This window comes from Falco punctatus, assembly GCF_963210335.1.
Source record: "Falco punctatus genome assembly, chromosome: 1".
NCBI lineage: Eukaryota > Metazoa > Chordata > Aves > Falconiformes > Falconidae > Falco > Falco punctatus.
The window spans coordinates 68522028-68666206 of NC_137580.1; the positions used below are offsets into that span (position 1 = coordinate 68522028).

Consider the following 144179-nt stretch of genomic DNA (forward strand, 5'->3'; position numbering starts at 1 on the left):
ATCATTTCTCTTCTGCTTCAATATAAAAACCTGTGTGTGGAGGAACTTTTTGTATAATCATAAAACAAATGCAAGGGGAATTTTTTCCCCCCAATTTGAGCATTACAAAGTCTGTAGTCTGCTCACAGTCATACCTGGAAGCAAAACTGAGATGTGTAGGAGACCAAGGAGGAGCAAAAATGAGGAGGGGTTAAATAAGACGGCAAATCCAATTTTAGGGTGCCCAGTATGGGCTCAGGTATGTAATTTGTAAGCATTATAAAGGCTCAGAATGATCCATAATAATTTTGCTAGTTGAAATGTGTTTGGAGAGGGTAACTTTGCCTTGGTGGGTTTCACTTCCTGGCAGAATAGGTGAGATCATGGAGATCACACGTTCGTTGGGCCTGTTAGTACTGACTCTCCGAGTCCTACTTGTGTGTTCAGAGAGAGAGGGGGAAAACTGCCCATGGCCCCATTTTGCTGTGGCATCCTGGGTGGCTAACAGAAGGCTCTCAAACACTCTTCTTCCAGCACACAGTAGCATTCAGGACTCTTTCTCAAAGCCGCATATAAAATCTCAATTTCTTTCTACAGCATAGGTAAACAGCTTACACAATGAGGAATGCTTCTGCGCTGTGGCTGATTTTACCTTCTTTGGCTGACTGTGAGGGTATCATCCTTAAGCACGTGTTTACTGTACCTTATTAAATCAGAGTCAAAGAAGGTGTTTTTCTAACTCACAGCAGAGGAAAGATATATATACCTAAAACTCCAGCTGGGGGATAATCTTGTTTGAAACCAATACAATCAACTCCTATCCTTAAAGTTATGCACAAGTTTAAGTGCCTCAAAGAACTGAAAACTTCCAATGTTTTCAAAACGTGTAGTTGGAACAGTTTTCAAATTGCTGGTGTTTAGTTTCTGTACTTAAAATTGGAACTGTTGTATTTTCATCATGACAGGAATGAACAAAAACCAGAAGTAAAGACTCCTCTGAAATGACTTCAGAAGTGATACGCAGAGCAGTGGGACTTGCCAAAGTTGTATTCTAACTCTATTTTTCTTGAGGGAACATGATTTTCACTGTTGATACTCAGAAAAATAAAACCAATCCTGTTTATAGATACCTAATTAGATTTTATTTTTCCCAAAACAATTCTTCTGGGAGGTCAGGGAGTGAGAGGGTTGTTAAGATGACTTCCTTCTATACAAGGTTCATAAACATAAGCAACAGGTGAAATTCCTGTGGTGTATAGGCCAGTATGTACCTACGCATTGTGTTAGCTTTAGGTAAACCCTGTTTTGGGGATATGAGGAATGGAAATGGCCTGAACATTTATGTGACTTTTCACATAAATGAAGCATGAACAAACAGATGAGCAAAGTAAGTGGAGAACATTAAACTTAATTAGAAATAGGTTTACCTATCACAAAACAGGTTTATATGGTTTTTGTCTAAGGGATGCGTAACTTCTTTTTTTTTTTAATTCTCTTTTGGCCACAAAGGACTACTTTTTTTTTTTTTTTTTTTTTTATCTGCTATGCAAGAATGAAGACCTTAGACTTCAGATGTTGCCTTCTTTATTTCATTAATGTTAATACAGGAAATAAAAAAAGATCACAAAAACACTATGTCTCATTATCAGGATGTTTCTTTTGATTCTGAACATGCCAGCAAAGAATGCTTGATCCAGCAACATCAAAAGATGAAGGCATTTGTGCTTAGTCGGTTTGCCTTAGATATTTTTTCTTCAAGACAGAAGGTTTAGCTTTTTTTCCTAAACTCCAGAGCATGAGACTGCAAGTGTACATCTCTTATTGCATCTGTATTTTATGGGAATATCTTACTTGGAGCACAACAGATGGACTCGTTTTAGCCAAGACTCAGAATCTTCAAATGTATAGTATTAATGTGTGGATACACAGGCCTATACTTTTATTGTTGAGAGGCAGAGGCTGTTGATTTTAGTGTCTCTATACTGAGGAAAAATAGCCAACAGCAGAAGGCTTGCAGCATTAATTTTTTATGTTTTTTTTTTCTTTCAGTAGCAAAAATCACTAAATAAGAAATAGTTGCTGTATCAATTGTTGACTATTTTTATATAGCTACTGTATTACAGTTTTTTTCCAACTGACCATACAAGTAATTTAAAATTGTTTTGGTGATCCTAGCTGTGCAGAAGTTGTCAAAAATTCCCTGCTGCATTTCAGCTAATGCAAGCTCCACTGCATTAAAACAGAAGAAAATATTATAACTAACACATTTTTAATTACAGCAATGCCTATGTTTTACTTCTGACCAGAAGCACATGTCTGTTTCAAGTTTTCAGAGAGCAGTCTTGATAGTACTGTAGATGAAATAGAGTAGGTTTTTGTGTGGATGACCCAACAGACCTGAGAAGTTCTGTTGTGCAGATTTTAATGGTGCTTGCAATTAATTTGTATATTAGAAATGAGCTGATACAGTTCAGTAGCTTTAACTGTCCATACTGTATTGAAAGATACACTGTGGGCTAAGTGTATGGTATATACACAGGCAGCAGAGTCTTACTGCTAAAATATGTATTTTATCGCACTGTAATAATATTGAAATAATCAGAATTTTTGTTTGCATGGCTTTGAGCCTTGATAAAGCTTAAAAGTCACCTGACAGGATTACTGTAGCTAACTTCAAGTCAGTGACAGCTAAATGGTATAGGGAGACACCTGAGAGCCAGTTAAATATGATGAAGTGTTGTTTTGCTTATTTTGCCAGTTTGGAGGGTATATATTTCACCTCTTGAAAGTTCTGCCGTAATATTCCACATCTGATGACAAATCCAAGGTGACAGTTGGAAGGCTCTTTCTATTGTTTCATGCTTTCCAGTATTCTTGGAGTGGATCAAGGTTGTAATGAATTCCAGAAAACCAAGAGAATTTCCATCATGCACAGTATCAAAATGTGGATCTGTACTCAACAAGAAACGCAATAATGGGATAGTCTGTGGGACTGGAGAGCATGGAGGGTTCATAATAGGATATGGACCCTCTTGTTCACCTTTTAAAATATGGACCAGGTGAGGAGCAGCTAGTAGATTTTCCTGTTAGTCAGCTCCGGGGTGGCCATTGTGAGAAGAGAGTTGCATGAAGCAAATACCCAGGCTGAGGGATGGAGGATCCAGCTGATCTCAGACACATGCCACGTGCTTTTCCAAAGGTGGACCAGGGGGTCACAGGTGGTTTTGTAGGAACTGATACTACTGTACTACACCCCTCTCTGCCAGAAATGGCTGTGTGAGGAAGCAGCTAACCTTTTTGTCTCTCATACAGCTTGGCAGGGCTGGTTCCAGGTGCAGACAAGGCAAGCAGAGGGATGACTTTCAGCAGCTCCAGTGGGTCTTATTTCCCTGCGCCATGCCCATGGAAACCCCGAGGGTGATGCCAGAGCGTGCAGGAGGCAGCTAGAAATAGGGGTACGGAGGGAGCAGCACTTCTTTGGTGCAGCAGTTGGGTGCAGCTTCTACCTCCCACCTCTCTGTGGAAGCAGGACCTGCCATCTCGGCTGTCCAAATGGTTTTTGTCCCAAATTCCCCCTTTGTCTCCACTGCCCCTCCCTTTTTTGCTTTTCTCATGAGTGTTTTCGGTACTGATCATTTGCTTTACCTCTAAGTAAATTCCGTTTCAAAATATCAGAATGAAATGCCTCTCAGGCTTTGAAATAATGTTTATCGTGTCTCGTGGTTGTTTAAGTTGCCTCCTGAGAAGAGAGTAGGCCGGAATTTTAATACAACAGTACTACAGATTAAAAGTAAAAATATTTATTAATTCAATTAATTTATAATGTTAAAAATTCAGGCCACCATTTTTACACATCAGGCATGTGTAAAAGTTTTCCCAGTTCTTTTCTGAAGTTGCTGAAGATTTGCACCTCAATACATGGTTTCTTATCCCTCAGGATGCACATTTGCAATCTTTCTGTTCAGGGAGAGACAAAAGGATGGTTTTCAGGCCATTTTTTCTTCCACTAATGAACATTATTTACAGAAACTGTGTGAATTATTCAAAGAAAAGTCTGAAATACTGATGTTTTAACATGTGCTGCAGTCTGAAAACTGAGGTAAATGAATCTATGCTGTGAATTTTGAAGCATGGGATTGACTCCTTGAGGACCAGGATAGACAAATGCTGCCAACTGTGTATCTCACTAGGGATGTGGGACCTGAAAACAACATGGTCTTGTTATCATGTACTGATGTGTTTTAATTATCAATACAACTTTTTTTAAGGGATTTTCCTACTTGGACTTAACTGTACTTTTCTGAAGCCAGTTCTGTTGCAGGGAGCTTGGGAACCCTCGCACAGTGTTGTCATGAGGACACCCTAAGATGAAAAACACCCAACATTTGAGTTTATTTTAGTGATTTTGGATTAGTCTGTGATTCTACATGAAATTGTATTAAGTTCACATGATTAGGTAGCTTGAACACAACTACAGAAGACCTGATATCATAGCATTTTGAATTTATCAGGGTTAAACTCTGAATTGAAACTTTCTGAAGGGGCTGAAGGAAGGTGCGGGGTTGTGTGTGGAGTAATAAAGTCACTTTGGCAAAGAAATGACCAGAGAAAATGTTTGCCTGAGTCTGTAGACCGTCTTGTACAGTTGTGATTGCTAAGCCTTCAACAGATCTCACCGTAAGTTTAAGATACAAATGGTTACCAATTCAATTTTTCTGTTTATACACTGAACTTTTTCTCCATCTTCCCCCCCCGCCCCCCCCCCCCCCCCCCCCCGAAATGTCTTGATAAGAAGTAGTAAATGCAAGTTGGGGTCACAAACATTATATTTTGGCAGGGAACACCAGAGTGAGAGCAAATTTGAAAGAAAGTGTTAAGCTTTAAAGGTCTGCAGTTTGACAGGCTGTTATCTTTTATGCTTCCAGCACAAATCTTTATGCTGACTTCTCATGTATCCTTCCATTCCCTGGGGGAACTGGGGTTCACTTGCCTGTTGCTGGACAAAAGACAAAGAAGATCTGTTCAACACATGTAGAACAGATGCTCAGGGGAGGAGGGGGGAATTTTCCAGCACAGTTACTGTAATATCCATTGCTGCTGTCTTGCTCCCCGTGTAAGTGCTGCTGGCCTCTGCAGAACTAGTCGTGGGGATTTTCCCATCTTGGAGATGGCCCACCCAGAAAGCTGCCCCTGCAGGCATTTGCATATCAAAAATACTGTTGTAGGGTGTCACCTGCTTCCTCACTGAGGGACCACTTTTTAAGAAAGAAGAATAAAACAGGCTGAATGTCTGGCTTCTCGGAGGCACAGCTTAGGGTATGCAAGAATATGAGGTCAGGAGAGAATACTTGCTACTTGTGGTCACTCATAGCAATGGGGATCAATAAGCAGGCATCCCTTTTTCATGCTCTGTGAGCAAGCTGTGGACAGCAGAAGGTGAGGAGTTATTAGGAGTCAGATACTCATCTGCGGCATGTATGTGTATAGTACAGTAGGTATATAATGTAGGCAGATGGAACTAAAAATATAGCTATATAAGAAATATAGTAACTTTTAGGGAAATACTTGATCCTGGAGTGTGGAAAGGCATTGTGATTGACGCTGAGAGAGAGGAAAAGTAATGGGTTTTATAATTTGCCTGGCAACTCTTGTGCAGATCTTCGAAGGAATTTATTGCCAGCGTGGTCAAACATAGGCTGAATTGCTGAAGATGCAAGGCATGGAGAAATTATCTGAGGCATAAAACATCAGCCAATTATGCTGCATTTTTATTCTGCTGTTTATGAGGCCACATGGGAGCACAAGAAAAAGTGGATGTTGAACAGAATTTGCCCTTCCTAATTAATGTGTGTAATGTTAGATTCCAGCCCAGCCTAGCTAAAGCAGCAAATACACACTCTGCTACAGATCACCAGAGGATCAAAAATGAAGTAAAAATGAAAATATAGTCTACTGCTATACATCACTGTTCCCCAGGCTCCGCAATTGCATCTGACCAATGGAACAAGCAATCACACTTAAAAAAAAGACGTACACCAGGCTGCTACAGAGTTGTAAGACTACTGAATGGCTTTATCGTAGTGCAATATGGCTTACTTAATGCTTGCATAAATCAAACTTTGGGACCCCCAATTAGAACTGGGATTTAGGGATTTGCAAAACACCTTTTCAGGTAGGACACATGTTTCAGGTAGAGAAATATTTGCAAAGTTCCCAGAGCAGAGAGGTGTTTCCCTGAACATAGAAAATAAAGCAGAAAAAAACCACAAACCATCCCAACCAAAAAAACCCAAAACATCTGGCCTTGACAGAAAACAGAAATGTTATTGTGACATGTAGCAACCTGGCAAAACTGAGGAGTGTGAAACCTTACCACCCAGCCTGGAAAATGGTCCAGGCTGCTTCTCATCTCTCTGAGGAAAAAGCTGTGCACAGCTGTATTTTTGTATGTGTACAAATATATACAATAGGTTAATGAGTCTATTTTGTTCTCAAGAAATGATGGAATGATCTGCTCAACAGCATGTTTTCGCTCCCCTAGATGATTTGGGTTCATGAATGTCCTGGGACAATTGAGGCATAGGCTAAGGTGGATGAAGCATTTCCTTGAGGTTATTAGTTGCAGCATATGATTTTGTTTAGGTATTTAGGACCGGGAGAAAAGCATTCAGAGTACTTTTCAGGTAAACAGTGTCTTCCTACATGGAGAATATCTCAGCCAGCTTGAAAGACTCGCTTGTTTCTCCCTCAGTAGTCCTGCCTTTTTACAGTAGTTTGCTATGCAATGTTGACTAAGGGGAATAAATGGCATGTGCTCAACAGTTATATTCATTTCTCTCTGAGATATCACAGAAGGCAATGTTGGATCCTTGCTCCTCTACCTCTGTTCTTATTTTCTACCTGGTTCTGTCTTGTTACAAGCAGAGTTATTATGGGAGGTGACGACTTCTGCAAAGTAGGTACAATCTGGCCATCTCTTTCCAGTAGGATGGAAGGGGTGTTTGCTGGGATATGCTTTGAGGTGCAATATCATCCACTTGTGTTGGATTAATTATTTCAGCTTCTTAATTGATGTACTGGAGCACCAAAGTGCTCTCAGTTCTGAATGAATATTGGGGTCAGAGGTGCAAACAGCAGGCTGGCAGTGCTGTCAGATCTCAAGTTAAAATTGTAGCTGTAGTATGCACAGTTTTGTACTTTTTGTGGAAATGATTTTAACACAACCTGTAACCAGTTAGGCTACAGCCATTTGTTTCATCAAAAACAGTGGAAAGTTTTCAAGAAATAGGTTGTATTCTGTTTGTTTGGTTTTTTTTTTTTTTTTTTTTTTTTTTTTTTGTTAAGATGAGGGCATTGAACGTGATACTGAATGGAACTTCAAAACATTTACTTTTTTCTTATGAAATGCTTTAAAACTGCTAGGCTCAGGACAGCTGAGTTGTAGTTTAAGATATTTTGATGAACCTCATAAATACGAACTTCCTTTACACTACTACAGTGGCCAAACAACAAACCAGAATCTTCTTTGAGTGCTAAATACCTTTAATGACCTTGATAATTTTCACTCACTTTCAGTGAAATTGTTTACCACCTTTATTACTGAACCTGCTAGTCATTAAATTAGGAGTTTTATGACCTTTCCTAAAAAGTTTACAAAAATGGGATTGTAAATGGAGCTGATAACAAGCAGAAAACCCCAACAACTCACACCAGGAAAAAAGCTGTAATGTAACGATCATCTCAAAATTTAGTAAAACAAAATGGTGGGAAACTCAAATTTTGTAGAACATAAAGGATCTTTATGGCATGGAAATGTGTACATGTCTGAGTTGGGGGCTTTCTGGAACATATTTTCATAAAATTAATAACATGGTCAAGTGGCTTTACTCTCATGTTTTCCTGAGGCGATTGCTATTTTATAGAGATTAGTCCACCAGACATCCCAGGTTTCTTATTATTCACACTTTACACTGTGGTTTAGACTAAACTACCCCTTGCCAGTTTTAGAAGACATTCTTTTTACTGTTTTGCTGCATCCTTATGTTATTACTCTATTAGATATCATGGTGAGTTTAATTTTTGAGAGCAATAACCTGCAAATACAGGGTTTTCTTTTTATTAGTCTGGCCTCCTGTTTAAGTGCATGTTCAGTTGCTGCTTTTTTTTTTTTTTTTATCACAGTAGAATTACAGTGCTTATCAGTTGTACAGTCTGCTTTCAAAATAAAAGTTACTTTAGATGCAGAACCTGCCTTTGAATCCTTGAACTGGCAAGTTATCGTGGTTTAACCCCAGCTGGCAACCAAGCACCACGTAGCCACTTGCTCACTCCCCTGCCCCAGAGAGGTAGAGAGGAGAATCAGAAAGGAATGTAAAACTCGAGGGCTGAGGTAAGAACAATTCAATAATTTAAACAGAATAAAAAGGTAAGAACAATGATAATAATAACAACAACAGTTGTAATGGAAAGGTGGGGAAAAGGATAAAATCCAAAGGAAGAGGGAGAGAGGAAAAAAAGTGATGCACAGTACAAGTGCTCACCACCTGCTGACCAATGCCCAGCCAGTCCCTGAGCAATGACACAACACCCCCCAACTAACCCTCCAAGTTTATATACCAAGTGTGACATCCCATGGTATGGAATACCCCTTTGGCTAGTTCAGGTCAGCTGTCCTGGCTGTGTCCCCTCCCAATTCCCTGTGCCCCTCCAGCCCTCTGGCTGGCAGGGCCTGAGAAACTGAACAGTCCTTGACTTAGTGTAAACATTACCCAGCAACAACTAAAAACATCAGTGGGTTATCAACATTGTTCTCACATCAGGGCCAAAACACAGCACTGTACCCCCAGCTACTAAGAAGAAAGTTAACTCCATCCCAGCCAAAACCAGGACACAAGCAAAGCACTTGCCCAGTTTTAATCACATCAGCTGAATTTCAGCCAAATCTTTCAGTGCTTAAAGTTCCTGTGTTTGAGCATCTTGGTTGTGATTCCGAGATCAACTTAATATGGTCCAGAAAGGCCTTGCATTTAAGTACCAGCTAGTTTTGGTTAGAAAGGATCATTTGGATCTTCTGTCACTTTAGCTGCCTTTCTGAGGGGATGATGTTCCTAGTTCGTATAACGCAGTGAAAATAGGCAGGTCACACAGCTGTGGTTCATATAAAGGATGCTGCATTGCCAATACTTTTACAGGATGTTTTTTGAACTTCTTGTTAGACTAAGCCTCTCTGCCTTTTCCTGTGCTCCTGTGGTTGGATATTAATATATATATATTAAAATTTAGGAATTACTTTAAAAGTTATTTTTGAGTGTGATGTGAATACATATTCCTTAGAGGAAACTTGGTATTCTCATGCCTTTGGTATTACTACTTTGTCTATCTTGCCTAAAAAAAGGGGAGAAGGAAGAAAGGTTCATTTGACCCTGAAATTCCAGATGCTTGAGATTAAAAGAAAGGACTGGGTTATCCCATAATCTATACTGGCACTATAGCTGCTAAGTAATTTAATGTGAATGCTGTGGAAATGATGATGTATGCCGTCAATTGCTGTGAACACAGCTGTGTTTCATCAATCTTTGTTTCCCGTAATGAGACAGAGAACTATCAATGACTTTTACATATTTGATGTCAGTATTTGGGTAAGTCTGAGGTTTAATTATTTTATGGAGTTTTGTTTCAGTCATTTTGGGTCTTTGTGTTTCTTATTGTTTTTATTCAGTAGCAAGTGAGGCGTCATTACTTTAATGGCTAACTAAGAGACTCAAATGAAAAAGTCTGCTTTGTTCATGGGAATGGAGATAGAAGACGACAATATCCCACTTTCAGACTGATTTTGCTGGTCTGTCATTCATCAGATGACAATTAAATCAGTTCCATTCCTGGCTGACAAGATATTCCAAGTCTGGGATGCTCAGCCATTGCATCCTTCTACACTAACATTTGCTTGGCTGTGGATTTCTACTTCTCTAATTTTTTTTCTCTCTCTGCTTCTTCTGTTTTCCTAAGGGATATTTATTTCCAACTCTTTATGCCTTCATACCATATTAAGTTAATTTCCAGTAATAACTCTCTTTTCCGTAATCAAAATTCTCCTAATCCTCACCTCAAGCTGTGGGGAGAAGTTCCCTTTAGCATTAGCTGATGGACAGGTAATAGTCCCAGTGGCAAGGGTGTCATGGTGCTGCAATAAATTGATGGAAAAATCCAAAATGATGTGGTTCTGGCATTGCTATATTGTGTTTTTCAAAGTCACAGAGCCAAATATGGGGTTTGATTTACTGTGATGACATGGAACAAAAGCCTTGATCCAAATTGTTGTAAGGCAGTGGATGGTAAACTACCCTGTTCCCATGTTACTGGTTTTGTGTAGGAGCTGCTGCCAGGTTGTAGTACAGATGCAATGTCTAGCAGAACTCCTGTTATCTAGATCAGGCAGTGATTTATCTTTGGTAGATGTTTTAAAGCATTTTTTTATATTTGTATATATCACCTTATTACAGACTAGCTCTATTTATATAAATCAACTTCTCATCCATAAGGAAATAAAACTATCATATACTTCTCCTAACACCTTTGCAATGTGTATCATGAATGTAACGTAATTTCAACTGAAGTCAAACATGGCCCTCCTGTGTTTTATTTATATCTAACTGAGGGCAAAGTATGTACGTATGTTCATATATGCTTCATCATATTTTGGCTTCATATTAGACTGCATAAGCAACATGAAATCTCCACAGGTAAGAGAAAAGGTGCAAACTGTGTGTATAAATTTGTTCTCAGTTTAATATTTAAGATCCCTATCTGAAGCTGTCTTTTCAGGGGAAAAAAATTTAATACTCAGGTAATATTTAGGCATATTTAAGATCAGTGCGGGCAGAAAAAAACCTCAGTTCTGCTATCTTGATGATAATTTGCAATACTGATTCTTCTGTTTACAGAAGAATGACAGTTTCTGCCTCTTTTTTTTGATCACTTATACCTTAATCTCCCTCCCTCTTTGTCCAGAAGTGCCTAGTTTTGTTTACTATGTAAGTGAAGAATGCTTTTCATTTTCATTCATTCTATTAGGCTGGATATTAGGCTGTAATATTTAGTATCCTGGTGCAAACCTAATGTACAGTACTGGTGGGATGATACAATGTGCACAAACATAATTTGGTTTTGAATCTCCTCATGAATTAACCTAAGTAAACATCATAATGTAGGTGACTCCACAAAGCACATCATAGTTGACAGTTGTCATGTTATAGCACGTTGATGGACTATATGAACTTAGAGGTGGATTTTTTAGTAATAGCATCACATTTTGTAGCATGAATTATAGGCTTGAAAAAAGACAAAAAGGCAATAAACATTACATTATTTGTTCTTGTATGTTTTTGGTTTAGTACCTTTTTTTTTTTTTTTTTTTTTTAAAGTATTGCTGGGCTTCAGTCCAAATACTAGGTATGATTTTACCAAGCTCTTTGTAAATATGTGCCTCAAAAATAATTTCTTCTGTTTGTCTTTTGCTGGAGCATAGATATAAGTCTCCCCAAGTAAGCCCAGAAAGAGACATAGAAATCTCTATAATATGCTAGGATTTGACTTGCAAGGAGAAGTGAGTTATTAAAAGAAATAGATGAAAAATGAAAGAAAACCTATGCCTTTAATGAACAGAATAAAGGAGAAAAGAGAACGTTGATTTAATCTATTTATTTGCTGTGAAGTAAAAGAACAGATGTTTTCTGTTAGGTCCCTGGATAAAATTCGGTAGGCGCCACTAATACTTAAGGACTGGTGACTTCTGATAAGATTGAAAATTGATGTCTCTTCTATTGTTACCAAATGGATATGGCAGGTTACGCTGCTGTAGGTGTCTCATTTCAGAGTACTTCAATATAGAAACAATATCTTATTTTGCTAGACTGAGACAAAACCAAGAAATGTTTTGCCAACAGATTTCAGATCCAAAGACATGTCAGCCATGAAGAGTTTAATGCTTATGGTAGGCAGTGGAACACACAAAGCTCCTTTGTTGTAGGTCTGCATCCCTTTGCATGCCTAGAAAAAGGATAGATTATCTTTATTTGCCTTATTTCTCTTTTTCGGTCATCTCTTTGAATGTCTAATTCAATAATTATCTACAGAAGTGTTTAGGGAGATGTGATAAAACTGTAGAGCTGTTGGAAGCAAGTCATTTTAACATTGGCCCAGTGTATCTGACCGCCTCTCCTTCGACAGATCCAAACATTAAACAGATCACATTTAATGGAAGTTCAAAGGCTTACCCAAAAGGTTCAGAAGGCTCTGTGATCCGGGGGGGGGGGGGGGGGGGGGGGGGGGAAGTTTCTTGTTTGCCTTCTTGGAAACCTCTCGAAGCAACATAATTCTGGAATTCAGATTGTCCCTTGGTGCTTTTTGAGAGGCCTGAGCAAAGTTTGCTGAGGTCAGGGTAGAGGGTCCCAGGTGTCTCATCAACTTTCAGGCAAGGAGAGCAGAAAATCCATGCAGAACACCAGTGAATTTAAATGAAGAACACAGGTTATCCGTATGTGTTATACATGCACACACATCCACATGCCTATATATATGTAAGGCAAAGAATCTGAAATCTTGCTTTGAATGTGAAACCCACCTCGGATAATGCACTACTAGGCAGAATCTTTCTACGAGCTGACTGGAGTCTTTTCTTCATGCTTCTCTTACAAGGAAGACTAGAAGGCCTTCCTTCTCAGCCTTCCTGAGATTTTGGATGTGGGACATCAATGTATTTAAATACATGCACCCACCCACCATACTGTCTTGCCTTCCTGCTGTTCCTGTACTTCCTGGAAGGTGCTATAAACTGCGTAGGGAAGTATTTAGCTTTGCAGTCACTTTTGTGTGCAGTAGCAGGTCATTTCATACAGTGTGCAGTGTCCTAAAAGAACAGATTATTCAGATTTTGGTACCATACGCAGAAAGTCACTGTGGCAACTATGGGACTCATCTGCAGGACCTGAGATCTAAAACACGGTACTTGGACTCCAGCCTGGGGCAGATTAGTTCCTACTTAGGGGTGAAACTTGTGGAGAATCCAGAAAATCTATAAATGCTCTAAGACTCTTAATGAGAGACTTATGTAACATAAAATGATTTTACTCTTTTAAAGACTTTGAGAAAGAGCATGGCATAGTTTTGATGTGATGTCTTAGGTAGTCAATATTGTTTATAAATCTTCCTTCTGTGATGCATTAGGTCAAAAATTATATTGACCTCCAGAACATTGCTTACTACTTAAAACGAGTCTCAGATATAACCCAGTTGACATATAATAGGCATTACAGAGTTGGAATGAAGTCAGATGAATGGAAATGTAATTTAACTTTCCAAGCTTCTTTTACTTTCAAAGTATTTTAAATGTTTGATTATAACAGATTCTGTAAAGAGTAGTTGATTCTCAGCTGTTAAGCAGATCCAAATCTCTAAAGAAGTTTTCCTGATGGGAAAGAAAAAATGTCAGGGAGAACTGGGCAACGTTCCCTATTCTTCTTGAGCATGCTGTAGGATTTTTAGCTGCTGTATGATCAAATTTACTTAGAGGAACATCTGTAACCTCCTATAGATTCTAATCACGGTCTTGTATCAGTATTACATGTAATCCCATCCTCAAATTTAAGCCATTCAGTTGTCCTGCTGAAGTCACTGAAATTAACAAATATAGAAGGAATTATTCACATGTTCAATTTGATACCAAGTATTCATAAATTTTTAAGGCCAAAAATTGCTAAAATCATCTAGTCAGGCTCTTTGCACAATTCAGGCTGTAGGTCATTAATCCACATTTTCTACAGTGTTTCAGGAGCTGTCTGGGACACAATATGTATTTTTGAAGAATATCCAATCTTGAATTAAAGGTTTCAAGTGACGGACAGTCAATGATAGCGGTGTATTGCCTGGTTGAATGGTTAACCTTCACTCAGAAAAAAATACACTTCTGATTTCTAACCTGGATTTTTACAGGTTCAGCCACTGGGTCTTGTGTTTTATTTGCTTGGTTTCAATAGCCTTTTTGAATCTCCTCCTTTTCTTCTCAGATAGGTATGCAAGGACAGCAGTCTACTCCTCCTTTTGAAGAAAGCAAACGAACTGAATTTCAGTGAGACCTTGAATCATTCTTGTACTTGTTTTGATAGCCCCTCTCAATTTTGTTATGCTTCAGATGTGTTTGCTCAGTCTTCTAAATTGGGAGCAACGTGCCTTGTCTGGAGAGACAACTTTCTGATGAGCAACAATTGCGTGATGCTCGGAAGCATGAGCAGCTTGGTTCAGATAGGGACATAAAACCCCGGACTCGTAAACAAGCCTCATTCCAAACTCCTTATGCGATCTCAAATATGCAGTATCCATCTAGAGTCTGCATGAGAAAAGCTCCCTGGTGTTGCAGCAGGGATGCAATGGAATGTACTCAAACCGACGATGGAATACATGGAGCTGACAATAGTTGCACACACAAACCCTTACTTCTTTTCAAGGAGAGTAGGCCTTACTGTGCAAGGTTTAAGTCCTGTTGATGTCCGTGTTCAATAAGCCTTTGAGGCCGCATAAAGTCTTGCGAGGCTGGGCCCTATGCTTACAAAAAATTGAACTAGAAACAGTTGTCTTAAGCGCTAGCTAGGAATTCACTGGAAAGGCACGTGCTGATTTGTGAGCACTTGTTTATAGCCTAAATCTGCGTCAACAGAATAGCTTTATACTGATGGTATGACGCCAGTCATATGACTGAGCATTGGTCTAAGACCAATCTAGGGCAAATTGCAGCACCCTCCAAATTCCAGCATCCAGTTTTCCACATGCAGAAGCCCTGCCCACCTGTCCTATCTTTAGAGCTTTTCCCCTGGAGTTCACGTCAACCATTCATACGAGGCGCGCACTAGAACCTGACTGAACTGGCTCGAGTTTCCTGCCAGGAATATAAATGTATTATCATGAGGGCCTTGCAAGGCTGTTGATATAGCTGATGGTCACAGTCAGAGGTTTGGTCATCTTCCCACTGGATATCAATTCACGCGGATGCTACTGTCTTTAAAGGGACAGCCGTGCCCGTGCCCCTGCCCCTTGCCGTGCCCGCGGGAAGGCAGGCTGCGGTTCTCCCGGCTGCCGCCAGGTGGCAGTGTTTACTGCACGCGATCCCAGCGCGCCCGGGCCAGCAGCACGGCAGCGAAACAGCCGGCCTCTCACAGCAGCTCCGTGCCCTTCAAAAGTGCGTTCCTCTGGTTTTGGGTGAGGATTCGGACCTACTGTGGTGATAGAGCTGAGATCTTCTGGTAATACACAGAATAAGAATCGCCTCCCTCTGATGTGTTAAAAGCAGGTAGCATCCCGCTGCCCTTCTGCGGAGTGGAAAAACTGGAGAGCTTGCACCCTTCTCAGATGATGTCCACGATAGCCACTGGTACCGCCGGGATCCTGGGGGCTTCCCCAGTGCAGGGAAAGATTTGGGGGGAGTGGGAGAAGTTGTCTGGCATGCTGATCTCTTGGCAGGCAGGCCAAAGTAAGATAACCCAGACCCAATGGGAGACATGCAAGAGCTGTAAGAGAGCTTTGTAGTCCTAGAAGTGCCAGAATTCAAACTAACCCACTGGCTTGTAGAACCAATTCCTATTTAAAGAACTAAAACCTAAAAACCCTAAAATAAAATTGCAGAATGGAGACGTTATTGACGAAATTAAGGGTCAGTTTCCCCATAAGGTAGAGGTGTTCACTGTGTTTGAGTGAAAAAAATTGCAAATTTGGTGTCCAAATAAGTACTTAGAGGAGGAAAAAAAGGTATAAATGTAGCAGATGTCAATTATCTTTAGACTGTGCACTTGAAAGGTGGTATGTTTTATCCATGAGGAGTGAATGTGTCTGGCTTTGCGTGGCTCTGGTCCCTCAAGCCAGTTTGGGAACACCTACATTGAATTTCAAGATATGATGTGGAGTGAGTGAACAGCTGAAGTTTGAACTTTCACATTTCCTTTATTTTATGGTTGAAAAACTATTTACACTGCACAAAAATCCATAGCATTGTTTCAACAAAATCTTTGCTCTAGGAATATTTTTACTAATAAAATATAATTTATGATGTCTTGTACTTCTGATCAAGGAAGAATATGCACCAGACCATAACCATGGAGGTGACTAACTTACTATTTGTTTTAGAAAAATACATGAATACTTGTCTTTCATTGTGATCTATCAAAAATCTATTTCTATTGAGAAGAAAGACCTTTCACATTGTAATTGCAGCAACCTGTGGGCATACATTTTTCTCAAAGGTTTTCATCCATCTTTTTAACCCATGAGCCATTCCTGTATTTTTTGGTAGGCATATTCCACGTGAAGTTAGATGCAAAATTGTACAGCTCCTTTGCATATGAACCTTGGACCTCTAAAATATTTAAAAAAAAAAAAAAAAGAAAAAAAAATCCAAAACACTGTCTTTTGGGTTCATACTGTTATGGGATATAATATAGATTAAAAAATCAGAATATAGTTGCATTGTTGTAGTACAAAACAGGCAAAGAAGGTATTTTCTTCTGCTTTGTTCTCCCTGAAGGCCAATAATACGAAATGTGCAAAGTCCCAGCTCAGGCTGGGTGCCTCTGCAACAAGTTACTCTTGTCAGCAGGGGAAAAAAAGAAAGCAAGAAGACATCTATGGTATAAAATATTCACAGAAAGCATGCAGGCTATGTGTAGAAGAGCTAATTTTATTGAATTCTTTTCTCATAAGTAATCTAGGGTGGTATAAAATGTTAAATGTTATTTCCTATTGTGATGCTTTGAAGTTGTTCATGTAGGAATGGTATAGGATGGGAATCACAGCTTTGAGCGGTAGCTGCGGCTGGGTGGGAGCATTATCACACAGGAATTTTACACAGGCAATCTCCTGATACTTCTCACCCTTCAGAAGAAACGTCCACAGGGCCAAGCTTAAAAAACAGTTCAAAATCGTAATTAATTGATTTATAGGTCTGGCTTAAGGGCATATTGAATTTGTCTTGCAGTCTTTTTCTGAAAGTAAAATAGGCTTAATTTCAAAACCCAAAGATACTTTCCAAATATTGTATCAAATCAATTGTAATTAACCATAAAATCTTATGCAGAGAACATCCTTAGATGTGCTTTCAATTTGATAATGTGAACGAGCACAACTTTTGGTTTAAGCTGCTTAATCCATTTAATGAAATACTATGAGCAAAAGGGAGAGCTGACTATTGTGATACATTTTTTGTCATTGATTGTGATGGGTTAAAATGGAATTGCTGGATGTTCCCGAGTATCACCCTCTCAGGAGCCATATATTTGCCCTCAGTCTTTGAGTTCTTAGTAAAGAAGATGACACATTCCTTTCTAACATGCACTTTAAATTAGTAGCAGCTCACACTTAGAAGAGGAATATTTGCAACTGAAATTTTTTGGTTTATTATTTCTTTTACTGATTTGTGAGGGCTTTGATTGAAGACTTCCATCTTTTGCTTTGTGCTTTAGCAATGGTAATTAACATTCCTGTGTGATTAATGCAGCAGTCAATCTGAAAGAGGATGGTGATTAGAATAATTAGATTAATGTCTTTTCACAGAGACCAGATAATTTGCAAGAAAAAGCACGATAAGAACAAGAATTAGAACCAATTTTCATCCCGATGGAAATTTCTAAAGGGTATCTTCTGCAGGTGGCCAGGCCATTGGGAAGGGGCTGTGCATGCAAGCGTGAAGGCAGATCCTAGGGTCAGTCCCTCTTGATGCATGTTGCTACTGACTGGCTTTGTCGTCCTCAGCAGGCACTACTGATCCAAGTTAGTGTTTTATGCTCTCCTGTTGCTACTGCACGGAGCTTTGAAGTATCACAACTTGAAATACCATGAAGCTTTTCTACGCCAGCCCAGATTACTTATGGGAAAAGGATCAAATAGAAAGCATATAGGTACTGCAGTTAGCAACACTGACATCATCACTGGTCCCCTTTCAATCCCTCTGTCAGCTTTGATTCTCCTACTTTGCTTTATTATTTGGAAATGGTATTAAATGCTGATGAAGCAGCATATATTTCAAGTCATGAAAGCCCAGTCAGTCGCTTTTAGGCAATCAAACCTTTCTTTGGGGTACCTGACATTAACTGCTCATGATATGGTGCCTGATCATGGCCTGGAACCTATTTCAATACTGCTACATTCCTGCTCTGAGAAGTTGGGTAAATTGCCATATCTTTTATTCCTCTCTCATAACTGGATCGTGAACTGGGTTTTTACAGCTGAAGGACACTGAACAGAACTACAATATTGGTGTGTTCTTCTTCAAAGTGAAGGGTGTCATGGCTTTAAGTTTCCAAATTTAAATCTCATTGAAGCTGAGAAATGAAAGGTTCAGTGATCTGGATACTCCTCCACATTCTCACCTGCACTTCATTCTTAACCGAAGCTGCATTTTTGTACATTAGGGGGATAGCTGATGATTGCAGCAAGTTAAGAAAAAACGTTACAGAAGGGAACAATTGTTCTTCGTGTCCCTTTATCCATAGTAAGGGTGCAGATGTCTGTTAGTGCAAATTGTTTGCTAAATCCATTTCCATTCACAGAATCTTGTAATAGGCTTAATGAGTAGCAACTCTGATAATATTTGCTGAAAACATTTATTACACTACCTCCCATACATGACTCTGCCTTCACTTGAAACCTATTTTGAGCTGGATAAGAATATTTTCTTAAGACCTGAGAAGAAATTTGATGAAAAAGCAACAGCATGAAACAGATTCTCTAGCCCTTTTGTAAAATTAGTGTCTAGTAGCAGACACCAAGTTATGAAATGATAGGGTTTTAAATTATGTCTTTGCATTATTGCTGCTGCTTTGTGTCTGATTTTCTGAACCAGCAGCACTATTTCTTGGAAATAAACAGTAGGGAAAATGGTTATTATGTTTCTTAAACCATACCACACCTGACTTGCTGATCTGTACGCAACACTGGAAGAATATAGGAGAATAAGTCCAGTCCAGGTACTTTCATATTATATCTTCTATTCAGTATAAGGCTCTAAGATATTGTTTAGCTTTTCCCTACTCACCTAGCCATGCTTTTGATTGGGAAGCACGGTCTCCTTTACGTCTATAAAACTGGCTTGGATCGGTAATTTCTTTAATGACTGTTACACTACCTCCCATGGCAGTCTCTTAGCAGAAAGCAAAAGAACTTCAGCAAAGATGCTATATAAACCCCCTTATTAAGAAATAAGACACTTTTATTCAGAAATATCTGTCCCAAGGGAGACTTTAATCAAGGCAACAAAAAGCATGGAGAGAAATTGGTTTTGGAAACTAAGTGCAAATTTTGTCTGCAACTAGTTTTGAATACTTTGGGAATACGTTGCCTCAGAAATCACCTCATTCCTTCAGTGGAGTGACCGTGTTTGTTACGTACGTCTGAAAAGACCAAAAGCCATTTTGGATGTGGAGCACAGGCGTGCAGAGATCATCACACCCGTCAGCACCAGGTTCTTGTTGTTTTATGTTACAGCTATGTAATGTTTAAATAAAAATAAATTAAGTGTTAAGCAGAAAGTCTTCCTGCCTTAGTACAAATAGCAACATACTCCTGGCATGACAATATAGCAGTTGTTTGCTCTGTGCTAGAGATGATCTCATAGCTGGTTTAATCAAAAAGGGACATACTCCGTTAGTAGGCCATAGCTATGGAAATTGAATCTTTTATCGTTTTGCCAAGAACTTCCTTTGTTGTCCTTTGGGTCACATTGCAAGGCTCATGCTGTTGTACGAGGATTTTCTGAGTGAGAAATCTGCAAAGTTTTGATTGTAGCGTCTCAGAAGGCTTTTCTCACGCAGGCTGGGATGCATTAAAGAAATGAGTGGACTGGTGTCATATACATGCCTACTCTCTCTGTTGGCTCTCTGCGCCTTTTTCCTCCTTTCCCCCTTATCTTCTTATCTACTCAAAATTCATTACGTGCAACAAGCAGCTGTGCCTTCATACAGTGTGTGTTGGAGCATATACTATAGTGTATTTTGATATAAGATATGTCTGGAGTACGTTTTGATAGATGACATATTGTCTTTATGTGGTTTGAGCACTATTACTTTCCTTTAAAGAGTTAAAAAGTGTTCAGTAATTTTTATTATTATTTTCTCAATATTGCAAAGCCACTGAGGAATCCACAAAGTCAAAAGCCTGCTTGTAAAGGTCTCTAGTTCCTTTACCCATGTGTTTGTAACTCAGAAATCCTGTGCGTTTTTAGAACAACTGCTGTTCATGAGCAGGATTTTCCAATCAATTATGAACAGAATGTTGAAACATGAAAGATACACTGTAATTGCATCAACTTTATTAATTCTTGTATTATTTTTTTTTATACTGCACTTTTCAAGTAGTTTTCTGTTTCTGTGTTTTCCAGGAAACAGACTACATTCTATGAAGAAAAGGCTGTTATTGCAGTCTAGAATAAACTTTTCTTAGATGAAAAGGGAAAGAAGCCTGAGGTGTCTGATGTGGGAACCTCTAATACTCTGTTACCTGGAAATATAAATGGAAAGTCAGTGTGATCCAGCAGTTACTACCAAAGAAACTAGAGAGACAGGAAAGAAAGAATCCCTCTGACCACTGCCAGATGCAGTCTTGGGACCTAACATGTATTGCAGGAATTAAAAACATCCACAGGTGTTGTAGAAAATCCCTTCATTTGAGTTCAGATCCTATTTGTATGGTGTTCAATAGCAAGACTCCAACAGATTTTGAAGGTGCCATATCGGAGCCTTATTTCATAGCCTGTGGGGGTGAATCCTCTTCCTTAAACCAGTTTTTATGCATATCTGGGTATGACCTCAAACCTTCCCACACGACTTTATGGAACAGCAAAATCTTGCACAAATGGCAATGTAAAGCAACACGCTGCAGTTTTATTTTGCTAGGATATGCAGTTCTGTTTGGTGTTAAAAGAGTCATACAACAAATCAGCAGATTTATGGCTTCACTGAAAACCGTGATGACATACCCTTGTACTGCATAGCTCTTGGTCCAACATCTGGGCCTGTGTCCAGTACTTGATAACCAAGTTATCTGCAAAATTATACAAACCTCATTTTGATTTAATGCAAGAAGACATTCTTCTGTCAATTAGTATAAGTTAAAGGTCCATAGGTGCCTGATCCAGCCAGACACTTAGGCGTGCTTATATCTCTGGGCGTGCAGCCTGGGCAAGCCCCTTGCTTGCAGTCCCACTGACATCCATAGGACTCAGCACTGGTGCATATCTCCAGAGCTTATTGGTGCTTTCAGAAGGTGTAAATCAAAAACAGACATTCAGACAAACCATGCTCAATTCCAGTTTCATGAGCCACACCTTATCTTTATCCCTTGTTAATAGGTTTCTTCCTAGGTATTGGCTGTATCTCCTGGTAGCAAAGGACCATATTTCACTTTGAGAGAGTTGGGACTATAACTGCATCTCTTGGCCATACTTTTTCCCCCGAATGCCACGCTAGGAATGTATTAATATCTCTTTGATAGGCCAGAGGAATGTGGAATGTGCATACTGACAGGGAGTTTAGAGCCTGGGGAGGGCAAGTGAGGAGAGAGGCTGGGCCGATGGAAATCCTCTTCCCCGCGGGAGGTAGGAGCGGTGGAAGTTGCTGTGCCATGCTTTCATACCGAGACTCTTCTCTGTTTTGCTGGTGGCATCCCTACATAATGTTATATCATCTGTTCCCAGCCCTTTGCCAACATCACCCTCTTTTGTGTGACCTTGGGGCAATCCTGGGTGAAATGTAACTGGAACTGGGTGATACGGTTTCCTCCTGAACTTGCAAGACACAAAACCAAGCTTAAAAACAAAGAAGCAAGAAAGAAAACACAGATATCTGTTTTATGCCCGTTTTCCTTATATAAATTTAGCTGTGATTTATACTTTCATGTTTGCGTTTCTCTAGTCCTGCTTGAAGAGCCATGGGTTGTTACACATTCTCACTGATTTAAAATGTGATGTATTTTTCTGACAATTCTTTTTAGGCTCCTTACACTGTGTGGTCTTACTGTGGGTGGACTCTTATCAGCTGTATGTTCCTTCATGTGCCTTCTATTTCTGCTAAATGAAACAAAGGTATATTGATACGTATCTTGTACTCTTTAGTCACAACCCCACGTGGCTGTTGGGTTTTTTTTAAACATGGATTATTTCTCAATGTTATCAGTATTGTTATGAAAAATAATTGCTGTCTTCGTTGTCCTTGTAGCTCTTTTCCACTTAGAGCATTTATTCAATTCCCTGGACAGTGTTACAATTCAAGCCATTATTAATACTGGAAACACCTAACTGAGGACAGGCTCCTTCAAAATGTCTGTATATATATACACATACGTATATATGTATTTCCAATTAGTGAGCCATTAATAAGAACTCCTTGAATATGGTGTTTCATCTAGTCTGTGTCTCCCTTGGTGGCTTATGAAAATGTCAAGGAAGACAGTACTAAAAGGCTTGCTCTGCTCACACTGTACATTTATTACATCTCTACTATTCACTAGGCATGTATCTTGTTACAGGAGAGCAGTTTGGTTTGATGTGACTTGTACTTATCTTTTTGTCTAATTTAATTTATTTCTGTAAAATACCAACATTTCCATTTAGTATCATTGCATCCCTCCTTTCTCCAGTTCATGTTAAGCCTTCTATTTCAAACTCTCAAAATTTAAAGCTATACATGTGATATTTGATCATGCTGGAGAGTATCCCTGTTATTTTTCAAATGTCTTTATCAGTAATAATCAGCAGTAACTCAAAGCCTGAAGTTCTTGCTAACATAGACAGAATCTTACTAGTGTTCTTGGGTATTTTGCCTTCAAAAATGATCAAGCAATAAATGTCAGGATTTCTATCTTTAGACAGTAGTTGAATGAGTACTGGGGCAGAGTACTATTTAGGTTGTCAACTCTAAGTTTCTCTCCCCGCCCAAGTCAGAGAACTGTTTGCAATTGCTGCTACATAAAGGGCTTGGCCAACTGTGGGATGCTGAACACTCAAAAATCCCATTAATTTGAGAGGGAATTGTCGCGCTCAGCCTTTCTCTGGACTAGGCTGTATATGTTTCTAGCTGGATTGCTCCAGAGACCTGGCAGAGTCTGGAGGGCATTTTCCTAGGCGGTTACACAACATTTTGCTCACAAATAAGCAGAATATTCCCAAAGAACTAAATGTTGTTGGTAAGATGACACACCCTCCCACCCACCCCCAAAGAATAATTTCTATTAAACCCTTTTTAATTTGTTATGGTATTATAGATCCTGAACAGTGCATATTCACAAAACAGTTGTGAAGCCACTGTCCTATCCCATTCGTCCCTCAGAGGGCTTTGATGCTCTTGGTCCTATTCCGTGGCTCACTAGTGTTATTCAAGTCATTATTTAGGCTTTGCAAAACCTGCCCTCAGGCTCTCAACTTCTTTGAACATGCCTCAGCTTTTCCAGCCTCCAAGTCCTTTCTTCATACTCTGTACCATGGAAGACTGTTGTGAAACACATTTTCTGCATTCTTGCCCCTTCAAGGGCTTCCATATTGAAATGTTCTCCAAACTGCTTTATTTGAGTGTAAAGCTCAAAAGTTCTGAAAACTCTTCGAGTGGAAACCCAAGTAGGACCTTAAAGGGGATCATCCTTTGCAGAGTTTTTGAAACAGCAGGTTTTGGGGGTGGTTTAGTCAAAAAGCAGGTTTTTCAGTTAAATGGCTGTTTTAAATAAAGTGGATAACTCTTGTGACATTTGCAATAATTCATTGAAAAATAGTATGTTTCTAGTGCCGTCTTATTTGGGGCTTTTAGACAAATACATGAAGATATTTTTCTGAACAACTGTCATTCAGCTTCTACATATTTGATCAGCCCTAGTATTGTTGTCTTGGCAAGAGTGAGAAAAGGAGAGAGGCATTTTAGAGAGGGAGGGAAAAATGAGTAGCTGAAACTATTTTTTTAGTGGAAAAGAAGGTGAGGCAATGGATGGTTAGAAGAAGAGTTGTTGAAATTGTCAAAACAATTTGACTTGTTTCAGCTACAGAAGGCTGAAAATTGAGGGAATCATCTTCAGCTGGAACAGTTGTTAAAAAGACTGGGGTTCAGAGTAATTGGAAGCAAGACTTGAGGACTACATTAGCTCTTCATTGGTGAAAATAAAGTACATTTAGTGTTTATCCTTAGTGTTTATTTTGTCCTCTGCATTTCCCTCCCTTCACACAACAAAATTAAATACAGTAGATGGAAGCAGAATTTACCTTAAAAATCTGATTTGATGGAAGGATCTTCTGACTGAAGAACGTTTAGGCTGTTGATCCCTTTCTCTGTACGTATTTAGTGGTACAGGATGCATAAGTATAAATGTTGGGCAGCTGGGAGCTGTTTGGGTTTGGAGAACTGGAAGCTCTTTGAAAACTGCAGAAGTAGATATGTTTCTGAAGTTTTATTTCATTGTTTGGCTTTCTGTCATCCAGAAGTGCAGTGTTTACTTAAATGTTATACAAGCTCAGTGTTGTAAATTAATAAGTACTGTTGTAAATTAGGAGTCTTGGCTTTAAGCTGTTGGACTAAATGTTATAATTGAAAACAGCTCTACAAATGTTCAGCTGTTGAGTCCTAACTTTATAGAAATACCTTGATTTCAGAATGTGACATTCCCAGGCAGTTCTAATTGTGTGTTAGGCTAAACTTGAGGTTTATATTTGAATTTTTGTGATCAAATGAAACCTGCCACATAAATCTGAGATATCCACACAATCCAGCAAAGTATGCCTTCCTTTTGGGGCATAGCTCCTGTGCAGCTGCTGTGTAAGATCTTGTTATTAAATGTGTGCACTGTCCCAAGAAACAGATTTTAATCTACATGGCATAATTAAGACTAGTTTTTCTTTCTGAAGGAAAATTTGTCACATTGACCTTTGAATTTCAGGTCACGTTTCTCTATCATGCCCCATGAAAACACAGTCACAGTAAAAGATGGAAGCTCAGAGCAAGAGAGAGGAAAATGTTGGGGGTAAGGTAGCTCTATGAGTGCCCTAAATGAGTTAAGTTCTCCCAAAGAAGTGTGATATGCAGTTGAGATGTGATGGAGTAGAAGGAACACGAACAAGTCAGTACACTAACACTGTTTCAAAGAGTACAGCTGCAGGCAGAATCAAATAGGTAAAAACTATAAATAAATAAATAAATAAACCCCAGGAAGATCTTAATAGGTAGGAAAGACATCAATGTGCACTCTTCATACAATGATCTCTGTTCTCACTTCCCTTTAAAAAAGGATGTATACATTTTATCCATAGCTGATGGAGGTATTTATTCGAGAGGACAGCAGAGCATGAACAATGGTAGTGGAAATGATTGAGCAGTAATAAGACAGACATTTACCATATGGGGTATGGAGATCCTTACAGTAGAGGAGGCTACATGTTTTCTGTGAAGAAAGGAGATTTCAAATAAGGGGTGTAAATCAGAGGTTGCTTTAGGTAATGTAGCCTTTGTGATGGTTTTCCATGCTGAACTCATCACCAAAGAAGCAGGAAAAAAACAAGTGAGTTAAAAAAGCAAACCCCCTCTCCTAAAAGGTCTCCGAGGTAGGCAGAAAGTGTTCATTGGTGGACCCTGCCAGAAAGAGAGAGCTCCTGTAGTCATCAGATTTGGTGAGGGATGGTAGTCAACAGTTAATAAGTTTTTAATTCATCACTTTAGTAAATGGAATTCAAATTTTGCCTTGTCAGTTCTCCAGTGTACAGCTGAGAGTAATACTCTCATCAGAGGCATTAAGTGTGAGGCATCACTTGATACCCAAGATGTTTCAAAAAGTAAACAAATGTGTTCCTTGTTTCTCTCCCCATTATGCTAGAGTGTTAGATTTTGAGGTTACTGAGTTTGGGAAGGGATGTTAGGAGGGGAACATGCCATGTGTTGCTTTGGTTAAAGAGAATGGCTCATGCATTTTACCTCCAATTCCTGAAGAGATGAGTTCCCACAGTTGCGTACATCCTGTAATAAGCTGGGGCTAAGCTCCAGGCAAAATTGCTGGTATTGCTAGTGTTGCAATTTCACAAATCATGAGACAAATATAATTCATTTTTGGGGTTTTATTCTGATATTTGAAATTACAGAGACAGTTGCTGTGCTGTTTTTCTGTTTGTACATTAAAAAACAACCAGTTTACACACATGCATGGTAGAACATGCAATGTGGTGTTACTTCTGGGTTTTTTCCTCCCTTGTAGGAAAGATGGTATGTTCCCCAGCTGGCTCCTGCTTTCCTCTCTACAGGAGCTCTCAGCTCCCATCCCTCCCATCCTATACCTTGGAGCAGGATGTGGCTGAGGCCAAAACCACCAAGGGTGATTTTGCAGCTTGGAATTTCCTCGTGGCTGTTGTGTCCATCTCCGAAGTATAGCAGGAAAAAAAGTGTTTGTCTCAGCAATTGCTTTTGTTAAGGGATGATTATAAATGGTGAACACTGCTGCTGTGGACTCAGCTTCATGACATTAAAATGATGCACCACAATTTGATTAATGAGCAACTGCTCACTTTGTTGGCTTATGCAGAGATTTTTTTGTGTCACATGTATCTTCAGGAGACGAAAACACTCTGTGTGAGCTGCCGTGCGCTATCCTTCAATTTTTCATGGCAAATAAAATGCTTGTTAAACCACAAGTACCTCTTACAATGAAGTTACATGTGGAGTTAAAGGGCAGTATTTACATGACTTCTTAATGTGAATGGATCTGTTGGTGGCTTTATTCCAACACCAAATAGTCAAGTGTTAGTCTTCACATAGAAACAGGCCTTTTTACATTAGATTGTAGAAGCTTCAGTGTTGAATTCTTGCAAGTAAGGAGGCAAACACATTTTAAAGAAGGTTAGAAGAAATCTGCACTTTTTTAAAGCCTCTGTTTAAGTAGGCTTCTTACTAAGAGAAATTATATAATTCTTGGCCTCATTAGAGGGAAGTCTAGTCAAGTAATTCTACTTTAGTAGCCAAGTTAAAAAAAAAAAAAAAAAAAAAAAAAGAAAAAATATTTTAATAATGCGATTACTGTTGGTGAAGTTGTTCCTACTACAGCAGGTTCCAGAATTGTTCATAATGCCAGCATGGCAAATGACAGCGCTCGGGTATGGTCAGTTCTGGTGCAAGTTTAATACACCTTAAGAAATGCATTTAAATATTTTTCCTGCCTCTATTTTTTTTTTTCTTTAATAGACCATTGGTCTGCATGTGCAGCTATGACTGGGATCTGATATAGCAAAGCAGGTGATAGGGTGTAATCAGAATTGCTAACAGGGTGAGGAACCATCACTGACCGTCACCTCTTCAAATTAGAGCTCTGATTTTTCATCTTTCAAGGTGTCTTTTTTCCTGAGCAATGCTAAACATCAGATCTTCACAGCAGTCCCAGCTCTGCTTTCAGTGATGCTCATGGGACTTGATTTATCAATAGGGAAACTAGTGTTAACCTTCCCTGCCCCATCCATGCCTTGTCCTGACTCCAGCAGTTTGTTCCAGTCCCATGCTGGCCCACAGTACTGCTGATGCTGCTGTCGTGTGGCATGGCAAATAAGACCATTGGCCAGCTCTGGGTTAAAATAACCTTTTTTTCTCTCATTTCTGTAAAATTATTTTCGTAAACACTTGTGCATGTTTAAGTTTGTGTAAGATTAATTTCTTCTGCTCGTTTCCTATGTGGCCCTATGGACAGCTGAACCAGCTCAGCCAAGAGGTGGCATGGGCAAGCGGGAGCAAGAGGCAAGAGTTGCCTGAGCTGGCCCCAGTGCTAGCAGATGAAAGGTTGGAACTGGAGCTTGGGTGTGTAGGTCTATAGCATGTTGGCTTTAGTGACAAACTAATTTCCTTGTCCCTGTTTTGTCCCACCAGCGTTCAGTGACTTTCCTATCTCATATGCAATCTGAGCTTATTTCCTAGTGTTAGTAATAACTTTGCTACTATGCTTGTGGACTTTAAAGTAGAGCATATAAAACATCTAAAATTGGTCTACGTTCTTATGGCTTTTTATATGTGAATTCCCTGTGTCTAGCATTGGAATTCAAGGGGGAAAATACTAGAGCTTCCTGGGTATTATGTATCTAACTGTCGTCTTTCCTGCTGTATTTATTTTACATATCAATGATTTTATGCAAGAAACTGGAAAACAAATGTATGCTTTGTCTGCACTAAGGAGAGGAGCAGGACGTACCTGAGCCATACATGAGAGCCTGGGGCACTGCAGGGGCTGACACACCGCACACTGCCCGGGGACATGTCTGCTCTCCCGCCTGCACCCCGTGCTCAGCTCATGCCGCAGGACTAAACGCTGACCGTATCCACTTCCACCCTTTGTCAGGCTTGCTTCATGGCTCAGAAGCAGCACGTGGAGGGTGGAGGAGCTTACATTTCTTCATGCTTGTATTAGCCATTGGCTCTGGATCAAGAAACATGTGAGCAACGTTTATTACATATGATCAACTGCAGACCTGTAGGGTCGTGCCACTTTCGCTAACATTTTTCCATTTAAACTCTTAATTCTCCCTCCTGTGACCTCAAAATGGTAATTTATCACAATTTTCTAGCCTTTGAACTTTTCTGATGTTTTAGACGGAGATCTGTGAATGTTCAGGGCCCAGATGATCTCAAGCCAGGGTGGCAGATCCTGGTTTCCCAGATTCTTGAATGTGAACTTTAGGGATGAGTCTTACAAAAGGGACCATTCAGTTCAGTGGAAGCCAGCTCTGTTTTCAGGGTCATGGGCTGGGGCCTGTGCCTGTACTGAGCTGTGTAGCAGGCGGAGGGGACACCCCCACCAAACGGGCCGGAGTGGGGGTGAGGGAGGCCTCTGCTCCCGCACACAGGATACCAATCCCACACTGGCCATTCTCTCTCCTGTGCTTATTTTATAATAACCTCAACCATATTATACCTGATGATTTGTTAAATATGCATTCAGATTTGAGTCCAAAGCTGAAACTGTGGCCAGGCTAAAGTCATTTGGAGTTTTGCCTTTGCCTTCAAAGGGCCACACTTTTTATCCGGGTCTACAATTGCACGAGTGATTTGAAGGAGCACTTTTCAGCTCCTCGGCAGAGACAGGTCTATTTGATGTACAGCTCTCTGCCACAGCAGCAGAATCTTTTCTCTAAGATGTTTCTGTGCTCCTCTCCCTTATTCCTTCTCCTGAAGTCATAAATCTCTGTTTAGGGCACCAAAACCCTTCTCCACAACAGCTGGTATTGATTTTAAAGATGCTCCAGGTAGAAAAAAAAGAAAAAGTCAGTGGAAGAAGTATAATTCCTGTTGGCAGGCATTTTCCACTAGATATTAAAAAAGAGAAATGGATCTTTTCTCTCTGTCATGCTCGCTTGTTAGAAGAAAAAGCATGCAAGAATTCTCACCCCCATCCCTCGAGCAGTGACCATCACTGCTCCATCCTGCAATGCAAAACCCTTCTGGGGGATGTAAGGGAGGTCAGAGGACTGAAGAAAAAGGTAGTGGGAGGGATGCTGGACTCCCCCAAGGAGAAATAGTGTAGATTCCTTTTAATGTAAATTTTAAAAGTCACTTACAGTAACTTTTAGAACAATGTGGTCCCCCTGCAATCTCTGTGACTGGTATACCTAACTGCAAATAGGCAGGATACTCAACAACTTTCCTTCTTCCTTCCTCCACTTCCAAATTGTTCTGGAGGCCCTGGCTGTTCTCTTAGCTCAAATAATGTTTGACAGTTCAGTAATAAGACAAAAGACAACCTTCTTTTTTTGTCTTTTTAAATCCAGATAATTTAATACAATAAGCAGAGACATCAAAGCAAAGAAACTATATACATTGTACAAAGCATTGTGAATCTGTTCTCTTTTCAGAATTTTGACATGTGCTATGTAGTGTGGTTAAAGCTATTAAGAAAATACAGACATCTTTCCATGCAGTCTTCTTGCTATTTAAAACAATCATGTGAAATCTGTTTTGATGCTGCACAGAGACACACAGAGCTTTATTTCTGCCTTTCAGTGGAGGTGGGTAGAATATGTTGGCCTTGTACTTCATTAGAGCAAGAGCATGGCAGTTAATTCTGAATGAGATTAGATTAGATTTATGACACAGTACAAGTTTTGTGTATGTAGACTGCTTTCTTGTTCCATCTTCAGAGCTCTGCTTAACTTCTTTTGAAGCACATTTGATTATCGTTTATTGCCTGGGGAGGGTGTTTTCAGAGGCTTTCCTGTCCTACACCATAAGGCTTACGTAGGACCGCTATTAGACCCAATATGGAGATGCACAGGATCTGCCCTTATGATCTCTCTTACCTACAGGGCAGCATATGACCCTGTGCCAACATTGTCTCTGATCAGCACAACACTTTCTGAAAGAGCTGATGGAGAGGACAAAGGCTCTAACATTGCTTTTAATTTTAGAAAATATCTTTTATGGACCGGGTGATGGTCCATAAGACTCCCAAACCCCTGTCTGCCTTCAAGCAGTTAAAATATACACAGACTTGAACACAGCAGGTAATGTAATTTAGTCATCTCAGGAGGAGAGGTTGAGCTGTAAGTTATGTTCTCTACTGGGGCTCCAAATATAACCTTAAGCCAGCTATGCTATTATTATTGCTCTCCTCCAACATGTTTATGTCAGAGCTATGAAAGACCTTCTTGAAGGCAGAGTGAGCTGCAGGAGTTCAGTAGCTTTGTAACCTACATGCACAATTCTTTAAGCTGGGGCATGGACAAACAAACAGAATGAGAAAATTGCCAAAATCATTCAGAGAAAGCTGGGTGGCTTGCTTTTTTTGAAAGTTGAGTTCAAGTTACTTTAGACCGCTATGATTATGCTTACTGGGCTCAGGGTATTTTGATAATTATCACCCCTAAAACTGTTTTACAACAGTGGGGAAGTGGTGCTAGCAAATTACTAAGCATTAAATTAATGAAAAGGGCGGGGATACAAGGTTTTAGATAGGGGAGAGATGAATGGTAGTTGCTGTGCTGTTTTATTTAGCAGTTTATAAATTGATTATTTTGCCATATTATATTACCTGTTTGCAGGTTTCGGTGATGTTATTGTCCCAAGTAAAGCCTTAAGAACATTGGAAGAACATTGTCACACAGAGTTAATAAGGAGACGCTGACAAATTCCAAAGCTCTTCTTCTTGCTTAAGTGAGAAGGTGAGACAGCAAGACTGATACTAAAAATAAATACGTATTTGTAAAAATGATGCGTGCATACACCAGGTCAAGGCACTTTTTGGCAAGATTTCCAAATGCACTGAGTTATCTTAGGATCCTGAACTTTCTAGTTTGGTAGAGATACCTGGTAGGTAGGGAAATTCAGCAGACTATTGTCAATACAGAAGAGTCTTCCTTCTCGAATCTAAATGCACTTTCCCCCTAACATGTTCTGATTTCTGCTTCTGGGTGGAAGTTTGGGAAATAAACATTTATCCATTATGAAGGCTTCTAATGTGAATAGTAAAACTTTGTGGGGTTTTTCCTTTGGCTATGACCCGTGATGGGCTACACAAAGAAAGGAGACCATATTTGGTAAGAATTGGACTTTGTTGCTAAGAAATACATTTTGTTCATATAAATAATGTATTTTATTGCTATAAAATATTGGTTAGAGAGCCAGGCTAGACGTTGGCTAAAGAGATAGGCATCCAACAACAACAAAACTGTGAAACAGACCAAGAGGATATAAGCAAAGGAATGGGGTTGTTTTCATCTTGAAACTTTAGATGGATTCCTGAGATTATTTAGTGCTTTTTTAGCCACTAAAGTTCCCACTGGGCTCTGATTTGTCTTGATCTGGTCCAGTCCAGACATTATGACTTGATCTTTTACATATTCTAAGATGTCACTTGTATTGCTAACCAGCCTCTTAATAGAGACAGCATAACTGCTGTCAGCCATTATTTCCCCTGGAATAACTACCTCACTGCATCCAGATAACCATGAAGATCATCGGTTGTTGCCCAACATGGAGAAGTTCCAACTACTACTCCAGTTGGGAAGACAAAGTTTTCAGACAGCAGTAGTAACTGCTACGTAAACTCCACCATAGAGGAGATAGGCTTACATTAAAAACATATTTATCATCTGCAGCTATTCCCTGTGGAAAGGGGATTTTGGGACTGATGCATCTCTTTAGGTAGACGAGCCCATAAAATCAGGCTAAAATATGTTTGAGCCACCAGCTAAGTGCACAGCTGAACCTAGCATAGCTGAAGAAAGACTTCATGGAAGTGTATGGGTCAAGAGTTAATAGCTGGGAAATATGCCAAAGTCTAACAATTGGAAAATACATTTGCTGTGCTGCTTTTTGGTATAAAGCTCGTAACATGTCAAAGTAGTGAGTGACAGTTACTTGTACTGCGTAAACTGGATACAACAGTTCCTCATCTGTCACAAAAAAAAAATCAATTAACATTTCAAAAGGCATTTTATACTTTTCAGATGAGACTGACATTCCAAACGTAATATTTAATCTGTATGTCAGCAGCTAATTTTCCTGATGTATTACGTCATTTTCTGAGCATATCTAGAGAAACAAGATTAATACTAAACTTCTATTTTTTTGTTGTTGCTTTCAGAATAATTATAGTGCAAATTTTATTAATTATGGAGAATGATAATCATTATCATAAAATAGGAATCACATGTTTCATGCATCTGTAATTCCTACGAAGTGAATAGGATGCTTCATTATTACCATTGGCAATAGCAGCAGCAATTCTTATTCTTTTCGTATGAATCAGGCTTTATTAGTATCAGGTCAAATATTATGTACTATGACAGAGTAAGACTCTCTAAGGATGTGGGTAATGATGCATTGCAGGGGCACGAATGAGCAAAAAGGAACTGTGGCAAGCTTTGGGTAATCCTGTGTTTCAGTCCAATCCTGTAAACTTTTAAGCACATGTTAAACTTTACTCATGTAAATGGTGAAGCTCTTGACTGAGGCCTGAATTATCTAGCTGGAAGGAGAGCATTGCTTTAAAGTGGGAGCTGCCAGCCTGTGGCATAGAAGGCACACGTGGCCTTTGAAAGATCTCGATGTATTTAACGAGAGCCCACTAAGAGGAAGGCTAAAGACCCACCAGCCGAGCATTAGCATGTTATAAACCTGCTGCAAGCACTGTTTCGCCAGCACTGGCAGGGCTCCATTTCCAAAAGGCTACTGCATAAAAGTGGATAGATGATGCAGTCCAGAAGGGTATGATACAGAAGATCCTTCCTGAGGGTCTCATGTTAAGAGATGCTCAGAGACATGCCTCAGTCTGCTTCGCTCTGTGATGTGTAGGTGGGGAGAGCTTATTTCGAAAACACAGAAAAGCACATCCAAGCTATAACAGCACTGTGTGTATTAGCGCAATTATTACAGCTCCTGAATCAGTAACGTCCTATCCATTTATTTCTTGGGTTAGGATTTTTTTTTTCCCCCAAGTGGTATAAAAATTCTGATGAAAAAGTTCTTGATGCACTGAGCCTTTGATACTTAGTTGGAGCAATGGGACTTCTGTAGTTCCAAAGTCTAGCTTTGCTTTAAATTTTGCTCGCTGGACTAAGTATTTGTGATCCCTAATTCAGGACGTTTAATTTCCTGCCCTCAAAACAGAGACTTGTGGAAAACTGCATGATTCTGAAGGCTTGCGCTCAAAGCGCGTTGAATACCTTTGGGAGAAAAATAGCACATGGCAGTGTAAAGAAGCATCTCATTTTAAAATGAGATGACAATTTAGCAAGGTGCAGCTGCTGTGTAGCTCACTAGAGGGCATGTGACCGTACTTTATACTCCCGAAGATACAGAAATTCTGAGTTAAGAGGGGTGGGGGGAAGAGAAAAAGGAATAAACCAGATATAGCTGCACTGCAAATAGAAAACGTTAGACTTGCAGCCCACTTATTTCAATTGCTCGTTCGAGTACGTTTTTTGGAAAGGAAGTTTAGATTAGCCTTGTAGTATACATACGGTGCCTTTTCTTTACTAGGGAACTGAGGCAGAGGTATGCTCTGCAATTTACTCTGAATTAATTTTATCCACTTCTTTGTTCTTACTATTTTTTCTTAATGTTTCTCTGGGGAAAAAAATGTAGATACCATACTGATCCCTTCTTATGGAAGCTGCCAGAATAAGCAACTCAGATATTCGCTATGAATATTTCGGAATATCTAGCATTTCTATTTGTAACCACTTAATCTTGTACACATGTTAAAGGAAATAAATTTTTTAAAACAATTATTTTAGATTTAAGTTTTCTGTAGGCAATAGAACCTAGAGGACCTGGTTATTTTTAATATATAAACTATGCCCCTACCTTGGAGCTTTAAAATATAGAGGCATTTGGGTCAGTTGTTTTCATCTGCTGTATAAACAGCCCTTAAATCTTCTGAATTTCCTAAGTATTTCCAGTTGCTTTCAATTCTGGGGTTAAAAAAAGGCATAATCCAAATAAGTCTAGCAAAACAGGTTTCCCCCTCATTTTTCTGTTCTGTCTTGTATTATGCCTGAGTGCAAAGCCATTTATGTCATCTACAACTGCAGCAACTTTGTATTTGCTGAAGGTGAGAGGACACACGTATAGTACTGATTGGTTAAGAATAGATGATACAGCAGAAAAGCATTGCTTTTGGGAGTCCTGGTCCAAATTCTGGACTTCACTTAGGTTTTGTTTGAGTTCAGACTCTTACTGGTACAGACAGAATTTCATTGAGCAGTAGCCTGTGTTTTTCCAAAGCATTGTTCTTCATCACCTAGGTCCAGAAACTACATCTGAAAGAGAGCAAACAAACAAAAAAGTCCAGCAATTCTCTTGGACTTGGCAGTGAAGAGCCCTGCAGAGGGACTCTGTAACTTCATCATTTGCTGAGGTGGTTTGTTGCATCCCCCATCCATCTCGAAAGAGGCAAGAGGCAAAACATTTGTGTGATCCATGAGTGGCCGCTGGAACCTGCCAGCTCCTCTCTGGCATGCAGTTCAGCTGAAACACATCTGCTAATTTTCCTCCCTGATCCATGTCACTGGTTGTGGCATTGCTCTTTCTCAGTTTTTCATTTGTGTGCTCCAGGTACCAGTGCCTAGTCAGCATCCAGCCCCACTTGAGTTTCCAAAGCTCTTCACTTTGCCTTCCACCCCTGACGTGGGGTGACATGTGTGCTCTTATTTTTCTGAGCTTGCTCCTCTGCTCAGCCACTGAATCACCCTGGATCTCCCTTCATACGGCCCACATGGCTTTTCTCTCCCTCACTGTTAGTGCTCCCTTTGTGAACTGATAACTGTATGTTTTATGGGGGAAAAAACACAGTGCATCTGTGCAGTGAATGTTAAAAACAGAGGGGAGATAAAAAGCTGCACTTTGGACATGTAATAACTAAAAATTAAATTAAGCTATCCTCCTTAATCATTCCTTGACGTTGTCTTTTGCAACAGTGCCTATAAAAAGCCTCTGAAAGATGATATGGTGGAGTCACAGAGGAGACTAGATAACACTATGTCTTTAATTATAGTGCAAAAAGATGTAAAACATTAAGTATATGAAAACTAAACATCAGTAGCTATACACTCCCCCATACCCTTCATATGTCATTTTAAACAGTCTCCTATTTGGGCCAGAACCTCTGGTGGCACCTGCACTGCAGGCTGCAGCCCGGTGTGCAGCAGGGGCTTTGGGACGGTGTGTCAGCCTGCCTGGTGCTGGTAGCAATGCTGGTGGGGCAGCTGTCAGCCCAGAGCAGACCACAAAACCACTTGAATAACCAGGCCGGTTAACCTGCTGTCTTCTGCAGCTAGCACCTGGCCAACTCGGTTAAAAACAGCTATTGTAGCTTGATACCACGCTACCCTGTGCTCGCCTAGTCACATCCACTGTCCAGGGAAGGGACGTGAGGCTGGCCGGTGCTGACAGGTGGCATAGCAACAGCAACGTTCGATAAAAACCTGCTCTGGGAAGTGGGGCCAGTTGTTGCAGAGGCGCTGTGAAGCTCATTTGACATGTAACAAAAGTCCTCGGGTATGCTCTCCGTCTCATCTGCATTTAAGATGGAAAACAGCTGGGGTTAAGCTGGCACACTTCAAAATTTTAAGTCAAATAGTGACATTAATGAGGGACTTATACAAATCATCCCCCTACATTACCTTACATTCTGACTCAGTAAACACTAAAAAATCTACTGTTCAGCCATAATTAGATTAAAAAAAAAAAGGGGGGGTGGGGGGGTGGGTGAGGAAAGCAGCAAGCTTTTTACTGAAGAAAACACTCAATGTATCAAACTGGCAAGAAAGTGGGTTGGGTTTTTTTCCCAATGTTGTTTCTCTTATTAAAGAAGAACCCCATTCTGCATCTGCCATGAAGATTTGGATGGTGGGTTGAGATCACACTGAAAGTCAGGGTGGCCTACATCAGAAAAGTTGCATTTCACAGAACATTTGCTATTGATATGTTGGGAAAGTGTCAGACTCGCGGGAGGACTGGAGAGTATTTGCATGATACATTAATAAGAAACAGTTTAGTATACTAGATTACTAAAGCATGGTTAATTTTGAAGCCAAAGCCCACACATTCTTAACTTTGTTTCCCAGCTAAGAGCCAGTATACTCATGTATTGTACAGGAACTGGAGCATTATTCTTTGAAAGCAAACCCAGTGTTTAGAAAATCCAAAATTGAGCTAACAGTGCAGCATATAGGCATCGCACAGGATGTTATTTTAAGCTGTAGTGCAGAAATGTCAGTACACTTGATATCTTTATTTGCAGCATGTGTATTTTGAGAAAGCAGGTTACATACTTCTTGCTTTACAGGTCCTGTGACACTGAGAGTTTCATTTGTCTTGGGAAGCTTGGCATCTGACAGACTGACAGAAGGTCTATTCAACAGTTCGGAGAGGTTTTAAGAGAGGCAGGGAGGTATGCTCCTCCAGTTTTGAGAGGGACCTGCTTTTTGAGACTCTTCTCCTCATCCCAGGATCACTTTGAAAAACAAGTTAATTTCTGAGCTTTGGAGTTTAACTGAACTTAACTCAGTTTAACTGAGTTTGCTGTACAATATCCCCAGCTACCACACTCGTCTTCTGGAAGCATTAACCGCCTTCCCCACCTTGAAAAGAACGATGGCCCTATAGGAATGTATGTTCTCTAGAGCTAATTTTAAACACAGTATCGAAAAAGTAGTCCTATTTCCTAAAATCATACGAAGAATTAGAACTAGAGTAGATTAAGTGTATTATTAGTTTAGTCAATGTAGTCAAAAAATAAAACAACTTCCAGGACAAAATCAGGTCTTGCAGCCATGCTGCTGCAGAATGAAAAAGCTATCAAATGCTGCCATAATTGGCTGGTAATCTGTAAATTCACTGGTTAGGAACTGAGCAGTCATTTTTATAATTTAAAGTCAGAGCGAGAGAGAGAGAGTGTGTGTGAGAGCTCCTCATTTTCTTGATTTTTTTTTTTTTTCAGGAGGGAATTTCTGTCTTTGATAATGAATGCATGGTAACAGGCAGTGCCTTTCACTGAAGCAGAAGAGCTCTGCCTCCCAGCCACTTTGGGCTGGGTATTTGCCTTGCGGTTAATTTCACTGTTGCTCCAGTGAGAAACTCTTGAGTTGTAGATGGTGTCCTCTGAAAAGCGTTCCAGATTCTTGCTCCTTCTTTTAGTTGCTTGGGGTTGGTTGTTTTTTTTTCTTTTCCATTCCTGTGATAGTAACCATCTGGATTGCTTTGATGGCTTGCTACTGACAATGTGGGTTGTATGTGGTAGCAAATAAACAGAATAGTCCCTTAGCCTTTAACAGGGTCACAAAGTAGTACCATGTGATTTGGGAGGGGGTTATTTCCACAAAGATACTCCTCACTCCTGCCCCAGTAATACTGAGTTGATGATGATCTGTAAACCAGTGGGGACAGAGATAACAAACAACATGTGTAGTTAGACAATACGTATGCTAAAAAAATTAAAACCCCAGATAATGTAACAGTAAACCCGTATTAATTTCCCTTTGATTACTTACAGAATCCCTGTGAAGAACCTTCTCTTACTCAGAGTTTTAAATGAAGTATTATGGTTTTATCACAATGGTATGTTTGTGATGCACAGAGACATGGATATAAAAGATTTTTTTCAGTAATTTTATACAGAATTTTAGAAGTAGTTACAGAATTGATGCTTTGCTTTAACAAGAAGCCTTACATAGAAGTTAGTACTTTACTTTTCTTTCTTCTTCATTCCCCCCTATTTCAATTTTGCAGACTATTTATTCTTATTTTGTGGAAATTTCCTCTCTGAGAAAAGTTAAGATTTAGTATGTGTCAGTAACAACTTATTTTCATTTTGTATGTAGAATTAGGAAGATTGCATGGCCCAGACATGAAATATGGCGTAGAAGTGAGGCATTCTTTGCACCTTGGCAGAGCCAAGTCTAGGCAGGTACACAGAAGTAAAACACTTGAGATTTTAAAAGTGTAAATGACGTGTCCAAAATTAATCAGACTGCAAATGAAAACAGAGTCAATGTGTTAAGTTACAGGTTTGAAACCTTGGGTTAAAACCTATTAAAAAATAACCATAAAATGTTCCTGGATTATTAGCTGTCTTACTTCTTCCTGTTGACTCTCTTAGTACTTGTTCCCTTTCCCTGTTAGTTTTTGCTCTCTTCTTCATAATGTGAATTCCACTGTTTTAGTAATTTAATCGTTTGTTCTCTCACTATCAGTACTTTATACAATTTTGATGTGGCTAGTAGCACCTTTTGTTGCAGTCAAGTACTCCTATGTGGATTCAAAATCTATCATTATTGACCTGGGCAATATGAGTGATTTCAGTACCTACTGTGTCAGGATACAAGTTAATATTTTGGACTATGAACTAACGCTTCAAGCCTCTAGGGAAGCCTAAAAGGTCTAGCCCGGGCTGAAAGAATTAGAATTATTAAATGAGAATCATTCTAAAACCTAACATTTCCATGTTTCCATTAATTCATTATGTTTTGATTTGAAAAAAATGGAAAATCAAATTCAAAGATCAAAGTCCACATAGCTTTCTACACACAAACTAGCATTTCATCTAGATTATACATGTAAATAAAGTTGCAGCTTGCTCCTAAGACATAAAAAGCAAAGGTCAGATGATGGAAATAAAGGGAAAAACATGTAAGTCTGTTTGTTCTGCATTTCTTGGCAGCCAATACATTCAGTATTCTGGTACTTGTTATGCAGAAAAAAAGGAGCTGCCTATTGTGGATAAAAGCAAAAAAGGCAAAGGACCAGTTCTGTTCCTCTTGTAACTCCATCAGTGTCAATGGACTTAAACCAGGAATTCATTTGGCAGGGGACTTTGAGTCACCACTTGAGGTTCCACTCCTAACTTCTTCTAAGACCCAGAAAAGTTATGCCTAGTAAGGCTTGCCGAAAGGTCTGATTAACTCTTTCAGCTGGAAAAATCTGGGACAGAGCAGACCCTGGAGCACAGTGCTAAGAAGAGCCAAGCTTTGGGAAAGAAGCTTGGGCTGAGGTTTACATAGTTATTGTCTTTGAATTATCAAAGGCCAGAGTGGGACTGAGTTACCAAATGCCAGAACGGGAGTAAATTTAGATGCTCCCTGGAGTATTTGTGTTCTGAGCAGTGAAGCAAGCTCCCTTCTCTATCGCACTGGGCTGCACACCAAAGAGCAGAGGCTCCCCTTCCTTCCCCTTCTGATCGTTTTTGTCGTTGTCTTACACTGGGAGAAAATTGGGGAAACAACTGTAATCAGGGAACGGAGTGTAAACATGCAAGCACAAGAGGAAAATTGCAATACATTGTTCTCACCTGTAGCTATTGAGCTTCACAGTTGTTCTTAATCACCTGCACAACTAGCCAGGAATGCAGCCTGCCTAGTTCATTGAGTGGCTACACTAATTTTAGCCTCCTTGAAGATTTTAGGGGGAAAAAATGTCCCATAATTCTGGATTTTGCTGTAGCTTTACTGAGCAGCCATATAGGTAATGTCTTTAAAACAATACGGATTTAACTTTTCTTTTTCTGTCCACTTTCAGCAACAGATAGAGAAATGAGATGGAGTATATTCAGTGCTAGCTGGAGGTTCTTTTACTCTGCTGTGCAGGATACTAATTTGTTCTTTTCCCACTTCTATGAAAATTACATATGGAATGCTATTTTTCTTCTTTCACAACAAACATCATGCCCACTGAAAAGCACACCTTTGTAGGTGGTCAGAAAGCAGTCATTAAGTTGGCATTTCAATGAAAAAGCTGTCAATTGAAACAAATAAGAATTTTAAAAGATTTCAGGAATGAAATCAATTTGAAAAACAAAATGTTCCATTTTTTTTTCCAAATCACTTTTTATTTAGACATTTACTTTATATATCGCCAGTTATTGCAAACATATTTTAATGAAAGGACTAAGTTGATCAGGAATGACATGTAAAACAATATTTCATTAAGAAGTGAGATGTGAGATGTACCTTTATTTGACAATTATTTATGAAGTCTACTTTTTTTTTTTTTTTTTTCAGAACACAGCCCACCTGGAGAGGCAGCTGGTAAGTGATCAATACCAGATTCTTATTTTATCAAATGCAGTTGTATTAGCCTGTTAGTAGGATGGATTTTGACTCTATTTAATGAACTAATCAGCATAAATTCTTACATTGCAGATAAGGAATTTTTGCCATGTCATATTATCTCTTGATTCTACAGCAATACACTTGTGCTAAAAAAAATGGCATGGGGTTTTATGTTCTAGAAGACCTATGTCTCTATCTTTTAATTGTTTTCTTAGATAAAGATGAAGGGTAAAATTGAGCAATCACACAGAGAAAGAAACAACCTCCCTAACTCCCTTTTTTTTGCAAAGCAGAAGCTCTATCCTTTCTCTCTTTCTCTGAGAGGTGGATATTTGTTACAGCCTGTAGATACACCATCCTAGGTCCAAAACCATTTGTTTAAGGTAGGTTTGCAAGAGAAAGCAAATGATTGAAGATACTTTTACATTTGTCTTAACATACAGTCTTCAGATGTGACTGCATTTATTAGAAAACAGAAGATAAATGTAATAAACAGCAATCAGCTTTTTCAGTACTTATTATAGCTAAGGTTGCACAATGATTTCCATTCTGACTCCCTTTTCAGCCTCATAATTTTCTGCTGCTTTCATTCCTGAGAAGGGAATTTTCCTTACGGTTATTTTTCTTTGGAAAGTTTGAGTAACTGGCTTCAATATTGCCAAGAATATTGCAAAGAAAATGGGTGTATGTAGACTTGCTAATTATAAGAATTTTCATTGTTTTAACAACTCTTCAACATATGCAGCTGGGGGAGGGAGGCTGAAATTTCAGCTATTTTCATATCAAGTCAGCCGTCTTTCTGGGCTACCGCGAATTCATGTTTTGGTTTGTGCGTTGTGATCCTCTGGAAAACCACGTGCTGTGCATACACAGCGGAGCTTGCATATGTCTTCCTTGCAGTGCTTGGTGCTGGGGACCATTCTGGTGGGGCCAGCAGCAATCCTGCACGCAGCACGGGAGGAGGGCGAGAAAACGCTGCCCGGCCATTGCTGCTCCTCTCCCTCTCGTGTGTGGCTTGCTCCTGGCTGTTCCCGGCAAGGAGAGGGAGACCAGAGGGTTTAACTTGTGGCCTTCCAGGCACACGGCCCGCACCTTCACTGCGTTTGGCTGAAACCTTTCCTTTCGGAAAGTACTTTCTCTGATAAATGCTGAAACATGTATTGCTTTGGGAGCATGGTCAGGCTGAGTTTACTCCGGTGACACAGTGAAGGTGTTTTGGAGAAAATAGTGAAGGGGCTTTAAAATGTTTTGAATTGACTGGCTGTCATGTTGGCTTTTGACGCAGTGTTTATTGATGGTTATTAATTTTGCTGGGCGGGTGGTGTTTGCCTTTGCTCTTCTCCCAAGAAATCGGTGATTCCCACTCCGAAGGGTTAATGGCTGTCAGAGGGGTTGATTCAAACCCTGAACTGTGAGCAACTAAGCTACTGGAAGCACAGTCCTTAATTAACTGTGACACCATCCTGGACTGTTTTAATCGGGAAAAGGAGGTATTTATGAGGAATAACAGTGACAGTCAGTACTCGCCTTTTCGAAACGGAAATCAGCAGGAGAAAAATCATAAATACAGATTTCCAAACAGTTTTATTGCATCATTTGCCTTCCTGCTCATGAGGAGCGTGGCATTAGGAATGAGACCGAAAAATACAGAAATCAAAGGAGGCGATGTTTCTTCGCCTGTTTCCGTGACCGGGGCCGCCCGCCGGGAGCCCGCCCGCCGCCGCGCTCCGGGCTTGCGGCCGTGCCTGCCGGGGCCGCGCTCCGGGCTGCGGCCGTGCCTGCGCTCCCGCTGCCGCCGGGGCCGCCCGCCGCCGCTCTCCGGGCCGGGCGGCGCTTACCGCGGCGGCCGCGCTCGATGACAGTTTTGGGGGGAGGGGAGCCTTTGGGGACAGGCCATCCGTGGCCGGGCTGGGCAGGCGCGATGGCGGCCCGGCGGGCGTGCCCCCCGCGCCCCCAGCCGCCCCCCGCGCCCCCAGCCGCCCCCCGCGCCCCCAGCCGCGCCCCCAGCCGCCCCCCGCGCCCCCAGCCGCGCCCCCAGCCGCCCCCCGCGCCCCCAGCCGCCCCCCGCGCCCCCAGCCGCGCCCCCAGCCGCCCCCCGCGCCCCCAGCCGCCCCCCGCGCCCCCAGCCGCCGGCGCCCCTGCGCTGCGCGGGCAGCGCGTATCCCAGCGCACAGTGGTCAGGGATGAAGGCGGAGGAAGAGCTGTACCCGCCTGGCAGCCTGTGCCGGCGGCTGCAAAAGGGGGTCACAGGGGTATGGCTGCGGCTTTCACCCGTCCTCTGGCGAGAGGGGAGGAGGAGCGGGCCAGCCTTCGAGGCAGAGGTCGCACCTACGGACTTCAATGGAAGCTCTGATGAGCCGCTCCCCCGATGCTAACATAGAAATACTGGCTGTGGAGAAGAGCTCGGCGGTGGCTGTAGGCTGCATTAGCACGGGGTCCTGCAGCCGACGCCCACCTGTCACGCTTTTGGGTATCGCGCCCCAGCCCACCCTCTGGGCGCCTTGCAGGGGCCACGGAGCACCCGGTGGAACAGCCGGGGTGAGGGGATCCCCGTGCCCTTTGCCCCCACCCCACAACGCATGCCTGCACTGTCTCGCCCTTGTACCACAAGGGGAGGGTGGAAATTGGAGGGAGGTTTTGTTGTGAGCTGAATACTGAAAAAGGAAAGAAATGAACCCAAAATGCATCCCCATAGAGAGCTGAAGGACAGAGGGGAAGAAGGAGCTCCTTAAATATGCTTTTTGAAAAGAAAATGTTGCATTGTTGAGCTGCAGCCTTAGCAAAACTAGGCATTGCTTGATAGCCCTGCTTATTTTTTTTTCTTTTTTTTTTTTTCCCCCCAGAAAATTAAGTAAAAGACAGAGTAGGCCCCAGGAACAATGCTAAGTGAGATTTGGCCATATCCAAGTTGTGAGAATTGCTGCAAGGGGCAATGGAAATTCTGTGCAGCTGGTGAACCTAAAAAATAATAACAGAAAACAGTACACCTCTGTGTTATACAATATCTTTCATACAACATGTATCCCAAAATGCTTAAGATAGAATTAAAAACAGATTTAATTTGAAGAACAGGTAATTTTGTTTATTTAACGGAAAGAAAAGCATAGGACATTAGACTGAACTAAAGCTGGTGTAAATCAAATACGGTTCAATTGAAGTCAAGTGGCTTAAAATATAGATGCTGTAAAATACACAAGGATTGTAATCTGGCCTATAATATTTTACATTTACAGTGTGAAGTTTTGGCCCTTTGGAGGAGGTCAGGTAGAGGCTTCCCCAATTTTCATTCTATTTCCTTTTTGTCCTTATATTGAATATATTATTTACTTGTGTTCCATTATTTCTAGTTTTTGTCTTGATTTCTGCTAGAATCTGCTTTTTCCAAAATTCCCTCTTTCAAAAAGTTTCAGAGGGAAAAGCAGGGAAAAAGGCAAAAGGAAAAAAGGTTGCTCCTCTTTTCCATGTCTATCTTGCCTCCCTAAAATCCTCCTCTCCCCCAAGAAAAATGAAAAAAGGTCTACAAGAAATTTAATCAAACTCCCTGGCAAAGAATATAAGGGGGAGGTTCATATAGAAAAGCAGAAAGGTAGTAGAAAAGCAATTAAAATGTTGATATTTTTCAATGCAAATACTAACAATTTTTTTTCTTTCTTTTTTTATGTTTTTTTTTTTTTAATCTTGGCAAGAATAAGTAGTGAAACTGGAAAAATTCTACAAAACCTTTGTTTAGGGCCACTCATTTTTTTTCCATTAAATTTATAAATAAGTTTAATTAAAAGAAACACCAAAACAATTGTAAAACAGAAATATGCATTTGGAAGACTTAAAATTCAAACGTTTGTTCAGTGTGAATACCTGATTTAGAAATAGTACAAGCTTTACTCTGTGGTGTGTCTCCTCTCTATGGGTGCAAATAAGACAAAGAACCCCCCTACTTTTCTTACAGAAAGCACACCCATTTATCCTGAAAGAGATACAAATGTGTATTTCTGTATTGATATATATATATTTTTAACATTCAATGTGAACTGAGTACTTGCAGCTCACTCATGTAGTTCTCTGTGCTTGCAGCTGGAGGTCTCACTGGTGTTTAATGAACGTTTGCCCTTTTGCCTGTCAGGCTTCCGTGACTGGGTTGTAACCTCCAGTAATCCTTCTGCCTACTGGAAATCTGCAGGAAGAATTAGCAGTTAAAGCTGAGCATGGGGATATTCAGACAATCTGCCTCCTAATTTGGGGCGTAAGTGCCAACTCTGGAGGATCCCAGGAAGATTCACGGTTATGTACGCAGTGGTCAGGAGCAGGTTTGGTCTCTGCAGTATGGTACGTGATGAGAGATTGCTAGTGACCATCCCATGGCATGTCCCACTGACTGGTTGTCGGGGTAATGCTTCTTTCTTTGTTCTGTATTGTTAGTTGCAAAATGTCATTTGGGGCAAATGACTGCACTGCTCTGAAATGTTTGACTAACCACAGGCACACACACACAAAGTGTGAGGGCCCTAGCTTCTCCAAACTAGGCATCCAAGCTTAGTGGTGAACTTTGTGGTAAACTCTTTGCCTGATCTTCAAAAATGTGACAGCCTGTGCTTAGTGCACTTCATGCACCGCATGCAATTCATGCACCACAACCGCTGGGTTTTATAGCTGGTTCCTCTGGTAGATCCCCCATGGCATTTAAACGTTTTAGATGCCCTCAATGTCTCTCAAAATCTAGGTTGTAGTGGCACAGTCATAACTCTGAAATGTAGAGATGCTTCTTGTATTTTTGCTTCCATATCATCTTATATGAGTAGATATTGTGAAGTAAATCTGTGTCTTTAAAGGACATAAAAGTTGCTGCAATGAGAAGCATACAAAATACACACCTAGGTTTGGAAGTCTGTATTTGACCAGCTTGAAGAACCCAAGTCATGGTCTGAACGCTAGTTAAAAGTGGAATACACACCCACACACCCATCCACCCCCAATACTAAATAGCTTGTTTCTCTACAAGTATATCTATATATCATGTTTTCATTAAAAAAAACCAAACCACAACAACCAACCAACCACCTCCTTCCCAATGTAGATTTAGTGTTCTGCCCATCTATTTCTGATTTCTTCGGTCTTGAGCAGCATGTTGGTCTGGCAGCAGCTGCCCTGCAGTGAAGTGGGTTGTTGCTTCCTCTGGAGACAACCCTATCAGGGTAGCGAAGCAAAACCTGTTTCCATTTCCTCAGAGATGCTGCAAAACTATCTTCCCTTCAGAGCAGTGAGGTACAAGGTAAGCCTTGCCCTGTTGGAAAGATACTCATTTCCATTCCTAGTAAATAACAATTAATGCCTGGAAACTTGGTTGAATCCAGCTGACTGATGACCTTCGTACTTAGCTGAATCTGGACTGACTTGAAAAAATGAGTTTGGATACCTCTTCTTAAACATCAGAAATGCTTTGAGCATTCCTCCCTAGTTTTTTCCAAATTTCTAGTGGTTATGAATATATGGGGACTTGGTTATTTACATCTAAGGAGTTGGAATGTGGCTTGATTTTTATATGTATTAATACAAGTAATAATTTTAATAAGGTATTAATAGGTATATATTTAACTAATTTAGACAGAGCCTACTTACAGTCTGGTCCTTTAGGTGCTGTGTGCCTCTCTTTAATACCACACATGTCCATTTATTTCAAGAAGGGCTGAATGATAGTCACATGAGGTCATCATACTGTGTTTTTATTGTCATGGATTCTCTTTGCATGTCTCATCAGTTTATTTTGTCCTCTTTGTAATCTTCCCTTATTCAAGGCGACTCTGGTGGAGAATACTCCACCAATGAATTATTAATTTCTGTTCCTTCCTGGGTAAGAGAAACACAAGTGAGATAACATCCCAAAAAGTTGTAATTTGAGGGGGGTTGCAATTGCTGTCACCAAAGTTAACAAATCAGTTAATAGATTCAGAGCCCAGCTAAATATATCATAATTTCTGAGTTGTATCAAGCATTTTGGAGAAGGGGGCTGTTTGAAATGTGAATTAACACAACCTTCCATATATTTTGATCAATAGTACAGACCCACTTATAATTTTTTCAAATGTCTTAGGAATGAGAAAATGTCATTTTGCTTGTCCGGTTTTTGTGGTCATCTTGCAAAACCTGCTGACTTGATGTTTTTACAAATTTGGCACCATCCATGAAGCAGGACAGATCAGGGCTAAGGCTTTGTGGTGGCATATATGGAGAACACCAGGAAGAGAGATGTGAGTTGTAACTTAAGTGCAGTTTATTTGTCCCCAGCAAGAAAACACAATGTGACTAGGGCAGTCCATTATCATAGGAAGAGGAAATGCAGTATTAACTTGTTAGAAATCAGAAAGCTGTCATCAGTTTGTGTTTCTCCACTTGATCCTACATGAATGGGTGGCTGGACTTCAGCCCTCCCATGTTTGTGTGCGAGGCTGCATATGCACGTGTGTATGTACACCATGTATGTATGTCTGAGTGGATTGCTTGATTTTCTGTGGCTGTGATTACCCATTTTGTGTGTGTCTGGTGTTTATATGGCTCTCTGCCAACTTTCTATGAAATTATCTGTTAGACCTTTTCTTGTGGCCCTGACAGCTGTTTGCTTTTGGGTTTGGGAGGGGTGAAACACCAGGAGGGCTAGGTGACAAAAGTCAGGTCAAAAACAATCAAAAAGGATTGGCTTTTATCACTTTCTTGTGAAATTGAAAATTCCTTTCTGATCTTTTAGAAACATTTCCTTACAAATGTCTTCAGGAATTATCAGAGATGAAGACAGAAACGTAATTTTATTTTATTTAAGGCTGCACAAAGATGGAAGAGAGGAAATGCTGTGAAGAAGGCAAACTTTTTTTTCCTTCCATTCCTTACTCCTTGCAAAGCTAAATCCAGGAATTTTGATTCTGAACCTAATTGTCTGAAATCAACTGTTAATAAAATTGCTTCCAGCTTCAAAGCCAGTAAATGTGAGCTCATTTGAAGCCCAAGCCAGAGCAAAGGTCATGTTCTGTAGAACAATTTAAAATCAAATCTGGTATTGGGGGCTGATACGTCATTTCATTTGTTATTTTAAAAAATAAAATAAAAATCAGTAGTAATTGCCTAAAGTAAGAGATCATTAGATAAAGATTTAAAAAAATAAATCTGCCCTGTGAGATGGGATTAAATCCTCCCAAAGAATTCTAAGGTTTGAGCTGTGGAAAAAGCTGTAAATTAATCTACTCTTTGCAAGATGCTCTGTTTAATACAATACAAGCCCTAACATGAGAACATGTTGCTAGCAGTCACATGTCGATAGACAACATTTTATAAAACTTACCCAAGGTGGTGTGGTTCATGGAGTATTCCCTGCAGAGAGCAACTAAGACCCCAGGACGGCTTCTGCTGACTGAGTGGGAGTAGAAACACTGGAGGCCAGGTGTGCCCAGCTTCTTGCCTTAGCAACTTCCTTTTCTGTGGCTGTTAATTCAGAAGAAATGAAATTTCAGGTGTGCATTTCTTCTTCACTCCTTCTGCCACGTAAAGAGGTAGCGTAACTGGAAAGGATAACTGGTGAGATGCTTAGAGGAGGGACCCCTTGGGAGAGGTGGTAAACGTGAAAATTCTCTGTACTGTTCCCAGTCAAGGTAGCGTTCGTACATGAACCTGTGGGACAGCAAGAGGGCTGCTCCTCTCACCATCTTTTTTTCCCTCCACTCCACTTTCACATGTTCAGGGGAAAGACAAGGGCTTGTAGCTGCACAGTACACAAGTGCCCCATAGTGATGTTCTCTGCACTAAATCTTTTGCAGGTAACAGGGAAAAGGAAAGAGCTGGGTTTACTCCAGTTCTGCTAATTTTGTGCTCCGCGTGCCTGTTTTTTCTCCGTGTACCTTTCTTTTTCTGAAACACAGTGTTCTGGCGCTGCGGCAGGGAGCTGCAAGTGCCTTGGAGCGTGTGGGTGTAGTTATTAGCACCTGGATGTTTTTGAGCGATCAGATGCATGTGCACGTCAAGGACACGGAGCAGGTGGCTGCACAGTAAGTCTCTGGGGTGGGCAGTGACACTGCGGTACTAGAGGTGTTACGTTTAGGAGTAGCGCGGTGCGTTAGTGGCTGGACGTGCCCTTTACCTGGGCAGCGGACTGCAGGCGCGGCTGCCAGATTTGGCAGGTTTGCGCCAGCCCCTTACTCGTACCGCAGGCAGGAGTAACGCGCTCCGCGCCTCTGAGCATTTCGGGGAGCCGGAGCAACTCCACCCCCTGCTCCGGGGGGCAGCGCCGTGTGGGGAGCCGGCCGGCACCCCCACCTCGGGGCTGGATGCCGGCGCCGTGCGCCCCGGGCCGGAGGGACGGGGAACCCCCCGGGCCGGGGGTGGGACTGGCGGGGGGACGCGGCGGGAGGGGGCGAAAGTGGCTGCGCGGCGCGTCCCTCCGCTGGGCTGGGGCGAGGGGACACCCGCCGGCGGCTGTAATAATAAGGGGGGCAGCGAGAGCCTGCCGGGGACCCCTGAGTGCCCGCCGGGGGTCTGCCCCTCGGCCCCGGCGCCCCCGTGGCGGGTGGGGCCAGCCCCGGGTCCCTGCTCTGCCCGCCCCGCCGGAGCCCCCGGCCCCGCACCGGGCGGGAGGAGGAGGAGGAGAGCGGGCGCTTTCACTCCTGCTGGCTGCAGAGGCTGAGGCAAAAGACAGAAAAAGAAGGAGGAGGGGAATAAAAAGTCAAGAGAGGGGGAGAGAGAGTGAGAGAAAACTAAGCCCAGCTTTTGCCGGTGCTGCTTGGATTGGATCTGGTTTGAGTTTCCTCTCTGCTGGCTTGTGCGGCGGGAGAGGAGGAGTGGGGGGAAGGAACTCCGCGCTCCCTCCCTCCCTCCCTCCCTCCCTCCCTCCCTCCCTCCCTCTTCCTCTGAAGCTCAAGCAAACGCGCTGGTGGGGAGCTGCCCTGGGTGCAGTTGCCTCGTAGCTTATTGCTCTCAGTTATTAAAGAACCGCCTGGACTTCTCGAGGACCTGGAGGAAAAAGCCATCGCTTCACAGACCCGATAGTTGCTCAGTGCCTATAGACTTGACACATCTTTTTCCTAGGAGATTCTTTTTTAAATTATTTTTCTCCCGTGTCTCTCAGAACAGCAGTTCCTTGAGTGTGTGGCATTGAAATCCGTTGCTTCGTTAACAACTTTGGGAGATACTTTTCAAAACTTTTTCCCCCCCTCTCTTTTGTTTTCTTTGCCTTAAAAAAAAAAAAAAAAAAAAAAAAAAAAAAAGCTAATCCTATTGGGGGGAGGGGAGATGATCGTGCTGATGTGGAATAAGTGCTCCTGCTGTCTCCTCTTACTAGCCGCGGTCCTGATCGTGGAGAGCTCCCAGCTAGACAGCTCCAGCTCCAAGGTGAACTCCATCAAGTCCACCCTGATGGGGGAGGCTCCAACTCAGGCAACCAACAGATCTGCAGGCATCCACCAGGGACTGACGCTTTCTAGCAGTAAGAAGGGCAAAATGCTAGAGCAGATGGGAAAACCTCCCAAGCACTATCACCGGCAAGGAGAGGTAGGACATCGCTTCATTGCTCGAGTGTCTGTCCGTCTGCGTGCTATATGCAAATAATTGCTAGTCTTGCCCTCACATTGTTTTCAGCACTTTGCAGTGTTTAATTAATTAATTTACTTCATTGGGATTGTCTGGGACAATATCATCTCATAATTGGTGTTAAGAACTGCGCGAATGGGAGTTGGAAGGTTTAAAACCTTTCATTTTTCTCTATCGGATGAATACCTGATGGAAGAAAGAGTAACCGAAAAAACTGTAATCTTCAGCATTTCTCTGACTCCTTCAAAGGGCTGCTAGAAGTAAAGGAAGACGTTTCTTGTTATTCTTAGACACTAAGTGAATGAATTTCAATAGGTGAGGAAAATTTGAGCGTGAAGCGAAAACTGTGTTTACGGCAGTGAAACAAGATTGGTTTTAAAAGTCACACCTAGAAAGTTGATCTCTGTTGTCTTTCTCCACGGTGAGAATAAAATACTGTCCCAGTGGTATAGTTTAAGGCACATTTATTTGCTTAATATGACAGAAAATAAGTTCCTTGTCCAGAATATGCTCCAGTGGTTGTGGAAGTTATGTTTGGTTATGTCTAGTTGAGATAAGCAGGGAGTAACAGCCCTGAATTTGAAGTTTGAATGTTAGGAAGAAAGAAAAGATTATAGAAACTTTATGAAAAAAAGACCCTGAGTTGTATATGCAGTCATCTTTCCTCTCTACTCTGCTTGGAATCTTGGAAGTCTGATAGAACATTATCTTTGTTCAACTATCTTTGCGGTAAACTCTAAAGCAGCATTTTAAGCCAACAGTTCTCTACTACTTTATCAAGTCTCAACTTGGATGGTATGAATGTTGCACATTGTGGTGTTGAAGGATGTAGTCTTCAGAAAGTACAGATTTTATACTACTGGGTATTATTAGTACCTCCAAATACAGCTGCTTTTCATAAGCAAGAAACAGTGTAGCAGCAAGGGAGCTGCCAACAGCACTAAAAAGGCAAAACACTCAACGCCTGAAGTGTCTGTATCTTGCCTACATTTTCCTTAAGGCAGCAGAGAAGCTGCAAATGAGTGAAAGGTAATCCACTACATTTGCTAAAGTCTGTCACATCAGCTTCCTAATAATTGAATGTTATCATTTGGGTTTGTGTGCAGGCATAACAACAGTGGTGGTAGTTTTGGGTTTTGCGTGTGAGAAATTTGTTTTTAATCTGCTCCAAGCTTTCTTTCCCTAGCCACTCAATTGTTGTATAATTTACCCAGAATCTGGTTGCCTCTCCTTACCTCTGAGCAGTTTAGTAACAGATGCTGTGCTGAAGTTTCATATTACTGAAATACTGTGCTCTTTTCTAGTGCACGTTGCAATAATTCCTATGTTAAATCACCTTGAGGAAATACAGGAGCATGGGACCATTTCTTATGTGTTCTCCCTGGGCTTTCTTTTGTTTTCTGTGTATTCACAAAAAACCAATATATAAGACCTATCTTCCTCCTGAGTGTTATCTCTGCCTCATGAGTTTCAGTGTGGGTTCTTGTGGGGCTGCGCTGTACAGCCCCAAACACAATATATAATTTTTGCCTCTTGGGGAAGTCTTGCTGCCTTTCCCTATGTGCAACATCTTTAGCACTTCAATGTGTATTCAGCACAATGTTGAGAATGATTGATTATAATTCACCCAGTTCCTGGAAAACAGGTTGCACTGCCCACCAGTCGTACTTGCAAGATTTGCCCCTTGCCAACCTGGATTGTTTGCTGGGGACTTCTAGTTACTGGCATGAACTCACAAGGTACACTGCAAGTCAGAGACAACACTGTAAGTATCTGTAATGGTAAAAGAGGTGGCATGCATGTTAAGATGTCCCGTTTGTAGCACAAGCAAAGACCCCTGGAGAATCAGCGACTTTGCCTCTCAGGGAGCAAAGCCTGACCTCCCGTCAAGGGCTGTCAGTGCTGGTTCCACCCTCCCTGGGACTCCGTCCCTGGCTTCTGCACAGTCTCATGCAGATATAGTCCACGTAAATGTTTTCAGCCATCTGCCTGAAGCAACACAATTAACACAGAACTACAATAAAAAGAAGAAAAGAAAGGAAGAGAATAGAAAAACAAACAAAAAAACCCCTTTTGTGATAATTCTTTATCTTTAGTAATACTTCCAGTTGCGGGGTTGGTAAGCTGCTGCATTTTTTAACAGCAGTGTCACACATCTCAACTAATTAAGACATGAAATTTTCATAATTTTGTTTTAAAGTATCCTCATATTAAGTTAGTACTTGATTTGGTTAGATTATGGGACTTTGTGCTGAAGTTTTGCATGCTGTTTGCTAAAAGAACAGGTTTATGCTTTTCTTCCTAAAACAATCTATTGCATTAGTTGAATTTATAATGTGTCAGAAGTGGGAGTACCTTTTATGTCTTGGTAACATTAAATGGTGAGCTCAGCGTCTTGTTTACAACTAGGAAATAGTCTTAGTAGGGACCAAGGATATGCAGCTTAAAAGAAAATTAATAGAATTTTGCTGTATCAGCTCTGAGCTGTGCGTTCAAGTCTCTGCAGATATCTGTAGTGGAAATCAGAGGGCTCTCGCTAAAACTGATGAAAAATCCATCAGCCAGCAACCTATTTGCTTATTCAGCATGGTAAACTAATGCACTTTCAGAACATTTCTCTAACATGTTAATGTAAGAGTTTCAATTATGTTAATTCTCAGGACTAGGAGCAACTTGGGAGTCTTTAATCAGCAATAAATCATAAGATACAATAGTTCATGGCTTATCTAGAGTGCTGATATATTTCAGCTGGTAGTGTCAGTGCTTCTGCCCAGAAAGAGAAGGTCCAGCACTCCTTCATCAGGCAAAGTTCCAGTTCAAATTAATGAAAATACTCACAGGAGCAAAGCAAGCTGATCCCGCTTGCTGGAGGGACTGGCAGAGAAAATGTGGATTTTAGCAAGACTTGCATTTTTATGTCTTTCTGAGGAATATTATATATTTTCTGTTCTTATTCCCTTTACTACCTTGGATCAGTAGAGAATAGAAGCACTGACAGGCTAAATCAGTGAGATTTCACTGTCTTTGCTGTTCTTCACAGTCACTCCTTTTTTCTCCTTTCTGCAAACCGTTAATGTTCTCCCAATTTCACAGAGAATTGGAAAGTACCTACAGGATTTGCACACGGGAAAAATATGCTCTGAAATAGGAGTGTACAGTGCATGTTAGACTGGGTTAGTTTTTTTGGGGGGGGCAGTACTATATAGTGTCTGCCATCAATTTCCTTTCAAAACTTGATTTAGAGAAATGGCTTCTAGGAACACTTCAGTACTGTAGCCACTCTGAGAAATTGTTCTGGATATATAATCTTTCTAGATAAATATGATACGGTAAATAGAATCATATATGAAAAAGGACAGATTAGCAATGATGGTGGCTTAGATTTTCTGCACGTTGGCTACAGCTTCCATTGTGTTAGGGCAAGCTTTTCTGTGTGAGTGCTCTTGCTCAACTATAGAGATGCAATTTGAAATGGAAAATCCCACGTACTGTAGCTGTGAGTGAAAGGCATAGCCATTCCATAAATTCCTGAACGATGGCTCTGTAGCATCTTTAATTCACTTCACCATCTTTTTGACTGCTTGCCTCTGGATTATAGTCCCCTCTCCTATCTGAGGCTTGTCTCCTTCATCAGTGCTAGGGTCTGCATTCCTTCACAGTCAACCACCTTTAATGATCTCGTAGGCTGAGACCTACCAAACGTTATTTCTAGCCGTTTTCATTCTTTAATCCATGGGCGATATTATCTTCTGCCCTTTCCAAGTCCTGGCCACAAGCCATTGTTTCAGCTCTTTCCCCAGCAAGATGTGTCTCTTGTTCCCTTTGCTGCTGCATAGCTAGTTGAGTTTGTGCTTCCCACTGGGACTGTCCCTCCCACTTCCCCCACATGCACGAAGGGCGCAGCAGTGATGAAGGGAAGAGCTGGGACAGCCAAGAGAGGGGACCGGCACAACTGTGGGGCTGAGTAAGAAATGAGGTCTGGAAAAGGGAGAGAGGAGTGAAAAGCTGGGACAGGTTTTAGCACTGCAGAGGCACAATAGACAGATCTCAGATAAATCTTTCTATTCCAAATGTACTCTGTTTAAAATGTACTTTTTTTTGTTTAAACTCTATCGCAGCTTGAGCTAAGAGGCTTGAGACCACAGAAGCCAAACTAAAAAGGCATTAATCCAAATGGCTAAGTTGACACTGATCTCATACCTATCATCGCATGGACATACATGTGTTTCTTGAACAGGACGTAGTTACCCACAAGGACTTGCTAGAAAATGCTTGGATGATGCTTTGTAGCAAGTAAAACAGCATGAGATGTAGTAATTGACTGCAGTGCCCTGAGAATGTTACAATAAAATGTACCAAAGACACCAAAAATGTAAACCACAATATCTTAAATAGCTAGCAACAAAGACAGTATAAATTATTTCTCCATGGAATTAAAAATAAATTAATTACAATACCTAGACATTACATCCAGAAACAGCTTGCTTTTTTTTTTTTTTTTTTAATACTACTAATAAAAAACCAACAGAATTGCTAAATCTGCAGAGGTCACCAGAGAATGTGTTCTTTGCTCTTGCTGTTTGCTGTTAGGAATCTGGGAGGCATACTGGTTTACTGGCAGCAGTCTTGCTAAATAGCCGAGTGGCTTGTCTCTTGATTGCAAAAATGGGATGCAGAGTATTATCTCCTTCCTGGGTCATGCTTCATGTCCCCTTCAATTTGTTGTTATTATTTGACTTCTTCATATAGAGCAAAACCTCCTATAAAGTGGCTTTACTACAACTATTTCCTATTAATGTTGCATCAATGCCTAGAAAAGTTCCAGGACCTTAATGTGCTATTGGGTGTGCAAATACTTAGGAAGAGTCAGTCTGGAGAGTCTGTCAGAGTCTAAGGACAGCACAAAAGATGATGAAGAATGATTACATTTTGCCCTCAGAAAAATGAGTCTGATTAACTCATTATGTTTGATTAACTGATGTTTTGCAGATGCAAATACAGCACAAGTTTAATTTTGATTTTAATTATCTCAACACCGGACGTATCTTGCAAGCACTTCATATCTCATGGTTTGTCAGTTGAGCCTTTGGTCCTTTTACAGTTGTACTTACAAATGCCTCACCCTGGAAATGTCGTTTAGGAGGAATTTAACTCTGCAAAGGAAGAGTCTCATGAAGCTCACGCTTCTGTTTGTTTCTTGAGCATTGCTTTCCTCTTCGGGTTTTGCATATCTGAGGTTTTTTAAAGTATATCCAAACAAGTTTTATATGTATGTAAAAGTGTTAATTTGGACAACACCTTCAAAGCAGAAACCTTCCCTTCCTGCCTGGGCTTGCCAAGCTCATGCTACCCCTACATTTACACACTGGTTGTGGCTGGCAAAAGTCAGGGTGTAGTGGGCTGGACTTGGAGGCAGCAGCCCCCACTTGGCTCCATCCTCGGCACATGGCTTGTCACCACGTCCTGCTCCTGGGGAGCTTCGTGTTGGTGTCAGCACTGCAGTTGTTAGACATTCGATTTGAGGAGCTGAAGTTTGTATGTCACTGCAGAAATGGGGAAGAAAACCAGAAGCTGCCTCTGCTTTTCCTGCATCAGTAAAACTAGGTGTATTTTAGATATTTTTAAAATATTTATTTTTTTTCTTTTAGAACTGAGGATAATTCTTTGGGTATCCTTGTTTTACAGTGTTATGTTCTAGGCCGTGTTTCTGGTACTTTTAGGTTGAAAACAGCTTCTATGAGCTTCATATTCATGGATGTGAAAGGCCCATACAAAAGCTACGAAGCTCAGAAGGTTTGTTTTGTTACTTTTTAAAAATTAATTTTTCCTGCAAAAGTTTTTATTTCTACTAGAGAACACGAATATTAATCTCTTCTTTTTTGATCAGATATAGGATGCGCAATGACTGTATGTGTCCCCAAAGGTTGCTTTTCTTCACTATAATTTTCCCCTTTCTGATTGAAAGGCAATCAATGGAAAATTTCATGAACACAAAGCAATTTTCAAATTGCAATGAAATGCAAAAATAAGTGAATTTGTGATACTTCCAAGCTCATTGCAGAATCCTTTGTTCAAGAATGAGCTACAGAAAGTAGTGTTTTAGAGAGAGAGATGACATAGAAGGATACATATGTTCATACTAAATGGCCAAAGCACAGCGATTTTCAAATAAAATAATGAGTTTTGTTCATCTCAGTTACAGTATTGATGGGATCAGCCCTAATCCCATCTATGATTTATACAGTTGTGTTCACACAAACAGAACTTGAGTTATGAAAATTAACGGATGTGAACACAGTGGGGATGGGGAGTTCACTCATTTAGCAGCTATTTTGTTCTTAGTAAAGGAAAGACCAGGGCAACGCTACAAAAAAGAAAATCAAGTTTAAGAGTTGTTGGATTTTTTCCCCCTCAAAGTGCATAAGCACACAGTTCAGCCTCTTGGGACTTTCTTAAAGCTAAGCTTTGATATGATTGAATTTTCATATGCACAGTAATGAATCTTGGAGACATGCATGTTGCACATATGTAGCGCAAATGGCACTGGTTTAGCATTTTTAGCAGTTAGCGAAGGTGGACTGTTCTGCACATGCTTGGGAATGAGGTGTTGCTTCACTCTGGAAGCCCTCTGCCTCATTCTCTGTGCATCATGTAAGTGTGAATCAGGCTGTGCATGCTTTTAAAAGTGTATTTATCGGTCCAGTGAATGAGCAGACAGGGTTCAGTTCTACGCATTTTGGCAGCTTGTGTTGAGTAGAAGCAGTGACTTGCTGTCAGTGTGATCTCTTCCCTGCAAGTCTGAAATGCCTAAAGCGGAGATGTCTTAAAAGGAATTGTAAACGGAGTATGTTTATGTTGCAGCAGGAAACTTTTATTCTTGGAATCTCATTCTTAGCTAGAATGGCATCAGGGAAAGTAATGCATCTGATGGGGACGATGCTCCTTTATTTTTCCTTTTGCACAGAGCAGGGTAGTTTCCAGAATTTTTTCTTTTGCTATGTGTTCTTACAGGAAGTGGTGCACCTCTTCTTGACAGCCTGCAAAGGTCCTAAAGCTGGACATTTTGCTGTAAAACAAGGTCTCTGGAAGCCAAGGAGAGAACCGTATGTAAAACCACTGACAGAAATACAAAATGCTAGTTCTATCTAGTAACTACTTTAGTTGGCATTAACTTAGTTAAATTAATTCTCAAAGTATCAGAAAAATTTAGACTGTAAAAAAAAAATAGAAAAAAGGTACTGACAGATATACTACCATCTTGTATTTACCCTCTTTTGCTTCTGTATGACTTTCTCCCCTTCTTTTAGTATTTTTTTTTTTTTCAGCAAAAATCTAGTGTTTCATGAAGTACAGCCACGGTACTCTAGATGGCCAGTCAAGTGTTCATGTCAGCTCAAAAGAAGCCATAGAAATCTAGGTCCTGTGTTTAACTGGGGCTTGGGTCCCATCTCAAATAGCTTGTTTGCTGAAGTCACTACTGAAAATAGATTTTGGGCTTCCCAATGCTGCAAGTTCTAAGGAGGACTGCACCTGCACCCGCTCTTACAGCTAGATTTGCTGGCGTGCCTGAGTGCTTTCCCTGATTTTCTTACCGTGGGTGTGTCCATATGGACCATAACACAGAGATGCTTTGGCTGATATGGTCTCTATTCAGGGTGAGTTTTTATAGAGCATGGGTTTAAAGGAGGAAAACCCTCTGTCCAATATGATGTAGAGATGCAAGCAAGAGATTGTGTTGGGGAGCCTTGGGCTTGGCAGAGAGTTTGCCTTCACAGTGTGGCTTCGGTAGCAGCTGAGTGAAAAACGGCCAAATGAAGCTTCTGTTGGTCTGACCTGGCAGGGCTAGCACAGGCTGCAGAACGTGCCGTATTTCTTTGTTCCTTTGCTTTCATCTTGAAAACGAGAGAGCAGAGCCTGCCTCCCATCCAGTTCATTGTGAATTTCCTGGGAGACTCAGGATCTTAAAAGAGAAAAGTTTTTGTTTCTATCTTGTGGAGCATTGGGTTGTCCAGGATACAGAGTCAGATCTGTGGATCTCCTACTTCTCTGGTAGGAGGAGTACTGAGGTGGATACTTACTTTCTTTTTCAAATATCATCTCCCCTGTCATTCTTCAGGCAGGAGGGAAGAAGAGAGGAGATGTCAAATGACCATTTCCTCCTTCAGAGGTAGACAGGACAACGGCATTCCATACCAAAGAAGGAGTTACAAATTGTGATTAAATAGTTAATGTACAGCTTTCACATAGAGAGAGAGCATATGGTGGGTTACATGAAGGGATAATCATAATGGAAGAAGCAGAAGGGAAGAAAAAGCTGGCTACCATCCTGTGCTTGCATCAGGGAACGGGGTGACCATTTGGCAGGCTAGAGCAGGTGGCATGGCTGGTATGTTCTCTGATGATAAATTCATGGGCATTTACAGAGAAAAACAGCGTGGTGTCATTAGTCTTCTCTTTGTGGGGGCATTATCTCATTAACTCCCTGGGGTGATGGGAGCCACCAAGTAGATGTGAAGACTGTTTCCTTTATTTAGCATAGCCTGAAAGTTTTACCAGACTTGTCATTCTTAAATTTCAGTTTGCCATCCACTCAGGTAGCAATAATTATACCATCTGACCCACGTAACCAACCACATGCCCTAATGTGTGAGCTGAACACTATGGGGTTGCCCAGCAAGACTGCAAGTTGTTCCTACAGACTGACTCAGTTCCTATTACTCCCCAAAAAGCTACATTTGAAATGTATATAATTCATAACCACATAATTCAACCAACTCGTGTGGTGGGGAGAGAAAGTGGGTGTGGGTCAGAACTGAAGAATGGAAATCCTGGGAGCTGTGGAAGGACTGGGAAACCAGGGGGTTGCCACACCTTTGCCAGGGTGGAGCCAAGTTTTGATGCTGTCTTGTGTGTCATCGTTAGGGTTAATGAGGAAAACTGCCTATCAAAACTTAGGCTTAGAAGTCTACTTTATATTTTGATGGAGGGGCTAAACTGCTTAGCTGCATAAATTGTCTGAATTGTAATTGTTTGAATAAATAGAGGGTTTTTGAAATGCTGTTCAGGAATGCTTGCAATCTTCTGTGCTTGGTTTTGTCGCTGTTGCTATCTTACAGACATCCCACTCCTCGCCAAGGAAATGGCTTTTTAACAAGAAGAATCCTCTGGAAATTACTTTCTGAGGGGGTCCTTGCCACAGCAGCTGCAACAAATTGCAACTGAAATTCAGTTCCAATTGTTTTTTATTACTAAAAGGATAAGTGACCAAGTGAATACTTGTATTATAGCTTCACGACAATTTATTAAGTATCAAATTGTAGTGTGTGGTGGTGTCTAACCAGAAGATTAAGGTTTTCTCCATGGAGGGAAATTTCTCTCAGACTTTGTACCAGTGCTTACGCTGAAAGAGGCTGCGGAGGTCTTGCCGATCCCAAACTGTCCTGTGGTTAGGCCAGATTAAAGGTTTCCTTCCACGGAACCTTCCACTGAGCCAGTGATGTCAGTGCAAGCAGTGTACAACCAGCACGAGGCAGCCCAAAAGAGAAGTCACGGCACTGCAGTCCAGTGTGTGCTGATCCACTCCCCACTGTGTAAACAAGTCCCTGGGGGACATTTTCTGAGCAAGCTGGTTTTGAGTAGCAGCATAGCTCTAGCATAGTTCAGATTATGTTAATTGGGAAGCATTACTGCGTGATTTTCCACATAAGCAACATGGAGTCCAGGGAGGTCAAGGAAGGATGGAGTAAAAACTTTGGATGGTACAGACTGCTTCCTTGTGTCTTTGAGCAGGGTTTGCTAGCTGGAAAGGAGTCACAGGTCCACTTGTCTTCCCCTCAGCCTCCCTGCTCCAACTTCAGGATCATAAAGGTGGATGAAGGACTCTAGAGAAGCGACTAGCAGGGGAAAGAAGATGCATCTTTTATTACATGGGAATAGGAGGTTCTACATTTTGGTATTGCACAAATATATAAAATGTATTAGTGCAAAATTTTCTAAGGACTTTGGAGGTAGGAACTCAGACTTTCTTAGCCTGTATTTATATGCATAAGAAAATCTTGGTTTAAGTATTATCTAAACAACAGTGATAGAGATAAATCATAAATCAAAATGCATTAATATTATTTTTGAAAATCCAAGAGCTTTTTTTATCTTTGCATTTCAATAGAAGTATAGAAGAAACAACTGGCTAGAGCACTGAAATGGGACAGTTATCAGGTGGTTGGAAGAATGAGTTTGAAAGTCAAAGTTTCATGTTTAGCTTTTCCCTGCTTGCTTTCCTGGTTTGCCAAACAGGGAAACACATATTTGGCCCTGTGCTTGACAGGAATTTTGGATGGCTTTATTAAAAAACATTTGTAAAATGTTTAAAGACCTTCATGCATGGAGAAGCCTGATAGGCAGAAGATGTTAATTTGAAATGTAATGTCAGTTACTGGTGCACTTCAATGGATTCAGGTTATGCAGGGTTTAAATACCAGACAGCAAAACTAGAGGCACTCTTTAGTCCCTGGGAAAGCAGATTTTCTGATGAGCTTCACGGGTCAGGTTCCCTCCTTCCCCAGGCACGCTGGCCTTACTGTCACTGCTGTAGGTTTGGGATTTTGGTTTTGTTTTGTTCATTACAGTTGCAAGGATGGTGCCTTTTCTTAAAGACTGTCCTCTTAAGTTATCAGTGAAAGATAGATAAGAGAATCTTTATTACAGGCACACATGTGCACCGCAGGTGTGAAGGGAGCTCTTAAACTGTTTATGAGCGCACAAAGCCCCACGAACAAAGCAGGCAAAAAAGAATGTTGTCATTTTAAGGAAAAATATGTTTTAAGGCCCTGTTAAAAATAAAGCCAAAAAGGAATAGCGAATGGGCTGCAGATTGTGTAACAAGGATTAGCACTGTGAAAATCTTTAATTTTTCTGAACAGGTATGTACCACAGACAGGGCCAGCGAGCCCAGATGCCACTTGACACTTGCAGAGCTATCCACTTTCAGGCTTTTGTCTCAGTGAGTTACCCACGACGCCCCCACCCCCCACCCCTGCAATAGGAACAAATGGACAAAGAGTAGGACAGCACTGTCTTGGCTCTGTTCTAAAGGTTTTAGATGAATAGAAGTCAATTCATACATTGTATGAACAGGTATGATAGTGGGGCGCGAGTTCTAGGTCTGGGGTGCAGTTGTCACTCTTGAACGTGGTGGGGCTAAAGTCTATTTTACAGCTAAAAGGTCAGAACAGAAGGGTCAAGGATGGGAAAATGGGAGAAAACCCGTTATCTTCTATAGCAGCCATATGATGATATCTTCACTTGTTCAGGAACAGCTTTCAGGTCCACTGAGGGGAACGTCCCTAATGGTGGTGACAATTCAGTACTGAAAGAAGTGATGTAACTGAACTCCCCTCCAGCACTGTTTCCCAGCAGATGCACCAAAAAAATGTGGCCACAGATGCAAGCTCATGCTGGCCAGAAATGCCACACTTTGGTTCCTTACTCTGCAAAATGTGCTGTCTCATTGCCCGTCTTATCCTAGAAGAGCCACATGCTTCTGCGCAGAAAGCCATCTCAAAGGTTGGGCCCTGTTTATAGATAGGATGAGTCTGAAGGACATTTATGTACCAAACTCGCTGAATGTTTTCAGTGGGAATTAGGTTCTGCATGCCTTTAGGAAGTGGGATCATGGCATTTTCCACACAGGAGAGGAATTCTGCTCAGAGGAAATCATCCGGTTGAGACTCCCTTACTGGAAAGCAAGCTTGAGGACAAGGAGCTCTCTCATCTTTCATCGCCTATGTAAGACAGTCTGCATTTGGTCATCAGAATAATTTGTTGTAATTATTATCACAGAAGAAGTTAAATCAGAATGATTTACGCTCTTCCCTCAAGATGAAATAATGATATGAAAGATCAGTGATATATCTAGGTCTAAGGTACCAGGCACAGTTCTTCTGGCCTCTCTGTATGGGTTTCGATCTCCATCCAGAGTAACCCTTTTCTTAAAGCAGTGCTTTTTTTTTTTTCAGTGTAAAACTGGACAAGGATGCAGAGATGTTGCAAGCAGAGCTGTAACGTTTCTCTTTAATGAGCCTCTTCCTGACCCACCCTATGTAAAGCAGTTGACACATCATGTGTTGTGCAGCTGGGACGGCTACCCTGGCACATGTATCTCACACATGAACGTATTCAATGTGGCCTTTTGGAAGCATCGGACCCATGCTGTTCTCCAGAGATGTATCTAAGTCATTTCCCAGATACTGTGGATATAGCAGCAGTAGGAGCAAAAGCTGAAGTAGAATTTACTAACTCAGATTTAGCTGATTCTGTGAAAACAGATTGCACAACAGGGACTGACACTCAGTTTCTGGATTTGATTTCCTATCTTTCCCTGATTTAACCTCCAGTGCTCCTTCTGGCTGTTGGTCAGGATTCATGTCTCAGGTTGTAGATTTTGTGCGTGTGTGGGTTTTTTGGTGGGGGTTTTGGGGAGGTTATTGTTTTGGAGGGATTTTTTGGTTGCTTTCTGTAACGCAAGACTTTTGCGAGGCAACACTTTAAATTTGAATTTTACCCCTTGACTGAAGGGCAGACCAGTTTCTATGAGATGCCAGCTGGAGGGCTTGAAGGGCTGTTTAGGTGGCACGGGGTGGAATTTCAGCCAGAATGATCCACACTGCTGAAACAGCACGAGCAGATAAGACCAGCCATGAACACAGTTTGTACGCTGTCAGTGGTACCACACATGTCTGTGTTACTGCAGGACAGGGAGCTCGGCTGCTCCTGGTGCCGTTGCGTTCACTGGAAGTCTTTGTGCTCATATGCTTTGACCACTTGTTAGTAAAATATCACACTGCTTTTACTTTTGATCCCCTTCTGTCCTAAATGACCCTATTCGCAGGAAATTAATTTAAACAGTAGCTACTAAAAGACATTTTGTGAACAGTTGCTTCTTCTAAAGTTTATTTTCACAGTATGTTTCACCTGAATATTTTCCAGAACAAAAAAACTCAAACACTCTGCTGTCCTGGTAACACGTGCGAGGGTGAGGCTTCCCTCTTCATTCCAGCCTAAATCACAAAACACTCTCTTAATACACATCCTTAATCATATTTGTAAAGATAACATTAAGGTTAATGTTTCAAAACAGCACTCTCTTAACAGCCTAATGACAAATCAAAATCAAACGACACCATTTCTGGCAAGTAATTTACTGGTGCTCTTCAAATACTTGTGTGAATGGAGCTATAGCTCAAGTACAAAGAAACTGAATTGCCAAGGGATAAACCATTTTATAACTGATTAGAATAACTAGTGCCTGAGCAGTAGACAGGAAAAAATAAGCAGGACTAAACAGTCAGCTCTCAGAATGCAGCGAGTCCATAAGCAAAGTTGCGCACAAATCTTTTAGACACTGATGCTGTTCAACTTACTGGTAGACTGTCTGGAAAATGGGGGATTAGTGAGGCACAGAAGTTTTTAATGAAACTTATTCAGAACAGTACGAACTTAAACGGACTACAAAGAGTGAATTGCTGTGAATGTCAGTGTACTGAGCATCTTAGAAATAAAACCCAGAGAACCCTATAGAAATTCCATTTCTATAGGTATAAAGCAATGTACATGGCATAATGTGATGGCAGTTAGGCACATACAGTGATAACTGCTAAATTAGAGTCACTTCAGCTATCAGTTCATGGTGATGCAGCAGCAGAGAGAGGCAATTTTTTTGTATTTTTTTCAAAGTGCTAAGCAGGGTATCAGGCACTGGAAACAAAACAGAAGGCATTTTTGCACTACTACTAAGTTCATGGTGCTGAGTAACTGTTAAAAGGATGCAGAAGCAGTCAGGGTTAGATGGGGGACGAGGACAGCAGGGGTGATCAGAGCAACAGGAGAAATTAAATAGGATACAATGTTCCTGTTTGAAACATAGATGCCCATGGGAGAACAGGACAGAGATATAAAATAATAAAGAGTGAGGAAAAGGTGAGTGGGGAGCGATCAGTCAGGATTTGTCCTAGAAGAAGAGCAGAATGTGAAATTATCAGACAGCCAGGAACTGCTTTTTCATATTGTATAGCTCATTGCCGCATGATGCTGTGGGAGCCATATGGAACTACTCAAATGGAGATGAGACAGATGCAGAGACAAGAGATTGCACTGGTAGGTACTAAACACAGTGGTAATACTTCCAGCTTCAGATGTGTCTAAGCTGTTATTGGCTGAAGCTGGGAGAAATCCTTCTGTACTTGCCTATGTTCTTACTCCTTGGAGTATTTGCAACTAGCGGGACGCTGGCCTGACCACTTTGCTCTGACACATTATGGCAACTTTTATGTACTTACGTATTTTATCAATAATTTATTATGTTTATCAACATAATAGGTCAATATCAATTTTATTTTATCGATACCATAAATAATCCAGCTTGTTACCTCCATTTATCAGGAAACTTAGGCATATGTGTGTGGTTCAATGTAAGTGTTTGTGTTGTCTTGTTTACCTCAGTTAGGATGTGCATATATCAATATTAGGTAAGTACTTAACTACTATGGTGGACTTGATCTTTGGGTCTAAGACAGTGGGCACTGATTTTCATATCCTCTGTAATGCCCATGGACATCAGTGTGAATACTCCCACAAACAGCTGTGTGGTTTGTTATCCAGAGAGACTTCTAGGCAAAATGTTAAATATTCCAAAGAGATTGCTGCAGTGAATGGAAAACATGACCATAATGAAATGGAAAAAAGAGGCTTAGGACAGATTTACAAAGTATGTAGCACGCACAAGTTGGGGGAGACATTTTCAAAGAATTTTCCGACCATTTAGTCAGCTACAGAAGTAAGTACTTTCAGAAAAGGGTCAGATTTTCAGATCATTCATCACTCAGGATGAAGGGTTTTGGTTTTGGGGGGTCTTTTTGCTTTCCTTTGTTACTTTCTTAAGCATTTTTTTACTCATGATTGAAATCTTCCCTCCCAATTCATCATTATACATAGGGCTGAGTATCTTCATACTTTACAGAAACTTCACAAATACATCCTGTAATTCTGTAGTTAGCTTCTATGGTAAACTCTGTATAACTCAGTGAATTGACTTAAATTGACCTTCAGAATCCACCTTCTTTTTCTTCTGCTCAGACTCTCAGCTGTTCTGCATGCACAGTTATCTTTGAAGGCAGAGTTTGCCATAGGCAAGGTCAGTAAACTTGGACCTGACAGCGGAGTGTCACTTCCTTGCTAGCTCATGCCCGAAGCAGCCAATACTTCCTCCTGCCTTTGGTGAAGTATATTCTAAGATGATGAAAATACACAACTCGAAGCAAAAATGAGATTTTCCTCTTTTAAATATACTCTTCATTTCAGTACTGCATTAATAGAACACTTTGCTAGTGCAAATTATATTTATCACTTCTGACGTTAGAACAGCCTTAGCTTTTTAAAAAGTCTAACATATCAAAAGTTGCTACAGTTTTGATGGAAATTACTCTCGTGCCAGGGAAGTACAGGGTTGGTAGGCTCCATCTGCAAGTAGATAGAGACAGCTGAGGACAAAGAGCCCAAGTATCTCCTCCTTTATCTTTCAAATCTATTTGACCAGAGATTTTAGGGAGCCTAAATAAAAGTCACAGCGTTATAAGTGCTGGCAGGGTGTGCGTCTTTCTCTGCTTTCACTGGATCTCCCTCTGCATCAGGCAGAAGTGGGGATCTGCAGTCTGACAAATCCTGTGTTCCCTTGGCTGCTCCCTCTAGCTGCAGTCTCCAATAACCAACTCTGACTTAATGAATATCAATAATACTAAAAAAACCCAACATTTAAAAACTTAAAAAATCCTCTTCCACCTGCAAACTCCAAACCAGTTAAGAGCCATGGTTAACAAACACGTTTAAAATACTTTAGCATTCAAACCTGGATTCCAACCACCCAAGTTCAAAAAAGAGCTTGGCAGAGCCACTGCCTCTCCCTGGCACTTGACAGCAAGATGTGATGTCTTGTGACTAGTTGATTGATGTGATCAATCTTGTCACATTTATGGGTAATGCAGTACATGTTTTTTGAAAGAAGTGACAAGTCCAGTCTGCTCACTTCTTTAAAGCAGAACGGGAAAGGATTTTGCTATCCTAAACTTGACTGCTTGTTAAAATCTCTGATTTTGACACAATTTTTGCTGGGCAAAAAAATCCCAGCTAATGGTCTGTATTTGTTAATTCTGCTGGTTTTGTGCATATAGCATATATGCATTATCTGAGCACACTGTTTTTAATGGGCACGTGATGTAGTGTTTACACGGGGCACAGATGACTGGTTGGTTTGTTGGTTTTGGTTTTTTTAGACTGATGTGGGGCTGTCAGGTCCCTTTTACATTTTTAGGTACGTAGTCTGATTTTTCAAATTGAGATTCTGACAATACTTCTAGGTTGTAACTGGAAGGCACTGGGTGCTTCGTCACTTTTGAAAATCAGCCCACTTCTCTAGATGTGTGGAGAAAGCCTGAGTCACAGCTCCGCTCCATTATCTGTGTCAGTTCTTATTTTGGCAATTTAAAAAATCTATCAAAAACTCCAAATTCTTCCCTTGTGTCCTCTCAAGACAGTGGTATTATGCCTTTGCAAGACAGTATACTTAAATTTTTTTTTTTAAAAGTTGTTAAATAATTATAAAATTAAAGTGCATGAACCAACACTGCACAAACACGTTCAAGAAACAAAGAGAGTTGGTATTAGACCTCTAAAAAACCCAAACTTATCTCCTCTATGTTGATGGACTCAGGAATGGAGAAGTTCCCAAGCCCTTTCTAGCCTGTGTGCAGTCAGCCACTGAAGCCAGTACAGGTCTGCATGATGTGGTAACAAAAACATCGGTTCGCTGCTTGCACCTTGACACCGCAGCATTGCTGTTGCTAATAGAAATACCTCAGTGAGACCAAGAGAGATTTTGGGTTTTGGAGATTGTTTTTGGTTTTGCAATGACATTTCTTTGCTTAAAAAAAGATAATTTAGAAATTGTTTTTATGACATAGAATTTGAACTAAGAAGTAGGCACTAATTCCCCAGATTTGGAGCAGAAATCCACCTCTCTTTTTCCTAAAGATATCTACCCAGGCTTTTCCAAGTTTCTTCTTGTGATTCAGCGAGACTTCCTACATAGGCAAAAAGAAAGATTTTAACTTCAGTGTTGTATTACCTTCAAAGCATTGTATTATTAGTATTAAAGGGCGCAGGAGCAGAAGTTAAACTGAAATAGAAGAACCGAGTCCTTTAAACAGTGAGTGCACAAAGTATTGGAGAAAGACTGGAATTACCTTCACAAGACAGGCCACTGCTATGTGAGTATAAATTAAACTAAACGCAGTGAAATTTGCTCTAAAAGCTGTATTCAGTAGATGACCATCCCATTCAAAAGTGTAAAGGGACCACTTGATTCACCCATGAGTGGAAGCCTGTCATATTAAGCATAGTATTTGTTTGGCTCAGTTATGCTAAACTTTTATGGCATTGATTCCAAAATCTTGCCATTGTATGCCCTCTGAATTTCCTCGTTATATTAAAACACTCTTCTCCAAGACAAATATATGATATTTTAAAGAACTCAAAACATTTGGAAAATGATAACATAGATGACCAATCCACACATTTACACAATGGGAAGTGGAGTATTTTCTGAGAACAAAACCAGAGGTGAATTTAATAAAGAATTGTGTTGTGTCATAAAGTTTAATAGGAAGTACACAGGTTGAAAATGATACTGTTTAAATCAATATTCCTTTAAACAGTAGCTTTTCTAAACTTGCCTTGGATATATTTGTTTTTAAAAGATGCATACCTAACATATTTTCTACTTTTGAAACTCCATTTTTTGACAAAATGTTCTGGTTCCAGAATTCCAGAAACATCAGAACATAGTGCTTTTAGTGCTTCAGAGGAAGCAGAAAAAAAAATAATGGAAAATATAAGACTTCACTGGGACTGCTCCCTTTTCCAATAAAAATTCTTGGGATAAAAAGCTGCTTTTTTCTTTTTAATCATTCAATGAAAAAAACGTGCTGTATTAACAATTTTTACAGATTATAAGCAGAAGAATATCACAACTTATTGCAGATAGGAAAAGTATTTGCTTTGGGAACCTGCAGTTGCTTTTGAATAAGCAGGTTACTGCTGCATTCATTTTCCATCCTTCTCGGCTTTCATGCCCACTCATCCTTCTTTCTGCAATGTTAAATTGTTTAGTTTAGGAAACTCTCGAGTGTATGGAAGTCTAAGTTCCCAGGACTCTGAAGTAGACTGGAACTCAATTCATCTGACAGACTTTTGAAACTGGGGCTGTAATTCCCAGTTCATTTAGATACTTAACAATCATTTAACCTCCTGCCTTCTTTATACTTGCCGAGTTGCTTTTTAGGCGGTAGAAGTCAGTCAGTCTTCAGATTAGAAGCATGTGGTGCCCTTCCAGCAGACAAACATTTTCATCAACATTTTGCAGAGATTAAAAATCTAAATAAGTAACCCCCAAGGTTGAAAAGAGCCTGTTCACCAAACATTGGTAAAATAATTCCACAGGAAAAAAAAAAAGTTCAGCAAAATGATCTTTCGTTTGAAATTTGGATCCAGATTTTATAAACTGAGTGGGGTGAACAATTGTGTCAGATTCAGGGCGATGCAGTTTGTCTGCAAAGTGTGCTGCCACAAAGTGGTAATGTCCTGCTTATGGAGAAATGCAATCTGGACAAAAAGTAAACTGTTCCTCAGCGGACTGTTGAAACCATGATGCTGTGAATGCTACCCCTCATGAACTATACGCAGTTCATGTACGTGTGCTATCTACCAGCTAGTTCAGAATAATACAATTGAGGACAGATTAATCTGGCAATATATCATTTTGAAAATGAAGATTTCTATTCTTTGAAGGAAGATGGTAAAATCATCATGTCTAGAAGGCAACAAAAATAGAGCACAATGAGACTTTTGGGAAAATCAAACATTCAGATCCCTGTTTATCTTTTGTTCTAATGTCGTTCCTTGTTTAAATTCATCATTATTGCCTCTATATTCTCCTTTCATGAGGAAAAGAATTCACTTCTATAGTGGAGCTAAATTTAGTAGTAGTATCTTATCAAGGATGGAGGAAAGTAGTGCAGGGACTTAATGGCCAGTTATTCTACTAAAATGCAGCATTATGACTCTGCTGCCTCTTAAAGCAGCCATGTGAATTTGAAATCCAAGGTTCTTTTGTGAAAAAACTTGGAAAACCTCATTCAGCCTGAATTGCATTGATCTGGTTCCACCTGTGCAGGTCCTCTGAATTGAAAGGAAATTTCAGCAATACAATACTTGTGAGTGTGTGATATTTAAAAGGGCTAAATCCAGTAGCTTTGTGCTCCAGGCTAAGGTGAATTTGTGCTGCAGTTGACTTAGCAAGTGATTGGTCAGGCTGTGGAACAATATTTTCGGAAGGTAACTAAAGCACTTCTATCTTTTGGAATATTCCTTTCAGAATTTTAGCCACTTAATTTTAGGAGTGGTATAGTAAGGAGAACGTCTCTGGCTTTTCCACTGTAATCGTGTATTCTGATTTGGACTTGTATATTATTTTTAGATTATATCTGGCTTATATATCTCCTCACCTATGCATATATATACTAAAAGTATTTATGGTATATGGATTAAGCAGGAAGGTTATGATGCATTTTCTGGTTTTTAGCAATACTCTGATATTACTAGAACTGCTTTTGAAATCTCTAGTACCAGGAAATGGAAAAATGCCATAAAAGAACATTTGTTTGAGAAGTTTTGATAAAGACACAAAACCTTCAGTCCTTGTTAGGGGAAAAAAATATCTAGAAATTAGGTCTCTTCAAAACTATCTTATTCATAATTCTAGATTTCATTGTTCAGTCTTATTCACTACTCAAATGATAGCACATTTTCTTTTTCTAAATAGCTTTTGGGGATAAGTTTGAAGTTTGGAATTAAAGTAAAATTATTGTGAAAGAAATTTCTTTAAAAATGGCATGATGTGCTTTTATATGGATTGTTTTTCAGCGTTTCAATTTAGTCGGTTTACAAACAGGATGAGGATGACTGTTGGAGATTAAAACTTTCCTGGGATCTGGCTGTGCACATTTTCTGGTTCGCTCATCACCAGTAATAATAATTCTGTGATTGTTAAGAATTTTGCCGGTCATGCACATGCTAGAAGAGATTTCAGTTATTTAGCTGGATCCATGTAAACAAGAGCAATAAATGGGGGGAAATATTTACTGTATGAATAAAATTCAGAAACCAGCTGATTCTAGATGGATCTGATGGGAAAATTTAACATAATCCCTTACTCCAGCACCCTGATTTAATGTGGAAAGACTAATTAAGAGTTTTGAACTGCAAAACTAGTGTTTCTTCGGTAAAAAATATCCCTGTGACAACAGTTGTGTTTTTCATCTTGGAAAACAAAGTTTAGAGAAAAACTTTGTTGTTAGCACAGTGCCAAGAAAAGAAAAATAGTATTTGCCATCCTCTTTTCCCTAGTACTTTTGTCATTTACCACCTTGCTCAGTTTTGTGGGCTGGGCTTTTCTTGCTTCTGTAAGGTGGAGTTTCTTCTGTAATATCTTCAAAGCAATGGGCAACTTTTAATTTTCTTCTGTCATAGCCACAGGGCTTCAAGTGGAGAGACACTTACATGGGACTCATTGGAGGACAGGGCATTTTCTCTGCATTAAGACTTTGAGGAAAACCAGAAGTAGCGAAAGAATTTCCTGAGCGCTGTTGAATCAGAATATAATTTCTATAGAATTGCAGCTCATCATACTGCCTCCTGTTTTAGAGGAAAGCTAACACAGGTGAGACTGAAGATGGCTAAAATATATATACTCTTCTCCAAAGCCTAGTGTTAACTGATTCCAACTTGCAAGCAATGCTTTGACTTTGACTAAGGTCCCCCAAAAGAACAAACCACAGTAATAATAAGTGTAGTTGATCTTGTATAGCTATGCAAGAAATCTGGAATGTGAAGTACAATTTAACTACTTGGTGCAACTTCACATATTCCTGCGGAAATTGGTGGGAGACTGCTGATTCCCACCAACAGAGAATCTAGCACTGCAAATAAATTTATCTTCTTTTAATTCCTATCACTCCCGAACTACAATGCCACAAAACAAACCTGCATTAACTGTTCCCTCATGTAAGTGTGTATCTTGGCATATCTGACACAGAACAGTAGTTAGGGATATCAGCTGGCCTTCCATGTCTGGTTTTCTAAAATTGGATGTCAGTTGAAATTGCCATGCAAGTACATGTTGTCTTTGTCCTACTCCTCTGCTTCAAAGTCAATTTTTAAACCACGGCTATAATACTTGTTTGCTGGTGAGGGTCTGTTAGCTGGCGTTGCTTCTGTCTCATGCTTCATCATGAGAATGCATTGGGAAACACAGTTGTTGGTTACACAGAATTATTTCTAAACAACTTCCTACTTGGTAAGGTAAGGATGGGATTGATAAAACAAAGAAATGTCTGTTTGGCATGTGGTGCTGTGACTTTCTGGGTAAAACTATTTGCGCAGTGTGGCATCAGTAGGTTTTTGAACTACATCAAGGAGATATTTATCAGCACTGCTGTTTTTGTGGCACTGAGAAAGGAATAAGTAAGTATAAAGGAACAGCTTTTTAAAGTTCTTCTAGGAGAATTTAAAGCCCATATTTTCCAACAACGTGAATGCGGCTGCATTTGAACACTGAACCAGAAAGGTTTATAGTGCATATGGTACCTATTTGAATTTTTTAAATGTCTAATTTCTGCTGTGGAAATGGAGGCCAGCTTGAGTTATTTATTGTGGGATGCAGAAGGAAATCATGACCCTTTGCAGGGACACGTTAGAATCCCTGCACCATTCAGCCAGTTTTCTCCTGTCACACCTACTTAAATTTTCAAAAAGACACTTTAATGTATTGAGTGTGCTCTGGATCATACTAGTTCCTGAGCACTTATGACAGCTTTCAGGGATTGCTGGTGGCTCCCAGTAGATTGTAATTCTAGAAACAGGAGCCTGATGCTAAGCATCACCACCTGTTCTCTATTATTTTCCTTCAGAAGAAAACAATGCAAGTATAAGATTACATACTAATGGAACCCATTTTCACTAAATAGGTACATTTGGTCACATGTAATTTGGTGGCCCATAAAAGAAAAAAAGAAAATAGTAAGCTGTTTTCAAAAGAGAGAAGCAAATAAAACTTAAATGAAGAGTTTCCTAACTACGTTAACTAAACCCAATTCTTACATGGCAGGTATACCAATATGCGGTATGTAAGTACATACAGATCCCTTGTTGGAATAGCTGTGTTTTCAATTTGATTTGTTGACATATCCTAAAAGACTCTGGACCTCATTCAGCTCTTTGTAAATCCACTACAGAGCTAGATTTGAACCCTTCTGGCATTTACACTGGAATTCCTAGTTCTACTTTGCTTAGAACAATGCAGGTTTTGTCTCTAACTGAGGTTCCTTTGCTTCCTCTCAGTAGAAAAAAAAAAGTTTATAATATTGTTATAATGATACTTGCAAATTACGTAGTAGTTTGCTATATTCTGTTATTTGCCATACATCAGTATGATCCCATGTTATCTCTCTGCCATATGTTCATGTGACCTATATTTGGATAAGTGAAGGAATATTAAACATGAAATCATCAGTGCATTTCTGTATAGGTTTTAGCATGTGGCATAGGTAGGTGGTACATTTTTCAAGCCTGGAAGTCTATGTATGCCTTCCTCCCCTGATAATCCTGAACGTGGTAGCATTCATTTAGAACCTGTGACAGCCTGGCTCATGGTAGTCACCAGTCCTGGTTATGGATGCAGAGCAGTCTTTATACAGTATCTATATCGACTTCTTAACAGTATTTTTTTTTGCTAATTTTCCTTTTGCCAATATGTTATTCCTAAGGTTGTTATAAAAAAGCAGTTGTTTGGTTTGTTTTTTTTTTTTTTTAAATAACAAAATTCCTGCTTGTGCTGCTTGGCGATTCTGCTTGGAAAGTCCACATCCGACTGTTGGTAGCCTTTCAGTAGTACTGCTTCTTGCAAACTCTTCAGTAAAAGGTGGTGGGTTTTTTTGAAAGAATGTTTGTTTTCTGAAGTGTATTAGTTACTGAATTTTGAAAATGAGATTTAGCAGTTAATTGAAAGGCAGCAAATGAAAGGTCATGGTGCTTTGCCCACAGCTTTGCACTTTTGGGAAGATGCGGTGTTACCAGCAGCGTCTGTTTGCTGTGTGGTGCTCAGGAGGTGCCGCCTGCCTGTGCAAGCCCCATGCCTGCAGCTTGGTGCCCTGGCACCCCGCTCGGGGCAGCTCCAGAGCTCCCCTGGCAACAGGCAGCTGCTGGGGACAAGCACAGGTTTAACTCCTTGCAAACAACAGTAAAAGTTTGCCAGTCACTTTAGGCCCCTTTTTTTTGGACAAAACTTAGAATCTGGAGAACTAAAAGGTTTGTAGTGCAGACTTCCCATGTGATCCGTGGGAAGGCATCCAGCAGAGACCTGTGAAGGAGCAATGCTGTGCACTGAAGTTAGAGCTGACAGTAGACGGTAGAGATCCAGCCCCCTTCACAGCGGGGGCTTGTTTACAGACCTACAGGTTTTTTCCTGATATTTAAGGTACAGAGCTCCTGTATCCCCTCATTTAGGGCAAAACCTTCAATCAGTCAGCCCATCAGAATCGATGGGGCTATGCGTGTACTTGGCACTTTGTAGGTGCTTTTTCTGGAGTAGGTTTGGTGGCTCTACAGAGCAGCTTAGATGTAAGTGCTGTCTTAGCCATAATTACCGATGGAGAAAGGTTTAGGATTAAAAAGTAATCTGGTTTATGCTCTCAGATGTATTTGTTCTGTAGTATCGAACTGAAGTCTTAACTCTGAAATTGGAACAGATTTTGCTCAGAGGAAGCAGAAAAAATAGATTTATGGAGTGCTCTACAGCTGATTTTTCTAAATGCAGTAATGTTTTTTAAAGTATTTTTAGATTTGAAAATGTGCCTAATGACTTAAATATTTATAGACTTGGTTTGTCTACAAAAGCAGATTATTAAACACTTTGAAAGCATTTAATTTCAGATGTACAAAATGGATTTTTGAAGATACTGTTAGACCACGACGTTACTCTGTGCACAGATGAGTAGACGTGGTGTTTTTCTGTGAGCGAACCAGACCGTTCGTATGTCTCTTTTCAAAAGTTTGTCCAAACTGCTCTAACATAACTTAAAGTGAATGCTTCCCACTAACACATTTCATAATATTTTTATGCTGTCATGTATTGATGACCTGCTCTTCAAATTTTTAATCATGTGCTAAGTCTTTAATAAGTAAATCTGTTGTGAAGCCCAGTGAAACTATGGGATATTGCGAGGACTGTTTGCATTAGGGAGAGATTACACGATCATGCCTTTCTAGCCTTTTGATTTCCTAAATAAATTAAAACCCTTGTTCTGAATTTGGCTGGAAAGCCCCTTTGTTGGCCAGCCACAAAATTTCCATTTGTTTGCATCAGATTTTTTTTCTCACAGAGCAGATAACAGCAGTGCTGGATTGAACATCTAAAAGGCAGCACTCTGGCAGAGTGGGAGCCTGCACCCCAGCAATGAGCACTGTACAAATAGCTTTGGTGTTATTCATGTAGCTTGCTAATGAAAACAATGATCCGGCAGAGTCATGAACAGAGTTCTGCCTAATGGAGTCTCATTAAAACAGCAGTTTGCTGCTTTTCTTTTGAACTTTTCAAAAGCCTTTCTTGAGTTACACCCGATAGGAATGATAAGGGTACTACTGCACGTTCCTCGGCAAATCTGTAACACGCAGGCGTTTTTCCATTTGGGGGTGTGTGTGTGTGTGTATTTACATGAAAGACAGGCCTTAGACAGACTCTCATTTCCAAACCAGATGTACTTTGACTTTAAGACTTCAAGATGATGAACTTGAGTTTTTTGGTATACGATAAACAACAGTGCCTTAGCCATGAGTAAAAAGAAGCTGACACTGAGAAGAAATGAGGAAAGCGGGTTGGCAAAGGTTTGTATAAATAATGGGAAGAGGTGCTGAGGAGGATCCAGGTGTTTGTGTTTTGCTCCTAGCATGCAGTCCCTACTGGCCGTCACTCTACAAACAGCTGGGTTTTCTGGGTGTCACAGACTGTTTCACTGCTGCTGATGCTCATATTTGTCAGTGCCTTCAATTTCCCTTCACTGAGTTTCATAATGAGGACTTAAAAAATACAGGAGAGAAATAGTGAGGTCAACGATTGCAAAGAGGGGTGTGTGTAGACCAGCTTTGTCCTCTGTTTAAGAAAAATGGTCTAACTGCATTGGCATGTGCTTCTTCCTTTTTTTTTCCAATCTCATGATCAAGCAGGGTAAATCTTGTTACTACAAGATGAGGAAAAATCAGAAAAGTTTTGGAGAGGGTTGTTTTGGAGCAGAGCGATTTTATTCTCTCAGGATGTTCTAGAAAAAAATATCAAAATAGCAATGTGATTGTATTTGCACATTCAGATAATATTCTAAAGTATACAGAGGCCTAGCTGATGAGCAGCACTTGTATGATACGGCTTACTGAGGGACTTTTCTCACTATCTACACTGGTATCAATGATCCCAATGCTCTTTTACACATTCAGCCTGTAGGCTTCCACATGATTACATTGATTTAATTGAGAAAAAGAATTACTACTACTGAATAAACCTGGATAAAGATACTTAAACTAGATGAAGTCTGTGCTATCTAAAACTTAAGCTAAGTATCAAGTTATTCATACGCCCTATTTTTGCAGCTCAAGATAGCCTGACAAGCTCAAATGAAGAATTTTTACTGTTTTAATTATACTGATGAAAATGTATGTTTTCCCTTTAGTGACAAAGCTTACCTCTCTACAGTATATCTCCTAATTGTTAACCCTTTAAGGCAGAGCACTGTCTTACCTTTGGGCCAAGTCCTGAAGTGTCATGTTTAAATGAGGTTCTGTTGATTAAAATGAGAACAGAGCACCAAAGGGACCAAGTATAGGTTTTCATTAATAAAACTAGTGTTTGCTATGCAACATACCTATATAAGTAAAAAAAAAAAATAATAAATTTGTAACAGCAGTACTCTAGCATGGCCTCAGAGAGTCCAGGCTTTGGAGGAGGCTTTACAGGACTATTCAGAGCAGCAGCTTTCCATGGTGGGAACTGGGACTCTAGGAGCTCTTCCCTCCCCTGCAGGGCACTGAGGGTGGAGGGATTCATTCCTCCTTCCTTTAGCCTTTGCATTCACAATGCAGCACATGTAGCATTGGTACCTGTAAAGCAGACTGCAATAGAAGCTGATAGCTTCTGGGCCACTGATGCCAGGGAGAGAAAATTGCAATGAAAATGGCATTTCAGCATTTCCCCGGAGCAGCTTTTCTACTCATACTCATCTGGACAGGGGTCAAAATGCAAAGTTGTAGCAGCAAAGTACCACAGAGGTCTTGTACTCTCTCCTCTCCTCCCTTCCTATGCATGTAGGAAGGCCGGCAAAAGAGTGGCTTAGGTAATGATGGCAAAACCTGATGTTTGCCCTCTCTCCACTATATTCTGGTGACCATTTTGCGTCACTCCGAGGAAGCTAAATTTCTGAGTTAATGAAGCAGTAAGTGGCTGCAAGGCTGTGTCCCAGCGCCTCTGTTTTGAGAGATCCTCTTAGTAGGATAAGTGCTGTTCATCTGTTGAATTGGTTTCAAGGAAAATGCACCTGGTTTAGGAGGCACTAAAATTTTAATGCTGATACTTTGTTATTTTATGGACATTTTCCTAGTTGGGAGAAACTTCTGAAGCCAGGAGGAATTCTGCCTTTTTTTTGGTCTGAGTGGTCTGTGGGAAAGGGCCCATTTTCTGCTTTTTTTTCCTGCATGTTTTCACAAAACATGCAAACACTTGGGTGATCTTAGACACTTGGATACGCAAAGAGCTGCCTAGTGGTTTTTGCAGCTCTTTCAGCAGAGCAGGTGTGTAACCATCACTGACATACCTGTTGGTTCAGTGCAGGTGGAGAGATCCTCAAGCCTGAGTGCTTGTCAGAGCATGGTGCAAAGGGCACCTTGCCAGGGAAACGTGCTGTCTCACTTGTTTTGAATGCAAAGTATTCTGTGCAGTCCTGTCTCCTGGAGAATTAGATGAGCAGGAAAACATAAGGAATGAAAAAAACCCAAACAAAACTAACAACTAAAACCCTTAAAATCTTTTCTGCCATTGTTTGGTCCTGCTTATGTAGACTATCTAAAGAACTGACCATGTAGAATTATAAGAAAGCACAGCAGCTAGACGTTGCCTCTGGGTGTGGTTATAACAAATAATACCAACAAGGAGTTCAGATATGAGTTGACTCTGTGTTTGTGCTCTGGGGCATCTAAATCTGAAAAATCCTTGCTCACAAAGCATGCAGTACCCTGGAGAATCCAACTCATGTAGAATAAAAATTGTCAAGAAGGTGGTGCAGTATTACCATGGTTCCTGTTTCTTTGGCTTTCCTATAAAGTATCAAATATACATGGAAGTTTTCATTACAATAAAGTTGAGTGAACTAAGAAGTAGTATCAGGTTGCTGCATCTGGCTTAACTTTAGAAGTGGAAATACAGTAATGGGATAAATGAAAGGGCCACCCACTATAAAGTGTGGGTGACCAGTATTAAGAAAAAAAATAATTAATGGATATATATTCCAAAGGCTGTTACAAAGAAACTGCTCTCAGACTGATGTAGTGCCAAGCATAGAGGATTAAACTTTTTAATGACTTTTTGTTGATCAACATCCAAGACATCTAGGAACAAAGAAGAGCTTCCGTAACTCCACAAAAAGAATATTATTTTCAGGCAAGAAGACAGTGCTTGAAGACTTAAGTTCAGAAGATACAGTAAAATGTAGTAGGGAAGAGGGTAAATACAAGTCTCAGCTGCAGAACAGCTAATTTTGAGGGTGGAGAACAGATTTATAGTTAATTCGGTGTTAAATGCCAGAATCCTAGGTAATTGCATGCTGACAACAGCTAGAATAGGACAATGTCTATTTTGGCTTGATTCAGATATTGCATAGGATTATTCCTGTTTCTCTGCACTTTTGGTTTGGTTGGGGGTGGGGGTGGGGTGGGTGGGACTTTTTTTGGTACCTTTTATCAAGAAATGACTGTCCTTTGTATCGAGTGGACCTGAGTCTGGATTTTTTCCCCCTCTCCTTTTTTTCTCTCATTTCTATGACATTACTTGTTTTTTCTGTGAAATATGTATTTTTTGAAATCCTGTTGTCCTGTCTCTTCTGCGTTATGGTCCCTAGCGCTGAAGGAAGTCTTGCCTGAAAATGGAAAGGGGCCCATAAGATCAAGAAGAGGGTGTAGTCAGAGTACAATGTCTGGAATGAAAGATGGTCCCTCAGTGGCTATTGCAGACTGAAACTAAGAGCAGTCCCTACGAACACAGGGGCTGCAGACATAGATGTAGTCTGAAGCCACCCTATTCTTGCCTCCTGGACTGCATGTGCTCAGTTCCCTCTTCTGAGAATTGGGGCCTGGGTTTGTTTGATTTAATAGTGAAGTCATTACACTATGTAAATATGTTAGTGTTCATCTGGTTTTACTCACAAGTTATTCTTGCCTTGCTGTGTTATTCCTGTTTTCTTGTTTGTGCAAAATTAACCGGGAGCATTTTAAAAGAAAAGGGGAAAAAGGGTAAATAGTGTTGAAACCTTGATTGCTGTGTTATTTACCACAGGCTGAAATTGGGTAGGCAGCTCTAACTTAATCATATAATAAGAGTACAATGATTATTTTTTTTTTTTTTTAATGATGCTGTTAGGGGTCCTTTCCTTTTCTGCCATCTTCGGCCTCCTGTGAGTAAAGTGTGATAATTTGCCTTAATAGCCTAGTATTACATTTTTTTCCTTTTACCCTTACTGTGGAGTCAGCTGAACAGTAATATGAGTCTAACCACTTCACAGAGGTTGCCTGTGCCCTCGGGGGGCTGTGACCCAGCACTTTCCCAGGACAGCTGCTCTTTTGCAGGTAGCCCCACTGCATGAGCACTGCTGGCTCCTTGTACAACTGTAACTGCTCCTAGAATGAGTCGGGATGAGGAGCTGTGTTCTCATATTGTAATTCTTCCTGTTGTTATAAAGGGGGAAGCCCCAAGTTGCATTACTGACTCGTCCTGCTTCTCAGTCTCACTTATGCAGACCAAATGTAAATACTAAAGAAGTATCCCCCCCTTTTATTTTTCCTTTCTTTTTTTTTTTTTTTTTTTCTTCTTTACATGTCCTTAAAACACATGAATTTCTGTGGCCATGTCTCTGAGATCTCTGTGGTGGATGAGCCTGGAGAGAGGGAGCTGGTGCAGGTGCCCTGGTGTTGTTTGTTTGTTCTGATATTAAAGCTGGGCTGACTGATTTTTGATGTCTGATTTCAATTCTCTGTAGGAGCTTTGGACTTCAAAGGACTTGGTCCCTCTCAGTTCCCCTTGCAATAGAGCAGTCACAGCCACCATGCTGCAGAGGGGCTTGTGTTGAGCAGGAAAATAGGGACGGTGTTTTGAATATCAGATGGCAATGATGTTTTATGATGCATAGGGAAAGAACTGGGGATTCAGAGAGGTGTATGAGCCAGGTGTTCTCACATAAACGACCATCAGGGAGACAAACAATAATGCTGACATTCAGTAACAATGTTAGATTGCAGTCAGCAGTCTGCTGAGGTGGAGACTCTTTGTTCATCCTTCTCAGACATACGGCATCTGGCTGTCTCTCCAGCTGACACAAACTGACGTTTTCAGGCCTGTCCTTTTAAATATGAGGGCCAGAGAAACTGCATTTGGTGTCTTAAATGCTTTGTATTCTGCAAGAAACACCTAAGAGTCATTTCCAGGTTGAGGTGCAGATGCTGTGCAAATGTTTATAACCTGGAAGTGTTCTCTTTCCAGGCACTGTAGCAGACAAAGGGAGTTTTTGTGCTGACTTCAGTAATACAGGGTTTCCCCCTTGCTTTTTCTAGATTTTGTAAATGTTTAAAAGCAAAGGAAGTTTACTTCCTTAATAGCAATACTACAGAAGGTAAAGCTGTCATCTCATTTTTCTTGCTGTGAGCGCATGCTTGTGAAGATAGCTCTCAAAAAAAGCTCCGCCTTGAAAGTCCATGATCATTTGGAGATGTTCAGACCCAGGTGTTTAACAGTAACTTGCTGTCAGTTCCCAGCAGCGTTATTCTACTCCCAACCACCATATCTGAGTATCTACCTGTGGTTTAATGCTTGTGCTTTGTGAGCCATAGGATCTGCTAGTATTCTTAGATTAATAGAAAACTCCATGCTTCTAGAGTTAATAGACCCAGAAAGAAAACTGGTTTTGGCAACCTATTGTTCATCTAATGCAGTAAATGTGTCGATCAAAAAAACAGCAGAATTTCATTCTGGAACAGATAACAACTAGCCAATTAGAGACAAAACTAAAAAGCAAAACCATCAGAAAAGGGGTGGGGAAAAGGCAAAAATGAAAGGGCAAGCATAGTCTGCTGAAAAGGCTGGACATAGAACAAAGTGTGTATTAACAAACCTTTATTCTTTGAGCGGTAGGTGATGGATTTTAAAATGACACAAAATCAAGACCTAGAGGCTTCCTGTCACATCTGCTGCTACATTGTTGATTTCAGAGATTACCTAATATCACTTGGATGATCTCTGTTGTAATGCTGCTGCTGGTAGTTCACCAGACGATAAGAATCGTACACATTGAGAAAAAGTCCATAAAAACTGGGGGTCACACTGACTGTTCGCCAAAATTCTGAACCTTCTTTAATCTTGCTTTCTGTATCCCATAGTCACAATACGAGGTAGGGAGCAAAAGGTTGAGCACCTGTGTATGCACACTGTGTGTGGGGCAGGAAACATTGCACGCTTCGTCTGAAATAGCAGAAAATTCAGCAGAGTGACACCAATATGGAACCAAGGTTGATAAATTTACATTAAAGGTGTGGTAGAACAGGAAGACCCATGGCTGTGCTGCCTTGGGAACTACAATGTATATGCTGTGTCCTGGTGATAGCTTTATGCTATTCTGTTGTATAAACCACATACATCTGGGCATAGTATGCTGCCCTTTAAGTCATTTGGAAAGGTAATTCATTTCAGGTTTTACCTAGATGAGGAATTGAAGGTGAATCAAATTGAATAAACTTGTAAGGTGGGTTACTTTAAATGCCTTATTAAATCTTTGAGTTTATACTTTCATAATACATGAAAAATGCACTAAATTACGGTCACTTTAATTCAGATTATAGTATCTACCCAGGAATTTAAATGATCCGCTTGCAGTCTTTCAGATTATCTTCCCTGTATCTCCTCATGAAGCCATGGCCAGCATTAAACAGACACTCCCTCCTCCCAGCAGGATGCAAAATGCAGGCAGTTCTGTAAGAAAAGGTGGTGAACTGTAAGCCGTGGAACAAGAGGTTCTGCTGTAGACCAAAAATGCTCATTGAAATTCACCATGTGGACCAGGAGATCACAGAGGGTCAGTCACAGTGTGAGTGTGATTTCCTATAGGAAAAGTCTTTGGAGGATTTCTGTCTGCACTGAAGGAGGCACCGCTTGCACTGGATACCTCTGCTTGCAACAGGGCAACACAGCTCCTGTGGTTATTTTAAGGTATTTGACTGCCTTTCCACCACATGCAGCTGCACATTCCCCCTAAGCACAGCTCCCTGCACAACTGCCTTCCACTTGCGGAACAGAGAGTTGTTTTCCATGACATTTTTGTTGGGACAAGGAAAGCCTGTGTCAGAAACCACCTCAGTCCTGAAGCCTTGTCAGTTCAGAGGGACCTCAGTGAGGTTTGTTTTTTTGATTGTTAAGATCTGAGTTTTCTTTGGCTCTAACAAATCGTGAGAGCTGGACTACTCCACGTTTTAGAAGTGTTCTTCCCCTGGTGGTCTATCAGTGGATTGAGTATTACTTTGAAACATGAATATTTATTGTTTTAATAATGCAGGCTTCTGGGGCTATTAGCCACACAGTCTGAAGGAATGATCTTTGGAGGCTGTGGTGTATGTATCCACGATGTAGCACTCTGTGAATCAGACCTCGTGAATGAACAGCGTTGTTTTAAGTAAATTGAAAAGTCAAAAATAAGTTATTGCTAGAAGAAAGTGCCTGTGCTTAATCTAGAGGTGGAAGATGGTGCTCTTCTCTCTGGGTCTGGCAGAGAAGTGGGTCAGAGATGTATTATTTTAACAAGAAGGAGGTTTGGTGAGAAAAATTGGATTGTTAAACTTGTCATGGCAGCTGAATGGAGTAAATCTGTTCCATTGCTACTACTGTGAATTTTGCTTTCAGAAATGGTCTGTGCCACAGCAGTCACTGAGAGTTGCGAGTTTCTGGTGAGATCAGTTTGAGACAGGATCCATTTCTGGAGCTGTCTGAGAGCACAGCATGATTTCTTCCATGGGATAAATTAACCATGGCTTTCTGCTTGTGCACAGTGAGATCCCTTGCTATCATCTATGCTTGTTTTGAGCTAAGAATAGAAAAAAGCAACATCAGCAGTGCTGTGGGAAAATTGCACTACTCCAGATGGCTGCTGATAAACTCTTTTCTCATTTGGGATTAAAAACAAAATAGTAGTATATGACGATCATTTCCCCATCCATATCTTAATGTACATGTTTGCTTAGCAGCCTGGAGAAAGCTAGGCTGATTTTTTTCAATTAGACATGAATTCATCTGAATACACTTGAGAAGCTATCAGAAACTAGTTTAATTGCCTTGCAGGGGAAAAAAAAACCCAGCCCATGAAGAGTTGGGAAGTTGGTTGGTTTGTTAAAAAACTTTGACTTTCCCCCTCTCCATTTTGCTTTATCACGTTTATGTGGTTCTGAATGAAGAGCTGTTATTTCCATTGTCACAAAGGTTTGTATCCTGTGATTGTGTTAGGTCTTCTCGTTGACTTTCATAGAGAGGATCTTCATTCTATCTCCAAACAGGCGAGTGGGACAAATCCCGCGTGTGATGTATTCATCTAGCTCTACAGGTGATATGTTGCCTGCAACTGTCCCATCAATGTTAATCTGTTAAAAGCCCAAACAGATTTGAGATTCCAACCCAGAATCAGGCCCAACCAAGGAGTCAAACAATTACTTGCATTCTTTGTAATTAGTCTTGACAGCTAGCTATTTGGTTAAAGCATATGTTTGCATTTCCTCATTTATTGTCATGCTTTTACTTTGGATTAACTAATTCTTCAGAAAGAGAGAGAAAAGCAAAAGTTGACCTGGTACCCCTGTGGCTACTCCATATGTTTGCTCTTATGAGGACCAAGTCCTTGGTCAGAAAGATAGTTCTGTCCTGTCCAAAGCAGGATGGGAAGGAGAGGCTTTCACCGTGGTTGAGCCAGTTGGTTGCTTCATCATGCCTGATGGCTGTGGAATATTAAGCAATATGCACATTCCCAAGACTAAAGGGCAAACAAGCTCTAACTTTCAGCTCTTATGTGGAGGATGGAAACTCTGCCCTCTTGCCTATAGTTCAGGCCAGTTTTGATCATCTAGTTAGCACACTGGCTGTAGATAGATCAGTTTCCACCTCCTTTACAGTCATTATTTTAAAATTTATAAAGGTGTGATGAATTGAAGTACAGCAAACAACCTTTTTTCCTGATGTAACAAATGAGTAAGAGACTGAGTTGCAGTATAAATTCATTTGTGGTAAGCTGTCTCACAGACATGGTATGAATATACCAGTTTATGTGAATGTGATATAAAAGATGAGTCTTTTGATAGCAGAAAAAGACATTTCTGCTGGATGTGATAGAATAACCCAGTGGCACAGGTATTTGCATAGGGTATTAATAACTAGGGATTCTGTATGTACGAGACTGTGACTAGTAGCCTAAATTTGATTTCTAACACACTGGTACCTAGGAAACAAGATTATTCCTGGGGCAATGTATGTGTCCGTTTTCTTCAGCCATTTGTCTCGCCTTTGCAATAGCTACCGCCTCTTCACCAGGTGAGACAGAGTGATGAGGGATTGACCAGATAGCTCTACAGTGCTCTTACTTTCTGGCTGTACAGCTAGCTGTGGCTTTTGTCCTGTTCTTCAGCTCAGTCCCCAGTACCATTACAGGACAGTTGTGTGAGACAGAAGCTGGCCAAGTGTCCAGTACAGTAACTGGAGTGATATTGTCATTTATGTGGTACCTGACACTTTAGCTTTCCCCTAGAGTGCTGCTCAGCATCCAAGTGAAAGGGTAATGAATAACCTCCATGCTGTTTCTTCTGCTGGGAGTGGTAGTAGCCATGATCTCCTGCCAGGACTGACTCTGCACTTGGACTTTATGATGTGTTTAAAAAGAAAAAGTTAACTACTTCTGGAGGAGTCACTACTGATATCTTTTCCACGAAATCACTTATTTAGGCACAGCTCCTCTCAGCATTGAAGGTGGGTCTGAAGCCAGCAGTGTCTAGGACTGATTCTGCTGGATACGTGATGACACAGTCTAGGTAAAAATGCCAGTGGCTCTTCCTGCCTTTCTCCGACGGACTTAGGTAGTACGGCATGGAGTTGCTTCAGCATAAAAACAAATAAGACATCATAACACGAGCAAATGAGAGCCTGGTGACTAAGATGCTGGCTGGGAATATTCTCTTCAAATATTTGCTGGAGGCCATGCTGAAATTCAAGCCCTTATCTCCCAAAGCTCAATTAAGCGTGTCTGCCATCAGCCTGCTGACTCACCCTTCAGCACATTACAGCAGCTGTGTTACTCTCCCTCTGAAGTGCTTCTCCATTATGTTTTATAGTGCCAGACAGAGAGACTCAGACTGACTGACTCCATAGCACAACAGCCCCACCACTTAGTATGGCTCCAGCTTGCGGTGACACTCTGTGGTGCAGGATGACCATGGCAAACGACTCCAGCAAAAATACCAATAAAACTTCATTGCATCAAGAAAAAGTGTGAAGTTCAAACTCCTCTGCCAAAAGGGGAAGACAAATGTAGAAATAAATCTCACTCCTGCGCTTTCCTCAAATCAAGGGAATGGTGTTAGCCACTTAGTCGCAATTGTCAGTCCTTTCCCCAGCATCACTGGGAAGTTCATACAAAAGGAAAAGCCTCAGCAGCCTCGTAGCAGGACTTGCTCAACTATAAAATTCCCCAGCTTTTCTCCTCTACCATCTGCATAATTTTACTTGAGTATTTCTATCTTGTACTCTTGGCATTTTGAATACAAATTCAAGAATAACAGGAATGGATATTCATATTCCCTCTCCCAAAAAGAAATGTTTAACATGTGTTGCAAAGGTTAGTCTTGGTGGACTATGTCCACATGGTGGACATCTTGGCACAGTACGAGTGGCACTTGTTTAAATATCTAGCCTGAATCCTCCAACAGGGCAAAAAATCCAGTACATCTTTGCTGTACATTTTTGGATGTGCATTCAACAGTATCTTTTATACAAGGATACAAAAGTAAGTGGAATGACTGAGGAGAAAACTCAGCAAGCAATGCTCTTAATCAGAGAACACATTCTGAAAATGCAGCTCATTATCGCAGGCAAATCTAGTTTATGTCATGCTACGGGTGACTTGATCGCCTGTAATCTGGGCTAAAAAATTAAATAAGATTGTTTAAATGCAGCTTCAGGGAGCGCTACATATTTTATCTTGGTTTCATCTGTTTTCCCATGATATCAAAGCTGTGTTTAGTGGATAGAGATTTACAACCAGAAAATGATATGTATAGCTGAAGAATGTGAAGGATGATGTGCCTTGTAGAATTAGTTATCGTTGCTGGGGAAGTAGAGCTGGTTTACAGATTGCTTTTTCCCTCTCCATCTGGGACTGATCTGCGTCTTCGCGTTGTATATAGGAAATGTTCTCTGCAATTCTCTAAGCATAAAGACTGTATTTCAGGCACTGTGGTGTAGGAGATTTTGAAAACCTTGACTCATGTATACACAATTGTCAGCATGTACATTTTTACAAGTATTTTTTCTTCATCCCATATATTTTTTCTAAAACTATACATATTTATACCTAGATTGGCTCAGCTACTGCCAACAATGGGGCAATTCTGAACACTTTTCCCCTTGTGTTAGCCAAGGCCGTGTACACACTATTCTGTTTTGGTTTTGTATTTTAATACTGAATGCTATGCAGTGACAGAAATTACTTTGCTGGGAGCAGTTGTTCCAATGAATGTCTAGAGACTAGGAGATAGACACAAGACTACGTAGGCATTTTTGTTCCTAGCTCCTTGTGATTGATAGCTAGGATATCAAATGAATGGTGGTTTTGGAAGAAAGATCAAGGCAACTGATGGCATGAGGCATTTGCAATAGGATTTTTCATATAGCTGGCTGGCAGCTGGTCTTTTGGGGCTTTGAATGGACTTGCTAGTTGTCTGAGCTACATGTAACACAAAATTATTTTTTGATGTGCTGCAGTCATTTGCCTTAGGTAGGTCAATGTTTTGGCTTATTTTTTTTCATCTTAGAAGTGTCATCTTTATTCAGGATGGGGCTCTAGAGTGGGACTAAAGGCTGAGTTTATGTCACTTTCCTTGGCAGTTTTTAATGTTGAAATTCTCTTTTGTTACTTTTACCATTCTTAAAGACAGAGCTGAGAGTTGGCAATTAGATGCGTATCTTAAGCTAGCCTTTACATGTCACTCAGCCTAAAAGCCAAAAGTAAAACTGGCACTAGATATGGTATGTGAGAGCATTCATTAGCACCATTGAGGATCAGGGAACCCTTTTTTTAAAAGCTGTTTGAGGAACCAAAGGAAAACTGCAAGTAGGCTTCTTGCTGACAAGTTGCAGGTGTATACCACATGCCCATATTGGAAAAAAGATGCAGTTATGAAGGTCTTGATGACAGACAAGGGTCTAAAATGCCTTCATCTTCAGGTTTTAGCTAGTCCATCTGTTTTTTATTTGCATTTCCCCCCGCTAACAGTATTAGTATTTTCCAAACTCGGTATAACCATTCACAGGTCTATGTAAAATCGCTTTTCTGTATTGTAAGATCCTTAGTTTAGAAAGGTCTCATTTAAGTCAGGGAAGTCTTACTTTTATGGTAACTGTATCATAAGTTGTAAGTCAATATTAATGATTTATTTCTGGAGCAATGAAGGAAAGGAATGATGAGGTTGTGGGGAGAGCACTTCAGATCTGCTTTGCTAGAACAGGTAGAATCCACTTTTGCCTTAAAACTACTGACCAGGTGAGTGCTTTTGTCTTTTATTGCTACTCCTAGTTAAAAGATCTGGCCTTCTTTGATATTCATCCTCTCGATGAACTCAAGGATGGACTCAAGCGGAAATGTTTATTCTTCAGGGAGAAAGACGTACACATACGTCAGGTTACTCCAAACAGCTGCACTCCAGAATCATTCTTCAAAGGCACATATTCAGAGGGCAGAAGTAATGGGGCAGCAGTACTTGGGAAATATCCAGCCAGCACTTTTTGTACTGTAAAGTATATTTTGACAAAGAAAACAACTAATGAAATCACGTGGGAAATGGCATGGTTCTCCCTTCCACTGATGGCACTGGAGAAAACTTGCTTGGTTTTATTATGAGACCTCTTGTTTCTTCTGCAATTCTCAACAGAATGGCACAAAACAAGAGAAATAAGTTCTCTGTCTAAAAGAACAGTTTTCAAAGCAAATTCTCAACAGCCTCAGAGTTTTTTTTTTTTTCTGAGAACAATATAATTCAGAGGCCTGAACCCACAAAAGCATGAGTTCTTTTGTGTCAACATATGTTTGAGGCAAGAAAAGGTGAAATCATGAGGAAGCTGGTTGTATCTCACCGACTCTTTAAGCAGATACATCTTCACCAGCAGCATGAACTCAAGGACTGTTATATGGCTGCAGTGAAGCATCCCTACCTGCATCTCCTGGCCCCAGTGAGTGGCATATCAACTGCTGGTTTCTTTGTGTGTTTGGGAGTTTCAGTGGTGGTATTTGGTGTTTGTTTTTTTTCAAATGGGTGGCATACATGTCTTGTATGAAAGAGTGCTTCACTGTGAACCTTTCTTTAACCCACCAGGCTTATCCTTGTACCAACGATAAGGAATGTGAAGTTGGGCGATACTGTCACAGTCCTCATCAAGCAACATCTGCATGCATGATGTGCCGGAGGAAGAAGAAGCGTTGCCACAGAGATGGCATGTGTTGCCCTGGGAACCGCTGCAATAATGGTATATCAATAATTTCTTGGTTTTCCTCCATAAAATCAACATTTTGATAGCATCTATTTCTCTGAGTGTTCCCAGCAACAGTATTTTTTTCTGGGTGACTGTGCTTTTGTTTCTAAACCAAGAAAATTTTCATTTTCTACTTCATTCCACTCCATTTTTTTTAATAGCATTTCTATGTTTAAGGCTTGTGTACTCCTAGACTTTTTCCCATTTTGGAGTGGGGAAACCCAAAAATGGTGCTGCCGCTGACTGAAATCACAGCACTATATTCAATGTGGTTTGGTACAGAACTGTACAGAACCCATATTTTTGAGGAAGCAAAAGAGACTTAATGAATCCTTGATCTACACTCCCGGGGTGGGGGGTTATAACCATCCTGTTTGCATTCCCATACTCTCTTCCAGAAACTGGAGAGAGATGTCTACAAGGCAATCTCCAGGTACTTGGACCATAAAGCCAGAGAGAGTGACAGCAAGATAGCCGGGCAGTGAGCGAGGCAGAGCTGTAGTGCCGTTAGGTGCCAGGGATCAGGGACAGAGGTTGATTAGAGCTGAGCATCACCAAGGCCAAGCCCCAGCACTTTCATAGTCCTGGTTCTGATCCTGGTCTGTGTATATCTTTCAATTTCTTTTCCTCTTGTTCAAATCTTTGACTGGCTGTCTTTTCCTCACAGGTATTTGCATACCAGTAACTGAAAGCATCCTTACACCTCACATCCCTGCTCTAGAAGGGCCACGCAACAAGAAGAACAGTCATTATGCTAGCAAGGATTTGGGATGGCAAAACCTAGGGAGGCCGCGCTCCAAGCTGTCACACATAAAGGGTAAGATCACGTTTGCACTACACTGCTTTGTTCCTTCAGGTTATGAATCATGTTAAGATAGAGCTGTTAAGATACAGCAATGCAATCCAGAAATAAGCAGTAATTTCACAGGGAGTGAATGTCTATCGTGAGAATTCACAGCATGACTCAAAAAGTAATATAACATCAATCAACAGTTCCTGTGATTGAAACAGCCTCTGCTTTCCTCTCTGTATCAGGGGTGGACTGACAGTCCATTTTTCAGCTGTGCAAGATTGCACACATCCTCCTCTTATAAGAGTCATGTAATTAAGCACTCTTAATTCTGCTTGCAATCCCGTAGCTGAATTTCTCCTTACTAACTCTTATGGCAGGTCTCATTAATTATTTCCTTGAACCTTCCTAATTCATCTCTTCCCTTGTGTTTACATCCTTTAAATAGCCACAGATGGAAACAAAATCACTCCTTTTGCTGAGCTTCATTTGCTTGTCAGTCTGCACTGAACTTGCACTTTCACATTTTCCCATGAGGTAAAATAGTTTGGTTGCTCTTTTTAGGACATGAAGGCGATCCCTGCCTGCGGTCATCAGACTGTATTGAGGGACACTGCTGTGCTCGCCATTTCTGGACCAAAATCTGCAAGCCTGTGTTGCATCAGGGGGAGGTGTGCACCAAACAGCGCAAGAAAGGGTCTCATGGACTGGAGATTTTCCAACGGTGTGACTGTGCCAAGGGGCTGTCTTGCAAAGTATGGAAAGATGCGACCTCCTCTTCTAAATCAAGACTTCACGTATGCCAGAAAATCTGAATGAGGATTGGGAAGATAGTATTAAGTGACTGTGGATTTATGTATTTAATGCATTATGGCATGGTGAGAAATAAGGACTGCAAATAAAAGCAGAATGGCTAAAGTAAAAGTTAGGGTAGGAGTAGAAGTCACACCAAATGCATTTCTTTTTGAGCTGGTGGTAAACACAGGCGCAGCTGGAGTTCTCCGACTGTGCAGCTCTTCTGTAAATAACTTCTACAGTTTGTGGGAAATGCTAGTATGCAAACAAGAACAGTGGAAATTAATGTCACTTACCTTGCTGTGTTGTCCCGTGATGTTTCAGGGGTTCAGTGTTAGGGCTGCAGTGGGTTTCCAGTGTGGTAATGACTGCCAAGTAAATTGTATACATTGTACTCCTATAGGAAGCAACGCGTGCCAGGAAGGCTCGTCTGTCAACGCATTATTTGCCACATTGCAGGTGTGAGAAATGGAAATATAAAGTTACTGTGAATGTCCACACACCCTTGTCATTCAGGGCTCACACCAGCAAAGAAAGCACTCCTGCAGGACAAGAGTGCTGTTTCACAGCCCTCGTGAAAGAGGTGAAAACTTGCCATCTCACAGTTTCAAGAAAGCAGCAGTTTCTCTAACAGGAGGCATTTAAACAGGGTTTTGTTTCCTATACATAGGTAAATTGAAATGCTTTATGTAGTTCAATGTCATAGTACGGCACTTAATCGCTTTTATTTGCCTCAGTTTACTGCTAGTATACGGGGGGTTGAACAGGTGAAGCAAATACGTGCATGCTGAATCCAGAATTATATACAGGCAGTTGCTCATTATTCCTAAATATACTTTCCTTGCCTAAGCATACTTGTATTATAGACATTTCAAGAAGAAGTAGCAGAGTGTTGAAGTGCCTAACACGAAGAGCTATGAAGTTGTTTCACTGTTGCTGTTATAACAGATGATGTAGACATTTGTTGAGGTATTTAGAGCATACTGTTACAAACTCAAATTTTTACATTTTATTAGTAGCAACAGGCTGCTGCTGGCGCTCTGCAGAAGTATAATGGCTCTGTTTCTTAGAGGCAGCAAAGAAAAAGGAGCTGCTGGCTCTTGTGAGCACCTTCTCTCCTGCAGAAAAGGATGCAAGAAGATGGTACGACTGCAAATGCCTCGTTAAACATCATGTGGTGTCACATCTTACCAGCCTCTAGCATGTATTCAGCCTGAACTTGAAGCCCTCTCCGTCTGGACTGTTCTGCCAGGAATGATGGAAGTACAGGGACTGTGGAAACAACTGACAACTCTACGTTGTTTGTGTACTGGTTACAAAAAAGGACAGTCTCTATCCCTTGACTTGTCTCCCAGATCTTTTCAAACTTTTTTCATTTTACTTATTTGCAAGTATTCCTTTGTTGGTAAAGAGACTGATATTTCTTTACAGAGGTATCATTCTATAATTGAGCTACTGCTAAGTTGTAATTACCCATTTTCATGTTTTGTAATACAAGGGACTTTTCCGTTCAATCTGAACAATGTTCAGATTCTATTCTGAACAATGCAGGTAGACCAGTTTGTAGTTTAATGTTGAAGACCATGTTACCCATACCTGACACCTTCTTCCACTAGTGGTTGTTTTAAAGCTATAGCTTGGCTACACCACCTATTCAGACTTCCTTAATTAGACCTCAGCTACATTGCCTTTATCTTTCGTAAGAGTCTAAATAAGAAGAGTATTTCACATGCCTCTTTTCCCTACTGGGGTTAAGTTTTTTATTGACCTAGAAGCACCGCTCAGAGACAGAGTCTTCTTCATTTTTATTAGTCTCAGTCAGAGTTTTATCTTGCAGTCCTATCATTGCAGCTCTGCTTATTTCAGTGTAACTGAAACTTAGAAATAGCATAATTTCAGGATATTAAACAAGTACAGGTACCAATTTTGCAAGTGTTATTTACAATGGCATAGCACATACTCAGCAGAAGAGCTCTATTACTCTCGTTGTGACTACATAAAAAAGAAAATGATACCCAGCATGAGCGGGTGGGTGGGTGTGTGCAAAAATTGGCTTTCAGTAATTTTAAGCTTTTCTTATCATTGGCCTATCCCCCTTTTCCTCTTGTAAGACATAGTTATTTGGGATAATTTATTTACAGGAAATGTTTAATGAGATGTATTTTCTTATAGAGATATTTCTTACACAAAGCTTTGTAGCAGAATATATTTGCAGCCTGTTGACTTTGATGTAGAAAAATGTATAATAAGATTAAATATATTAAATGTCCTTTCTCGGTCCTCCCCAAATATTTTACCCATATTCTTTTCCTTACCTGCTACTTAAGAAGAGTAGTTCTTTCTGGAAAGATATGCAAATCTATTGGAAAAAACCCCATATATTTTAGCTGTACAAGAAAAACATCTGATTGTACTTGTGTCTCAAAGCACTATGTAAGCTGAGTTTTAGGTAAAACAGTAAAACAGTGAAGGTCATCTTAAAATCCCCATGCGTCTTTTCTACAAAACCGGTTTAAGTGGCATCTATCTGTATTCTCTTGATATTCAAGAATGTGTTTTGAAAAAAATGCGCCTGGATGTATAATGTTCAATCAACTGGGTTAAACAGGAAACAGACGTGTTCCCTGGATAGTGATACATATCAGAGAGACTCACGGTAGGTACAGCTGGTATTCAAACTACGTGACATTTTGCTATAGGTTACAGCAGACATATGCACTGCTGCAAGTTCTGTAACTAGCAGTTCTGAAAGGGCACATAATGGCATTCAGCTCTAGTAACATATAACAATCCCTATGACACAACTGAAAATATTGCTACTAAAACCAGCCAAGTTCTGATCCCAGGAAAACCCCTGCAGAGCTCAATAAATATTGCAAAATAATGGCTGTGGTTATTGAGCAATGGTCTTGATATCCTTGTTAATTGTTTCTGATAACCCTTTGCTCAAACAGATGTACATTTGGAGGATGGAACAGTCTCCAAGTAGCACTAGTGTTTGTACAAAATAATGAAAAGGTTTTGCTACTGTTATTTGCAATATTTGGTTGGTAGGCCTTTGAAAATTCTAATGCTTTTAACAACTACATAATAAAGCTGTGAGCATCTTCAGAGCCCAATGACTTCAACAGAGCCTGAGACTGCCCAAGCCTTCAGAGGCTTAATCTGGGAACAAAAACAATAGACACAGGCCATTCGTTGCACACCACAAATGCTGAGCGACATAGCTGAACCAAATAGCATGCAAGCAGTTTCGCAAAACTGAAGTGTGATTGTTTAGAGGCCATTCAATGTTTTTGGGAAATATACATCAGTTTGAGAATAAAAGAACAGCTAAATTTGGGGATAATTGCTCTCACTCACTGTGTCATTCATCAAGGGAATTGAGAATCACTTTAGCTCAGTAACATTTCAGACATCTGCTGTCATGACACAAGCACTGAAGAGATTATTGCTGAACAATTCAAATACTTTTCCTATTAGCCTAAAATAGCTTCACAGCAATGCAACATCTCTTTGGAAATACTTACTAATGTTCCGAAAAACAACAGATTTCTACTCTATAGCAGCGTATATTTGATTTACAGTATAAATGTGGGTGTTCATCTATTACTGTACTATTTGCTTTGTCTTACATTGTTTGCAACCTGTAGTATTTATGATTTGAAACATTTTTTAATGAAAGCAATTAAAATAAATTTATGTACTTACTTGTATAACAACACTTTCAACAGCATACATGCCACACCTAAAACACAATTCAAAGAATTCAAGCCATCTTCTGCATATTCTGACTTTCCTGCTCATTGTCTCAATAGCAGCAAAAAACCCTACTCACCAAACACCATGAACTGTCTTGGGCAGAGGTTGAGAAGAGACATTCCTAAACTGTTCCTTGTCTCCAACCTGCCAGCCCTCTGCTCTCACTTCAGAGCCCTGCATCATCACCCCAAATAGGAAAGGTAAAGGCTGTAAAAGAAAATTTCTGTTTTTACATCCCTTCCAGATTCCTTTCCTTCTAGATATCCTGAGGGTTAAAGCCAGCAGAAACTCACATTGCAGGTACTCTGCGCCAAGGCTTTTTGGAGTCTTGAGATCTATCTATCTTCTAACTTTCAAAAAGTTAATTGCTAAGGAAGTTATGTAGATAATAAGACCACATTTACAAAAAATAAACAAACATAGCTCTTTGGATTGTCAATCAAGTGTTCTGAAAATAACTGATCACAGTGGGGCAAAACACACCAGCTTTCGCCCTCCCTAAAACCCCATCAACCTCACCTGTGGACCCTGACAAAGGGAATGCAGTTGTTGGTTTGGTTTTGTTTGTTTGTTTGTTTTTTACACTAGGCACAGCTTCATTGAACACAAAGCCATCATTAATTTTGGTTTTAAATCACACTAATAATAAAGTTATGCTTTCTGACCTAGCTCGCCAGTCTGATGTATGGCGCCTTTCAGAGGCTGCATTAGACAGAAGTGAAGGAACAGAGTTAGCATAGAGGTCTGCACCCCCTCTTTTAAATGATAACATTTCTGCTCAAGTGCCTTATTACCTAATACAATTTTTAACACACCCACCACCACCAAAGTGCGCGTACAGTTCAGGACAGACCTTACACCCATTCTTACCTTGTGTTTTACCTTCAACTTTATGTGACAGTTGTCAGCTGCTGAAGTGTGGCAAATGTCTGTTGCAGCCCTCTCTTACCTCGCTGCTCTGCCAGCTTTTTACAGACCTGCTCAAGGCAGCAATGCAGGAGGTAAGGAGAAAGCACAGAATATGGTAGTCGGGGTGGGGAGGGTGGACTGAAGAGAGCCAGCCAGAAGCTGGAAAAGGCTGGGAGAGGAGGAAATCTACCTCAAAATTTAATTAGATGCTATTGCATCATATGCATGTGAACGTTCATCGTATCCCACCCAATCATCAAGAATGGAGAAAGGACAAATGTGCTCTGCCTGTTCCTGAGCTGCATCCTCAACAGCACTAACCCAAAGGCAGGGGGAGGCCTAATGGAGTGGTTCTGGTCCGTCAAAAGCTAAAATGCTGAGCCGATGTCACCCTGGCAGCAGTGTGCCTCTCACCTTGGTCCTCTGTGCATTCAAATCCCAGTCATTCCAGAGGCTTTGCATTTGTCACCAGCCCTCGGACAGATTATTCAGACAACTTTGCTATAGCTCACAGCTTGCCCATGCCTAGGGATCCCACTGGAAGACTGCAGAGAAGGAAGGAAGGAAAAGACAAAAGCAGGAGACAGCTGCTGCATTGCAGAAACTCCAGCTGGTCCCAGAGCTATTATTTTGACCACCACTGATGGACTGACCCTGATGGATATACAACATTGGATGGAGCTCATTGCAAACTTGTTTATTCTGGCAGCTCCCTGTTTTTTTTGGAATTGCTTATTGTTATAGCATGAGTGTCAATTACTTATTTACAAATGTCTGGTACCAATAAACTCTTTGTTTTTTACAGAACTGGCTTGCAGCTTGATTTAGAAGTGGTTTGCTGCATGCCAACTTCCTGAAGCAGAGGAAATAATCTTTTAGAGGAAATCAACATTTTACAAAGCACGGGCTTTTCCCTTTTTTTTTTTTTTTTTGTTTGTTTTAAGAAAAAATATTTAGAAAAAGAGGAGGAAAAATACATAATTAACACAAAAGGTTCCCCCAACACAAATCTTAGTCTTTGAGGCCTTGGCAAAACTCATACTGTAATTCTCCACTGCTGTTATCAAAGTTGGCCAAAGAGCAGTCAACAAATCAGAAATGTATACCTGTGTAGCTGCAATGACATGCACATTCCTGTTTTATATTCTTTATACACTATTCTTTATTCCTGAGAGTATGTTATTCATCAATATTCACTTAACAGGCTTGCAAACCTTTTTTTTTAATCAACTATTAATCAAATATTCAATGATTCAGTACAACTGTAAGTGTAGGGCTCACAGATATTGTTTCGTTCCCTAATTACAGTAATTTTCAATGGAGCCATTAGATCTCCATTAGAAATTCATCAGGATGACTGCAAATAACTGAAGCAAGAGGCCTTCCGTCTACTACAATAGCATTTGGTGAGACCTCAAAATATATCAAAACCTATGAATATATCAAATTAATTGTCATTTCTCTGCACCTCTGGATTTTTACTTCTGGCGTAGTCAGATGTGGAAATGCCAAACTGTAATTCTCACCGTATCTCCAACCTGACAACAAATATATATATATATATAGATTAAAAAAATACTAATAATTCCCATTGTAGAGCCTGTTTTCATGAGGTTTGCAGCTCAAAACATGAGGTTTGCAGCTCAAAACACGTATTCAAAAGGTTCAGAAGTTTTGGAGCAGAATCCAGTATTCTTTATATTTATTCAACACCAACTTGCAAACATTTTGAGATTCACTTATTAAAAGCTCTTGTAAAAACATATGTTTATACAATTGCAATCACATACCATATTGTGTAATACACAGAATAAATACATCTTCCAAAAGCAGAAGAAATTAAATGAAGAAATTTTCCCTCTACAGCTTAATGCTGAAGACTAAAAGTCACCAATGACAGAGTGCAATCATTTAGTACTCGTATTGTACAGGAACCCTCTTAACGATTCAAACTAAAAAATATGAAAGTGCTTTAGTACAACTCCCCTGAATGCTTGAGCGACACCATAATTCTAACGTTGTCATCAGGGTGCACTGCTGCTTACCTTTCAGCATTTACAGCAATAGGATTTCACCCTGGGTGCATTGTGATAATTACTTCTTGAAAATAATTGGTTATAAACAGGCAGTTCCCATCGTGGTGTCATAAATCTGGCCATATAATTTATGTATTGACAGTCATTATCACCGCTGGTGACAGCCTCTCTGAATAAGTGAGCAGGAAGACACTCATACGAAGAAATCTTGCTTCGTGTGCAAATATTTTAACAAAAGATGGAAGTACTTAAGTTGCATCTTACCTTTATTAAGGGTCATCTTCCTTAGTGTTGTCTTCCCCATCTGAACCGGGAGATTCATTTCATGACCAAACATGTATTTAATGAGCTCCTCAGCTGTGTTATCAGAGTAATTTTGTGTGTCCTAGAAACAACACAGGAAATTAGTTTTCATGCAAGAGTTCCAATCTAATTTTACTTTTGGTTATTAATTCACATTTCTGCCTTTTAAAAACAAAATAGACTGTTAGAATTTGCAAACTGTTTCAGGAATATTCCACCTCTAATTACAGAATTTAAATCAAAGTAATTGCATGAACTGTAGAAGAAATCAAAACTGAACGGTTGTTTTTGATATTTACTGAGCACTAACAAATCGAGTAGACAAACTGTCAAGGAAATGCGCGATGAACTTTGCAACAGCTTGCGATAAATTTTAAGATTCCTGATTCTTACATCATCTAAGTATTTCCTAAAAGACATCTCTGAAACACTAACACTTAGGCTACGTAGAAGCTGATTTACCAATGAGCCCCTAGGCAGAAAGTCCTGTAGAAGTCAGCGGCAGCAGCTGAGGTTTAGCACTCCAGTAATGTTAGAAAATGTCTGTGTGTCACCATGTGGCACAGGTCACCTTTCCTGAAAAATAAAAGTAAAACCAGAAAACACTCAATGCAGAACTGAAAAGACTTCAGAGGTCGGCAGTAACAACATTGCAGGAGCAGAAAACAGTTGCAGGAAAAGTTTCACAGAGGAGAATAAGGAGGATTGGTTCAGGGATCAAGGTTTTATTGACTATTTTAGAAAGAAAATTACTGTGAAGATGATGATGAAGTGCTATAAAGTAAGAAAAGGTTGAGGGAAGGAAACCTGATGCAAGAATTTAAAACTGCATGTCAGAAAGGAAGAGTAGGTCATTATACTAACCTTGTGCACAGCAAGCCACTGTATTTTACCTGCTTAGCCCCTGTAAACACCGTCATGAACACTTCTCTAAAGCACAACTCGCACACGATGTCAAATAATATTTCCCTCAAAGTCATCTCAGTTTGAAGTCACCAATAAAGGAGGTGGCTTGTTCTATATTTAAATACATCTGGCTTATCCCCATTTTTTTTATTTGGATTTTTTTTTTTCCAGATGAAGGAGGTATCTAGTACCTACTATAATTTCTCATCATCAAGCTACTTCAACACTGAATGCCACTTATAGTTCATTCTCCTTCTCAGCCTTTTTATCATGGTCCTTTCTGCTAAAAGCATGTATTAGCATTATAGAATAGCTAAAGAGAGGTAGCAGGAGGATTTTGACAGCTATACTGGGGACATCTGAGGCTTTTCCATCTGGGGAAATTGGTGAGACTGTTTGGGATTTTGGGACAAGCATGGTAACTGCTAAAGTGATCAGCAGTTAAATGCTCATATCAGCTTTGTTGACATTTAAATTAGTATCTGTGGAGACACTCAAATAAATGTTGTAGTTTAAAGCTCATCAGAACTAGAGCTGGTGAAAAAAATCATGGAAAGGATTATTTTTTATTATTTTCTTTCACTGCTTCCATTTTGGGGTAGAAAAACCTGTTTGATCATGGATTTTTACGTTTGGTCAGTTCTAGATAAAAATATATTTTATACTAAATGCATTTGTTATTGTGCTGCTCTGTTTTTGCAAAAAATAATACTGCAACATTGATATTTAGAAAACTTCCTCGGTTCATAGCAAGAACTGTAGACTCCAGCCCCCCATGTCTAACCTCCCATCACGGAAATGGTTTCCAGTTTGTAGGAGGTAACATTAGCAATGGGAAATGGATTGTAATTCTCCTTCATTTAACATTCCTTTGTAAGATTAAGTAAGATTGTAACATTCCTACGAGTGTCGGAAAACACATCATCTCTAAGAAACAGTAGTTTTGGGTATCCCTGGGAAATTGAAGTTTACTACATTTTTTTAAGTTGTTATTTTTAACGTCTCAAAAAAAGTATAGATACTTAATAAGGGCTTTAGTCAAAGAGGAGGCCTGCACAGGATTCCGTTCAGCTAATTTTAACTGTCTGAAGGTTAGGTGTCATGACAAGGTTAGTCACACAGACAAGAGACGCTAAACAAATAATTCATACACCCCTCCACGTTAGAGCCTGCTCCTGTAGATGACGGTGTGCTGCTTGCCTCTTTCTCCACTCAGCAAAGGCAGAGCTCTGGCACTAGTTCATACCAGACCTATGGCTTTCAGGCGGGTAAGGACAGAGGAGGTGAATTGCACCTCGGTGCAGAGAAAGGAGGGGTTTGGGCAGTGTACGGACAGCAGGGAGAGCGGGTCAAATACTGCCCAAGATAATATTTGAAGGTCTATCACTACCCATAATTTAAGCTCCCCATAGCTGAGCCTAGAATGGTGCAGGTTTTGTATGCTTCTGACCAACACTTCACAAACTGCCTCTCATTGCGCCTGGTTCTTGTTCTCCACACCTCTACCAGAGTGCAGGGCTGCCTTGGCCCTCGAAGGACAGCTCTCATGCCCTCCTGAGCACCTGTCCCTCTGGCTCCGGTGCCTGGTCCGATGATGCCCCTGTCATAGACTGCTCGTTAAGTTTTCAACCAGTTTCCACTTTCATTAACCCTTTGTTTCTGGAAGACACTCCTTCTAAACAGCCAGGACACCCACCAGCATCTCCGACAGCAGCTGAACCACCAGCACGGCCCTATTGTTTTGTTTCACCCTTTCCCCCCACCCCAAGTCTGCAGGCAGCTCTCTGTACTTGAAGTCTAAACTCGTTGATGCTGGGACTGACTTTTTGTTCTGTATTTGTACAGCACTTAGCACAAGAGCATCCTAGCTCACAGCTGAAGGTCTATTATTTTTACTACCATACATAATTGGAAACACAAACATCAGATGGGATTATTTTGTTAACAATTCCTAAAGCAAAATGAAAACACAACACTGTCCTGCTTCACACCACAAAAGTTTTCAGCTTGTAGTCCATCTCTGCACTGCATGTTCAGAGAGCTTAACCTAGAAAGCGTGCCTGTTATTAGTAAGTTGGAAAAAAATTAAGTTTGCATATCAAAAAGAGGCTAGAAAAATACTGTACTAAACCAAGAGTGGAAAACCTCATACTCTGCATAAAGGTGAGCTTGTTACAGGCTCTGGTAAGTTACTCCATCTTCTCAGCAAGCATGTGAACCAAGCAGCAGGTATCTGGGAAGGTACACACCCTGCAAATGCAAGCAAGCTAATGGCAGTGCTTCGGTGTCCTCTCCCAGGAAGGTAAAACTGCTACTTCTGTGGCTGTACATTTCCATCTATAACAACAATACTTTAAAGCATGTCTTGCCATCACACTTGATACCATGCCAACTGCAGAAACTCTTATTATCTGCTGTTCCCATCCCATGAAAAACTTATGACCTTTTGCTATACTGGAATTACAAACTTGTCCTAAAGCAATCAGTAATTTATATTCCATCTCCCAGATGGGCGATGCAAACAAGCAGTAGATGGACCTTCCAGTTAGTCTTTTTTTTGTCTTTTTTTTTTTTTTTAAATAAATGATGTGTGACAGTCATATGCTAAACTCATTTGTCAATCTCATTTTTTTATCTATTGCCTGGAAAATGCAGCAACCTAACCCTGGACTGATGGAAGGGAGACTTTGGGGCTGTGAATTAACAACAGCCTGCTAGGGGGAGTGAGGACAGGTGCAGGCTTTGGCCAGCTGTAGAGGTGGAGTAGTTGATTGTGAGAAGGGTCTAGACAGGACCATTAATTAGGAAGGAGGGAAGGACAGGGCACTTTGTCAAGCCAATTTTAAAACCCATGAACTTTCACCTGAATCGCCCTGGTCCAAGTCCAGCCGTGACCAAGAGGACTCCAGCTTGTCCTGATGATGTGATGGTAAAATGCTTTGCACACACAGTGGTTGGTGGTCTTGGACCTATTCCCAGAGAAGTAGACTTCCCAGCTTGGCTCAACTTTGGTCCAACTGGCAATCCTTGTTTTGTTATAATGAGGCCCAAGGTGGAAATAAGCTGGAGAGACACATTCTTTCTTTCCTCCTGACAGATGCCTCTCTAAGGGCCCACACCAGTCTACAAGGAGCCATGTGAGTTGAGCCAGAGACATCACCTCAAGCTGCACCACGCTGAGCAAGGTGACACAGCCTGGTCACCACACAGCCCATCAGGAGGGGTCTCCTTAGGAAAGGAAGAGGCTGTACATACTGTGGTTTTATTAAAAACCCTGACCAGACCCCCAGGAGCATGGTACGTCATACATGGAAAAGCAGAGTGATTTTGTTCATATCCAACACAAGGCAGCCCTCAAGGAGATGTGATGGATAAGCTGAATGGTGCAGACCAGTAGAGCTGTTCGTGTCTCCTGGGGGGAGAAAAGCAAGTGCCTCCTGCACGTCAAGGAGGTTATGGATGTGTGTCTCCCTGCTCAGACAAGAAGGTAACTCTGACACTGACAGACCCATACAGGTGTGGTTCTGCATGAGCCCACTGGGGCTGAGCACATCAGGCCCTGTTGACCAATGCCATGACTCCTATTTGGTGCCCTGTACACTACGCTGATTCATGTTATTAAAAGCCATTCATCTACCAAATCAGGAAAAGGAAGTAAGTCAAAATAAGTTTTGTAATAAAGGAACTTATTATATGATATGAAACATAACAAGATCTAAAGGAAAACAATATTTGCCACCCATAAATTAAATAAACACTGCATAGCTTTTGACCCTAAAATGATGCCAGTCTTCAAAAAGGCAAGTTGGATATGGAAATATATTTTGCATATGAATGTCATGCCCCGCCCCCCCAGCAGAACTTCCCTCCTCCTTCCCAACGCTACCAGTCTTTCCTTTACTAGCCAATACCAAATAATTAAAAAAGAGAAATCTCACTGAACTATCACATCACTCCTGCTCCTGAAGGGGCAAGATCTCTGCTCATCGTATGTTTCTTGGAGCTTTGACCTTGAAATTGCTTTATTTTTAGTTTTTGGAAAGCTGCTTTGCCTCAGGATAGTTTTTCCTCTGCTCTTTGGTTGATTTTGCAGTGGAAAGGGAAGGGGTGTTTAAACTCACAGACCGTGAAGGTCAGTGCTGGGGTGGGAAGGGCCTTTCAGGTATTTTCTATGAAGTCAGACTGCATCTGCCCAGCGGCTTTTGTTTGCTGGTATTTACAGACCAAGCCTGGAGCTCTGGGACAATACTGCACCCAGCTATGCTCAGATGGTAGTAGGAGACTGAGCTTTTACATATTATCCTTTACCTATTCCTGAGTTTACAAAACTTTCCTTTTTTAAGGGCATTTCACAGAAGTCTATGTATCAGAGGAACATGAGGTCAATGATTCATAAGGAGTTTATTTGGAAGCATCCCTTACTCTTTGAGCCAAGCTGTACATCTATTATCTTCACCATTTTCAAAACAATCCTAAAAGCACTAGAAATACACAGAGGGACAAAGTCTACAGTTCTCATGGTTTTGGCTGGGATAGAGTTAATTTTCTTCCTAGTAGGTGGTACAGTGCTGTGGTTTGGATTTAGTATGAGAAAAGTGTTGATAACACACCGAAGTTTTAGTTGTTGCTAAGGGATGCTTACCCAAGTCAAGGACTCTTCAGTTGCCCATGCTCTGCCAGTGAGAAGGTGCACACGAAGCCGGGAGGGAGCAGAGCCAGGGCAGCTGACCCAAACTGGCCAAAGGGATATTCCGTACCATAGAATATCCCGTCATGATCACTGCTTGGGGACTGGCTGGGCATCGGTCAGCAGGTGGTGAGCAATTGCATTGTGCATAACTTATTTTTTTGGGTTTCCTCTCTCTCTCTCTCTCTTTCTTTTTTTTTTTTTGTAAACTTTATATTAAACTGTTCTTATCTCAATCCATGGGTTTTACCTCTTTCCGATTCTCCTCCCCATCCCAGTGGAGGGGTGGGGGTAGAAGTGTGCATCAGCTGCGTGGTATTTAGTTGCTGGCTGGGGTTAAACCATGACAACGGTTCATTTCAAATCCTGAGGTAACTCACTCAGTTCTCAAGATAAAAATATAATGTCAGAATTAACATTTTTTTGTTTCTTAATCCTCCATACCATTGTACATCTGCTTATATCACTCTTTCCACTAAATAAACCTAAAAATTACTTTCCCCTTTTTATTTGCTTCTGTTAACAAGCTCACTTCCCTCAAAAAAAAAAAATAGTCTTAAGGACCATGCTTCTACATAATTGAAACAATTTTCAACAGCTTTTGAAAATTTTCAAACAGCAACATCATATTTTGCCATGGTTTAATGCCAGCTGGCAACTAAGTGCCACATAGCCACTCACTCACTAACCCGCAGCGGGAAGGGGAGGAGACTCAGTAAAATGGTAAAACTTATGGGTTGAGATAAGAACAATTTAGTCATAGAAACAAAATAAAATATAATAATAACAACAATTGTAACGAAAAGGAGAAAACCAAGCAATGCACAACACCACTGCTCCCCACCTCCTGACCAATGCCCAGCCAGTCCCCAAGCAGCCATCGGCTGGCCCCAGCCACCTCCCCCCAGTTTATATACTGACCATGACATTTCTATGGTATGGAATAGCCCTTTGGCTAGTTCGGGTCAGCTGTCCTGGCTGTGCCCCCTCCCAGTTCCCTGTGCCTCTCCAGCCCTCTGGCTGGCAGGGCCTGAGAGACTGAACAGTCCTTGACTTAGTATCAAAATCACCCAGCAACAACCAAAACCACCAGTGGTACCAACATTATTCTCATACTCAATCCAAAACAAGCACTGTACCAGCTACTGAAAAGAAAATTAAGTCTATCCCAGCCAAAACCAGGATGTATTTCTAAGAAAAAAAAATACAGTTCTACTTCTATTAGTTTCGTCCCTTCGAGCTTTTTTTCATTGTTTTTTAAATGCATCTGACCTAGAAAAAACAAGGACAAATTTCAGAAATCTGTACCTACTGACACAAATGGTGAAACACTATTTTGGAATTGGTTTTGACTGGTGAAGGGAAAGACAGCCACTTTAACATAATACACAAAAAAGTTTTTGGAATATACTAGACAATGCACAGGATGAAGAAAGATCTTTACACTACTTAGCTGTTCTCAAGCAAGGCATGTTCTTAGCCAGAATCTAAAAATGCATATCTAACAATCTAATATCCATATTTTGAACTTAATAAAAAAATCTTAAGCATTAAAATTAATTTCACCTTTTATATCAAATATTAAGGGCTAGGTTTCTACTGTATTTTTCCTGTACATGCAGTAAATTGAACTAATCATCTTGTCTGTGAATGAGATCGCATTAAAATGGATGTAATGATTTAACCGAATTTACAATTCTAGGGAAATAAACCTCCCAGTATTTGTTACTGCATGACAAGTGCTTGGCAGAGACAAAACACTTAATGTAGGAATATGTATTCAGAAGTCCTAAGCTGCCAGTCCTGAAATGGGTAACCCTTTTGATTTATCATTTGGCTAAGTTGTCTAAGGAGGACAAATCAAGCGAGGTTTTCAGAGATGCTGACTTTTTAGCAATTTTCTTGGCTTTTGAGCTGAACTTTTCAACAATTTTCATTAAATAAATTCTTTGTATGACTGCTGTAATTGTTACTTTGCTGTTGCAACATTTGCACCTGCCATATCATTAGCAGACATACTTTCAGAATTGCAATTTGAATTTAAATCCTAACAATAAACATCTAATACACTGCATTTAAAAAGAGTCCATTTACTTTTGTAACACTTAGAAATCCGGTATACTACACCACACTCTTCAATCAAGTGCAAGGTACTTTCTGTGCACTTGAAAGCCTCAAGCCTTCTCAGTCAAACTGGGAGAACAGCTTTTCAAGGGCTCAGTCCAGGGGAAAGGAGAGGGTGGGAGTCCCAGCTGCTGCAGTCCATTCCCCTGCCACACAGCATGCTGTGCCAGGGGCTTGGACAACCCACTGTCAAAGGCAATGTGTGACCCACAGAGGTCACCTCTCAGTGAAACCTCTGCAAGAAGAAAAGCAAGGAAACTTCCTTTCCAGGACTTCTGACAGTGATGAGGTATTCTCTCAAGCTGAGTTCTGACAGCAAGTACTATGGTCTCACCATGTAGAAAAATTCATACCATTAGTCATTTGACTTAAAAGGGAGAGCTGTCTATACTCCCAGCACAGGCTATAATTCTTCATTTATGGCCTAATAAGAGGCATCCATTTCTGATGTTTACTACCTTTTCTCTTTGAATTTCTCCTTACTAATCAGATAGTACAGCTACAATACTTGGTTTCTTACAAACCCCAAAAAATAGAATACAACCGAGACTTCCAATTGTCCCAAATTCCTGCATGTTGTTGATTCATGGTGTTTTTAAACTGAATAATTACACCAAGATCCAGATAATTACACCAAGATCCAGATAATCTTTGTAACATAATTATAACAACACCTCAGATCATCTCAGCTGTGCCAGGATATGTTTATCGGCATATACTTCTCCTACAGAAACTTAAAAATAATTTACCTTTTAAGATATGCGGGGTAAAGTCAAAGATCCCTAGAATGTTACAGAGCTTTTGCCCCAGAGTCACCAGACTTTGCCAGATTGTTGGAGAAATCTGGTTTCTGTTCAGTTTATAAGTTAAAAGAAGAAAGATGCACAAGGGAAGATTAGACAGTATGAGAAGAGCACAACATTCCGGAAACCTGGGAAACTTCCTTCAATAAAACTATAAAACAAACTCCCAACAGTGTTTGCCAGGTTTTGTAATGTTCTTACCCATTAGTTTTCTGAACAGGCACTTATGGCTTTTCAGGGCTTCCGTTTGCACCAACCATCATTCTTCTGCCTGGTCCTATGCAGCAATGACCAAGACACCTGTACCGGCAGGTCTCAGTGCAGACCCGTTACTCAGTCCCCTTGCCTCCCCCGAGCCATGACTGCAATGCGCAGCGAACCCTCTCACACCAGACCCCTCCCCTCTGACTCCTCAGCCTCCTGGTTTCTTGCCTTGCCCTTCCCTGAACCGTCTCTTTTACCCTCCTATGGACACCGTCCCCTTGTTATTACCTGCAATAGCCAAAAGCCCTGTGGGTTTTTCACTCTTGGCCATGTTTCCAGTTTCAGCGCTTCCCTTGCTTTTTGCTCTCCACATGCTAATCAGGGGTTCCCTAGTGGGGTCCGTGATCTAGATGCCTGTTTAACTTCTGTCCTCAGCATTTCAAAACCATTAGTCAGGGCCTGGACTGTGGCCATCAGAATACAAGTACTGTAAGGTAAACAGTAACTTCCATATTTTCTTCACCCCCTGCATCTGGAAGACAAATAATGAGTCCCCCAGTGTATTGTTTATTCTCATCCCATATTAATTTTAGTTATAATGATAAGCTAATGGCTGCTTCTTGGCTATTAGGTGGAGCACAGCGAGGTACCACAAGCACGAAGATGGGTACCCTGAGATGGGAGGACAGCAGACCTGTGCCTTCATGCACTTTGCCATATTCTGAACCTTCTCTTCCACTAGCGAGCCTGGTCATTGTCACTCTAATGAGTTACCCGTGACAGTCTGCATTACCTGAAAGACAAATACTTGATGCAGACCAACCCATCGTCAGTGCAAACTTCTACGAGTAAAGACCCATTAAATCCCCAGGTGATCATGCCTTGAGCTGCATTGCTATAAATACACATCTATGCTGTTAAGCAGCCCAACTGCTAAACTCATCTGCAAGCACCATGCCTTCAGCTCATCACCGTTAACTCATTCAGGTTGGCCTTGTCTTTGTTTTAGATAATGTCAGGTTGCTTCTCCCTTGGGTGAGATAATACTTCATTTAGTAACTCCCAGTTTGTGGGAAGGAGAGAAGACAACATGAGCTTGTAGAAGACAGAGACAGCCAGAGGAAACCTGAAGACCATCTGCAGCTCTCCTGTCAGTCTCAGGCTCAATACACAGGTCTATTGGTTTGCTTAGATTTTCTTTCAGTGACAGCTCTTTCCTAAGGTATCCTTGATATGTGCACACTTTCATATGTGCAAATCATAACATTTTCCTTCATTTTAACTTGTCCCTTTGCTTGCCACCATTACATTTTATTGCAGATCTGCTTTTCACTCTGTATTATGCTCACATTTAGACTATATAAATTACAGAAATATGCTATAGTTTAATAACCTATGTTAAACTATAGACTATTCAAACTACATACAATTTACTAAATATTCAACAAAGTTTTAGGGTCTCTTATATTCATATCCATTTACCTAGCAAGCCTATCCATCTTTTTACCATAATAACAAAACCTGGTCCTCAGCAAGCACCAGTGATACTTAAATACATGTAAATTGATTGTATTTCATCAAGATAATACCTAACCTAGTTCTGGTATACATTAATGGTGATCTTCATCACAAATAAAAAGCATGTGGACATGTGAAAATGGAAACAGATGCTTTTCTAATAACTATAATTGAGAAGACCAATTTTCAGACTAGAAATGTTTGTTTGCATGATCAACAACGATGTAGCAGCTACGTACTATGATGTATGTTCTGCTATATGTTACAAACTTTTTTGCTTTATGATAAAGTATAAGGCTCTTAACCAATTGGGTTGAAGAAAGACGAGTGAAGGAATTATGCGGAAGCAGGAAAGAGAAGATACCACAGATCAAAGAGAAAACTGAAAGAAGAGTAAGAAAAAAAATGACCATAATTTGATGGTGGGGAAGACAGGACAGAAGTAAAGAAATTCTACTAGAAAGTACTTCTCTGAGGCAAAAAGGGAGGTGTTTGCATAGTCTTCATACACACATACATTACATGGTCTGGCTCAGGAGTGGCCTTTTGAAGCACTTAGCCAAGCTTCAGTTCACATCTGAGTACAACCCGGACTCCTTTTGGATAATACTGCGGTGGCAGATGTATTCCAACAGCTAATGGGCAGTTAGTCCATTGGAGCAAGCTTATCCAGAGTAACACTGTGCCCTCTAAAATGGCCTCAACACCGTCCTGTTCTACAAGTTCATTTCTACTGGATGCACTACTTGGCAGGGTGGAAAGATGAGAAAGCTTGCAAGGGAGGATGATAGCAGTTGGGTTAAAATGAGTTACCCAAGAGGCACTATTCATTTTTGCTGCTTCAAGGACAAATAAATATCCACAAAGGAAGCACATGCTTTCATGAAGCCGAAGAACGTACCAGCATGCACTTAACCATGATACAGATGTGTAGTAATTTCAGCGAACAAAATATGAGTACCAATCTTTTCTGACCTAAACCTCGTAAACCACAACTCAGAACTATGTATCTTGTTTTGGTTATCCACTAGAAAGATAGGGTTTTTTTCAGTTTTATGCTTACATTGTTTTCAATGTTATAGTCTTTGTCATCCACTCAAAAAAGAAAAGCAAAAGCAAAATGTTATAGAGGATGAAATGGTATTTTTGGCACCATCTATCACTATTACAAAGGTTATAGATTTTAAAAATCTTGGATGTTGATTCATGCTTATACACCACACGAAAGCTTTCCTTCAATTGCATTGGAAATCAATAATCTCTTAGGATAATATTTCTTTCTAGAGCATATGTTCACTTTCATCGTGATTCGACATGGGGTTGCTTTGATGGAAAATCAAATAAACAAGAAATAAAAGGAGCAGAAAAATGTAACTATATTTAGTATTTCAGCAAGAGCCAAGACAAAGACTTATACCTCAAGACACTACAATCTAAACTGCTGTCACATCTCACTCACTAGATAAACGGGCAAAAAACTCGTGAAGAGGTAGGAGCATAAGACCACAGATGAAAACAGTTTTACTGTGAAAGCTTTACACAGAAGAAAGTTGTTTCAAGGACAGGTTTTAATGACACAAAAAGAGTTCCTTTGTGCCTGATAAATTGAAGGTCGGACAGCACAGTAAAGATTTTAAGCTATGAAAGAGAAAAAACAAATTAGAAAGATGTTACTGACGATCAGCAGAGAAGAGCGAGTAAAGACTCTCTAGGGACGTGCACCCCAAGCCCCTTGAATTTAAAAGGAAATTAAATTAATCTCTGTGTAATTGAAGCATAGACTGAAACCCAATAATTTTGCCTTTAGCTTCAGCGCTGTCAGGATTTCTGCTTACATCTATGCATCATAAGCCCAACAATGAATTTAGCCTTGTGGTAAACTGTTCAGTCCGCACTAGGGAACGTCATCCAGAATCAAAGCTGGTACTGAGCTATGCTGATTTACAGCACACAGATCCACCAGTTTCAGACACAAACCTTCAGCTCGGAAATATTAGGGGGATCCATGCTTCCTACGAAACATTTAAACCAAGCACTTACGTTAGGAAGCTGGGCTCCTGACAGCACTGGGAGGAAGATAAGCCCTTAATTCAGGTGGTCTGAATCATCCCCTGGCAGCTCCCCCTGCTCTGCAAGGAGCACCGGCACCAAGGCTCAGCAGCCCCTCCACCATGTCCTTGGAACGTCCTTCGCACAGCCATGGCGGTAACAGAGCATCATGTGGATCCTCAGGTTGTACTGAACGCCTGTGCTTTTCTTCTGAACATGACTTTATCACTCTTACACCATAAGATTAAAACACATTAAATGAAGAAACCTACATAAATTCATCTAACATGGAAGAGATCTGCAGTCAGCTCTCATTATACAGTTTGAGCGTTATGTAGCTTGTGCACTGAGCACAGAACAACTCTGGCACAAGTGTTTCGTTGGATTTTCTCCCCTAAGGAACAGATTCTCTCTCTCTACTCCCCCCAAACGGATGTAGTAACGAAATAAACTATCCCAGGCCAGAAAATGCAGATGTGCTGCTCTGCGTGCTATTGACACCCAATGCCGCATCCACCGAGAGTGAAGCCAGAAATGTTCACCACACCCAAGACAGCTCTGAAGAGTTAGACAACTATGCCCTTCCTCTACCAGATTAAAAAAAAAATATTAAAAAAATAAAATTACTGGGTTTATTAACGGCTTTCTCTGTTTTCTCCTTTCTTCCCTGTCAGCTCATTTACCTGAATGGAGGCCTCACCAAACATGGTTTCTAATGAAAAATATTTCTTCTCAGAGACACTTAACATTTTTTCCAAGAATTACACTTGGGCTTCCCCATGTTCTGTGTTCTTTCGCACACGGCTCATCTTAGAGTAAGCAAGAAATGACAGTGGTTGGGGGGAAAGGGATGCTAGAACAATAATAAGGGAACAAGTGACTTCCAGAAAGAAAAAGAAACCATTTCTTGAAGTACAAGTCCAGCTACTCCTCCTTGCTCCCTCTCCCTCCCTCCCTGCTTCTATCTCACACACACATGTATGCTGTGCTTTGGGCAAATTGCAGAGCTTTGCACAGAATAAACAGCAGTTATTCTTACTGACAGTACTATATGGAGCCAATAACTGGGAGTAACTGGGGTCAGGCCCTCTGGGAAAAAGGTCAGCAGGATTCCAGGGTGTTTTCTCTTTCAGCACTAAGCAATCTATCGGGAGTCAAAATTTATCATTATACTGGATTCATGCTTGAACCTACCGACTTTTTCTTCCAGGAACTTTGGTCCATCTATAAATATAGACTACAAATATTCTTACATGCTGAAATGCTTGGCTTTTGTTTCTGAAACAGGCATTCAAATATGGTTGTAAGAGAATAAGTATACATGGACATATGAGCAAGAGTGTATAAGACACAAATCTATGGCCTAAGTAAAGCAAATTTTTTCTAACCATGTGTAACAAAAGCATAAACATGATTTTACTGAGAAGTTATATTTACACATATGACATTTGCATGCAGTATTATGAAATTAATCTAAGTTTCTTTATAAAATAAAGATAATTATTCAGCTGTAGGATTCTGCGAAAACAGATTTTTTGGAGACAGAGGACAAAAATCACAGCTCTGTCTATAACTGTGCATGTGGTCAAAAAGCTAGAAGTTACACACAGGGCTTCATTGATAATAAAATAACGTAATAATAATGTTAGCTTGTTCCTTCCCTTTTCACAGAAGAACAGCAGAAGAGACAAAAGCTGAACATTTGCTGAAACACGCCGAAAACAACTGCAAGAACTGTGCAAACACACACCCACCCACCCATGGTAGGAGGTAACCAGTTCCCTTGTGTACAACCGCCCCTCAGATTTGCTCTCTAATACTTTTTTCCCCTCCAAATGATAAAACTTTCCTTCATGACTGAGATGTTTTCCTTCCACGACTGGAAATTCACAGATAACTAACACATCCTATCCTATTTTAAAACCAAAATCAATAGCCACAAACTTCCACAGGTTCTCAGACACTCATTCTGAACCACAGGCCGGTCATTTACTTTCAGTTCGGCATCAGTCCAGCAAAACACTTGCACATGTAGTTAACTTCAAGCACATGAGCAGTCTCATTGATTTCAGTGGGACTTCTCACAGGTTTGATGTTAAGCAAGTGCAAAAGTGACTTGCTGGCCTAGTGCCATAGTCTAAAAATTACCCCAGAGACTGAATATTTTCATGCATGGAGCACCTGTCCCATTTTGTGTGAATAGATACTTAAAGATAATGATAATAATCACAAGAACCTCTGCTATTTCAGGTACGATAGGGAATGGAAGATTTTGCTGAACAGAAAAGAAAACAGTCATCCATCCAAATGGGTATGACAGCCACTATCAGGTGTTGTTTCTGTGTTTCCTAGGACAACGAAAATAACATTTTTGTGTTTCCACAGCAACGTAAATGTATTATGTCATGATGCAAAATACATTCACAGTATGCAAAGGAAAAAAAATACCTTATATATAGTAACATTACAGATGAAAGAACCCTCTCCAGCTCAAGTACAGTTTGTCCTCCTAGTAACCTGCATGATATAAAATCAATCTAAAATTTACATTTATCTGTTCCTGCTCTGTGCACTCTCACAGTTCTACATCACGTCAATGAAGCAACCTGCAATTTGTTGGGTTTTGTATATAGGTTTTTTGCATCGTACAATTAATGATGAGTATCAGCCAGAAACGGTCTTCCTCTGCTTACACATGTAGCTTGGAAATGCTTTTCTGACCCATTCATTACTTGTTATTTGGTAAACATGTAGTACTCCAGAATGGACAAAAAATCAAGCTTGAAACTGTAGGCACATCAATGATTGACTGGGGGCTGGCTCTGAGACTCAGCCCTAAAGAAATCACTGCTGTTTACGTACAGACCAGCACTATGGTGCATGCACAGGTAACCTGCAATGTGCAGGGAGTGCAGCATACACCAGGTGTGCTAAGCTTCCTCAGTACACCAAAATCAACCCCACACAGCGTGCAATAGGCTCAGTTCCAGGCTGGATTTGCTGGACCCATATTAGAACCACGTTGCAGGGATGATTTACATGTACAAAGGCTGTGTCATGCATATGCAATGACACTTACTCTCAGGTACACAAAGGTTCACATCCCATGTACCACAAGCACCCACATCTCTGTTCAGGATGTCTCTGACACAAAAATAAAACAATTAAACACCACAAACAAAACAAAACAAAAAAACCACACAACCAAAACTGTCACTCAATCCTTAGCAGAGGTGCCAGTAACTGAAAGGGCTGGAGCTGAAAGAACTGACTTTCCCTATGAAAACACTGAGCTGGATGATGGCTCCTGGAGCTGGGCCACCCACCACTACTCTGAAACCTGTGAAGTCCAGGAGAAACTGTGTTTAAGTACTACCAGTCCACCCAGAGATGAACCTGTGATCCCGACAGGATTTGATCACGTGTGAGTGGCATGTAACTGAACAAAATTTTTGCCTGCTTTCATAAAGTCATAGCCAGCACCTTGCTAGAAGGAGTAAATTCTTCCTAGCTGTGTTCTTGATTTTACTGTAAAATGTCAGCTTCAGGTGACAGTAAAACTGAAATAGAACTGGTGGGACAATGTAGCAAGGGTTGGCTGGCTGACCTGTTTGCGAAATACAATTATTTCATTTTTTATGAGAAAAGAGAGATCAGGGTCATCAATACAAGTATTTACAAGTGCAAGCTATTATCTTAAGAACTGTAGGATTTAGCTAGGGAAAAATACATTTACTGGAATGAACACTGACAAGTAAAATATTTAATCCCCAAAGTTTTATTTCCCCCAAACATAAAATAATATTACTTTGAATGGTTCATAAATAATATTAATGGAGAGATTTTTAATGGGAAATCTCTAATGATATATGAGAGAGGACTTAAATAGGTTTAACTGGGCTCTTTCTCAAACTTGGCAACTGTGTTACAAATGGTTTTGGTTTTTTTTACAGCAACGTTATAATCTGTTATCTGTTTGGATCAAATCCTAAAGAAGCTTTTTATTCCAAATTTGCAAACACCTCCAATGCAGAAGCAAGTACAGGAAAAAAACGTTTTTATTGCCCTACCAAGTTTAGAGAAAATATTATTCTAGTGCACTGTGGTGTGACCTCTCTCTCTATGCCAATGACTAGGTTATGCAAAGCCTCATCTGTGTTTCAAAATGATGTACATAAAGGAAGGCATCATAACATAGTCCTGCCTGCAGAAGATGGACAAGCTATTTGTCCAGATTAGCATAGGAATGTTTTTCCTCCCTAGCTGAGGCCTTTCTAGTTCTCAGCTCTACGCCTCAAGCAAAAGTAGTAATACTGAGACATAAAACACAGGTCAAAATTTAAGATCATGTAAACTGACAATATTCCCCCAACGTGATAATTTCAAGCAAAATAAAAATTCCATCAATGATGGCTCATCAACAGAGGTTAAGTTTAGGATTAGAAACAGGAATAAAATTGTTGCTGGAGTGGGAAAAGAGACCAAACCACTGTCTCAGAAAGCATGCAATGGATTTATGTGATAAAGACTTTAGGCACTCACCTTCACAGTAAAATTGTGCATTAATCTAACATTCTCTAGTCTGCATGATGAACAATTTTGAACCCAATAAGATAACTGTTAACTTTACTGAACTGATGATACATGTATGCCATGGCTTACTCCATTGAAAAGATAAAAATTCTAATATAACTTAGACAAATAATTCAGAAAAAGCATCTAGAGTATAAGTAGCAAATCTAAATCTCTCTGACTAGCAACCATTTAAGCATATATAAGAAGGAAACTGTTCAAGAGTATAATTGGGGGGGGGGATTTCTATTATGTGCAACAAATTAGATTATTTAGATTGGTATTTAACATGTAGTCTCTCAGTTAAAAAGCCATATGCAGGATTTAGTTTACTACATCAACATTCAGGTACCATAATTAGTAGGAAACACTATTAAAAAAAACATTAAATGAGATTACTACTCTGCTGTAAAATTTCTGGGTTACCTAGATTTTATGCTTGATAAATATTTCAACACTGTGAATACAAATCAAGAAAAAAAATATGGAGAAGCAGCAATTTTTCTGCTCCCCTTCCTATAATATACACTTCCAGAGTAACTTTCTTTAATCCTTAGCAAATTTGTGTTTGTATTGAATGTATTTTGTAGCCCAAGATTTCTTATCTGATGAGATTTTGCCTGAGAATTGCAAGTTCTGAAAGTTTTATCTTTTAACCAGCACTGTTGTGAAATAAATACAAAATAGTAACTGTGTGGATTAGTAAACAGAAAATCTTTACACTTACGACAATGAGCATCTTTGAAGACTGAATTGTTCGTTTTCTGCTATTTTTACCAAGTTTCATAACAGCATGTTTAGTGTGGCAAGTAACAGTTGTAACATAATGAACTTACAGAAACCACATACATAAACTAGTTAAAATCTTTCCTAGAGATCCCAGTTTCAGTGAGATATTGAAATAAAGGGTTTTTGAGCAAGAATGAGCTTGAAATTACAGTCAACTGAAGTACATGGGTTTAGCGCAGCTAAGCACGGGAATTACATTAAGCACATAATTACTTCTTTCAAAATAAAAGGAACAAGGTATATATTTGGAAATTAATTATCCATTTGCACAATCAGGAAAAAACAGAATTTCTATACAAATCAAACTCCTGTGCAAGGTATTCTGTAACAATAACCATAATAGTCAGCTCAAATGAGATCAACTTGTACTTTTACTATATAGATATTTTATCTCCCCCAATCAATAGTACTTACCCTTTTTCTATTTCAGTGTAATTTATCATCTAGATAAGCTAAACCCTGTCACCAATGAAATCAGTTCTAGGAGAGTCAAAATATTATTGAATGGATCTGTTTCTCCAAGTGTTTACACTCACAAATATCACTCCTCTGAACAGACTTACCCAGGAACATAATCACTACAAAAGAAGAAACCAAAGCCAGTGTCTGAACAGACTTTTTGCAAACAGGCTCTCACTGCCATTGGTTTTTCTCACAAAATGAAATGGAATTTACAAGGTTTCCTGTTCTCTAACAGCCACCATGAAATAAATACCTTCAGCATCATATTTTTTTCTTTTTAATTTTAACTGCAGAATGGAAATAAAAAAGCCATCACTACGCAAGATTTTGTCAGTTGCTGAGATTCATATAGTAATAAGGACAGTAATTACTAAGAGAATATTAACAATCCTCCCAAAACCAAAAACATCCTTCAGAAGCCAAATTAGAGATAGTGTAAATAATTTGTACTACAAGTCCTGTGTTAAAAAGAAAGAACTTCTATGTCAGTTTTAAATATCCTTACAACTTCTCAATCTACTTTTCATTTTACTTTTCACAAAGTTTTGTATTTTCTGTGCTTTCACTGAAGTTCTTCCATTGATCTTGCTGTGTATAATGATTGCTTTGCTCTCAGATAAGGAAAAGCATTAAGCGTTTTCAGAAAACTTAAGTCTCTGAACCAAAAATGAAGGCACATGTCCTATCCCACCAAAAAGAAATGTGTCTGCAAAGCCATTAGAGGTAAACTGATTTAGAGGGGGAGTTAATATGGTAAGGTTGAATAGAATATTTGAGAAGTAATTAAAGAGAATGAGATGGCACATCTTTTGGAAAGGCTACAAAGAATGTACACAGAAAAAGAGGGTAGCCAACACACTATATCATAGAGTCAAAAAGCTGTAGAGCTAAGGAAAAAAGTCACCAGCTGTACTTCTCCTTCAAAGAAACTATATATCTTATATTTGTTTTAAATCATCAATGTTGCTTCAAAGGTCAATCTACTATATGCATATTTTTTCCTACTTAGAAGAACTTGCAATATCTCCTTTTTTTTACCAACTCAAAAGAAACTACATTTCTGAAATTAATATGTCCTAATATATTATGCTGATGTTCTGACATATGCATCTTCAGTCCCCTTGGTGGAAAGTGTTGATTATTTAATCAGCTATTCAAGGCAGTGACCTTCCAGCGAAGTACAATACACTTATTTTTGTTACCATTTCAATGAAAGTACTTAAAGAGAAAGAAACTATGAAAAATTACCTATACCCAAATACTACCGTTCAGTTGTCTTTGAACCACATTAAGTTATTACCCCACAAGTCCCATGAATGATGTTTGTGAGCCTCCCTGCAATAATAAGTGGTATGATTAAAGCAGTTCCAAGCCCTTTAGTAGAACAATTAAAGTCTTGGTTATAACTCTGGAAAAAAAACTTTTGTTTCGTGTGTAAATTTTGATCAGATTTATGAGACATTGTTATAAACCTCATTTTAATACTTTGTTTCATGGAAAGTCCCATTACAGTCACTTTTTGTGGAGTAAAGAAAACTGTTCTGCTGGAGGAAAGCTATCAGAATATAGCTCTTATTTTTCTCCCAGTTCAAAGGCCCTGTGAAGTGTTTGCTGAAGGTTCAATTTTGCAACACCTTGAGCCTGATTCAGTTGCACCTAAATTCAGTGAAATGGTACCCCTTCCTTTGGTTAAGTGTTGGATCATACCCTACCACTGGAGAAATTATTCACATGAAAAGCAGACCTGTCTTAGTGCCACAAATAATTTGTACAAAGGACTGAAATACTGCTGATCAAGTATATCATACAGATAAAACCTTATTTTTTATCTATTTGTTTTGATTAATCAGAAATTCCAATCTGGTATCCCAGAAGATTAAAGTTTCCTTATGTCTAACAATGGCAATAAATCATCCATATTTTTAACACAGAAATGGTTTTTAAAAGTGTTGAGTTCCCTGTGCCTCGGTCACAGAAGTTCAGAATTTTCCTGCATTTAAATTAAGATCTTTGTCATTTCCAGCCTCCTTCAGGAATCTTTTCTCATAGGACAGATTAAGATGTTTCTAGTGTGCCAGAACTATCATCTATTTTTTGTTTGTTTGTTTAAATGAGCATTCCTGTAGGAATTCCGTAATATGTCAGTATAAGAAACTTTATGTCTGTCCTTTGACTGGAGCAGGGCAGCTTGAAAATTCCTAAATTCAACCGCAACTAGCAATTCTCTTCCTGCAGGGATTCCTGCAGTTCATGTATTCCTGGATTTCACTTAAGATTTAAGCTGTTACAGATACTATTTTATGAACTGATATATCTCCACAAATACTTTACATGCATTTTTTGCTTCAAAATATTTTGCAGATAGAATCCTCCTCTTTCACTCAATCTCAGAAGTTTTTCACATCTTCTTACTTATCTATTTGTTTAGCTTCCCAAATATACTTTTGAACTATTTAACTGGAAAAAAAACCCAAATGCCATACTTCACAATGGGCTAGAGTATGACCTGACTCACACTACATAAATCATGGATAATGATACCAAAATTACTGCACTAAAACTGATACAAATTCAGTTGGATAAAAATGGACCGTCTTCATATGCTTTGATTTAGTTTCTCTGCTTGCTTTTTCAAGGCTTGCCTGTTAGCTGATGGTTCAAATCATACCTTGCTGCTGACTTGTCTTTCAGGAAATCAGCCCACCTTCTGTACTTGCTTTTGCTGTGCATTTTCATTCCTCTATCAGCCTATTAAGCACACTATAATTACTGGTGGCTTTTGAGTGTACTTTCAGCGGTGACTAATGATGCGCTGATGAAGCAGAGCCTGGAGCCCACACTGAGTGCACGAGTGGGAGAAGCAAGGTTGATAATCCCAGCCGAGGGAGTCTCATCCAGAGGCAGTGGTCTGCTCCACCTACTGATTTTTGGTCACAAAGCTACAACATAACTGGCGTGCTTACTTCAAATGTGAATTATTTATCCCCGCTCAGAACCAAGGACTTCACATCTGGTCTGAAACGGTCAGCCCACTAAGAGGAACTAGCCATAAAAAAAAAAAAAAAAAAAAAAAAAAAAAAGATGAAGAGAGAAAAAGAGAAAAGGGGGAAAGGGGGGGGGAGGGGAGAAGAGAGGGGCTCACAGCATCCAACTTTATGTCCAACTTTATACCCCAGTCCGCAGCATCTCCGGGGCTGGACTCAGGGTCTTCTCTCTCTGCCTAATTGCCATGCCTCAGATAACCACCTGCAACTCAGGGGATGAATCTCCCTTTGTGAAGGAATAGGAATCTTTCCAACAACACCAACAGGTGCTGCATCAGCCCCTTAGTGAGGAAAACTACCAGAATTGCTAAAAACATTCTAAGTTCTATCTCTAAATGGAAGTACTGTAAATTAAGGTACATTTTCTGCCTTGCAAAGGACTTGCTCAAACTTGTGTAAACCAGCACAGTCCTTGGCTCACACTATTTTAATAAGACCCACGTGCATTAAACCAGATTATATGACACATGTTAAGGTTCATGTTTGATATCAAATTAAGTATCTGGATGATTTATGGAAAAGAGTTCACCTCCCTTTCCCCCACGTGAGGTTTAAGACTAATCTTCAACCAGATCTTCCAACACTTTCTGCATTTAGGCCTTCTCCACTTGAAACCTTCAATGTTGTTTTTATTATCACAAGAGACCGATACCCAGCCTAGCATCTGCTATTATTCCTTTGCCTTCTCTCGCTGGGAGAATGTATGAACCTAACATATATCACTGTGATTACTGGATGCTGCTAAATTCCTAGAAAAAAGAAGCATTGCTTTCCTCTGCCTCGTCGAAGGATTTGATTGCACTATTACTCTATGCACTAATGTGCTGCTTGGCTATAAAGGGAATTGTTGAGTAGTTTCTTTAAAAAAACCATAGCAATAAAACCCCCACAAGTTCCATAAAGTAAACGAACACCCACCATTAGCTCTTACCCACAAGGATCAGCATGACAGCTGTATTGATAATGACAGACATTTGGCTGGAATCACTTTGGGAGGTAAAAGTGTGAGTTATGCCTCCCTCCCTCCCTCCATCAAGATGCTGTGCATTAGCATCTGTTACCGAAAGAAAAGGCAGGTGATGCTATAGGTCATTCACCCCCTCTTGTCATTTCCAATGACAGAGAAGTTTCACAGGTCACCAGGGATATTATCACAAGTGATCTCCTCAGGCTGAAACAGGAATTCACTACTTCACCAGATAACTTCAGCCTGCCTGTTTTACTCTTTCTGTGCAACCAGTGCCATGCTTTGACTTGCATTTACCTGTTGCAACCCTGAAAATGCATTTCCATTTGTTCTTTTGGATGCTGCAGTAACCTAATTCCCGATGCCTTTAGTTAGGGCTTCCCACTGTAAATTCCAGCCCTGGCCCTTCTCCCACCGCCTTACTACTGATTTTTGTGACATTTGCCCCAGTGCTTTTTTTTTAAAAAAAAGAAACATGTCTGTAAGTATTTTGTCAATGCCCTATTGAAATCTGATTTTGTTTTGACAACATATGCACATTTGGCTTTCCACTGCTTTCCATTTTCCTTTGGTGTGGAAACCAGGCTGGTGAGGATCCTGATACATAACTTTCCTTCCTGTCTGGAACATGGTATAAATAGGTACAGACAGGTACGTCACAAGCTCCCATAAACAATAGTCTTATCCAGAGAAAATAGTTTCAAAACAATAAGTACGTCTGAATATAAATGCAGCTACAGGCTTGTGTGATTAATTTGAATCAATGCACAGACCTGGCATTAACCATGTGTCATTAGTTTCAACAGACCCCGTCCTCAGCAGCTGCCAGCAAACTCTAGTTCTACTCATTGTCTGAGGTATTACATGCCAAAAAAGGTGTTCCAGTAAGATTTACTGCCTCAACAGCCAGACTGCACTGAAACCTTGGTATTTACATGGGATTTCAGTATATGCATATCACAAGGGTCACATCCCTCTTTTATGGATGGCTCTTCCAAAATAATCTGACAAGTTGCTTGCATGCTGAGACCACTCGCTGTCCCGTAGACAAATACTCTTTTAGTAATCTGCTCTACTGTGTACATACATTTTTCCTTGTCTTATGCAATGATGAGAAAATCTTAGGGTCACAGACTGTCTTTTTGTTTTGCATTTTGTAGTACTTTAAGCAATGGGAACACACTGAGTAACTAGGGTGTACAGGCCAAACAAATTACTAATAAATAGAAAGTTCAAATTACTGGACTTAAAACACATCAGCAAAGCCCAATGAAAAGGCTGTAACAGCAAAAGACCTTTATCTATGCTGTGTATAAACATAAACTGCCTCTTTCCTCAATGCACCTCAGAGATTTGCCCCTTCTGTCCAGTATCTTAGACTGCATGGGTCACAAACTGATTATACGGAAAATGTCTACTCTGCGAGGTATCAGTAGCCTTTCAACCTATGGAACCACTTAAAGTGGTATCCTGAGCCTTTAGGTTTATCTACTCTACAACTTCTATAAATATATTCACTTAAAAAAAGTTAGAAACAGCCCAACAAAATTTTAGGAACATTCATTATGTGAGTTTTGCTTGCATATCTCCATTAAAAACAGCTGCACAGTTAAATACTATCTATTTCTGGTCCTGCCTTTCATTCAACAAAGCCATTTTAGAACAATGTTCTGTTACTGATAACAATTTTATTCTATATGCTTTACTGATAAGACTTTAAACAGAGGATGACAGTGCATATTACAGGCAATATATCCAAAGAATTACAGATGACATTTTATCTGTTCACAGAATGCTATGCACATTTCTTTAAACTATGTTTCAGAATCTAGCCATCATCATCTAAGTATTTTTCAAAATCTTATTTTAATGAAACACATTTAGAAGCTCATTTTAATGAAACACATTTTACCTTTGCATGCACCGAAATAAAGTAGGGGTTTGCCATACTGCATGCTCCCTTTAAAGGAATCAAAGGCAGAAGACAGTTTCATCACAAGGGCAGTAAAACCACCTGCACTTCCAGTTGTCTATCTCATCCCTCTTTCATTTCCTCTGCCTGACAGCAGGACACTTTATATGCCCCCCAGATGAAAAATAAAGGTAAACTGTTCTCATCCTTTGAGATCAGGACTTAATTTTGTGTACATTCTATGTACTGAACTGTCAAAGCCCAGTTGGCTAACAGAAGATTGCCTTTTGCACTGAAGCACTTCTACTCAACTGGGTAGCAATTAAGGTATAAGAATTAAATATTTTTAAAGCATAGTCATGGCTATGATGAAGCCACCTATATCCTCCCAAGCCTGTCAGCTACAGAAGAGCTGCTGACCGCATCTCCTCCATATGAGGTGCAATGGTGAGGAAGGCAACTGTCCTTGTCGGTGGGGAACCTTATACTTACACTCTTAACCAACACACAAATGCAAGACAGACAAGTACTACAGCAGGCTCTAACTCTGCAAACCCTTTAGCACATGTCTAACTAACCAAAGGCAACTACTCAAGTTTTCGCAGGAACAGAACCTAGCTGATTACAGTCAAAATGGGATCACAACCTACCTATGGCCAGTGTGCACAGGACCAACCCTACCACAGTCTGAACAATACACAGCCACTTAATTTCTTCTGACTCATACCCTAAATACAGATATGATTCAAAAAACACACATGTTCTCTCCTTATATAGAGCCTGATCAATGTGAAATGAAGCACAGGAATTTTATTTTAATAACATATTTGAAACTCCTTCCTGTTCCATTTGTAATCTATTACAGTTGTAGATAGGAAAATTCTAAATAAAATAGCGAAAATATTTAGAAGATAAAAGTAAAAAAAAAAATTTCCAAAAAAGCCCAGTGTCAGAGAGGAAAAATTTGTAAATGCTCTTATATAAAACTTTTTACAAATACTTTGTAAAACCAGAGCATTGCCCACACTTCCATTACTTCTGTACTGAAATGTCCACAATGAATGGAACACTGCTTCCTAAAAAGATAATCAGGAGTTATGAAGACCTACTGAAAGAACTTAATGAATAAAAAATGAGAAGAGATACAAGTATGACAAACAGGAACTTTACTGGATGCAATAAAAAAGATACATGCTTACGTTGCTCAGACAGGACTTCCACAAAGACTGCATGTTATTAATGACCTAAATGGGAACAAGATCAGACCAAAATGCAGAATTTTTATAGATCCCACCCTCTTCAGAAATTTCCCAGAAAATAACTTCCTTTCTAGGCAGAAAAGCAATCTCTGGTAAACTGTATACAAATCGACTCAATTTGGCATAGTTCTCTGGTATAATCTTTGTCTTCAGTCTCCAAATATAAAAGATGGATAGATCTTATTTATGAAGGCCACTATATTCATTATACCTGTATTTTATGATATTAACCCATTAGTTTTTATTGCAAAAATATTATAACTCCACCCAACCTTCATTATAAAGTCTTCAATTTCTCTTATTGTAGGTCCAGAGGACCTAATCAAACTCCAGGAAAGAAAGTTATCAAATGATTTCTGTAAAGAATTTAAAAAAAAAAAACACAAAACATCCAAAAGCTCACTGCTGAACACACCAAATGAACTAAATAATGGGAAACACATTTACAATGTCCTTTAATGGTAAGCCTATCCAATTTGTGATTTAAGAGGTCAAGCTATTGGTTATTTTTGCATTCCTGGTAATTTAAGAAGCAGCAGACTGGGAAATGTGTACTCGCAGGCCTTATAAAACTGCCTTCCTTATTTTGAATAATAGACATCTATTGTAAAAAGCTTGCTAGTGGAAAAGCCCCACTCCATGTTTACACACTTTGGCTGGAGAGCCCGCTGCCCATGAGGCTCACAATGGAGAATGAGTGTTTAAAGAGACAAAGGAAATCAGCCACAGAAAATCCTGCCACCCATGTGTCTGGAAAATATGAATTGCTCCAAGAGTTGGGACAACAAGAATTGCTGACACCAGATGGTAACGTTCTCTGTGAGAGTATCGTGCCATGATCTTGAGCTGAGAATGGGGGTTTTTCTCAAGGGCCCGAGGGTAAGCCTAACGATCGGGCAGGCAAGAGGAAGGAAAGGACGAGATGGGAATACAGCTACAGCTCTCCGCTGAGGCAGCCCCGAAGCCTTCTGCCCCCGTTGCACCACGCCGGCTCCAGCCAGCCCACCCACAGAAACCACCAGCTTGGTCTTACACAGGCTTAAGACTATAAGACTTGAGGGTTGTTACGTTGACAAAGTCAGTGGATTACAATCTTCTATTTAGAAAAAGTAAATTGAGGCAAATCGCAACAACATCTATAAAATAAATGAAACTTTAAAAGTGTATGAAATGCTTGATTTCTCTCAGACAACAAGCACACACACTATATACCTAATATACCTGGAAAGGTAGCTGCAGACCTAAGAAAAAACTTGCACAAACCATTTAGCACTTTTCAGGGAATGGAAGTTGACTGGGGAAATCAAAGAGCAATTAACAGATTTTATTCACCTTTCTATTGTCAGTTTAGGGACACAGAAAGTGTTTAATAATTTCACAATTCAGTCACACAGCATTATTGTTCGATGAATAGTGCTAGCTAGAACATTTCTAATTAAATTTAATTTAGTCACAGCCAAATCGGACATTGCTCACTTGAGGTTTTACATTTCTGCATGCATGGAATATAATAGGATCATAGTTAGGACACTAACTTGAGGTGTGGAACGGTGAATTTCAGCTCCGTGCGCTGCCTGCTTCGGGCTGATCCGGCTCCAGAAACAGCAATTAGCCTGAAGGCAGCCAGCAGCAGTAAATGGGGTGATGTTCACCCTGTATCTACACATTTAAGTCAATCTTATTCTTCAAAAAGTAAAGCCAATGGATTCTATGTTCATGTTTAAGTCATTTCCAGGCCAAGTATCAAGATAATTTTAATTTAATGGTTGGCAAAGCTGAAAGTTGAGCACAAGGTAGTTTTAACAAGCTCAGAATCACCCAGACACTGAAATCACATTAGCAATTCTGTCTGTGAGGGCTAAGCCAAAACACTGACTGTGTTTGCTCCTGCTCGGGGCAAGAGGAGAGGCAAATAGCATTATGGCCTTAACTCGAGGAAACGCCAAGGCTGATATTGCCTTCTGTGCACTTTAAATCAGGATCAAAAAGCGCTGCTCTTCAGACAGTCACCTTTCACCTTTCTTCTTTAACCTTGACCTCTGTCATCCACCTTGGCCTCTGAGAACAGACTGCACCCAAAAGAACTGTTTGTTTCTTCCAACCTTATTAGCTCATCTGATACTTCCCTCTGATAAAGTCAGACTTGCTAAAAGGCAAAAACTAAACCCAAACCTCAGTGCTCCCTGAGGTGAACTCACATGGCTGGCCGTGGGGGTCTGTATCCGCGAATAGCGGGGAACACCTGCTTGGGTTGGGCTGCTTTTAATTTTGGTGGGTTACATAGGGGCTGAGCCTGCCAGCAGGGAAAAACCTGTGACGATGCACCCATTGCTTTTGCAAGGGATTGATCAGGAATATCTCTTTCCTTAACTTTTCTTTTAAGACAAAGCAGAAAGCCAAGTGAGATGAGTTTAAAATTGTTGTATTTATCAAGCAAATATTAATAAAGTACCTAAAGGCTTTTAATAGCTAAACAGAAGATATTTTCTAAGTATTTTATGCTTTTTTTTTTTTTTTTTTTTTTTTTTTTTTTTTTTTGGTGGAGATGGGTACACTCTTCTCAGATCTGGGCAATCAAAAGACTTCCTAGGGTGGTTAATCTGTCATGATGTAAAGAGATGTTGTAGTAATTTGACAGACCCAAAATAACCTAAACAGATTATGAGATTATACATCCTTAAACTACTGATATCTGAAGCACATTCCTTTGTTATACAGCAAGTGTGGATAGGGACAATGCATGAATAATGGCAAAACTGTATTAAAGCAAGCAAAAAAAGTTCACCGGTTGTCGCCTGAGTAATGCACAAGCTGCTCTTACAGTAAAAGCTTACATCTAGGAAATGTGGTCTGACATTAACTTTCAGTAGACTGAACTGCACTGGTTCCTTTCTGTGACTCCAGAGGAATAGGAGACTTAATTCTTTCTCTTCTACGCAGCACTGCCCAGGCTGTGTCAAGCGTCGGTGGGAAATGAAATGAAGTTATACTCATTATTTCCAGTCAAAAGGACAGCGGGCAGGAAGCTGAGAGACCCACACTTTGTATCCACTACACAATCACAGTAAGCAGGGCTCAATGTCAATGTGTCAGCTGCTTCAGAATAAGCAGAAAGAAAAACTCCATGCCTGCTCAGTGGAGAGCTGACCATGGTTTTGTGCTCTCAGCACACCTGATCTGTTCCAGTTCCCCTGACCCCACAAAAATTTACAACCCAACCCAGCACAACTTCAGGCAAGATAACTTTCTGCAAGCTGCATCTGCAGGAATGAAATTAGCAGCAATATATCCTTTGCCTCAAAGGACTGTGCTGAGTCTTCGTTAGTCAAGTCTGTACAGGGTTAGAGATCACTGGATAGGAGTTCTGCACAAGTGCAAGGCGTTACGACATTACATACTGCAAAACTTTGTTGAGCTACAATTTTTGTGGTAGCCTGGGGATTGTCGTGGTCAGAACCAATTATGTCACTCTGTACTTTTGGTTACTAAGTAAAATAAACAGATAAAACTATTTGGTTTTAGCAAGGTACGTAAGTTTTACTAGTAATTTTATTCACCCCTTACTTGCTGTCCCTCTCTCTTCCGCTGTCCTCATTTAGGATCAGAGAGCCTTTCAGGCTGGAAAGGACTTTGGGAGCACATCCTCCCACACAAAGCAGTCCCAAGTCTGAATTCATACCACATTGCCCAAGGCTTTCTCCAACTCAGTCTCCTCCAAGGATGGAGACCGCATGGCGTTGCTGGTACAATGGTTGAGTGTCATAGTAAAACCCATTTTTCTGTGTCAAACGGGAGCCTGTCCTGTTTCAATTTACGCCCACTGTCTCTCCTCCTCCTGCCATGTACCTCCTTGAGGAGGCTGGTGGCATTTCCTCAGTAGCTTCCTTGTAGTCACTGGCTGCCATGGTGTCCTCCAGGGCTGCCTCTCTTCCAGGCTCAACAAGCCCAGGTCCCTCTGGTGCCACTGCCAGGGCACTTGCCCCAATGCTCCCATCATCCTGGTGGCCCTCAGCTGAACTTGTTCTAGTCTATTAACATATTTCTTGTCCTGAAGCCCCAAAGAGTACTCCAGATGTGGTCTAATGAGCACTGAGTAAAGTTTTCTCTTTCAATCTCTGCCTCAAAAGCGATCTAACATTTCCAGCATTGACGGTCACTAGCTTCAAAGCAAGAATCACAAAGAACAACTGCAAAAAACTCCCACTGAAACAGTTTAAAATCTTTCAGCCCTTTAATGAACTTACCCCTGGAGAACCGTTTCAAATTCAATAGGCTGAATTTCAGCAAGAGATTACTTGGAGTTGATAATTTATATTTTTTTAAAAAAAGAAATACAGACCTTGCCCTAAAGCCTGCTCATGTCTCCGTACGCGAGTGCACATACACACCGTGGCAGCTCTGCCACGTGCAGTGGAGCCGCTTTTGCAGGGCACTGCTGACCAGCTCAGGTGCACTTGGCGGAGTTTGCCCGCAAGGAGCACCTCTGCCCGTCCCCATCCTCCAGCAGCGCCAGTCGGTCGCCATTGCTCATATCCTGTCTGATTTATGGTTTTCCTCCAGGGCAAAGACTTCAACAATTGACTTTGGGTTTGGGCCTACAATCTGACATATGTTAAACATTACTTAATTTTCAGGTGTTATGGGGTATAGGAACTGTGCAAATAATTACTTTTTTGGATCCGTGACTGAAGTTATTTTTAATATGACTTTGATTTCTCAGCATTTTGGACTATTTGTTTTCATTATGCTTGTAATACATTTCTGGCAACTACACACACCTTCCCGTATATGACAGGAAAATTATGAATGGCTTGATCATACAGAATGATTTATAAATCCGTTAATTAGTATCATGGATCAGTTATTTTAATCCTAAGGCTTAGCTGAGCTATACATTGGCACAATGAACAAAGGGAACAAATATATATGAAAATAGTAGTTATGTTATTCATTTAGTTTTAATATAAGCTGAAATCAAATCCTTGTCTGTTCCCTTGACATAATTTTAGGATCAGGGTGGGACACAATTGTGAATTGGAAGAAACTGTAAATACCTGTCATTGATTTCAAAGGATATTAGGTACCTTTTACAATTAAACCTGAAGCTTCTTACTCAGCATCTCCGAGTATCTTTTTAATTATATTAGATCCATTTATAAAAATAATTTATAATGACAAGGATAGCAAAGGTTTGCAATGCTGTGTTGTCACACTGATACCTCTACGCAGCAGCCCCTTTCCCTTGCTGGATTACAAATGCACATTAAAATTTCCAGCCATTTAAAAATAATCGTTAGGAGGAACAGAGAGAATATTCTTACTATCCAGAGACTGTCTCCGTCTGCCCCCCAACTTGTCTGGGCTTCAGTACAGCAGTTTCCATCTTCTCTGCCAGACTGCCTGGGTGTCAGCAGAGAAAACATTTGGTAGTTCTGCTTTGATTTTTTTGTCTCCAGTAGCTTCTCAAAAGATCACCTTCCTCAACAGGTCAGCAGCTGAATCAGTCATTTTAACAAAAGCAGATACTGTGCTTTACCTTAATTCAACCTTGAAACAATTCAACCTTGAAAATCTCGGAACAAGTTTTGGAACAAGTGAATTAATTTGCCTGAAATTTATTTTCTTGAACAAGGAGGGTGGAAGGAAAGGAATGGAGAAAAGGCTGAGAACTCAACTCAGAAGTCTTGAGTTTAACAAAGAATCTCTACTAAAAGGACCTGCTAACAGGAAGCATCAGACAATTAAGCAGAATAAGTTATTTCTTCTTTACCTATGCAAAATGAAATACAGGAGCAGGAAACTGGCTCTTTAGGCTATTTGCGTGTTTTAGGGTTTTTTTCTTCACATTCTGCACCTTTTCTTCCCCTGAATCCTCAATACCTGTAGGATCTAAAGAAATTCATTTTTCTTTGGCACACTAAATTTCATATACAGCTGACACTGAAATGTAACTTTAAAAAATCATTTTCTCATGTGGTTATTGTCTCATGAGTGGAAACTGGCTACGAACAGCCTATTTGAAAGGCAGACACATGTGCCTACTACTGTTAACGTCACACTAGAAAAGTCAGAGTCAGAATTCTTTTGTACCATTTGAAACTGTCTAATTTATTTCCTAAATGCGAGGAACTGGCGATGAATTTTGATCATCAAAAAGCAACTTGGCGTGACACTGTGTTCTATATACTTTACTAGGGGGCACACCTGGAAAGCACATTTTGCCTTAAGATTGAACTTTTAAAAATTAGTGCAATACATAAGCTAATGCTTTATCTAGCAGTAGTTTCATAGGCCGTACAACGTTTAGAATTTTAATGGCATTTTCTAGAGCACATGAAGGAACAATATATTTGGAATGCTTGGTATTATCCTCCAAATTAAACAACTTTATCCATTGGCATTGCAAGTTTTTCCTGAAGCTCTGGGAGCTAGCAAAACCACTCAAAACAAGGTATCTAATCTGGCATCTGTACAAAGAAAGATTACACAGTCAAACCAAAGAATGTGTCGATCATAACACTGGAAATATAACAAGTTTACTTTTTAATTCACTGCACATGAAACCTCTTTGCAGTGTGTTTCATATCACTGCTGCTCATCCCAATTATCAAAAACCCTTTCTTTCCCTATTTACAAGCATGAAACACTATAAGCAAAACTGCAGGTGTTTGCCAAAGAAGTTACTTCATTGTGGATATTAGTTCATAGTTTCAAAATTAATATTTACTTTGGCTTCCCTTAGACTTGTTTTGATTTTTTCCCTGACCATTTCAGAAAGACTTGTACAGTCACCTCAAGACAGCATGCAAAGCTGATCTTAAATTACAATGGAAAAAAGAAAACCCCATCAATGGTAATTAAGTTTGCTTTGTAAAGAGCTTTCAGGTTTTTCTTTTTATTTGCCCCCCCCCCCCCCGCCCCCCCTTTTCTCCCAAATCAATTCTTGGGAGCTCTCATGGTACAGCTGGTTGTTAGCTTCAGCTACATATAAAGAAGTTAAAGCTAATGAAGACTCCTTGACTGACAATTATAAGGAGGTGATTTTCAGGTGAGCAGATTTTGCTTATTTGCTTATACAGTGCAGGAAATGATAAACAGAACACAAGTGCAACATAAATCATTCATCTAGGTCTCTCTAACTGAAAATCACTTTGATTTTTTTGCTTTCATTTTTTAATTCCATGCCCATTTGACAGTCAAAATTTATTAGCATCCGAAATTATTAGTGTCAGCATCATGTTGTTAATAATAATTTTGTGACTTCTGGAAAATCATGGATTTTCTTATTTTTAAAACACTTTGGTTGCTGATTTATCAACTGTAAATGTATCAGCCACCTACTAAACCACCAATGTAGCATTAAAACTAACAAGTCACCTTTCACCCAAATTTCCCTTAGATGAAACATTGGCTGAAACCACAGACAGAGCTGGAAAGAAGCAGGTATAGCTACATAAAGCATATGTCAGATACCTGACTAATTTGGATAAGGTCCTTTTGGTCATTCTGCTGCTGTGAGTTCACACAAAGAAAGCATCTCCTCCTGCATCATCACCAGAAATATTGTATTTAGTCATTAACCCTTTCCCTATTAGGTGGCATTTTTTCTGGTGAGGGAGTGTTAATGATTCTCACGTTAACACATGTGGTGGCAAGCACCCACAAGTGATAGGCAAGGAGAGGGTTAAAATTAGTTTCTTTATGCATATGGTTCCTGTCTCAGCTGTGAGATCAGTTATAGGTCCCCGGCCAAAGATAACAGCTAAAATATAACAGATGCTGGTGCTTCCACAGCTGAGATGAAGTATTTCCTTTCATCCTCACTAGTCACTGATAATGTCCCAATTCTCTATTCACTGGAAACGTCAAGGGCACGAGCAGGTTATTACAACGTGAAATGAATGGACTGTTTAAATTGATCCCATGCCTGCACATGGTGTGGTGCTGCTCCAGTCCTAAGAGATTAAAACTCAGACCAGGGAAGACAATGCTGCACTGGCAAAGGTGGTCGTTGGATGCTGAAAGCCGGGGTCCTTTATAATAGGGTACCAGTGGGGAAGAGGGAGTTGGTTGTCATCGTCCAGGAGCCATCAGTGCAGGGCTGATGTGCAAAAACTTCCTTCCTGTGGCTATTGCCAGTCCAACTGGGCCTGTCACTTTCTCAGCCCAGTCAAAACACAAGTATTTGAGCAAGTAGCCACCCCATGTGGACAGCAACGCTGTAAGAGGAAATAAACTAGCTTCGCAGTGTTTGTACTTTTCTAAATATTTCCAGCAGTTTAGAGCGCTACCTGGCACTCATTCATACTTTGCATTTTTATAGCCATTTGAATGCATCTTAACCTGCAGGGTTGTGTGTTTTTCTGTGTTTAAAACACAACCACAAAATGTTTACACATCTAAAACCTGGTCTACGGAAAAACCTTTTCCAAGCAGCAATCAAGTTGCTCTTCATCAGTACAGTTGAAATAACTTTATAAGATACACCAGCAGCAAATGCTTGCTCCTGTGCAAAAATATTCAGTACACATGCATAAATATATTCATACATCAGGGGAGTTGGGATATACATAGCTACACAAATTTGGAGAGCAACTTTTTTGCTGCTTTCCTGCACAGATGTTTGTATAAGGCCAGCTTGTCTTTATTCCATTCCCCTCCCATTAAAAGAACCAAGTCAAAACTGGTAACATTGCTACACCATTAAGGAAAAAAAAATAATTAGGTGCAAGATGCTCCACAGTAAATGAGGATGGAATGGGTATGTACATTTCTGTACTAAAAATAACCTGGGAAAATGTGGTTTTAAGTTATGCTTGCGCATGCAGCTCTAGAGTGTGATTGTTCAGAGCTGCTATGCCAGGAACCAAGATGACATGAGATTACTGAGGTAAGGAACGTTTCAGTAAAAATCACTTCAAGAGAAAAAGGAGAGTATAACCAAGCAGAAACTGACAGGCTGTGGTGTTTATTGTCTTTGTATGAATGAAAGCGCATCTTTAGAAGAAAACAGATTATAAAGCCTAGATTTCAGCCTAAAGTATTTTCCACTCTGAAATCACCTTGCCAAAAACCCACAGAGGTGCAACAGCAACACACACAATTCTGGATTTCTCAAGACCATCTGGCCACAGGGTTTGTATGCATCTCAAGTTCTGTTTTTGTTAAACATGCATCTTGATTGCTACCCAAACTAACAGAAAAATTGTATATCCAAATAAACCAAACAAAATAATAAATGCATGAAAAGTCACTTAAAAAAATAAATCAGGGAACTGTAACATTCACTAAACCCCAGAAAATCTTCTATCAAATGTAATGTTCTGTTAGTGGGAGAGGGCTGCGTGAGCTATATAACAAGATAAATCTGTATAAATATTTGTTGTCCTTATACTTCCACTGGGAATACCTGTGTACAGAAGCTCCAGCCAGTGTAAAAAATAGCTGTCTATTTGGTATCTGACTCCCAGAGACCAACATTTCCAGTGGAAAAACATTCATTCAGCCTTAAAACTGTCGCTGACAGAAATTGTATTTTTTTCTCAAGTAACGGTCACATTTCTGTAAAAACTATCAGCTTCCCATGGGAGAATACTGATAGGTCACTAGAAAGCATAATTAATGAAAACCTAGAAGCAAATCTATACTGGTAAAGTATGAGCTTTTGTTTATATGTGTGTAACTGTGCCTTGTGGAAGTTGCCAACCACATTCCTCTCCAGGTTGGGCTGCATCTCTCATGATCCATCTGTTCTTCTCACCAAGAAGAGAGACTGTTATTTATTATGAATATTGTAGTATGACCAAGAAACATAATCCATAGAGGAGAAGGAGAGCATGAGACAGCCAAAGTCCATTTTTCCACTTGCGAATTGGGCATTATTTCAGAAAAATCTATTAGTCAAAACATGAAATATTCTCAGCTTTGTTACTTTATTTTCTCTTTTGGCAATAACATGACAATTTTTTTCTTTCTTTTTCTTCTTTTTTTTTCTTTTTTTGGACAGTTTGAATTACTTTTTATAGTTCTAGATTGGCTGCATCGGAGGCCATGATATGTGAGCTGAAGGAAATTTTGATTCAGAAGTGTAAAATTTCACCTTTCTTTCAGGAAAAGATTACCTTTTCAGTTACTCATTAGAATTTAATCTGTGGGACAGGAAATCTGCTTCAAAACTTAGAATTTCTGAAAACCATATCAAAATAAAAGGAGGAGGACAGGAAAGAAATACAAGTGCATATTAATGCCAAAGGCTAAATATAATATCAAAAGCAAATAAGGTCAGAAAGAGGTGGGGGTTTTCTTTCAATATTTAAGCCAGCATCTAGAAAAGAAGAAGTTGCAAGCCATTATTGTTTATTAAGTAGTACTTTAAAGGAAAGTCTCTATTTGAACAGCTGCCCTGAGATTTACCTGAATCTGTAGGAGAAACTAAGCTATGAAAAGCAAAATTTAGCTACTTATTTTGATGAATTTTAGCTAAGATGACCAATAACATAGAAGTCAACATTTTTGCTTAACCCGTTACTGGAGCAAGGCAAAATAACAGCCTTGCAGCTGTAACAATGCTGTTATGTACAAGGCCATGCAATCTTTTAAATGTCCTATATAATTACTGTACCTGTATAGGCTATTTTGTGTCCAGATATCAGAATTCAGAAATTTCTCAGAGGAGGTGACAGTGACATGGCATTTTGCTTTCTAAACGACTGAACAAAGCTGAGGAAGTTAAACACCTGCAAGTCCAGAGCAGGCATCTGAAGCGGTAGGCATTTCAGAGCGAAAGGAACATTGGTCTATCTTTTCAGCCACTCTGTTAATGAGTATTGTCTATTGATCAAATACTTGCCTAATAATTGTACTAGAGGATTGAATTGCATTAAATCCTCGCAAACACCAAACAAAGTAACACTTAATGTTTCATCAGTGGTAATCGTTGACGGGCAAAATTGCAAAGTCTTAAAGGCAAAGCATCCTTTCCATGTTCCCAATGACACCTCCTCTTTACCCTTTGAGTGCCAGGTTGTTAGAATTTGTCACAGTGTCATTAGGCTCACCGAACATATCCAAAAGTTTTCCTTGCTGCCTTATGGAAACCTCAAGTAAAATAATCTCTTTTCCAAAACTGGGAGAACAACTAGAGCTCTTCTAAATTTATTTTTGACAGAAGTCTTGTGGCAGACAGAGATGAACTGTCTTCCTCCTCCTCTTTTTTTAAGCAACATGTGTTAAAGGTATTATTTCATAAAATATATGTTTATTATGCAGATATCTCAGCCTGAAGGCTTATGGCTTTCCAGCATGTATAAAACAGTACATAACTATAATCCATAGAGAATATGGGTTTATTTAAGTCTCTTGACTCTCAGCAAAAATACAAAAATAGCATAAAGTAAATAGCAGGCTGTCTGAATGTAATAATCCTAAAGATAAACAAACACACCTTGCAAGTAAGCACAGAACAGCACTGCTGTCTAATTTAAGTTCCAAAACTTACTATCTCTATCGAGATACTGGTAAGAGCTCTTCACATAATTGTAAACTTATTAGTTTCAAACATGCTTTATGAATAAATCATGTAACCATATAAAGATATTTTAATAGCCAGATGCACTTTGGTTCCTCAATCATCTGATGTAGTAAGAAACATCTGGTAAGGAACCTGTCCAGAGAAGTACAATTTGCCTCCCCATAACAAACATACATACACATACACACAAGAAGATACCTTCCAGCCACAAATATGCAGGTCTACCTCTAAGTATTACATCTGCTCATGTTTAATGATTCTCTGCGGTTCAATATTTAACTATTTTAGCATTTAGTCATATGGACAAGTGCATGTGCTTTTGTATTCAGCAAACTACCACTAGGAATAAATGATAAAGAATTATATTCTTTACTGATTGTATCTCAACCAAACACTTGGTCAAGGAACCAAAACAGATGTCAGCTTCTGAATCTCAGGAGGTGGATGAGGGGGAACCTTCTGCAAAAGCCAAATAGGTTTTCACACCTAACACTTACACAAGGAGCTTTCAATGCTCCCATTGTTGAAGCTGATGCATACGGAGAGTTAAGTGCTGTATTTGCAAGAATCATTCCATTGCATCCAGTTTTAGTTCTCTGCACAAACCATTAGCGTTTTCTCATGAAAAAGAGAATGTTACTCAAAAAAATTAGAAAAGTTGCTGGAAAATCTGACAGTCTTTTGAAAAGGGATTTGTCAGCTTGGACAACAGTATACCATTTCATCATGGATGAAAAAATGAGAACAGATCACTGAAATCTAATTTATCCAGACCAATTTTCATCAGCATAACAATTGGCTCCATTCTTCTTGAGAAACATTGAGTCTTGAACGTTAGCAGTATCACAATGGCATTAACCAGCAAAAGCATTGTCGTATTTGTCACTGAAAATGGTTTATAGTGACAGAGGTGACTTCAGTTTGTGGTTTCGTTGTTGTAAGAGGTAATTTACCTGGTGGCCATTTATTTACAGGGATTCTTATTTTCTTCATTTGAAGTGTGATAGGCTGTTTTTACTGGTTTGGGGATTTTTTTTATCAATCCCTGGAAGGATCAATACACTTGTAGCATTTCCTTTATTTATGTGCATTACACTGATGCAACTCTGTTCGAACCTTTACGAATAAACATTTGTTTCTCAAAGAATGTGCAGTATGATACTTGGTTACTGCCAAGTTGATAATTGCAGGCAACTACTAAAGAACCCCAGATACACAGTGGAAATAATTTCTTTTAATTTTTCAATAGGAGTTTGTTTCTGTTACTGAGACTTAACAGACTGACGTTCCCTATTAAAAGACTGAAAGCAAAGACTGTGTAGCCTTAGGACAAATAACTACACTGCCGCTTAATAAACAATTCAGTAGTAAATTGTGGGGTATGATGACTAGATAAGATGATGCAAAAGCTATGATGCAGACCTTATTTTTAGAAAGTGTATCGGAGAAAATGAACCAGAAGAGTGGAGCCAAGTGGGTTTTAGTAGTTATTTCATAGCCTAATTAATAATCGTAGACACTTTTTCCTACTGCACAGTAAACTAAAGGAAACTCTTCTAAATATCTTGCATATTTTTCCTTCACTCACATAGTAGTTACTATCATATCACCACCGGATAACCAAGTTTAATATGGAGTAGACAAAACTCCATGAAAATGAACTCAAGTGGTTAAACCATGTTAGTAAAGATAAAAATTTAACAACATAATAAAAGCAGATTACAGGCAACATTTAGGCAATAGTAACAACAAAAATGCAGAGTATTCTATCTGAGCACAGTTCTTATCCAAAAATCAGTAAGAACTCTCCAAAATCAGTAAATCATAATCCTACAGATGGTAGCACCGTCCCTTTGGCTCAGCCAAACTCATAAACATGATTCAGGCAGCTAGCATACTTTGTCTTATCTGATAAGGTAATTCCTTTTCTAGACAAAAGAAACACAGAAAAGCTAATCCATTGGACTTCACTGACACTTTGATATGGTGCCATACGGGAAGTTATTAATTCAGCTGGTAAAAGGGGAGATTAGCACCAGGACTGTAGAAGACATAGCGGACATGACTACTAATTGTGGGGAAGTATTGAAACTATGAGGCTAAAAGGAGATTACCAGCGTAACTCCTCAAGAGTTCAGTCTGGGAGTTGATTATTTTCATTCAGTGACATTTTCATAAACAGGAATAATTCACTAGTGAGTCTGCCAGCAGCCCAAGTACAGTGGAGGGCTGGAGTATCCTATGGGAAAAAAAATCAGTGATCATAGGGATAGGCACGATACCCCCAAAAAATTATGCAAAAAAGAGCAGAAAATCAGAAATAAGGTTATACTAGATTTCTACTGTGACAGCTCTACAGATGGAAATGGCAGAGGTTAGAATGATCCGGCTGCATTTTCCAAACACAGGGTGACTCTCATGTGTTTATGCCATCTAATCCTGGATGTACCTTGAGGAATTTCCAGCAGGGACAAACATTTGTGTCCGGGTACAAGACACTAGCAAGGCCTCTTTTCAAAGACTGCATACACTTACAGTCAGCCAAGCTCATAAAACATTTATTTAAAACAGAACAGAGCTACCAGAACAAATAAGAGAAGAGAGGGTTAGGATGTCGAAAAACAGGGTGGCTTATTCAGCCTATTTAAATTAGGAAAAAAAAAAAGAAACAAACAAACAAACAACAAAAAAAAAAAAAAGAGAGAGAAGTTTCTAAAGGGACTTCAATTTTCCTCTACAAGCAGTTAGAACGGTTAACACTAGCAGGGCAGAAAGGCTTTTCAGACTGTGCTTGGCACAAATAGGTGCACACAATCCTCTCCAAGTTCATATTCCTCCCCTCCCATGAGGGCACCTCTCCTCCAGTTCCTGCAGGCCAGCACCGTGCCGGCACACCCAGCCATAATAGCTAGCCCAAACCCTTCATGGGTGCAATGAGGACCTCATCCACCCACATAACCTGCAGGCTACTGAATGCTAAGAGTAGCTTGCCAAAAAAAGACAGGGAAAAGACACACTTACAGACCCTCTGAAGAGTGGGGTCCTGAAGAACCTGTTGCCGTTTATCTGGTATTTACCCATGTCTTCGTATTTATGAAGGCAACAATGTCCCATGGGTAGGGACATCTTTCACTAGATCAGGTTGCTCAAAGCCCCATCCAACTTGACCTTGAACAATTCCAGGGATGGGGCGTCCATAACTTCTCCAGGCAACCTGTTCCAGTGTCTCACCATCCTCATCCCAAAGAAACCTGGCTAAGTAGTCGTAGTCCGGGAAAGAAAGTGGTAGTGTTCTGCTGAGAAGAAAACTGCATCTTCAGGGGGTCTTCTGGGATCTCCTCATTTTCTGTCAGACCTTTTCACATAGAGTTAGCATGGCTAGGGACAAATCCACAAATCAACCCCACTTTCAAAGCCTATCACTCCACTCTTTAGGCTCAGGAAAGGTTATCTTGTCAAGTCCTAAGAAAAAGCAAGCTTTTTTTCCTTTTTTTTTTGACCGTACCATCCTACTCTCTTCCATTTCTTTTTATATACACTGTGTTTTATTCTTACTATATCTATATAGGCCAAGTACATGGACATTTTTGCATTCTGTTGTAGCAGCTTTAGATACCCAAAGGGATGCAGAAGCAATTGAACAGTATATACCAGTTTTCTATACAGTACCTGACCAAAGTATTTTTTTCCATATTTTCAAAACAGAACAACTACAACAAATTATTTTTTGAGCCTTTATCCAAATGAATAAGTAAACAGATTCAATATAAACACTGACTGTTTAATCACTCATGAGAACAAAGATTTAGTAAGTCAACAGGGACCTCAACACAGCAGTTTCTAAATGAAGTCATTGGGGGAAACCAATGCAGAATGATGGAAAGACACGGCCAACATGAGCTTTCAAGTCACTAATGTGTTCATATGTTTTCGTTGTTATCTGAAGCAAAGTGTTTTAATACAAACGATACATATAAATGAACTTGAAAATAAAACCCCTCCAGACTGCAGTGCCGCAGAGATTAAGAGATTTTTAAATACTAGAAAGGAAGTAAACTTGGATTAAATTTAGAGCTCTCACCAATCAACTATTCTAGATTAGTTGCTTAAAAATCTAAGTACAACCTAGAGGACTGCAAATAAAGACTGAGAGGTGGCACTTAAATGAAACTGAAAAGCCCTGTAACTAAAATCAATCCACCTTTTGTTCCACCAGCTCAGAAGTGAGTTCAGGTTTCTGATTTAACTGCCTAAGAATACTAAGCTTATTCTACTATAGGCACTTAAGTATACTATAACCTGTCAGATGAGAACAAACATCAAGATGGTTTCACCAAAAGAGTACCCCAAACTCCACAACAAAACAATGTTTTTTATATTCACATTTAAAATTTTGGCTTAGATTCACTACCGTGTTGATTCACCACGCCCAATGTACAGCACTTTAGGAGCACAAGGCAGCCATAAACCCCTCTTAGCTCACCTGGCTATAGCAATACAAAGAGTCGGTATCACAACACTGAGCTATGGCCAGTAAACCATGCTGCAGCAAAGAATCCAGCCTGCAAACCTCTCCTATAGCATGATAATGCCATGCCTGTGCATGATTTATTCCTACACCAAGGGAAAACACTCTTGCAGCTCCAGGATTTTTTACACAGTCATGCAGTAAGGAAGATCACCAAGGAATATATTCCATCACAGGCTAGTTAAGATGGTAGAAATGACTGTATAGTCCTACTCAGATCACCCAATGGTTTTGTGGAGCATCTGGGTGCCATTAGGTTGGTTTTTTTGGATCTCATTTTATTGTCAGCCAAATGGTTTCCACATAACCTGCATTAATAAAGCTCTTTTACCAGACAATTTTGTTACAAACCAGACTCAAAATATCAAAACATGGCACTTGGTCTACTTTTTTGTTCATTATACCGCCCTATTACTGACAACAACATAAAAGCAAATGATGATGAACTATCATGCTTATATTATTTTCATTGCCACTGAGCCCTGGAGCCCTGCCACTAGAGAGGACCCCACTGTGCAAGGCATTCTACTAACAGAGTAAAAACAGCTCCAGACAGAAAACGGCACTCTGCAGAAAACCAGAGAGGGCAGTTAAACAATAATAATTTATACTGGGATGAAGCAGACTCAAAGAGAGGGGCAAACTAAAGAAAGGAACAAGCAAGAAAGAGGCTGTAGAAAGACAGAGGGATGCTCTACTGACAGGAGAAGAGGTTGAAGAGGTGACTAAGGGAAGCCCAGAAGTACCACCTAGTAAGTCTTGCAAACATTTTTATTTTTGTCCATTAGTCCTAAATACTCTGCTGTTACTAGTTTAGTTCTACTACTTCTTTTAAACTGGGCAGAGAAAGTTCCTTATATGTTGAGGTGTGCAGCCCTGCTCTGTGTGGGTGCAAAACAAACAAACAAAAAAATGTAATGGCCTCTTCAGAGCAATATACCTTCCAGTAGGACATAGTAATCACTGTGACTAATGCCAGTTATATGCAGTTCCTTCCCTCCCTCATCTTGCTGCCGCAGGAACAAGTGAGTGTGCAGGGTATGTTTTGTGTTAGCAGGATTTGGGTTTTCCCACCCTTGCACACAATGCAGAAGACAAAGCCAGCTGAAAAAATGCATTTTAACTTTGCAGCAGAAATGCAGAGGCTTATTAAAGTTTTATGTTCCTGTGAAAGTATATTTGAAGCACACGCCCTAACCAAAGTACAAATCACTAAAAATCCTGGTTTCGAAAATGGCTTGTCTGTTTACTTGGAAGTCACTAGATTATCTCACCCACTACATCTCTGAGAGACCTAGACCTACAGGGACATAACCATTGCAGATACTGATCAAGTAAAAGAATGAGGAGGCAATATTTTCTGTGTGTGCGTGTGTGCAAGTGATCTAACAAGACAAAAAAAGATCTGAATGCTATTTCTCATGCTTCCAGTAAAGGAAAGGTGTCATAGAAATGAAACCAGGGCTACAGACAGACCATCAAAGCCAGCAGAAACACTGCTGGTTGTTTTCAGCAGATGAATAACCCTGCTGCACTAACAGGCCAGCGCCTGCACTCTCAGCAGACCCTGCGGCGGTACGGAGTGTGCAGTGATGGCCGACAGGCCCCTTCACTTTGCCTGTAGTAGGTGCTTCCCCTATCAATGCCATAACAAACACTCGTGCAGAAGTAAAAATGACACTTGGGCATGAAGGCACAGCAGGCAATCACGGGCCATGGTGTTTCTGACTGGTTCAGTAGCTTGAGATATTTGCTCAGGTAACATTTCCTTCACTGTGTAACCCCCTCCCCCTAAACCCACCTCCCAATGTGCTTCGGAGTCACCACATTGTTCTAGCTGTGATGAGCTAAGGATATAAGTAAGAAAAGCATATATGGAGAAAGGTACCAGCGACATTTTTATTAAACCAGTTGATGCAGCCGAATACCTTATTTCAGCTGTTCTTTCATTTCCTGTTGTTCCCCTCTCACAGCCTGTTTTGATTTAACGCTATTCATGCAGGCAGGAGTACTTCACATAGGTAATACAAAGTTTATAAGACACAAAATGTGTGCGTGCATGCACATGCACACTTGCCCATTATTCCCACACCATCCATATCTGGAGTCTAGACAAAGCTACAAGAGCCAGAAGTGGGGAACAGGAAAGGGAAATAAAAGGTGAGGATTGCATCAGTGTCACCAGAGCCTAAACTGGGAAAAAAAACCAAAGTGAAAACTTGCATGTTTCCCACTGAGCTGGGATATGACCTTCCATCAACCCTGGTCCACGTAGACTCAAAAGATATTAAATCACCTCTGTGGCAGCAGCCCAGTAATCAAGAGCCACAATCCCATAAGAATTAAGCTGATGGACTAATTTGCCTTTGGGCTGCAGAAGGGCATGCTTTCAACTACAGGGTGTGAGCAGCGGCTGGTGCTGTGCCACAAACAGCTGTGATGAATCTACACAAGAACAAGGGGGTGATAGCAATAGTAAAAATGCTTCCAGATAATGGTTTAAAGTCCACAAACTCAACCAGCACCCATTTCTCTGCTCCTTAAAAACGGGACAGAGCAGCAAACCACACAGGAGATGGAGTGGAGGGCATAGTATTAAGGCATGATCATGAATTATTCCGAGTATGACCTTGCTTACGGAAAATGAATTTTTTTTAAAAAACATCACTTATTTTCTATTTATTTCTTTGATTTACCCTGCTGGAAAAATAAAATAGGCAGTACAATTTCCTAAACCACAATACTTTACCACAGACCATCTCATCTTTGTGCTGGTATCCAAACACAACAGGCAGGGGATATACCCCTTCATCTCTTTGGGTGGTAAATTGTTACTCAGTCCATGGAAAATAAAAGGAACAGATGCACAAAACAAAACCGTGGTCCTCAAATTTGCAGGTTGGATGAGGCAGTCCCATTCCCCACATCACCACTGCTAACCCTATGGAGCAAACCCTTGCCATGAGGGTGTTGGTGTGAATGACTGACAACTGCACTGCGGTAAATACACATTAACACTTACGGGTTGAAAGCAGCCAGGTTGACAAGAGCCCCATAGTAACAGATGAGTCAGCTTTGAACGGATCCTAATTGAAGACAGCAGTGTGGCTGGACGTTTTGCACCAATGTGCTGGCCACCTGCTCACAGGGTAGGAGAAACGCGAGGCATGGTTCTGTGCATCTTGAGAGGGAAATATTTTTCAGACGTTAAGCAAGTCCATGGACTGAATGACCTCAACTAAGCACAGCCATAAGATCTCAGGCACATTTTAGCAGAACACCACCAGAGTATAAATGCTGCTGTTATTACAGAATACATAATATATTTTGCATGGGATTAAGCACAGGGGATAAAGTTCTATTGAAAGCAATTTAAAATCAAGCCAACTCATAGTTAAAACTAGCTATTATTCTGAATTTGGTTGCTTTGTTTTTAAATAGGACTTTAGGAACAGTAACAACTTCAGGGTTTTGGTGGTTGTTCATTTAACAGCAGAAGGAACTGGACTAAATTTGACACAGTGCCTTACAGTCTTGTTCAGCCATTTGTAGTGGGGACATTATCGGTGATAATTTAGACATGTTCCAGATGTGAGAAAAATGTTCACTCATTGCTAAGATTCCTGTGTTATACATGCAAATAGTAATTCACACCAAAAGATGAATTATTTATAATTTTCCAGTCCAAGAGTCAAGGAAAATGAAAAGCATCCAGCACAGTTACCATCATATATGTGGCTAAGAGAAAACAGAGTTAGTCTTCCTATACAAGTGACATTTTACATATGCTTCATAGAATCGTAGAATCATTTAGGTTGGAAAAGACCTTTAAGATCATCAAGTCCAACTGTTAACCCAGGACTGCCAAGTACACCACTAAACCATGTCCCCAGTGATGCAGTTTCTACAAACAAAATTGACTTGTAGGTTGTTCTCTCTAATTCTTCCCTCTGCATCTCACCTGAATGCTTTAACATTCGTCATTGTCACCACGGACAAGAAGCTTCAGATCTGGGATCCATTTGAGATAATGATAATTTAAAATATCTAAGGAAGATAAACCTAAAAATTAATTTCAGGGCTTTGTACTTACTGTACACAGATTTTCCAAAATACTGTATTCAAAACTTATCTGAAAAAGAAGAGGTAGAGTAGGGAGGGGGAGGAAGAGAAGGAGAAGGCCGTGTATTTTCACCTAAGGGCAGGGAGTCGAGTTTTAGATTTAATTTATTTTAATTAAAGCCGGTAACTTTAATTAACCAGGTATGGTTTGAATACACAGATAATTCATTAGACTAAAGCCATAGCTGCATTACAGATGGTCATTTCATGTGCTGATACTGAAAGATCTCCTAATGTACTGAGCAAAAGTCCACATGAAATTCAATTTTCTGCTGTTTCCAGGTAGCAACCCTCCTCCCTCTGTCGTTTCCCCCACCCCTGCACAATCACTGCAAGAAACAAGATGTTCACCAATGAAAGTAGCACCATTTGCGCTTCGAAATGCAAGAGAAATCCTTGAAAAGATGATCAGAACAGTAATCATTACCACAGATCCACCCTATATAAATCCTTTTACTGAGCATATCTAGAAAATTTCTGGCAATTTAGAATGAAAATGTAACCGTGGACTGTTGATCCCAGATCCTTATCCATACCCCTGAAGCTACAGACTGCCACCTGCAAATGTAAGGTGAGGAATGTGCAGTGCTGCACTCTCCCTGAATTGCAAGGTGGAAGCTGGGGTTGCTGTAGGAAGGTCCCCGCTGCACCAAAGAGCTCAGGCATGCCAATTATCAACAGGTACTATGAATAACAAGACAGTTAATCACAGATTAATTTAAGATTTATGACTGATTCCCATAATGTCATCCAATTTTGTTTAAATCTATAAAGACAAATTGTCTAGGTTTTATGTTGTAAAATATCATTGTGAAACACCTCCAGAACTTACTGACTTAGACTTTGAGTATTATGGGACAACTGTTTTAAACGGATGTAATCTAGAGCAGCAACACTAATTCTATTGTCAAGGGATTTATCACAAAGATTAAGCTGCTAAGAAGGAGCAGAAATTCTCATCACATGACCCTGATGAAGCAAGTTACTCAGCATTTGACTATTCTTTCTGTACAAGTGAGAAGAGGTATAAGGTGAGGCTATCACAGAAGGCAAGGAGAGATCAACACGTAAGGCATGCTCGTCTGTATATGCCAGGTATGACATGCAGTGAGCCTTTGAAAACCCTGAAACAGCTTATAGCAGAGTGCCTTCACTCTGTTCACACTGTGGAACCTCTTCCACAGAGGTTCAGCAAAGCACAGGGAAAACATATCATGGGCAAAGGTCTCCAGAACACTGGTTCACACATGTTGCCATCTGGTGGGTTCACAGTTCCCACTTGCTGTACCTGAATTATAACAAAGTTTGAGGGTTTTCTCCAAATCTCCATTTGCTGACCCCCAAAAAGCTGAAGCTGCACTTCCCTACAAAGTGATGCTTGCTGACTCAGTTTCAGTGGGGACATCTATGTCCCAGGTACTTTGATGCTCTTCTAAGGCAACTCAGCCAGGGGAGACATTTATCTCTTCCCTGCCTTTGTAGAGCTTCTGTAGAACAGAATCTGGGATAATACTCCCTGCTCTTTTCCACCTGATCACAGTGGGTATACAGCTACTTGTGTTTCTACCTGCCACTGTCTTTCCTAGTTTCTAAAATATTTTTTCTCTTTCTACAACTTACTAGACCTAGTCCACACTTTCCAATTTATAGCCTACTTGAAGTCTTATTAAATGTGAATCTGACAATCTGAAATTATCAGTGCCTCTAAATTCCAGACCTTGTTTTAGAACTGCATGCAGCTTTCTTGAACTGTAACTTTCAGATT

At 40.1% G+C, this 144179-nt stretch overlaps 2 protein-coding genes and 1 long non-coding RNA gene across 3 annotated transcripts in view; 2 read left to right on the forward strand and 1 right to left on the reverse strand.

Moving 5' to 3' along the window:
* Nucleotides 1–12292, forward strand: part of LOC308060099 — an 87697-nt gene extending 75405 nt beyond the window's left edge. The window contains exon 2 of the long non-coding RNA XR_013926600.1: nt 1–12292. This exon is cut by the window's left edge and continues 24917 nt beyond it. This is a non-coding gene — a long non-coding RNA (uncharacterized lncRNA).
* Nucleotides 12293–42683: 30391 nt separating this feature from the next.
* Nucleotides 42684–96162, forward strand: DKK2 (dickkopf WNT signaling pathway inhibitor 2). Its single transcript, XM_080374072.1, has 4 exons — nt 42684–50071; nt 88187–88337; nt 89011–89160; nt 89698–96162. Exons 1-4 carry the CDS (start codon nt 49814–49816, stop codon nt 89946–89948), a joined length of 810 nt encoding a protein of 269 aa, XP_080230198.1. The 5' UTR covers nt 42684–49813; the 3' UTR covers nt 89949–96162.
* On the reverse strand, nt 77856–93873 carry LOC308058383 (uncharacterized protein; the record flags this gene model as incomplete). Its single annotated transcript, XM_080374079.1, has 4 exons — nt 77856–81542; nt 92244–92287; nt 93640–93676; nt 93767–93873. The coding sequence occupies 4 exons, from the start codon at nt 93871–93873 to the stop codon at nt 81428–81430; spliced, it is 303 nt and encodes a 100-aa protein (XP_080230205.1). The 3' UTR covers nt 77856–81427.
* Nucleotides 96163–144179: the final 48017 nt, after the last annotated feature.

What these genes read in the sequence shown, in the direction of transcription:
- DKK2 (XM_080374072.1), top strand. Translation starts at nt 49,814, where the DNA reads ATGATCGTGCTGATGTGGAATAAGTGCTCCTGCTGTCTCCTCTTACTA. An exon ending in ACTATCACCGGCAAGGAGAG is followed by an intron (nt 50,072 to 88,186) that starts GTAGGACATCGC and finishes TTAACCCACCAG; the next exon opens with GCTTATCCTTGTACCAACGA. An exon ending in TGGGAACCGCTGCAATAATG is followed by an intron (nt 88,338 to 89,010) that starts GTATATCAATAA and finishes TTTTCCTCACAG; the next exon opens with GTATTTGCATACCAGTAACT.